Source organism: Bos indicus x Bos taurus, chromosome 17 (genome assembly GCF_003369695.1).
Source record: "Bos indicus x Bos taurus breed Angus x Brahman F1 hybrid chromosome 17, Bos_hybrid_MaternalHap_v2.0, whole genome shotgun sequence".
In the NCBI taxonomy this organism is placed as follows: domain Eukaryota; kingdom Metazoa; phylum Chordata; class Mammalia; order Artiodactyla; family Bovidae; genus Bos; species Bos indicus x Bos taurus.
This window is the reverse complement of record NC_040092.1, coordinates 21969567-22113745: the sequence shown is the minus strand read 5'-3', so window position 1 is coordinate 22113745 and position 144179 is coordinate 21969567. Positions and strand designations below refer to the sequence as shown.

At 47.4% G+C, this 144179-nt stretch overlaps 2 protein-coding genes across 3 annotated transcripts; both read right to left on the bottom strand.

The window, feature by feature from the left end:
- Positions 1–26388: 26388 nt before the first annotated feature.
- AACS (acetoacetyl-CoA synthetase) lies at positions 26389–81386 on the bottom strand. Of its 2 annotated transcripts, none has more exons than XM_027567041.1 (18): positions 81088–81220; positions 73090–73193; positions 71646–71766; positions 69996–70109; positions 64873–64970; positions 55664–55778; positions 55372–55453; positions 51374–51521; positions 46989–47069; positions 45723–45847; positions 41107–41171; positions 40860–40982; positions 39091–39204; positions 38287–38412; positions 35537–35606; positions 34922–34980; positions 33920–34122; positions 26389–26717 (listed from the first exon to the last, which is right to left on the bottom strand). In XM_027567041.1, exons 1-18 carry the CDS (start codon positions 81218–81220, stop codon positions 26634–26636), a joined length of 1965 nt encoding a protein of 654 aa, XP_027422842.1. In that variant the 3' UTR covers positions 26389–26633. The 2 variants fall into 2 exon arrangements, with proteins under 2 accessions (XP_027422842.1, XP_027422841.1); XM_027567040.1 differs by lacking the exon at positions 26389–26717 and adding an exon at positions 28198–29434 and having other exon boundaries at positions 81088–81386.
- A 34618-nt stretch (positions 81387–116004) lies between these two features.
- BRI3BP (BRI3 binding protein) lies at positions 116005–142515 on the bottom strand. The gene is made up of 3 exons (XM_027567039.1): positions 142163–142515; positions 129919–130021; positions 116005–121833 (listed from the first exon to the last, which is right to left on the bottom strand). Exons 1-3 carry the CDS (start codon positions 142364–142366, stop codon positions 121412–121414), a joined length of 729 nt encoding a protein of 242 aa, XP_027422840.1. The 5' UTR covers positions 142367–142515; the 3' UTR covers positions 116005–121411.
- Between the last annotated feature and the right edge of the window lie 1664 nt (positions 142516–144179).

Here is a 144179-nt window from a genome sequence, read left to right as displayed (position 1 = left end):
GCATGCTAACTCTTAGCTGCAGCACGTGGGATCTAGTTCCCTGACCAGGGATTGAGCCTGGGCCCCCTTCATTAGGGGCCCGGAGTCTTAACCACTGGACCACCAGGGAAGTCCCCGTTTTAACCATTTTTAAAGTGTCCAATTTGGTGGTATTTAGTACATTCACGAAGCTGTGCAGTCATCATTTATATCCAGTTTCAGAACTTTTTATCACCCAGAACAAAATCCCTGTACCTAACTACTGTCCCCCGCACCCCCAGTCTCTTTTGTTATTCAGTCACTCAGTTCTGCCTGCCTCTTTCCGGCCCCATGGACTGCAGCACACCAAGCTTCCCTGTCCTTCACCATCTCCCAGAGTTTGCTCAAACTCATGTCCATCGAGTCCGTGGTGCCATCCAACCATCTCATCCTCTGTTGTCTGCTTCACCTCCTGCCCTCCATCTTTCCCAGCACCAGGGGCAACCACCTGCTCTGTGTCTCTATGGATTCACCAATTCTAGACATCTCATATAAGTGGTGTCATACAATATGTGATCTTTTGTGTCTGGCTTCTGGTACTTAATGTTTTCAAGGTCCATCCCCACTGTAGTATAGACCAGTACTTCATTCATTTTTCTAGCTGAATAATATTCTATTGTATGGATACAACACCTTTGTTTATCCATTCAGTTGTTATTGGACACTTGGGTTGTTTCCACCTTTTGGCAGTTATGAATAGTGCTGGTATAAACACTTGTGTCCAAGATTTTGTTGCAGCTTATTGTCCATTCTTTAGGGCTGATATGTTTTAATTCACAATCATCTGTTTTCTGACTGAAGAAACCGAGGCACAGTGAGATTAAATGATTTGCCTATGGTCACACTGCACGGAGAAGGCAATGGCACCCCACTGCAGTGCTTTTGCCTGGAAAATCCCATGGATGGAGGAGCCTGGTAGGCTGCAGTCCATGGGGTCGCGAAGAGTTGGACATGACTGAGCGACTTCACTTTCACTTTTCACTTTCATGCCCCGGAAAAGGAAATGGCAACCCGCTCCAGTGTTCTTGCCTGGAGAATCCCAGGGATGGGGGAACCTGGTGGGCTGCCGTCTACGGGGTCGCACAAGGTCAGACACGACTGAAGCGACTTAGCAGCAGTGGCACACTGCCAGCAGAGAGTGGCAGAATCAGATTTGACCCCAGGCAGTCTCACTCCAGGATCCATTAGCCACCAAGGATGGATTTTGCTTCCTCCACCTACTGTTGCCTCTGCACACCCAGGCCCCCAAAAAACTTGATGCAGCCCCATCTTTCTTCTCAACACATTCCCAACTGGTTTGAGTGGCAGTGTGTCCTGCCCTGGGAGCAGGGGGATGAATCCTCACACATCCAAACCAACCACAAAACCTCATACCAGGGATTGTTCTTATTGAGGCGTATGACCCAGTGTTGACCAATAAGATGTAAAGGAGAGTTGTGGGGAGATAGCTCTCCTTGATCAGATGAAAGAGGCAAAGGGCCCTTTTCGCTCTGTTCTTCCCTCTTTCTTCTTGGCGTTTTATAGAGTGAAGGTGTGATAGAAGGACTGTGGCAGCCTCTTTTGACCTTGAGGCACCACAATGCCCACAACTACAATGGCAGAGCAGGAAGACAGAGAGCTTCTGACAACCCTTGAGCCATGGTGTCAGCCCCAAAAGTAGTGCCTCCAAACTTCCTGTTCATTGAGATGAAAACAATTAAAAACTGCCTTTTGGACATCCATTACTTGCAGCCAAAAGCAGTCTAATCGATACAGGCAAGAAAAGCTCAAACCACTCACAAAACAAGTCAAATGGTAGGAAAAAAAATACAGAAAATTGTATTTCCTTTATGCTGAATTTGTGAGGGTTAAATTATTTTTCAAATTATGTATTCCTGGCAGAAACTCAAAGATACAAATATTGAAAGAACATAACTCCCATCCACCAGAGATAACCACTCCTAATATCTTAATGCTTTTCCCACTGACTTATTTAAAATGGACTCAGATGGCATGTATTGTTCTAACTTGCTCTTTGCACTTAATTATACATTAGGAACATCTCTCCACACCATCTAAGCATTTTTCTGTATGATAGTTTTAATGTGTGCCATCTTATCATTGGAAATGCCACCTTTTGTTTAACCAGTTTTCATGTGGCTGAACAAATGTTCATTTGTCATTTACAATTTTTCAGTGTTCAGAAGCAACAGTCTCATTCCTGCACGTTTATACAGGCTCTTAATTACCTCTACAGGGTGTAATCCTAAAAAACAAATTGTCAAATGAAAACCTGTGCCGTTGAGGATTTTCATATCAAATGCCTCTGGGGAAAGTTGCACCCGTTTAAATTTCTGTGAGTGCATGGCAGTGTCCTTTTGCTCAAATCTGGATTTGAGGTCTATAAATTCAACCTTGTTTATTTTTTTTTATTCCTTTGGACACATTGGGTCTTCATTGTGGTGCACGGGCTCTCTCATCGTGGTATGAGGGCTTAGGTGCCCCCATGGTGTGTGGGATCTTAGTTCCCCACCTAGGGATAAACTCACGTCTCCTGCATTGGAAGGTAGATTCTTAACCACTGGGCCATCAGGGAAGTCCCTATTTAATTCTTTTTAATATACATTCTCTGATTCATGCAATTAATGACAGATTTTCCCTTCAGATTAGATTTTTGTGTATTATGAATTTGTCAATATCCAGGAGATGGTCACTATGAAATTTAGAAATTTAGTGAAATTCTCACTCCAAATTGGGAAAGGAGTACATCAAGGCTGTATATTGTCCCCCTGCTTATTTAACTTATATGCAGAGTACATCATGTGAAATGCCGGGCTGGATGAAGCACAAGCTGGAATCAAGATTGCCGGGAGAAATATCAATAACCTCAGATATGCAGATGACACCACCATTATGGCAGAAAACAAAGAAGAACTAAAGAGTCTCTTGATGAAAGTGAGAGTGGAAAAGTTGGCTTAAAACTCCACATTCAGAAAACTAAGATCATGGCATCTGGCCCCATCACTTCATGGCAAATAGATGGGAAAACAATGGAAACAGTGAGAGACTTTATTTTGGGGAGTTTCAAAATCACTGCAGATGATGACTGCAGCCATGAAATTAAAAGACACTTGTTCCTTGCAAGAAAAGTTATGACCAACCTAGACAGCATATTAAAAAGTAGAGACATTACTTTGCCAACAAAGGTCCATCCAGTCAAACCTATGGTTTTTCCAGTAGTCATGTATGGATGCGAGAGTTGGACTATAAAGAAAGCTGAGTGCCGAAGAATTGATGTGTTTGAACTGTGGTGTTGGAGAAGACTCTTGAGAGTCCCTTGGACTGCAAGGAGATCCAACCAGTCGATCCTAAAGGAAATCAGTCCTGAGTATTCATCGGCAGGACTGATGCTGAAGCTGAAACTCCAATACTTTGGCCACCTGATGTGAAGATCTGACTCACTGGAAAAGACCCTGAAGATTGAAGGGAAAGATTGAAGGCGGGAGGAGAAGGGGACAACAGAAGATGAGATGGTTGAATGGCATCACCAACTCCATGGACATGAGTTTGAGTAAGCTCCAGGAGTTGGTGATAGGGAAACCTGGCGTGCTGCAGTCCATGGGGTCACACAGTCAGACACAACTGAGCAACTGAACTGAACTTAACTGTAATGTTATCATCACTCATTATCATAATTTGTAGAACACTCCCCGTGATAAAATCTGAGTGCGAAGGATGATATAGTGCCGTGTCCGGAAAATATCTGGGTTTGTCCCGTCTGTGTAGTTCTTTCTCCTGACCACTTAAGCCCATGTGCATTTTAAAATATTTTTTGTTCCCCTCACAAATTAATTATATTTATATTTTAGTCTTTGTTTAGGGGAGCTTCCCGTGAAAAATTAGAGAGCTTTTAACCACGCCAGGATTAATGCTAATTATCTTCTCTGGATTTTTCAAAGCATGGAAGCTCCACAGAGGTACAGGAAATGACTCAACACAGGATGGAATTGTGTCCTTCAACACAGGACGGGATGGGTGCAACTGTGGAAGCGTTGATGGAAAAAAGGAGACACGTGCTTAATGGATGTAGTCCTATACATTCCTGTCTTGGAGAACTCAAGTTTAAATTTCTTGGCTTGTCAAATCACTACATTTAGGCTGCATAGGGCCAAGAGATTTCTTGTTGTCTAGTACCATAGGATTCAGATTACATTTTCTAAAGACAAAAACTTAAGTCAAAGTTATTTATTGGCTCACATAATCAAAGTGTCCATGAATCCAGGCAATTCTGTCTGGTTCCAGGGGCCCAACGTTCTCAACATTCTGTATCAGCAGAATGACAAGGAAGGAATATTATTTGCCACAGTGAGGTCACATGCCTATTGCTGGACGAATCACTGTGCCCAAGGGGATTGGATATGCTAATTGACCAGACCTGAGTCCAATCCAAGAGCTGGGAGGGACATCAGCTCCGCCCAAACCACGCCCCCTGTGGGTGGGGAGAGGTGTGTTTCCTTGGGAGATACATAGTGCTATTTTCAGAAGACGGATACATAGCAGATCACACGACTGATGCGCACTGCAAGTAGCCTCTGTGTGAAAAGGACACTTCTCTGTTGATGAGGGAGCTTCCGTCTCACTCTTACAGTTCCCAAACACCCATTCATTCAGCAGGCAAAAGACAGAGGTGAAGGCAATGCTCGTGTTTTTAAGTGTGTAAAAAAAAAAAAGGAATTTTAAATATAGTTGCATTTCCTTAAGAATATTTGTGTTGAGTAAGTCCTGTGCTTTGAACCCTAGAACTGGAGTACCTCAGTTTTTCACAGCAACACCTGCTAGCAGTAAGGCAGGAGGTCTCGGTTAAACATACAAGTAGAGAAAAGCTCAAGTCAGAGCATCATTAATGAATCAGCATGTTCGGTTCCCGTCATTAGGCTTCCCTGCCCCAGAGGAGGAAACCTGCCCCTATTAGCTCAGGTGCCCAGATATGGGTGCCCCTTAATATCTGAGAAGCTGAATATGATCGTTTTTGTCTTGCTGTTTATTGAGACCTTCCAATGTAACAAACCATTTAACTGTCCCAGTAAGTCGGAGAGGGGTTTTTACCTCCATTTACAGATAAGGAAATTGAGTCTGCAAAATTTAATCAATTTGCTCCAGGCGATTCAAGAAGCAGAGCTGTCCCCAAAGCCCTATCTTAGGCACCACAGTGCTCTTAGTCCGTCTCCTCAGAAAGCTATTCCTTAGACTGTGAAGAAAGCTGAGCACTGGAGAACTGATACTTTTGAACTGTGGTGTTGGAGAAGACTCTTGAGAGTCCCTTGGACTGCAAGGAGATCCAACCAGTCCATTCTGAAGGAGATTAGCCCTGGGTGTTCATTGGAACGAATGATGCTAAAGCTGAAACTGCAGTACTTTGGCCACCTCATGCGAAGAGTTGACTCATTGGAAAAGACTCTGATGCTGGGAGGGATTGGAGGCAGGAGGAGAAGGGTACGCCAGAGGATGAGATGGCTGGATGGCATCACTGACTCGATGGACGTGAGTTTGAGTGAACTCTGGGAGTTGGTGATGGACAGGGAGGCCTGGCGTGCTACAATTCATGGGGTTGCAAAGAGTCGGACACAACTGAGCGACTGAACTGAACTGAGTATCATGATGCAGAGCTGGGGGGACTTCCCTCGTGGTCCAGTGGTTAAAAATTCGCCTTGCAATGCAGAGGATACAGGTTCATGCTGTGGGGCTACTGAGCCTGTGCGCCACAACTAGAGTCCATGGGCCATAATGAAAGGTTCCACGTGACACAATAAAGATTCCCTCGCACAGCAACGAAGACCAGAGGCAGCCCAGTAAATAATCGATTTTTAAAAAAAAATATGTAGAGCTGGGGACTTCCCTGGAGGAAACATTTAAGACTCTGCAATGTGTGCGGGTTCCATCCCTGGGAGGGGAACTAAGATCCCTGCATGCCTAATGGTGGGGCCAAGATGATTTAAAAAAAAAAAGCTGCCTCAATAGGATGGTCATACAGTTAACTATTGAGAGCTGCTTAACTTTTCCACCACGTTGAACTTGAACAGGAAATAGCAACCTGAGCTATTAGGACTGATGACAGAACTTTACAAAAACTGATTGGCTGGGAAAATAGGGACCTGGCAAGAAAATTCACATGCCTTAGAGATGCCATGGAGCTGAGCTCCACGGCAGCCCCCGGGCAGAACCAGCACCTGTTTGGGGGCAGGGGATGCGATCGAGTTTATTAAATGCAGCAGTGAAAGTCCCCCCTGGGTACAACATCTTTCGAACCACACCATCTAAATCTCATGGCAATCATCTCCTTGACATTTACAAATTCATAATGTATAATGAGCTAACCTGAAGTGGAAATCTTTTATTAATTGCATAAAACAGAGAGTATATATTAAAAATGAATACATAAAACAAACCAGATTGAGTTTGTAACCCTCAAATAAACTGGCCACGGAAGGAACGTTCACGCACAGGACTTCTTGAGATTTTAAGTTTGTAATTTTGAGGAAATCCTATTTTCTTAGCTTTTTAAATTAATATCATTTATTTGGCTGCACCAGATCTTAGTTGTGGCACACAGGATCTTTAGTTGCGGCATGTGGGATCTAGTTCCCTGACCAGGGATCAAACCTAGGCCTCCTGCTTTGGGAGCAAGGAGTCTTAGCCACTGGACCACCAGGGTAATCCTAGACTCTTAGGGATTTGAGGATGGAGCCAGTGGCTGAGAGAGCTCTTCGAGAGGCTGATGCTTTCCCACTGTTATTGGGCAGGTCCCCAGGCAGGGTGTGGGTGCTCCTGCCGGGTCCATGAGCACTGTTTGGTGTCCTGGCTTTTGCTGATGTTGGCTGCAGGTTTCAGAAACACAAGTGAGTTTTGAGTTGAAGATGTTGTGTTTGTCATTGGGATATTTGGGGGCACTCAAGAACACACCGCTAACAAGTGGCAGAGCTTAGATCTGACCTCCATCAATCTCTTTTCTACTCCCACCCTGAGTTTCTCATGTCTGTGTGATTTACAGGACAGAACTCGCCTTCCATCCCTAGAGGTGGATGCTCTGAGCGTGACATCGGCCATGGGCTGATCTTGAGGTCAGGGCTGCCAGTCCACCTCCACCCACAAGTGCCCCATCAGCCTCCAGGGCCACCTTGCCTGGTGCCAGAAGTCCTCTCTCCCTGTAGAAGCGAGGCCTAATTTCCAGAGCTCCTCGGGAGAGCTCATGCAGCTGAAATGAGAGGCTGGAAACGCTAAGTATAACCGCTTGAAGCAGTGCTGACAGCTTCTTGCTGAACGAAGGTTCTGATTATATAACGAGGCTGCCTGGGGAAGGAAGCCTGGTGCCTGTTCAGATTTTGCAACAAAAAGAAAAGAAAGAAAAAGTAAAAACAAATGAAGAAAGTTAAAACTGTCCTCCTTAATCATTCTTTGCGTAAATATTTATTGAGCCCCTACTTTGCACTAGGTGCTGTTGTGGGTGCTGGGGATGTGACAGAGATTCAGACCAAATTCCCTGCGTGGGGAAAGCTGACATTCTAGTGTGGGGAGAGAGACTATAAACCAAATAGATTGGCAAAATATATAGCAGGTCGGATGAAAATAAGTACAAAGAAGAGAAATAAAACAAGTAGAGAAAATATTTTTAGAGTGGGAGGGAAGGGAGTCAGAAAAAGCTTCCTTGCAAAGATGACATTTGAGCAAATATTTAAAAGAGTGAGAAACTGAGCCACATAAGTGCTGAGGGCTGAGCCTTTCAGTCAGTGGGAACTGGAAGTGCAAAGGCCCTGGGGTTGAATGGTGTTGCTATTAAAAAGGCGCAAATAGAGACCCATAGTCCAGACTGGGAGCATTGCAGACACAATGGACAGAAGATGATCACTCCCAGCAACCTGAAAACAAAAGCTAATGTGGTTGGGTTGGCAGGGACTAGGAAATGACTTCTGAAGGGGAGGAAGAATGAGAGATGGAGAGTGGGGGGAGTTGATTCATTCATGCATTTTGGGGGTAAGCAGAATTCTAAGATTCCAGCCCTGTATAGTCTCCAGGACTGTGAATATGATGGCTTTGACTCCTGGACTATTCCTATGATTAGGTTATGTTATATGGTACAGTTGATTTTAAGAAAGGGAGCTTGAGACTTCCCTGGTGGTCCAGTGGTTAAGACTCCTCACTCCCAGTGCAGGGGGCCTAGGTTCAATCCCTAGTTGGGGAATTAAGATTCCCCCATGCCAAACAGTGAGACCAAAACAACAACCAAAAAAAGGGAGATTATCTTAGGTGACCCGTTAAGAGCAACTGCCTTCTTCCTGAAGGCAGATATTTGAAGTGAGAAAGGTTCTTCATGGGCTTTGAAGTCTCCAACCTCATCCCCTGCCATTCTCTTCCTCTCTCTCTGTGTGGTAGCCACCTGGCTTTCCTTCTCATCCTCAAACACACCAAGCTTCTCACCTCAGGGCCTTTGCACTTGCTGTTTCCTCAGGCCCAGATCCTCACATGCCTGGTCTCTTCACATCTTTCCAGTTTCTCCTGAAATATCACCTTTCTGATACCTTTGCCAACCACCCCATCTAAAAAAGCCCTCACCAGGGACTTCCCTGGTAGTCCAGTGGCTAGGACTCCAAGCTCCCATTGCAGAGGGCCTGGGTTCGATCCCTGGTCAGGACACCAGATTGCCCAAGCTGCAATGAGAAGATCTCGCATGCCACAATTAAAAAAAAAAAAAAAGACCCTGCATGCTGCAACAAAGATCAAAAAATCCTGCATGCTGCAATGAGGACTAGGTACAGCCAAATGAAAAAATTTTTAAAAGGCTTCTCCCCCTACAAATCTATTTATCTGCCTTTTTAAAAATCTCTTCATAGCATGTATTATTCTCATATTTTATTTGATTTACTCATTTACTTGCTGCTTATCTTTTCCACTGGACTCTAAGCTCCAATGCTGCAGAAACCACGTCTTCCTCTATCTCAAAGAGTTTAGAACAGCTCTTGGAGCATGGAAGACACTCAATAAATACCCGTTGACTGAAAGATCGGAAAATTCCTCTGATTAGTCAGTGGTTGTTTTTATTCCTTCCAAGAGGTGTGGGGAAAGGACTGAAAAAGGAATAATTCATGGAAAAATGAAAATCCTAAGCTATAGCGAGACAGTCATTTGCATAATGACAAGCATCTGATTTTTAATATAATTCCACCTCCAAAGTAAAATGTTAGCTATTCAAATGAAGCCAGGCCCCATGAAAGGAGTCAAACAAACAGGAATCACAAGGATGGAAATCAAAATCCTTCTGTGGCTGACTCCCCCCCATCACAGAACAATTTTAGTTTTTGCCATCTAGAACTTGCCAGCTATTCCAAACACTGTTGGCTATCTAATCCAGCACCCAGCCCCAACTTCTTTCTCCCTGACCTCCTCACTCTAAGATGGGAAAGTCAAATAGTCATTTTCCCAGACTGTCTTGAAGACCTACTTCTGTCTAGTGAGATGAAATGGAAGAAATCTAAAGATAATCAGGGAATGCCTTCACCTCCCAGAAATAGGAACAGAGGTTACTGATCAGGCCGTAGCCCTTCTTCCTGCTTTAAATGTCACCATGATGGCTGGAGTTGTAGCAGCCATCTTGTGACCATGAGGAGAAGGCCCAGAGAATCAGAGATTAACCTTTACATTAGTGAGCAGCTTTATCATCATCCAAAGATGAGTACCTCTAGAATTCTTGAAAAATGAGAAAAGTAAACCCTTATTAAGCCACAATAGTGAGGTTTTCTGTTAGCTCCAAGCAAAAATCATTTCCTACCATTTTACCAGCTGTGTGGTTACAGACAGATCCATGTGAGTGAACAAAATTGTGTCTTTTGTCTAAGCAGTTTCATATCCAGGCTCTGATTTTATCATCACAACATTCCTTAGAGTTTGGATGAGCAGACTCTAATTTCCCCATCTGGTAGATAAAAACTCTGAGATTCAAAGGGGTGAAGTGACTTGCCAAGCATCACACAGCTATGTGTTGAAACTTGAGACTCAGAACTACAACTTGGACTTCCAAATTCCTAGTTCAACACATGGAAAGACAAGAACCTACGATATAAAAAAGGATCCCTTAAAAGAAAACATTCATTGTAAATCTCTGTTTGATGGCTTTAGACCAACAGAAAGCTGTCATAAGCCAATTAGAAATCCAGGACCCAAGTGGTCCAATCTCAGAAGACTACAGTCAGCCCTCCACATCCATAGGTTTTTCCTCTCCAGATTCAACCAATCATGAATCCACGGAGGCAAAACCCGTGAATTTGAGGGCAGACTGTATTCACTCACTCTACTAGGTCATTTTAGATACAAGACTTGAGCATCCAAGGATTTTGGTATCTGCAGCGGCTCCAGGAACCAATTTCCCTCAGATACTATATTGTGGTCAGAGTAACACTGTCCATCAATCATAAAGAAATTCCTAAATAACTCAAGGTCCTTATTTATTTTTTAATAACAACCTCCCGGTCTCTCTCTCTCTTTTTTTAGGTGAGAAGAAGGGGGGTGCTATGCCATGCGACATGCAGGATCTTAGTTCCCCAACTAGCGACTGAACCCATGCCCCTACAGTGGAAGTGGGGAGTCTTAACCCCTGGACTAATCAGGGAAGTCCCAAGGTCCTTATTTACTTTTACCATAAAGGATGGTTCACAAAAATATTTCTTAAAATTCTCTTTTCCTCCTGATCCACGTTCCTCCGCCTTCACACATCCTCTCCTTCCTTCAGACTCTCCTGAACCCTCTCCCAAACTCCCAGGTCTTTCTCCCTGAGCCAGTTGTTACTTTATTATCTCTCAGCCCCAAATCCATCCTTCTCTGCCCTGCTTCAGGACACTGGAGCTGGCCCCAGGAACATTTCTTTTCTTTCTTTCTTTTTTTTTTTTAACCTTTTGGCTGCACCCTGAAGCCCGAGGGATCTTAGTTCCCCCACCAAGGATTGAACCTGCACCCCCTGCATTGGAAGGTGAAGTCTTAACCATTAGACCGTTGGTGAAGTCCCTCCATGAGTATTCTCCTCTGACAGCTGGTAGGACGTTAGGCTCTGTCCATAGAGGGCAGAAGGTTGGCAGTCCCACTCTTTCATTCAGAGCAGAAGCCCAGCTGCTCTCACACCAGCGTCAGCAGTGCTCTGGGTCCTGTCCTCCTTGCCTGGCAGCCTTGAAGGGTGCGCACCCTCAGGCCACACTCTCCCCACCCAGAGGGTCATTTACAGAGAGCAGTTCACACCCTCCAGCAGTGGGGGATTGTACACATGGACCAGCCACAGCCTTCACCTCTGACACCTCTTCAGTCCAGCAGACTCTGTTCTTGTGGGCGCCAGACCCTCTTTTAAGAATATCAGCCCCTGGGAGGAGGCAGGAACTGTAATCCCTTCATTATCCCCTTTCCGTCTTCTGTTCCTTTGTACCTGCTACTTCTGGACCCCCTAGAGTCTTCTATTATCACTTCCCCTCTTTTTTTTTTTTTTTTTTTTTCAATTTGGCCACACCTCGCAGCTTGCAGGATCTTAGTTCCCTAACCAGGGATTGAACTTACATCCTTAGTAGGGAAAGCAGAGTCCTAACCACTGGACTGCCAGGGAAGTCCCTTCTTCTATCCCTTTAGTTCGTTAATCCCCTCTTCCTGGTTAATGATTCTTTGTAGTCAACATTCCCAGTTCAAATTATTGATGACATTTCTGTTTTCTGGTTGGACGTCGATATAGAACTAGCTGTGGGAATGATTCCAGGACACAGACCCTGAAATATGGGTTTCTGAGATTATGTTGGTCGTGTCCTTGGGGTTGAGGGCACTGCAGGACATGTTGGCAATGTGTAATATATACACCCATATTGTTATTTAGTCTCTAAGTCAAGTCTGAAACTCCAGTACTTTGGCCACCTGATGCGAAGAGCTGACTCATTTGAAAAGACTCTGATGCTGGAAGGGATTGGGGGCAGGAGGAGAAGGGGACGACAGAGGATGAGATGGTTGGATGGCATCACCGACTCAATGGACATGGGTTTGGGTGGACTCCGGGAGTTGGTGATGGACAGGGAGGCCTGGCATGCTGCGGTTCATGGGGTCACAAAGAGTCAGACACGACTGAGCGACTGAACTGAAGTCAAATCTGACTTTTGTGAACCCATGGACTGTAGCCTGCCAGGCTCCTCTGTCCATGGGATTTCCCAGGCAAGAATACTGGAGTGAGTTGCCATTTCCTCCTCCAGGGGATCTTCCTGACCCAGAGATTGAACCCACATCTCCTGAACTGGCAGGTGGATTCTTTACCAGAGCGACCAGAGAAGCCCATATACACATTTAGGGCTGTGTACTTGTTTTATCCTTTCCCCCTCGCAAGCAGATCACAGATCCAGACATTATTTCAGGTAGGGATGTGATTCCCATGAAAGTAGACACAAAAGCCTTTAGGTTTTATCTTTTTGTCTTCCCAAACTCCCAGTTCTTTGGTTCTAGGATCATAAACTCAAATGCCCACATGAACCAAGCTAAGTAAAATAAATGAGTTAAACAGGGCAGGTGCAGGCCAGTAGGGAGTGGTAGGGACTGTGGTAAACTGAAGGAGTCACGATTTGCTTAATGGCATTCAGGTTTCATTGTTTTTTTAATTTTATTATTTATTTATTTTTGGCTTTCTGAGTCTTCGTTGCTGCACATTTTGTTGTTCAGTCAGTAAGTCATGTCTGATTCTTTGCGACTCCCTGTTGCTGCACACAGGCTTTCTCTAGTTGCAGCAAGCAGGGGCTACTCTTCATAGAATAGCTTAGTTATCCAGCAGCATGTGGGATCTTCCCAGGCCAGGGATTGAACCTGTGTCCCCTGCATTGACAGGTGGATTCATAACCATTGGACTACCAGGGAACTCCCTAGATTTCATTGTTAAGGAGCAATCCTGGGGAACAGGTAGGTGTGTCCCCAGATTGACTGAGACTTCAGAAAAGCATAAGGGAATCAAGGCTCAAAATAGAAATAAATTTGAGCAGTAGAGAAAAGAAAGGGAATTACTGTGGGAGATGCCTGTCACCTGGATCTTCCGTTCTGCATTTGGGGAATTCCCACAATCTGAGTCTTCATAAGAAACAGCAGCTACCTCACCTCATCAATGCCAATTGATAATTTTCAAAGAATTAAAACTAAAACTCTGAATGCTTGTTATTTCTTCAACACACACATATATTCTGTGATTTAATTCACACACCTCTAGGGGAGCAGGCACAATTATCATCCCCATTTTACAGATGAGCGAACTGAGGCACACATGGTGCCCAGGAGTGCACAGATCACAAGTGACAGAGCCTGGATTTGGACCCACTTAAACTGAGAGCCAAAGAATTGATGCCTTCGAAGTGTGGTGCTGGAGAAAACTCTTGAGAGTCCCTTGGACAGCATGGAGATCAAACCAATCAATCCTAAAGTAAATCAACCCTGAATATTCATTGGAAAGACTGAAGCTGAAGCTCCAATACATTGCCCACCTGATGCGAAGAGTGGACTCATTGGAAAAGACCCTGATGCTGGGAAAGACAGAAGTCAGGAGGAGAAGGGGATGATAGAGGACGAGATGGTTGGATGGCATCACTGACTCAATGGACATGAATTTAAGCAAGCTCTGGGAAATGTTGAAGGACAGGGAAGCCTGGTATGCTGCAGTCCATGGGGTGGCAAAGAGTTGGACACAACTGAGTGACTGAACAAGTCTGGCTCCAGAGCCTTTGTGCTTAATGCCTTGCCTACCTTCCAGCAAGGGTGTGAGAGTGTGACAGAGCTTGACCAACTAGGCTTTGTGAGGTTTTTTTGTTTTGTTTTTTAATGTGGACCACTTTTAAAGTTTTTATTGAATTTGTTTTGTTTTGATATTGCTTCTGATTTATGTTTTGGCTTTTGGCATGCAAGGCCTGTGGGATCTTAGCTCCCCAACCAGGGACTGAACCCACAACCCCTGCATTGGAAGGCAAGGTCTTAACCACTGGACCACCAGGGAAGTCCCTTGACCAACTAGACTTTGAGTTGAGAACTCCGGACCTGAAGAAGCAGAGACAGGAAGAAGCTCTCCTGGTGGTGGCAGCAGCAGCCAGTGTCCAGAGCACCAAAGTCCAGCAGTGCTGACCTCATCAGGCTGATGTTGCAGCACACTCCTCTCTGTCTGAACATCCTCACTCATTTGGGGAGTATATTTTTTCAGCTTCTCAACAACTCTGTGAGCATCGTTGGCATTGTTTCAGTAAATTCCTTTTCAGCCTGAAGCAGCTAGACTCTGTCTCTGCAGCTCACATCCGGGTACCCTGACTGGCAAGGCTTTGTTTGATGCACACCTGTGCTCTGTGGTTGCTACACTTACAGTAAGCTCCCTCCAGACTTGAGCTTCTTTGAAGGAGATTTCTGGTCTTTGTGACTCACCCATTGCAGATTCAGATGGCCCTGGCTTTCCAAACTCTGAGGCCATTCCAGGAAGAGACCGAGGCTGCAAGGTAAACTCTGGCTATGGAATAACCACACCTGTTCTGGGGACAGCGGCCAGGACTGCAGACGATAGTATGGTTTGGACTCAGTATCTTGAGCTGATCCAGATGAGGTTGTTTTTTTTTTTTTTATAACATTTCATCATTATTAAAAATTAGCTCTGTCATTAGCACACCAAGCTATTGACTCAAATCCATCCCACCATCTGGAAGGGGCTTCTGCAAACAGCATGGGGCCCAGATGGATTTGTTAGGAGAGTTGTGAGCAGAGATCAGCTGAGAGGGAGGGAACGACAGAGTGAGAAAGAGAAGCAAAGTGACAGACAGAGACAGAGGGTGAGGAAGAGAAACAAAGTGGGATCCACTTGCCATTTGCCCATTTCATAGAGGTGGACACTGAGTCCCAGAAGAGGTGATATGAAAGGGGCGATGTGACAAGCTGGCTTAAGGCCAGGCCTTCTGATCTCATAGCCTTCTGAGGTAGACCTCCTCATGCATGCATGATCAGTAATGATGCCCTTTCTCTTCTGAGAGGAGAACCCAGATTTTCTTTTGGGAAACTATAGCTCTCTTCTTTGGGTCAAGATATTTAGACATGGATCACCCCGCCCACAAGTAGCCACATGACCCAAGTCTGGCCAATCAGATTCACAGGGAAGATTCCAGGATAAGCATGAAGTTTCAACCAATGGGAGTCCGACTTGGGAATTTTGCTGGAACTTTTGGGAATGTTGTATTCCTTGCCCCTGGGAAGTCCAACCTGTTAAAAAATAACCCTGGTGTATTAGCTGTGTAGTTTGGGAAGCAGACGCTCAGATGAGGTTAGGAGAGAAAGAGATTTCTTGGCAGTGACCCCTGTGAAAGACAGATGTGATGGGAAGCAGGAGTGGAAAGAAGCTTTCAGACCATCGTGGAGATCTGACCACACAGTGCAACAGCATGAGCACTGGGAAGAAATGACTAAGCCCTAACCTTACCACCACTGGCTGGGACCACCTGGGATCGGCAAGGCCTGGCCTCAAAAACTCGGGCAGACCTTGAGGGAGCCACGTCTAGGGGCTGTCAGCTAACTGCACTCCTGGTGCTGATGGCAGACTCCTCCTGGAAAGGAGACCTATAGCACGCCTCCTGGTGGGGACACATGAAACTGCGGGTGGACTTGCCCAACAGTGACTCCAGTGCAGAGGAAAGCAGACCCTAGGTGAGATGCAGGGAGAGCATTGAGAATATTGTTTGAGTTCCTGGATCCAGCCATACTTGAAATCCATCCTTGGGCTTTTCAGTTGCAGTAAACAATAAAGTCTTCCCTTTTCAGATATGCCAGAGTTCTGTCCCTTGCACTCCAAGACTAACATTCTTAGTCAAGTCAGCTTCTTTAAGTTCAACAAGTGAATATCTTAGTTAACAGAATCCCACTGAAACATCTTCACAGATCAAACTGTCTGAGCTGGAGACCATAGCTGTTGGGTCAACATGTTCCATCCCCTCAGCCCTAGTGATTGGGTCAAGGATCGCCACAGAGGCTGTTATGATTGAGCTCTACAAATTTTAGGAAATTGCATTCACATTCCTATCTCCAAAACATTTTCAGAAATTAACAATCAAGTGGTTAAAATGCAATGCCAATTTTTTTTTCCTCACTGATGGTCTCTTATTAGGAAGTGGATAATTACATTTTTCAAAGTGTACAGTTTGGGGCTTCCCTAGTGGCTCAGTGGTGAAGAATCCACCTGCCAGTGCAGGAGACACGGGTTCAGTCCCTGAATCAGGAAGATCCCACATGCCACGGAGCAACTAAGCCCGTGTGCCACAACTATTGAGCCTGTGCTCTGGAGCCTGGGAGGCGCAAGGACTGGAAGCACACGGGCCCTAAAGCCTGTGCTCTGCAACAAGAGAAGCCACTGCGATGAGAAGCCCTCGCATCACGCGTAGAGAGCAGTCCGTGCTCTCCACAACTAGAGTGAAGCCCACGCAGCAACGAAAACCCAGCACAGCCAACAATAGATTTTTAAATATATATATATGTATACATTTTTCTTTGAGATTCAATAAATCGATTGAAAGTAGTGGCCAAGAGTAGGGGCCATAGGCACCACCCTGCTGGGTTTGAGCTCAGCTCCAGCACTTTCTGGCTGCATGACCTTGGGCAAGTCACCTAGACTTTGTGCCTGTATTTCTTCATCTGTAAAATGGGGGACATGATAGCATCCACCCCAGGGACCTGGCAGGAAGTTAGAGTTACGGCCTGTAAACGTGCCTAGGATAGTGACTGCCATGTAATGAGTGCTACATATAAACATCATCCTCTAAAATGTTTTTAACATCACCCTTGAATGTTTCCGTTTTCCCAGATTAGACCTTGGTACAGAAACAAAGACTGGTCCCCACCCCTCAACGGCTTGGAGGGAGCCGGTGAGCAGACCAAGGGGCCACCACCACCTTCTGTTTGTCTTCCTGTGAGGAAAAAATATGCAAGCAAAGACAAAGCTCTCTAACCCAATTTGAGCATCTCATTACAATTACATAATGCTATTTGCCGGCTTTGTGTTCTATTTGGCAACTTGTTAAAGTAATTGAACAAAATATAACTAATGAACAATTATAATGAAGTTCATAATTAGGTCCTTGAAACACTTGATATGGAAAATATTTCAGATGCTTAAGAAAAAAAAAAACAGTACTCAAGTGAGGTGAGGCAGATTCAGAAATCGGAGAAAGCTATGGATGCTTTCTCTGGTTTGTAATGAAGAAAGTGCCCCCAAATCATTGTCTGACATTGAGAGGCTAATTTAAATGAGATAGTGGATATGAGTGCCTAGCCCAAGGCTTGACACATAATAAGTGTATGAGAAATATTCGTTCCTTCTATCCTTCTAGCAGGAAGGTCAGTGAAGGGTAAACAGTGTCATCTCTTGCTGTCTATGGGGTTTTTTTTCCCAATTTTTATTTTATTCTGGAGTATAGTTGATTTACAATGTTCTGTTTGTTTTAGGTGTACAGCAACATGATTCTGTTACACACAGACATGTATCTATTCTTCTCCGGTTCTTCACCCATATAGGTTATGACAGCATGTTGAGTAGAGTACCCTAGGCTTTATAGTAGGTCCTTGTTGATTATTTTATAGACAGTAGTATGTCTATGTCAATCCCGACCTCCTCATTTACCCCTCTTCCCCACACCTCTCCCCTTTGGTAATCAGATGTTTGTTTTCTAAGTCTGTGAGTCTGTTTCTGTTTTGTAAAGTACTTCATTTGTACCAGATTCTAGATTCCACATCCAAGTGGTATCATATATTTTCGGTTCTCTGTCTGACTTACTCGGCTTAGTGTGATCATCTCCAGGTCCATCCATGTCACTGCCAATGGCGTGATTTCATTCTTCTTTTTCCTACCGTCTGTGTCTTATGGGGCCTCGTGGGGAACTCAATAGTGAAGAACCCTGGCAGACCCCCACTTCAGCTAAGGGATCACTCAGTATAACAATGTCATTGTTTATCCATGTTGTAGCAAGTATCGGAATTGTATTCCCTTTTATAGCTAAATAATATTCCACTGCATGGATAGGCCACATTTTGTTTATCCATTCATCTGTGGGTTTTTTTGTTTTTTTGGCTATAGCATTCCACTTGCAGGATCTCAGTTCCCTAATCAGGGGTTGAACCTAGGCCACAGCAGCAAAAGCTGGGAATTCTAACCACTAGGCCACCAGAGGACTCCCTGCAGTCATCTGCTGATGGACATTTGGATCGTTTCTACCTTTTGGCTGTTGGGAGTAACGTTGCTATGAACAGGTCTTCCCTGGTGGTCCAGCGGCTAAGACTCTGTGCTCCCAATGAGCGAGCGGGCCTGGGTTCAATCCCTGGTCAGGGAACTAGATCCTGCATGCCACAGCTAAGACCCAGTGCAGCCAAATAAACAAAAATAAATAAATTTTTTAAAAAGGAAAAAGAAATCCTTCCTTAAAAAAAATATTCCTATGAACATTGGTGTACAAATACCCATTTGAGTCTTTGCATTCAATTCTTTGGGGAACATATCTAGGAGCAGAATTTCTGGGTCATACAGTAACTCTATGGCTTCCCAGGTGGCTCAAACGGTAAAGAATCTGCCTGTCACTCAGGAGACCCTGGTTCGATCCCTGGGTCAGGAAGATTCTTTGGAGAAGGGCATGGCAACCCACTCTAGTATTCTTGCCTGGAGAATTCTATGGACAGAGGAGCCTGGTGGGCTACAGTCCATGGGGTGGCAGAGTCAGACATGACTGAGTGACCAATATTTTTACTTTCACATGGTAACTCTATTTAACTTTTTAAGGAAATGCCAAACAGTTTTCCAAGGGCCATTTTATATTCCCACAGCAACGCATGGGGTTCTGATTTTTCCACATCCTCACCAAAGCTCAATTTTTGTACACACATAGATAAACTCAAGTAAAAACCACACAAATCAAGACACAGAACATTTGCTGCGCCCCAGAGGCCACCCTTGTGGGCATGCGTATTGGTAAAAAGCTCTGCAGTAGCCAGGGCTGACAACCATATCCTCAAGTCCTCGAAACTCGCTCTCTGGGAAGGCTGACTGATTCCCAACCTAAAAATAAACCTCAGGTCTGAAGATGGAATATTAAAAATGACACTGTCACCTTGACAGAGTGGCTAATAACGCCATGGCAGGCAGAAGCCCATCGATCATGGGCTGCTGCCTTCCGCTGGGAAGCTGAGGAAGACTCTGGGACGCAAAGGGGAATACAGATCGGATTCAGGACACGATGGAACGGATGCCCGACTGTCCGTGCCCCAGCACGGAAATTGCCACCCGCACCTCCCCAGACCTCTCTGCCCAAACTGCAAACGTGAAATCTAGCAGCCAGGCATAAGGGCTGACCTCCTCGAATTCAATTTGCAAGGTCAACCATGCAAGAACCCAGGCCTAATAGAATTGTCACATCTGCGTCGCAGTCATTTACAACGTGCTCTTGCCGGGTCTGAACATGAAAGCAATTATGTGATACATACTTTGGCAAGAACCAGAAGTCCCCATCAGAGGGAGAGAGACACTGTGGAGTCAGAGTTTTGGGGTTTTTTTGTTTGTTTGTTTTAAAGAAAGAAGTAACAGGAAAAAAGCCATAAAAACACATTCATTAAGAAAATTTGAAAATTTCCACTTCTCCAGAAATCACATATGAAGACCTAAGAGTCGGAATTCTTTTGAAAGCTCCATTGTCTTAAGAGTATAAATATAGCATCCTCTGAAAAACCCACAATTTCAATCAAGCTGGAATAATGGGAAGGACCATTCACAGAACATTGTCTTTTAAAATTTCATGACACATGAATTGATTCTCCTCCAAATCTAATTAGAGGCTCAAGCATATGAGAGGGTTTGTGATGGCGTCAAAGTGACTTGGAACTGTACATGGCAATTGATCTTTTTCACTGGAGTGTGATTTTTTTTTTCAATCAATCTAGACAGTCAGGAACCACCCCTCCCTAAAAAAGAACTACCCAAAAAAAGGACCACATAATGAGGTTTTGTTTATCAAAAGAGGGATTCTCCCTATTCTTTGGGGAGTCCTTTCCAAAAGGCTCAGCCGTAAGGTAGGGACCAGCATCGGAAGCCAGTCTGCCTGTGCGACCTTGGGCAAGTTCCTTGAACTTGGTGCTTTATTCCCCATCTGCAAAATGGGGATAATGATGCTGTTGACCTTCCAGGCTCATAGTCAGGATCATGCCCTTGGAACAATGCCCAGCACATTCTAAGAACCATAGCAATGCTGGCTGTTATTAGCATCAGCCAGCCTAAGGCTCAGACAAATGGCTCCAGCCCCTGAAGCCATGGTCCTGAGTCCTGTCCATTGTAGAAGGACAGCGGGACAGATCGCCCAGCAGGAGTCACAGCCCTTGGCCACCAGGACAGCCCAGACTGATAAGAAACAAGCTCATTGCCTTTGGCAACTGGTACCTGGTTCAGCCGTCCGTACACAGAGGGGCCCCGGGCGGTCATTATCAAAGCTGCAGGCGCACCGTCTGCTTGATGCGGTGTGACATTCATCAGCCCCTTCCAGCCCAGCCTGCGTGGGAAATGAACACCAGCCACCTCCTCCTGCATGCCTTTTCTCAGTTCCCCGTTACCGCCAGTGACCCATAAGCATCACTACATGCTGAGGCCCTACATGGGGACCACTGACTGGGTCACAGAGGGCATTGTCCCAGCTCTCCTGGGACAATATTTCTATTGCCAGGAAAGGGGCTCTGGATGCACACTGTTCAGGGAGGCTACAGCCAAGTTGCCTAGAGTCAAACCCCAATTCTATCCCCTATTAGCTTAATGACCTCAGGCAAGTTAACCTTGGTACTTTACTCTCCATCCTGAGGAAACAGGGGTCATAAAAACATCTTCTTCATGGGGTAGTTGTGCGGATTGAAGGAGCTGATACTTTGATCACCTAAGCACGCAAAGAAGGTTTGTTGTATGAGTGCTTTTTTTATTTGTTTGTTTTTTGTGTTTTTTTTTAGTGTTCAGCGTACATGCTGGAGTTTGTAGAAATCTAGTTTAGTTCTCAATAAACTAAATGAATTGCTTTCATGAACCCCCACACCCCTAAGGACATCAAGTTAATCTCAGTCACATGTGGGGGTTCTCCTCTCTCTCCAGGGTCATGCATAACTCTGGGCAGGAGTGTGTCTGGCCCCAGGAAGGGAAGAGGGGAACATTTTCTCAGCAGCATCTCCTGCCACCATGGTACACGCTGAAGTGGCTCCCTTGCTCCCTGGATCACCTCTGGTAGAGCCTGGGATGGTGATGATACAGACCTTGGAGGGCTGCTTGGGGTCAAATGAATGGATGTCAAACACTTAGAATGCTGTCCCACCCGTCCATGCTAGATGGTTCATCTGTGTGAGCAGTATGACCACTTGATTTCCAGAGAAGCTGGGAAATCTCCCAATTTCTAAATTAGATAAAGAATAAAACATGGGGACTTCCCTGGTGATCCAGTGGTTAAGAATACCTGCCAATGCAGGGGACACAGGTTTGATCCCTGGTCCAGGAAGATCCCACATGCTGTGGGGCGACTAAGCCCATGTACCACAACTACTGAGCCCATGTGCCCCAGAGCCCATGCTCTGTAACAAGAGAAACCACTGCAATGAGAAACCCATGCACTGCAACTAGAGAAGGCCCCTTGATGCAACTAGAGAAGCCCACACACAGCAGCGAAGACCCAGCACAGCCAATTTTTTTTTTAATTAAAAAACCAAACAAAACATGGGAGTCAAACAAGACATATCTGTAGCCTAGATCTGAGCCCTTGGCCATTGGCTGGAGATGTCTGTTCCTTATTGCCAAGTTTAGAACGATAGTCTCATGTTACAGATGGAAAAGCTGAGGCCCAGGATGGTCAAGAAGCTTTCCCAGTATGACCCAGCTGGCCCAGCCAGGACTCGAACACAGACAGTTGGCTCCAGAGCCAGTCCTTTTATGCCTGTGCTTCCTACTAATGGCTGTCACCATAAGACAGAGCAGCCTCCTGCTGTCCCCAGCTTCCCTCGGGCTACATCCGACCCTCTTCTTGCATTCCCATCACCAGCTTTGACCCTATTTCAAAGGAGCTCTGGGGACTTCTCTGGTGCTCCAGTGGCTGAGACTCTGTGCTCCCAATGCAGGGGCCCATGTTCCATCCTGGTCAAGGAACTGGATTTCACATGCCACAACTAGGACTTGGAGTGGCCAAATAAATAAATAAAAAAATTTAAAAAAAATAAACAAGTTCTGATTACTACTGCTATATAATTACCCAAAATTTAGTAGTGTAGAACAAAACGAATTTTGCTATGTATCATGGATTCCACGGGTCAGGAATTCAGGCAGGGCTTCACTGGGTGATTCTTCTGTTTCATGTGGTGTCAACTGAGGTCACTTGATGACATTCGTGTGGCAGAGGGCTGGTCCAGAGGTCAAGGCTGGCACCACTCATGTGCCCGGTGCCTTGGCAGGGATGGCAGTAACACTGGACTCTGCTGGAATTTTTGGCCAGAGCGCCTCCATATGGCTTCCCTGGCGTGATGACCTTGAGGTCATCAGATTTCTCCACCATCATGGGAGAAGTGTCAAAAAATATTCTGCCATTTTTCTTGAACTACCACGACTCCTGAGACCCCTCTCTTCCTAAAGGAAATGCTGGCTCCAAGAATACTGCAATTTCGTAAGATGGATTTATCCCAGACAGAGTTGCCTCTCCCAAAAGGTGACCTGCCTCGCTTCAAATCTGGCTGATGCTCAAAACCCAATTCTGGTGTTTGCCGTCTGCACAAATAAGTCTCATTTGTGTTCATTACACACAAACATTCAGAACCAGAGAAACAAATTTTTTTTCATTGAAAGTCTATTTGGGAACTCTTCCAGCCAAGATCCAGGTAATTCTTTAATTCTCTAGCCCTCCTACAACAATGCCTTCATGTCCACCCACCTTCATCTGTGAGATGATCGCCACGGGCATGGCTCGTTCAGCTGAGAATGAGGCAGGACCCTAAGCTTGAAATCCAGCAACAGCTCTTCTCTCTGACCATGAATCCTGCCACTTCACAGATGCCCCGTAACTGCACTGAGTGGCGGCGTTAGCATCATCAGGAACCCATACTCACTGTCCCCTCTACCATCAGCACCCTGATTCTCCCAGGAGGGACCTCGCCTTCCCCACTCTCAGCCCAGGTGGTCCCCGTTGGGCTGGCTCCACACTCCAGCTGCAGGGGCGGTCACATGACCCAGCTGAATTACGGGGTCACTGTAGGGCGTGTATACTACAGATGGGGGTCCAGATTGGCACAGCAGGACAGGCTTCCAAGGAGAGGGGGTGTGGGCATTTGGGGAGTGAAGAACTTCAGGGAGGGAGACAGGGTTTGACCTGAGCACTTCTAGCGCCTTTGTTCACTGGCGCTTTCGTGATTTCTGTCTCCAGCCTCACTCCTGCCTCCCCCAGCCACGGCAGGTGGTTGCTTCTCTTCATCCCACATCTTGGGTGAGGAAACTGAGGCGCAGAACAGGGAAGTGACTGGTGTGACGTCAAGGGGTCAGAGGGGGTGAGGAGAGAAGGAGGAAGAGGTGAATGGGAGAGAGAGGATGGGAGGGGAGGGAAGGGGAGCAGGGGCCCCAGGTGAGGGCTGGAGGAAGAGTGGCAGTGTGCCAGCCCCCCAGGAGGGCTGAGCCCACCTCCCACATAGCTGCAGCCTCCCCCAGGCTGCAGAGGGCTCAGAGTGGCAGCATCTAAATGTCAATCCAGCATCTCCCAGAACAAACATTAGATTTCAGAGCTTTACTTTGCAGAATTTATGTTATGGAAAAAGAGTACATGTCTGCCCACCACACTCCCATTTTCTTAATCTGGAAACCTATGTCACCAGGACCCAACTTGTTTTCTGAGCAACCTGAAATTCTGTGGTGCAGAGGAGGACTCCACGAACAGGGAAAGAGACACGGGAGGTTAGAGAGACTCTCCTAGAGAAAGAAGGAAGCAGGGAAGAAAGGGAAGGACTGGCCCCTGAGGAAAGATGAAAAGAAACGGAAGGGCTGGTTGCTGCTGCTTCTGCTTCTTAAAGGAAAGCCACATGCTCCTTCAGGACCCATCTCTCTCACGCTCAGTCCCAGTAACTGGGAGCAGTTAGTTCCACACCTGCTGGCTAGTCATGTGACCCAGGCTTAACCAATCAGCATATTTTCTCCTTCTGGCCACAGTGATTGGCTCAGGTTTGGGCATGTGACCCAAATAGTCCAATGAGTTTCAACACAAGAATTCACCTTCAAACTACTACAGGGGGGAAAAATGTTTCTCCTCTCTCAGCCCTGTGAGGACATAAGCCTGGAGTTGTAAGTATTCATCTGTCCCCGTGAAAGGAGAAGCCACCTGAGAATGTGGTCAATACAGAGGAAGGTAGGGCTGATATGCGGGCAGAGGACACTGATGACATCATGGAGCCCCTGGATCCAGCCATACCTGAAGCTAGTCCCAGCACTTGAGGTTTCAGAACTGTGAGCCAATAATACCCTTTTTGCACTTCAGCCAGTTTCAACTGGAGTTTCTGTTACTTGTAGCCAGGAAAATCCTGAGTTGTGATTGAAAAAGCAAGTGGATGCCAAAAAGAATGAGACCGCACTAAGCAGGTAAGTGGTGAGTACGAATGATGAGACCAGCAAGCTTAAAACCCAAAAAATGAAAAACTGGGTCCAAGCTGTGCCTTTGCCTCTCTCCAAACCCAGCCTGACTCGTGATTTACAGTTCAAGTTAAGGAAAGAGAGAGTAGGAGGAAGCACAGGGAGGGCGTCCTGAGATGAAGAAGTCTGGAAATTGTTCCAGGGCATAATGAATTGACTAACAACTGCTTCTCCCCTGGAAGTCATCTAATGAAATTATGAGACCATCCACTTACCGCTGTGATGGCCAAGAGCGCGCTCCAAGATGATCAGCTGTGACAAGGAGCCAGTGCTTAGCTCATAATGTGTTTTAAATAACGTCTAAACGGGCTTTTGCTTTTCCGCTTGTGACAGCCTTCAAGGTCTGGGGACAAGATGGCAGCAGGCATTTAGAACGAGTTTATGCTGATGTCCGTGGCAGTTGTGGCTCAGAGAGAACCTCGGCTCGTCAACGCAGTTCAGGCTTCCTGGCTGAATCCGACAGGCTCCCCATCACCCTGGCTGTGTGTTCAACATCTATTTGCTTCATGAACCAAAGCATTCTTGTGATCTGTGCACGAGTGATGCTTGGGGTGACAAGGTGGTGCGGGGGGCGGGGGGAGGGCAGTTCCTTTGGCTCGCCTGGCAGGGGTGGTAGGGATAGGTTGCTGGGTGGAGGGAAGACTTTTCCAGAAATCAGCTTGCCAATTTTCTCCTTCCCTCCTCTCTTCTGTCACTTGTGGGAGACGACCAGGGGCACAGAACATGGCAGCCCTGCCAGGCTGCCCTGCAGGTCCTAACGCTCCCTTGGAGCTGCTGCCAGGACACGTGTGCTGGGAGCTGGAAGGACAGGAGCCGGGAGGACGGCTCAGTGCAGCTGGCCGGCAGGAGCTGGGGTTTTGAAGAGCGATGCTCGGGCCAAGGCTCTCCACAGGAGAGCCGGCACGGCAGGGGATGGAGTGACTGTTGTTCCAGACCATCTGTCTCTCGTTAATGAAGTTGTCCGGCATGGCTTATTAATAAGGACGCGTGGGCTCAGCCAGCCTGGGACGTCTTGCTAGAACTAAAGGGAGTGGTGATTAAGCTTTAACAACTCCTCAGACACAGTCAGTGTGAAGTGGGTTCCAAGCAGTGGGCCATAGGAGAGGGCTGAGGGGTCCCAGGCCTTACCTGAGCCCTGGGAGGGAGGCTGGCAGGCCGGCAGACCGGTCATATGGGGGTGGTCAGCAACCAGGGGTCCCGACTGCTCACTCTCCCAACTCAGGGCCCATAGTTTTCCTTCCTGATGACCACTCGCCCTCCTTCCTCCCCCACAGCACCCTCCCTGAGTTTGCAAAGCCAGGTAGGCAGAATAATTGCCTCCCCCGGCCCCTACCCCCAGCAAAGGGTGCCTACATCCCAATCTCCAGAACCTGTGAAAACATTAGTTACATGGCCAGCAGGCGTTGAAGGCTTCAGCTGGAATTAAGCTTGCTAATCAGTAGATGTTGGGGTTCCCAGGTGGCTCAGTAGTAAAGAATCTGCCTGCCAACGCAGGAGAGGCAGGTTCAATCCCTGGGTTGAAAAGATTCCCTAGAGAAGGAAATGAAAACCAGCTCCGATTTTCTTGCCTGGGAAATCCCATGGACAGAGGAGCCTGGCAGGCTACAGTCCATAGGGTTGAAAAAGAGTCGGACACGACTTAGCGACTAAACAACAATCAGTAGATGTTAAAATAGGGGGAGCATCATGGATTATTCAAGTGAGCCCAGTGTCATCACAGAAGTGGAAGAGGGCGGCAGGGGTGTCCTACACTGCAGGCTTTGAGGATGAGGAGCCCCCGACCCAGGAGGCAGGCACCTCCAGAAGCTGGAAGGCAAGGGCGCCTCCTAATGCCTCCAGAAGGAACAGTGCCTGCTGACACTGATTTCAGCCCAGTGAGACCTGCCTTGGATCCCCAGAACTATAAATTCGTGCTATTTTAAGTGTGTGGTAATCTGTTCCAACAGCGACAGCAAACTAAAATAGGCATTCTTCGGAGATGTGGCCAGTTCTGTCCAGACCCCTGCAATAAAGTGAGTCACATGAGCTTTTGATTTTCCAGCGTGAATAAAGATTCATGCTCAGTCGTGTCTCTTTGTGATCCCATGGACTGTAGCCCGCCCAGGCAAGAATACTGGAATGGGTTGCCATTTCCTCCTCCAGGGGATCTTCCTGACCCAGGGATCAAACCGTGTCTCCTGCATCGCAGGCAGATTCTTTACTGGCTGAACCATCAGGGAAGCCCTCGAACAAAGGTTGTTTTCACTATATCGTAGTCTGTTAAACTGTGTGATAGCATTATGTCTAAATAATAATCCATGTACCTTAACTAAAAAATACTTATGGCTAAAAAATGCTAACTGTCTGAGCCTTTAGCAAGTTGTCATCTCTTTTGCTGGTGGAGGGTCTGAAGTCCTGGAAGAATTACCAAAACGTGACACAGAGACACGAAGTGAGCAAACAGGACCAACAGATTTGCTCAGCGCAGGGTTGTCACAAACCTTCAATCTGTTAAAAAAAAAAAAAAAAAACACAAAAAAACACAGTATCTTCGAAGCACAATAAAACAGCTTACAATAAAAGGAGGTCTACAGGGATTTCCCTGGTGATCCAATGGTTGGGACTTCGCCTCCCATGCAGGGGGTGTGGGTTCGACAGGGAGCTAAGATCCCACATGCCTTGTGGCCAAAAAAAAAAACAAAACATAAAACAGAAGCAAAATTGTAACAAGTTTAATAGTTTAAAAATGGTCCATCTCAAAAAAAAAAAAAAAAACTTGAAAAAAAAAGAGGTCTGTACACAAATGTAATAGGCCTCACTTAAAAACTCTACCAGCTCTCCAGACTCTACCCCACCTCCCCAGTGCAACACCCGCCTCTCCCACAGCAAGCAGTAGCCTGTAGCCAGTTCTGGCCCCTGAGGCGTAAGCAGATGTGCACTGGGTGGGGTTTCCAGAAAAACCATTGTTTTGATGATAAAAGCTGAAAAGGGACAGGCTTTTTGCCTCTCACTCAGTCCTCATCTTGCCTGGGACACAGATGGGAGGCTGGAGGTGGGCAGCCCCATGGGAGGACGGTGGAGCCCAGGAGATGGAGGAGCTGGGCCCCTTCAGCCCCTACACCCACTCAAGAACAGCCTGCTTTCAACCTCCCATGACGTGAGAAAAATAAGCCCTGCTGGGCCCGGCCTGGATGCTATGACACAGAGCCAGACACCATCCAAGGGACACACGTGTGGTCTTGAAAAGGTGAAGGAGTGCCAACCAGAACCCCGGCGGCTCTGAGCTCCAGCAGAGTCCAGGGTGAGCATGTCTTCCCTTCTGGGGTGTGACCTCATGTTGCGAAGGGCTCTGGGGCCATTTGATCACCAGGCAGGTCCGCTACATACCAGGGGCCCAGGACACGCTCCCACCATCTGGACCAAACATCTTGCTGGCCCATCAACACCAGCTTGACACCCTCAGATCCAGCACCCACTGCAGAGAACACACGAGCATGCCTGTGTGTGCGTATATACATATATGTTTATTGCATTAAATGCCTCGTAGCAATCTGCCCTGTTTTTATAATCCACAAGAGAAAAAGGGTTCAAGAAAGTTTTCCACTGTGCTCAGTTTTAAAAAATACAAAAATGAACATTATGATGACAGGAAAGTGTTAAGAGGCCGAACTGACAAGTACATTCAAAAGTACATCTGGCTGCTGGTGTGCGGGTCCTGGGCCCTTGGGCAGGGCTGTGCAGTAAAGCCATGTCCCCCGAAGCCCAGCAGCTCTGCCTCGGCAGGGTCCTGTGGGCAAGGACCCACCACCTGGAGCTTGCCCACATTCCTGAGTGACACCCCTCATGGGGTGGACATTACCCACACCTTCAAACGCCCACATACCACACACTTAATTAACATTAAAAACATTTAAACCACTCAAAAATCCATGAAATAAAGAGATCCTATTAAAACATGAAACCCAGTCATTCTCTAAAGGCAACTGGAGCTCTTTGTCTGCCGAGGGGTGCCAGGGCTGGGGTAACACACGGCTGCCCCAGGAGCTGCCCGGATTCCATCTGTGACACACAGATGGGACAGCGGTTGGCCCAGGTGCTGACGATCTGCTGTGAGATGCTGTAAAGTCACCCTGGGATGGGTCCCCTGATGGGCAACACACCACAGTAGCCAGACGGGCCCTGAAGGATGGCAGCCAGAGCTGGGAGAAGATCAAGGGGAGAAAGAGATCAAAATGGACCACAGCATAAGGCTGCAAGCTGGTTGATCCCCAGAGCTGAGCTGACACAGGATGCCCACCGGCCCTGGACAGGGGACCAGGCATCAGCCGTAATGGCACACACGCAGGTGACCCCAGGTCATCCCTGCAAGTATGCAAAAACACACACCCTCCAGGATCACTGAAGGTCAGGATCCCTCAACGGTGGGGGAAGACTCGGGAACCCACAAAATGAACCTGCAGGACAGAGAATGGTTCTTCCCTGGGCCTACGGACTTGGCTTGAACCCCTTTCCAAAGAGCCGTAGGTTTCTAAGGAATTTCTTGAATGTACAAAAATGACGGTACAGGCGCATGTGGCTGAGGGACATGCTAGCCAGCTCGGCTCAAAAGTCCTGCAGCTGAGGGATGTCCCGGTACAAATCCAGGGTCTCGGGATTCGAGAAGGCCCCTCGGTGCTCCACCGTCTTCCCAGCGATGATCTGCTTCACAGCCACTTCCACCTTCTTGCCGTTGAGGGTGTACTGCCGGTGGGGAGTAGGCAGGGGAGCAAACAGAAAGACTGTTTAGACCCAAAGAGGAGGGACTTCCTTGGCAGTCCAGCGGCTAAGACTCCGCACTTCCAGTGCAGGGGACCCAGGTTCGATCCCTGGTCAGGGAACTAGATCCCACATACCGTAACTAAGACCCAACACAGCTGAATAAATCAATCATTAAAAATAAATATTAAAAAAAAAACCCAGAACATCCTTGGTTAAGACTTCACCTTCCAATGCAAGGTGTGTGGGTTCAATCCCTAGTCATGGAGCTAGGATCCCACATGCCTCAGGCCCCCAAAAGAGCAAAATATCAAATAGAAGCAATATTGTAACAAATTCAATAAAGACTTCAAAAACGCTCCACATCAAAAATCTCAAAGGAAAAACAAAGAAAACCCAAAAGGGAAAAAAAATTCCTTAGCTCTGATATCTGGGTACATCCAAGCCAAAAAAACCATGACCCGAGACTCTGAGAGCAAGTCTTTCTCAGTGGGTGACTGGGCAAGTTCCTTAACCCAGGTTTATCTCCTCAAATGTAAAATGGGACCACAGCACCCAGCCCAAGTCTGTGAGTTAACACGCACACGGCTCTTGGGTGTGACTATTACACTGCATTTTCATTATTTATATTTACTTTCTTATACTGTATTATAATAGAAAGGCTAGCTTATTCCAGGACTGGACTGGCTTCCTGTGATTCCATCCCTAATCGCTAAAAAGTGAGCGTCATCCAAGAGCCTCTAGAAACTTCCATCTTCCCCCAGAACCGTCATCTGAATGAATGGGACACTGCTTTTCCTATAATCGGACTCTCTCCAAATGTTCAAAGCTCCCTCCGAAATTCATAGCATGTGTGTTTCATCTTTAACTCCAATGGGCATTTGGCAGCCATGCTGGCGTGTTTAGGGGCCAAGAATATTCTGGAACAAATACAGTTCTTTAATAAAGCTGCCACTGCTCTGATCTCTCCCTGCACTGGCACTTTTCCTTCTTTTTAACCTGAGATGTAATTAAAATTTATTCACTGAAAACCTCTGTCAACGTGTGAACTAATTACGGATCTGAGTGCAGGCTTACGAGGGACTGCCTGTCACTGGGGTGCCGTCAATCCCTCTCACCCAGAAATGCAAGCGTCTCGTGCGCTTTCTGTGCTTCTAAGCACTAAAGCCCCAACAATGGCTCATGGGAGCTAACGACTTACATCTTCCATCGGCTGACAAAATAAACAAGGTGTTGTTTTAGAAGAAATTCCGCTCCTGCTTCCTGGTGAGAAGGGCAGGGGGGAAGCAGAAGTTCCCCCAGCTCCTGCTGGAACCCCTCCTCTCCCCGACCCAGGAGGTAAGTCAGAGCCTCCAGTCAGGATGGGCCAGTACGTCAGCCGTGACCAGGGATGAAGACCTGCTGGGACCAGGGCAGTTGTGGCCACCGGGCCTTCCAGCCAGACAGGGCTTCAGATGCCCATTTACATTCCCCTAGGTGCGACCAGATCCCCAGCTTGGACCTTGGCCATGGCCAGCCCCAAGCGCCATGGCCCAGCAAGATCCTCTATGCCAGCCCGGAGACACAGGGTGAATCTTCTCCTAAGTGCTTCAGTAGTTTGGACCGCAGGGATCTGAGAATATGAGGGTGCCTGTAAAATCTCCAGGGACCCAAGACATGACCTCATGGGCCAGGAGTCATGACCCCACAGGAAGACAGAACAGGAGAGAGCTGAGCTGGGTGCCTGAGAGTAAGCGGACAAGAGCCTGGCTGAGGACGGAAAAATAGGCTGGGGTCTTCCTCCATTTTCAATAAATCGCTCCCCTAGTCTCATGAGCAGATCAGTTCAGTTCAGTTCAATTGCTCAGTTGTGTCCGACTCTTTGCAACCCCATGGACTGCAGCACGCCAGGCCTCCCTGTCCATCGTCAACTCCTGGAGTTTACTCAAACTCATGTCCATCAAGTCAGTGATGCCATCCAACCATCTCATCCTCTGTCGTCCCCTTCTCCTCCTGTCTTCAATCTTTCCCAGCATCAGGGTCTTTTCAAATTAGTCAGTTTTAAGCATCAGGTGGCCAAAGTATTGGAGTTTCAGCTTCAGCATCAGTCCTTTCAATGAATATTCAGGACTGACTTCCTTTAGGATGGACTGGTTGGATCTCCTTGCAGTCCAAGGGACTCTCAAGATCTTCTCCAACACCACAGTTCAAAAGTATCAATTCTTCAGCTCTCAGCTTTCTTTATAGTCCAACTCTCACATCCATACATGACTACTAGAAAAACCATAGCTTTGACTAGACAGACCTTTGTTGGCAAAGTAATAATGTCTCTATTTTTTAATATGCTGTCTAGGTTGCTCATAGTTTTTCTTGCAAGGAGCAAGTGTCTTTTAATTTCGTGGCTGCAGTCACCATCTGCAGTGATTTTGGAGCCCCCCAAAAATAAAGTCTCTCACTGTTTTCATTGTGTCTCCATCTATTTGCCATGAAGGGATGGGGCCAGATGCCATGATCTTAGTTTTCTGAATGTTGAGTTTTAAGCCAACTTTTCCACTCTCCTCTTTCACTTTCATCAAGAGGCTCTTTAGTTCTCCGCTTTCTGCCATAAGGGTGGTGTCATCTGCATATCTGAGGTTATTAATATTTCTCCCTACCATCTTGATTCCAGCTTGTGCTTCATCCAGCCTGGCATTTCACATGATGTATTCTGCATATAAGTTAAATAAGCAGGGTGACAATATACATCAAGGAGCCTTGACGTACTCTTTTCCCAATTTGGAACCAGTCTGTTCCATGTCCAGTTCTGTTGCTTCTTGACCTGTATACAGATTTCTCAGGGGGCATGTCAGGTGGTCTGGTATTCCCATATCTTTAAGAATTTTCCAGTTTGTTGTGATCCACACAGTTAAAGGCTGCATGAGCAAATACAGAATGGGAATTCACCATTCTGACAGCTGTCAACATTCTGACAGCAATGGTGACAGCAAATTCACCATTCTGACAGCTTTTATTCATTCTCAACAAAATAAAGGCCAAGGGGACGATCATAGTCTAGTTCCCCAAAGTGTTTCGGATGCAGACAGAACCTGATCCACTGAAGGGATACCTGAGACCCTCACCAGGGAAAGTCAGTAAGTGACACTGACTCAAGAAGTCCCTTCTCATTTCCTGACCGGTCCAGTGGTTAGGACTCTGTGCTTCCAGTACAAGGTTGCAGTGGGTGAGGATTTGATCCCTAGTCAGAGAACTAAGATCCCACATGCTGTAAGGTGCAACCAAAGACAAGAAAAAAGAAGTCTCTTCTCTCCCTGAGAACCACTGTCCCCACTGTGTCACCAAGAGTCACCCACTGAGGGACTTTCCTGGTGGTCCGGTGGCTAAGGCTCCATGCTTCCAATGCAGGGGGCCTGGGTCTGATCTCTGGTCAAGGAATTAGATCTTACATGCTGCAACTAAGACCTGGTACAGCCAAATAAATAAATAATAAAAATAAATATTAAGGAGAGAAGAGTCACCCCACTGAGAGAAACAGAGAACTTCCAGGTCATAGGGCCCTTTCTACACATAACCAAAGTGGAGAATAAATGTGTGGATGGTATAAAAAGCCCTGGTTCTAACTGTACCTCACATCCCCACTGGATGGCTCAGTGGGTAAACCATTCACCTACAATGCAGGAGACGTGGGAAGATCCCCTAGAGGAGGAAATGGCAACCCACTCCAGTATTCTTGCCAGGACAATCCCATGGACAGAGGAGCCTGGCAGGCTATAATCCATGTTGTCTCACAAGGTTGGACACAACTGAGCACCCACAAGCAGGCAAGCACATCCCCACTCCTAACGTGAAGACTCTCCATCCCCTGGGGACCCAGTTAACCTGCTCCCACAGCCCACACCCATGAACACTACAAGCTTGGCTCACCTGTACACTTGATGTACTGTGTGTGTACCCACGCACACAGGTGTGTGCACACACACAGGACAGTCTCCTCTCTGTGCTGACAGAGGCATTGGTTTTGTAAGCAAGGCAAGTTAAAGCTGTGATCTGATTTCCTCCCCCACTGAGAGCCTAAACAGAGTACAAGGCAAGGGAGGAGGGCCGCTTTCTGGAGATGTGCCTCTAAATAGATTCAAATCTTATTTCTGCAGGCCAGAACTAAAAATTAAAAGGCAAGAGCAACAGCACCCCAGCGGCTCTTTAAAAAGTTAAAATTAATTTTCGCATTAATAATTTGAGAACACACTAAAACCACACTGGGGAAAAACCAGCTGGTCCGGCTGGGCTGGGCCTGCTTACCCTCTGAAAACCAGTGTTTAGCAGAAGTTGCCTTACGTGCAATTTATGAGGGGTTAAAAAAAAGAGAGAGGGATGGCAGAAAAGAAAAAAGGATGGGGACGGGGTTGCCAGGCAACATGGAACAACTATATATAAAACATGAGCAAGCGTCTAGCTGAGTGCTCCAGAAGCAGGGGAGCTCTTAGGGGGCCCTACCGGGATGCCCTGCGTCTCCAGAATGAGGCTGGGCACGTGCCGGGCAGACAGGCCGAGGCGGATGGCCTCACGGATCCGCTTCACCAGGTCAGGCCGGAAGGTGTGGCCGGAAGCCATCTTCAGGAAGAGGATCACCCTCTCCTCCCCGTCCTTGTTGTACTGGGGGACACAGAGGCTGTCCAGCACCTCCTCGAAGGCTTCCACTGTGGAGACAGGGCGAGGGACGGGGCCTTGCTCTCACACCATCCCACCTTGACAGGGACCGCCGTCGCTTCCTCCAGCCCCCACCCTGGGGAAGAGCTTTTGGGGAACAGGTGGAAGGACACCCATCACCAGCAGAGAGCCGCAGCTCATGCTGGAAGGGTTAACGTGTTACAGGGAGCCGTGCACGCTTACTTCCTCAATTACAAATTTAAAAAGAAAAGGAAGGAAGCACCTTGGTGGGGACTCCAGCACTGGAAGAAAGGCTGGAATCACAGGGATCGAGATTCCATCCTGGCTGCACAGCCCTGAAGTGACCTTGGGGCTCTGACATCCCTATGAGGCCACCTCCCTGGGAGGCTGACTCCGTGGCTTTGGTGGGGGCATTTTGAAGGCCCATGGGTAACTCTATTGTGCACTGCCTTTATCTGGTGCTGAATAGTACTGTGTGACCTTCAACAATCAAACAACCTCTCTGTGCATCTTTCTTCAGCCATAAAGGGTAGACACAAATGACCAACCCCACAGAGCTCACCATGAGGCTGAGACATAATGGAATGGGGCCGGGCCATGGGACCTTAAGAAGCCCATCTTGAGGTTTTACAAGCTACAGGCAGTGTGGGATGAGGCATGTTCTAGGAAGAAGGACAAGCTCATACATGTCTACTCTCACAACCAGAGGCAAATGGGCCAGTTATGCCAAAAGGTGCCATCTTTGGAGAGCAGGCTCCCTGCTAGGACCCTCCTTCCTTCCCTCCTGGATGACCTGAGAATTATTCCAGGAGAAAAGAAAATGCTCACCAATGTTATAGATTTCCGAGCTGCCGAATCGCACTCCATTGGGGTTGAGCGTGCCATCACTGCAAAGAAAGACGAGGTCATGAACACACGGTGGCTCCTGAGTGAGGCCAGTTGTGGGGGCTGGCGGACAGTCGGCCCCTTCCCACAACACCACCATGTCCACCCCGTCCTTGCCGGCTGCCTCCCCAGCTTCTGATCCTGACCAACCTTTCTCCCTCTAAACTCAAAGCTAGACATCAAGGGGTCCCCTTGTGTGGGAGCATCCGCCACCTCCTGCCCTTCACACCTGTACAAGTACCCCTCTCCCAGGTGCGGACGCCCCAGCACCCCCACACTCCCACTCTGGGAAGGGCCATAGCTACTGTAGACAGATGCAAGCTTTTCATCTGCCAAAGCCCTCGCCCCCACCCTGCAAAGCCCCCCAATCCACCATTTTGGGGCTCAGAAATGCGGGTCAGGCCAGACCCGCCCTCTGGAAGCTGACACAGGAAGGGCCCAGATGGGGTACAGTCAGCCCACTCCCAGACTGAGCCAGTGGAGCCCAGGATGCAGGAAGCACCCCCTACTCCCTAGGTGGTCTGCAGGGGACAGAAGCCAGGTCTGCAGACCCCTCACCTTCGGCCCAGCATGACGATTCCCCCGGTCTTGGGATTTATCCTGCAGTAGTCACCGTGTGCCCAGACACCTGTGGGGAGGCAGAGGGGGTGGTCACCCTGAGGGAGGCATGGACAGACGTCTGAAGTACGTATGACAGAAATGTAACTCTTACCGACAGAGCCAAGGCCCAGAAACAGGTGTGATGTGGGGCTGGGGGCAGAACTGAACTAACAGTTCTCACCCCCAAAGGCACGCCTCCTAGTGGGGTCCACCCTACACCCAGTTCTGAGATGCAGCGGTGCGTGAGAAACACCCCTCCTGCAGGCACCAGCGAGGAACTGACGGGCTGAGACCAACGCCAGCAGTGAGAATGTGAAGGGGACACTGAGCAGGTCAGTGAAGCTTCAAGGGGGGCCTCTGAGAAGAGGGTGGGAAAGCACAAGCCCCAGCGTAGGAAGAGAGGGTAGCCTGGGGCGGCTGACGGAGCAGGTCTGGAGGAGTCAGGGTCCATCTCGGAACAGAATAAAGAGAAGCAGCAGGACTGGGCGGGAGGCTACTATTCCAGTCCCAGTAATGGAAGCCTGAAGCAAGGCACCAGCCACGTGGACAGAGACTTAACCTGCAGGAAAACCCAGGGTGCACGGAGGGCGGAAGAGGAGGAATCGGGGACACTGACACCATGTGCCCTGAGCCGCCCCGTGTGGCCGGCAGCGTACACCTGGGCCCTGGGCTGGTGATGTTCAAGGAGAGGCCCTCGTCCTGGGCAGAGCAAAAGAACAGACCCAAGGGGGCTGGTCAAAGAGAAGCCAAGCCTCATGTGGGAACTGCCAGGAAGAGGCCTCCCTCCTTGGACTAACACAGCCAGCCCAGGGTCGGCCCCACAAGTAGAGGAGGCGCTCCAGGTGTGAGTATCTGAGAGCATGGCCCCACTGGCTCTGCACAGCTTGCAAGCAGCAGCCTGGCCTCCTGAAATAAGCCCCAGAGTTCCTGTGATCCACAAAGAGAAAACAGCAGATAAAACTGGCTCAGGGCCTTCACGGACACCATCTCATCCCTCCCAATTCTTAGCACAGTTTTTGACTCTTAAGCGCTAACCCAATCAGCCCGAGACTGGAATGAAATGACTTAAGCTCAACCTATGTCCATCCTGACCGTGACCTGTAGCTTCAGATCTCATTATCTTATCTGCCCTTGTTTCTTCATATTTATTCATATATCCCGCCTATTTCCAGAAAGTATTTGAGGAAGCTACCTATCAAACCAACTGTATGATGGGATGATTGAAAGAATTCGAAACTGCACAGGGGTGAGAGGACGGCTCCAACAAAGCAATGATGGCAGCTCTGAGCTTCCTGGCAGCCAAGGCAAAAATGGAAATATCACAAGTCACAGGGTCTTCATTTTCTCCAAGAAGGAATATCAGTGCTTCAAAAATAAAGATTTTTCTGGGACTTTCCTGGCTGCCCAGTGGTTAAAACTCTGTGCTTCCACTGGAAGGGGAACAGGTTCCATCCCTGGTTGGGGAACTAAGATCCCACAAACCATGTGGCATGGCCAAAAGAAAAACAAAAAAAAGGCTTTTTATGAAATTAATCCTGAAGAGACATCTATCATGTAAACCCTTGTATACGTAACAAAAAGTGACAGTGAAGACAGTTTTCAGGGAGCAGTGTACTGAGCAGAAGATGAAGAAATGTCATTTCTTAGATGAGCCTTCAAGCTAAGGTTCTACTCCTTCCCTTAGACAGGAGCCTTTGACTCTTCAGGATCATAAGGAACATTCTCTCCCTCCCCCTCCCTCTCTATTCTGCCTTAGTATGTCACAACAGCTACACCTTGGTAGGATCCAAGGTGGGGCTTAAATGCAGCAGGCATCCAGTAAGGACCAGGCCACATGGGTGGGGGATGTTCCTGCTAATTCACATGGGAGGTGCTATGCTGGGTACAATAGCTTTCAGATGGGATGTTACATGGGGACACACAAGGCTGAGCACAGAAATAAGGGGGATCAGTGGCACATTCTATCCCTGACAGTCACCTGCCACTTTCTGATTCTCCACATGTGGTTTATACAAAATCGAATCACCTTTCTAGACACTGAAGAGAGCAAGTACTTGGTATAAATAACTCTGGAGCAGAAAGCTTGCTAAATTATGAATTATATAGCAGCAATAACTCAAGGTTGCTTATGAAATAAGATGAGGAGGAGGCAGGGATCAGAGCTTTAAATAAAGAGACTTCCCAGCTCAGGGGCAGGGCGCTGCTCCAAAGATGAGCGAAGAGGGCAGCCTGAGTGAGTGACGGGCCTGAAATTAATTATCCTCCATAAGGACTGGATGATGGGGTGTGAGACAATGGAGACCCCAGCCAGACACCTATTGCACAGGCATCTCTCCCTGAATAGGCACACAAGTCTGGGTAAGCGAGCAGCGATCACTGCCCCCACCCCCAGCCCTGTCCCTACACAAGCAAACAAGAGGCTCATGCCAGCTCCCAGGTGCCGGGCTCAGGGCCAAGTGGCTGTGGGCACGGAGGATGTTAAGAGTACACTAAACCCAGATCAGAGTTTCGTATGATGGCTTCAAGATGAAAGTGACAAGACACTGATCAAAAATTCATCATCACCCCTCTGGCGGAAGGAGCCAGGAGCGGCCTCACCAGGTTTCAGCAGGGAGAGGGCTGGCAGGGGGAGGGTGCATCCAGAATTAGACCCTGAAGGCCCAGCCCGGGCGGGAATCTGGGCAGCTCCGCCTGCATCCTCGACCCACCTGGGAACTTGGAGAAGTACGCCTTCCGGTACTTGCTGCCATTCTCGTCATTCCAGAAGTGCGTGGGCTGGCAGGGGAGTGGCTTGGTGCACACCAGCTCACCACTCTCGCCCCACACAGCCTTTCCTGGTCGGGGAGGGGCGACAGGTACACTGAGCACACACCACGGCCACACCTCGGCGCTCTTTCTCTCCTTTTTTAAAACTATAAGCTATTACGCAGTATTTCCGACACACACAAAGCTACGGAGCTGGTCCCACCCCCTGCCCATCCCTCCGACATCACCGAAAGCCATGCTAATCCCGCCCCACACAACTCTCCCAAATCTCTCTCTCTGGAACACTGTATTATTCCCTTGTGTGTATTAATACTTTTACTACATCCACGTGCATCTGAATAACGTCATTTTGTGTGTTTCCAAACTCTGCAAGGATGGCGGCACGCTGCCCCTTGCGCCTGCATCTGACCCTGTGTCCTCATCAAGGTCAGGACGTGAGGCCAATGGTGGGGCAGCCTCAGCAGTGTTTCCAAAACTCAGATGCCCACCTTGCGTGCCGAGCACCTGGTCCTCCGTCTATGCTCCAAACCAACACCTATTCCTCTGCTTCAGGCTGAAGGCAGATAGGGAGCCGGTGGGGGTTAAACCAGGCTCGGAGGCCAGCAGTCTGGAAGTGTTGGTGGGGAGGGGCAGCCCCTCAGAGGGGGCAGTTTTGGAGAACTGTCCCCCAGCAAAGCTATACATCCAAGTGCACCGGGTGACCACTCACGCCTCGTCACAAAGACAGAAAGGGTTTGGGCCATCACCTTGCTCATTCCATGCCTCCACAGCCATGCCCAGGTTCCGAGCCTGAATCTCCCCTTTGTACACAGGAATGGATGGATTCTGGCCCATGAAGCAGGAGACGATGTCGGTGCCACCTGCCAGCAAAAGGAGGTCCAGGATTTACAAGACCGAGACCAACTGCTCACGTTTTTCATTGGTGAACCCTCCAGGAGCAAAGAGCCTGCAGAACAACCTCTCCGACTCTGTCTCCAGACAGTTGAGCTTCTTTTCAGGGAAAGAACAGGGAGGTTATTCAGAAACTGGCACAAACCTCCTGGGTCTGGGTGGTTTATTTATTTATTTTTGACCTGGACTTCCTGCTGGAGGAGAAACCAGTGAATGACCTCCTGTGGTCACACTGAAATCTGAGACTGAGGTTCTTGGAAGATTGAAGTGTGGCCTGTTAGATCCGCCCGCAGGCACTGCCGCGGGAGATGGGTCATGTGCAAAGGCTCTTTGCTGTAGCTCACATTCACTTAATCACCCGAGAAGCAGAAAGCCTGCGGTCCCAGGAGGGCATTGCCTCTCACGTGAGAGGCAACGTGCCGGATGGGAAACACTCTGATTTCAGAAAGGAGCTTGAAAAGGAGTCAGACTCCGGGTGCCATCAGGAGGGAATGGCATTAACCCCCAGACCTGGACAACCACCCCCTTGACAACTGTCCCCTAGGGCGGGCACCCGGGGAGGGCAGGGCCCCACGTGACTGCAGGGCGGGATGTCCTGAGGGCAGAGACGTGCAAGGGGCCCACACAGGTGCACAGTGGAGGCAGATGGCAGCCCAGGGAGCAAAGTGGGGAGGGTGTGAGAGGGGGTCACCCAAGGAGCCCATGACTCTGTCCCTTCCTAGACTCGACGATCCAGACACTGGCTGATGCTTCTCACAAAAACAGAGAATTGTGTTCACTGCAGTGACCAGCAAGGTTGGACCAGCCCCCGGGGCCCCAAGGAGGCACAAGGGCGTGAGCAGAAGTGTTGCTTCCTCTGCTTCAGGATCAGAGCTGGGTTCACTGGACAGGGGTGGGAGGACCAACTGAGATCCTAACAGGCGTGCTGCCCTGAGATGGGCTGGGCTGGCCTGGGAAGACGACCCTGTGCCCACACGACCACCACACCCCTGCCCACCAGGCAGGATCTGGGGAGGACCAGGGGATGAGATGGGGATGGTGGGGAAACTCTGGCTCTGGAACAACAGAACCAGGTCTGAATCCCACACTGGGACTTCCCTGTGGTTCAGTGGCTAAGATTGTGCTCCCAGTGCAGGGGCTCCAGGTTCGATCCAGGCCAGGGAACTAGATCCTGCATACGCTGCAACTAACACCCAGCACAGCCAAACTAATACATTTCGCTTTTTTAAAATCCTACTCTGTACCCTTGCTAGCAGGTGGTCCTGGGTCAGTCACTTAGCATGCCCGAACTTCGTTTTCTCTTTTGTAAAGAAAATAGGCTCCACCAGAACCAGTCGTTCAGGATCTAAGGTTACAACCGATGTGAGGTGCGTGTGTATATTTCCCACCCTGGCAAAGGTTCAGGAACTGCTAATTCCAGGTCTGCAGCTTCTCCCTGGAACATAACTATCGAGAATCAGCAACATCAACTGAGCACACCCTGCTGACTGTTTATCCCAACAGATTCAAGCTGGTGGGCTTGCTGGGTCAGAGGGTAAGCACACCGAGCGGCCAAGCCTGGTCCCCAAGTCCCCTGATCCTTCCAGAACCCTCTCTATGGCACAGGTGCATGATGGACTCGTACCTGAGATGGAGCCCAGCAGGACGCTGCTCTTGATGCACCTGTAGACGTAGTCGTAGCTCTGGGCTTTCAGTGGGGAGCCAGTGGACAGGATCGTGTGCAGTGTCTGGAGACTGTGGGTTTCCACTAGAGCCAGAAGCATCGAGAGATTAGAGCCAAATCCGATGCCCTGTGCTGGCTTGCAGGAAACGGCTAACACAGCAGATCTGATTTCATTTCCAGGGACAGACGCGCAGGGAGGCATGCTTACCTGGCCTCATGTCTTTCTCTTCAAGCACAGAGAGCCACTTAGCACCCGTTCCAAGGATGGTGATGCTGACGGAAAGAAAACACCAGAAACCCGTCAAGGCTCTTTCATATTGCAGGTAACCAAAGTTTTGTCCTATTAGTGACCCTTTTAGAACAAGGCTGCAAAATCCAAGACACATCATTTTTCTGGACTAAACTTATACTTAATATTTAGTTGAAAGCAAGTCACAATACCTGTGTTACTCTGGGGCCAGCAGTGACAGAGCACTCGGGCTCTCATTAACCTCTGGCTCTACCTAAAACAACTGTTTGCACATAAACCCACTATCTTTGGGGACACTTTCCTGGTGGTCTAGTGGTTACGAATCTGCCTTCCAGTGCAGGGGACAAGAGTTCAATCCCTGGTCATGGAACTAAGACCCCACATGCTGCAGGGCAACTAAGCCTGCACTACACAACAAGAGAAGCCTAGGTGCTGTAAGACTCTGAAAAAAAAATCCCAATCTTCCTAACCATAGGGTGATCTCTTTCAGAGATCAAAGGAGGTCACAGAATCAAAACCCCTCAAATTCTGAGCTCACAAGATCATCTTCCAGGGAAATGGAGAGGGCTGCAGGAGCTTTTGTTAGAAGAGGTGCCATGCTTGGAATTGCTGACCCATCTTCTTCCCTTAAATCAGCTCATGTTCGTATGAAACTTACAAAACTGCTCCCCTTCTTTTTGAACATTTCAATTCTACAGTCCTTTATTCTTCCCTGAGAATGACACATTGTGTGAGTTTAAGTATTGTGTTTTCTAGGAGAGACTGTTATTTAATGTTCTGCTTCCTTCCAGCGAGGCAGCCCTCAACATGAAAGCTCTAGCTTCCTAGGTAAAGGATGTTTTCTCCTGGGGGCCAAAGGAGGCCATAGAATCCAGGTCCCAGGACTTCCCTGACAGTCCAATGGTTAACACTCCACAGCTTCCAGTACAGGGGGCACGGGTTCGATCCCTGGTAGGGGAACTAAGATGCTACATGCCATGTGGTGTGGCCAAAAAAAAAAAACCTCCAGGTCTCACCTCTCCTCTCTGGGCAGTAAAACCTATCCCTTTACACCTGGCTGGCAAGATTCATCCCAAGGAGACAGCCATGCTCTGTTTCACGTTCAGAGGTAGAGACACACAGAATGCTGGGTGATTCAGGACTCACTGGGCTGGGAGGTGCAGAATCCACGGGGGCGGGAGGAGGTGAGAAGGGTCTCAGAGCTACTGTCTTTCATGCCTCCTCTCCCTTATTCTCTTCATTTCTCGGGGACACCCTGCCACCACTAAAACCTCAGATGCCTCCTGGGTCGCTGCACCCTAAGGATGGCTAATTTGAAAGCTGTGAGGTTGTGGGGCGCAGGAAACATACTCAAGCCCCTCCACAGCCCCCCACCCCAGCTAATTTCATAAACTCAGATAGTGTGACTAATTCCAGATCACCTCTGAAGATTAAGGTCTCAGCCACTTCAGGAATATCTGTATTTTAACAGAAGACCAGGGACCACCTCCAGCCACACGCACAGAGATCTCCAACCACCAACCACACATAGATTTCAGCTCATCCCCCATCTGCCCCCTGCCCAGAAACTGAGGGCTCTCTGTGGTCCTGAAGGGTGTTTAATTCACAGGAGTCCCTGCAAACCACGACCCTGGTTATGTGTAGAGACTGAGACAGCGTCCCCAGCGTCCCCGGGGCCGGCCCACAGGCCTGCTTGTCTGAAGAAACAGTGAGGCCTCCCCATCTGTCTCCAGGGCTTGTATAAGACAGCTTAAAAAACAGAGTTCACAAAGCGCAGGCACCCTTACGTGGGTGCTCAACACTGTATTTTTAGCTAGTGAAGCTGGGAAATCACCCCACGAGAAAACAAGGCAGCTCCCAGCTCGCAGGGTCAGGATCCAAGCCCCAGAGCCCTGCAAGGAGCCATACGCAGACAAGGTGCCACCAGCCTGAGCCCTGTCTCCTCTCAGGTGCCCTCAACTCCATGGTTTTTGGGGAGATCATGTAGCTCCCTCAACTCAAGTGCCCAGTGGTGTCTCGTTTCACTCAGAAAAAACCCACCCTGCAGGTACAGCCCGGAAAGCCCTGGGGGCTCAGACTCCCGCCCTCATCTCTCATCACCTCTCATCACCCCTCATCACGGTGCATCACCTCCCGCCCTGCCTCCCATATCCGGACCACAAGGGCCTCCTTCCAGCCTCCCCAACATCCCCATCTTGGTCCCTTCTTTCTGGCCTCGGGGTCTCGGCACTTGCTGTTCCCTCAGCCTGGAACATGGGTCTCCCAGTCCTAAACATGAACTGCCTGCTCAGTTAAAAACTTGGACAAAGACTTCAGAATTCTACCCTAACCCCCATCAGAATGTTCCTTGGGCTAGATTCAGGGAGCCTAGAAACACCCCAAAGAGGACAATCCGTCCTTTAAGAGTCTTGTTCACATCTACAACATGATTGCTCAGTTATGAAACGTGTTAGTAAGCCTGTGAGCTGCCATGATGATAATCAACCAAGATTTTGTCTCTAAATGTATGGACATTATTTCTTCCCCTCTCGCCCATGTAGGCGGCCGGAGCACTGGGGTGTCCTTCACGCACCCCTCACAGGTTGCCGGGTGGCACCTGCCTTGCTGAACACAGCAAGTCAGCCCTCCCAGCCAGGAGAAAGGCCAGGTCAGAGGGGCCCGGAGGACCACCGAGGCCACAGCTCAGCCAGTGTCCGGGGCACATATCAAACCAGGATGGAAGGCAGAGGCCCGGCATGTGCTTACTAACAGTCCACGGGGCTATGAACACATGCACACTCGCGTGTGCACACCTGCACACGATCACATGCCAGCACATATACACTCGCTCACAGATGTGTGTGCTCTCCCACTCCCACTTACCTAGGCACATGTGTACACATACATGCATATACACAGGCACGCACATGCATACCTGCACAAAATCAGATGCACACATTCACTCATTCACGGACATGCATGCTCACACACTGTCACACTCAAGTGCATATATGTTCACACTTGTGCACATATACACAGTTTCACACTCAAGCTCATGAGACTCACACTTGTGCGCATATACATACTTTTACACTCGAGTACATATATGCTAACACTTGTACAGATATACACACAATTGCATATACTTAAACACATACATGCTCACACTTCTGCACATATACACATTCCCTCATCCACATGTGCACACAAACATACACTTCAGTTCAGTTCAGTTCAGTTCAGTCGCTCAGTCGTGTCCAACTCTTTGCGACCCCATGAATCGCAGCACGCCAGGCCTCCCTGTCCATCACCAACTCCCGGAGTTCACTCAGACTCATGTCCATCAAGTCAGTGATGCCATCCAGCCATCTCATCCTCTGTCGTCCCCTTCTCCTCCTGCCCCCAATCCCTCCCAGCATCAGAGTCCTTTCCAATGAGTCAACTCTTCGCATGAGGTGGCCAAAGTACTGGAGTTTCAGCTTTAGCATCATTCCTTCCAAAGAAATCCCAGGGCTGATCTCCTTCAGAATGGACTGGTTGGATCTCCTTGCAGTCCAAGGGACTCTCAAGAGTCTTCTCCAACACCACAGTTCAAAGGCATCAATTCTTCGGCACTCAGCCTTCTTCACAGTCCAACTTTCACATCCATACACTTACTCACACTCAAAGCTGGGTCTCCCGGGGTCCTTCAGCCTTCAACTTCATCAGCTCTAAGCCCTGTGGAGGTACATTTGTCCCTCCAATCTCTTCCTGTAACCCACACACACACTTCAGAAATGCCTCCACCTGCACCCGGCTTATAGATATTAACGGCGAAAATCTTCAAGTCGCCTAAGTTTCCAGGGATTTGATTAACCTTTTACTGGAAACAATCTCATTAGGAAATAACCTTCCTTGCTCATATCGTGAGCCAAATGTCAGAATTTAAATATTACCCAGGCCAAAGTTATATTTAAAATATTAATGGCCAAGGATTTAAGAACATTTGTGGCTCATTCTGTTTCCCCAGCGCAAGCAGACTCAAATGTAACGTAATTAGACCGTTTCAGAGTGTGGCTGACTTCCGGGCCCCGGGAACTCTGCCAGCTGCTGTGTTCTCATTCCTGGAAACATGACCATTAGGCCAACAGTGACCACCAACCACAGCGGCGAGAATGCATCAGCTGGTGATGATTAATTCATCAGCCAACAAAGTGCTAATGAAACAGGGTCTTCTGACAATTTCTAGATGGGGAGGGGGTTGGGGGATAAATGGGGCCACTTTGCCCTTCCCCTGATGTTCCACTTTAGCTGGCTCTGCCCCTGTCGTCAGGATGTCTGCCTGTCACTCTGTTAACAGGACTACGGGGAGGCGGAAGCCCCCTCCTCACTACACAGATCTGACTGGTCGGTCCCTGTTGGGGTGCCCACCCCTTCCCACCTCCTTGACGATTTCACCTGCCCTCAGCACCTACACGTCCTCACACAGCCCCCCCCCCAAGAGGGGAACGTGGACAGACAGGGGTGAGATCTGGGGAGGGGGTTGTCAAGCATTCCAGAGATGGCAGCAGACCCTCACAGCAGCCACCCCGCATCTGAACATCCTGGGTACTTACCCGATCCTGTCGACCAGATCCCAGAGCACGTTGGGTGTCGGAATCAGCGGGGAGCCGTCATACAGGACCACAGCGGCCCCCGTGGCAAGAGCAGACACCACCCAGTTCCACATCATCCAGCCAACCTGGGGAGGACAGAAAGGAACACGTGTCAACTGAGTGCTGGACGGGCTCCTCTCGGCCCTGTCACTCAGCCTCTCACATCCCTAGAAACCATCCGATGCTGAGCCAAAGTTGCCAAGAACTGCCTGTCCAAATGGGATGTCCTGAACCGGCAACTGCCCATCAAGAGTTGACAGCATGGATCAACATACACGTGTACATGAAGACATGTCAGAAAACATCTGCAGCCTCGCTGGTGACAAGAGGGACTGAAGGTCACAGAGATGAGAGTGGTCACATGGTGCACACAAGCCAAGAACTGGGTGCTGGAGTGGCCCATCCACATCGGACATGGGGAACAGTGTCTGGCACCTGCAGCACCCTACAACCTCCAATAAGTTCCTTTTCAGTTTGAATGAGTCAGAGTCCCTCTATGTTCCACAGAGCTAAGGACTGACCAGCCTCATGGCCGGTCTCTGCTAAGTTCCTGCCCCCTGCCCGCGGTTGAGCCACAGATTTCAGTCACGTGACTCTCCTCCCCACCTCTATAGGCTCAAGAACTAACAGTCAGTCTCCTTTGTTTCTCTGGAATTCCCCAGTGGCAACCAAGGTCAACACAGGAGGACGGGCCAAGGTAAGGAGGGACCCTGGTGCCAATTCAAGGAGGCAGCCACCTGGGGGGAGAAGACAGTGGCAGAGGGAGAGACGGAGATCGACAGGGAAGGATCCCACAGCAAAGGCCACTTCTGCATGCAGCCTGGGGTCTGTGCACACAGCCTGGGGTCCATGCACACAGCCTGGGCTCAGATGCACGCAGCCTGGAGTCAGCTGACACAGCCTGGAGTCAGCTGCACACACCCTGGGATCAACTGCACACAGCCTGGGGTCTCGTGCACACAGCCTGGGGTCTTGTGCACAGTCTGTGGTCAGCTGCACACAGCCTGGGGTCTCGTGCACAGTCTGTGATCAGCTGCACACAGCCTGGGGTCTTGTGCACACAGTCAGGGGTCAGCTGCACACAGCCTGGGGTCTCATGCACGCAGCCTGCAGCTGGAGCTGTACTTCTGCCTACTGACACATGCGATGGGGGAGAAGTGAAAAGAAGAGTAATGATAAACGACCCCTACCTGAGTAAACCAGAGCCCGCCCTGGGAGGGCACTCACCGTGGTGTAATACAAGATGATGTCACTGCTGGTCATGTTGCCATGAAGAATGTGTTCCTTCAGGTGCTGGATGAGCGTCCCCTGGGGAGAAGCGAGTGAGCCAAGCAGCTTCCTCCGGGGCACAAAGGCACGCGTGGAATAGACACTGGGCCCCGGAGCAGGAGAGGTCAAGGAAGAGGCAGAGCTCTGACAGCCTTCCCGTGACGAGCAATCTCCCATCGCTCTGCCACGTGACCCCTGAGACTCCCAGAGGACACGAGAGGAAACCCTGACCCTCTCCTGCTGACCTGCAGGCTCTGAGCACCAGGTGACCAGGCACCCAGGGATCTCACACAAGATCCTAAAGCTAGACCAGGGACGCAGCCCCTCCAAAACCCCTGAAAAGGCTGGACCACTGCACTCAGTCTGGCCACAGACAGCATCTGCTGGCTGACAACAATGATAGTCCTGGATGTTTAGGAACCTTTGGGACTCACATATTAAAATGAGCCTTGCAACCCTCATTGGACCCAAGACAAATAAAAAAACAAGCCATTAGGAAATGACCCCTTTGAAGGCACAACACAAACAATCCTACCCACAAGGGACTTCCCTTGTGGCCCAGTGGTAAAGCATCTGCTTTGCAACGCAGGGGACGTGGGTTCAACTCCTGGTCAGGGATCTAAGATCACACGTGCCTTGGAGCAACTAGCCCATGTGCTGTGACTCCTGAATCTGCGTGCCACAACTAGAGTCCGTGCACCACATCAAAAAGATCCCACGTGAAGGACGGAGATCCTGCAGTGACAACTAAGACCTGACGCAGACAAATTAATTCACTTAAAAAAACAATCCTGCCCAGCAAATTCTCTAACTCAAGGCCAGAGCCCCTATTCCAGAGTCTGTCCTGGACAGCACCCTGTCACCAGGCCCGCAGTGAAGGCAACCTGCCTAGGGATGGGCCACACGGGGGTTGGGTAGATGGCGGTAGAAAGGTTGCTGGGAGGGTTCCTCAAGGCCACCCTTGGTCTACAAGAGCTGAGATCCCTCAGCTGTACCGCACGTGCATCGTGGGCTCAGGGGCCCCAACCCAGGACAGTCAGAGGCTTCTTTGCAAAGTCCCACAGTACACGTTGTTCTCACTCAGAGTGGGTGAGTACACATTTTGGGAACTCTTCTGATGAACGCCAAGTGTTCACACGGCAAATTCTCAGAAAGGACTCAGAGCTCCCAGATCAGACAAACCTGAGGCAAATCCCCTTCCCATTTCCCTTTGTACTTAAATCAGCATCTAAGCTTTATCTCTGCCTGGAAGGTCTGCCTTTATAAGCCCAGCCTATCCATAACACATCACATGTTGTTCATTTGCTCAGTACCCCCATTTTTTTTTGTTTGTATTTGGCCGTGCCATGCAGCTTGTAGTATCTTAGCTTCCTGACCAGGAATTGAACCTGTGCCCCCTTCAGTGGAAGTTTGGACTCTTACCCGCTGGCTCTCCAGGGAAGTCCCATACCCTCGCCGTGTTGACAGCACAAAACTGTCCTTAGCTTCTCTCTGTGTGAACGTTTTGCTGTTGTTGTTTTTCAGTCACTAAGTTGGGTCTGACCCTTTGCAACCCCGTGGAATGCAGCACACCAGTTTTCTTGTCCTTCACTATCTCCTAGAGTTTGCTCAAACTCATGTCCATTGAGTCAGTGATGCCATCCAACCATCTCATCCCCTTCTCCTGCCTTCAATCTTTCCCAGCATGAGGGTGTTTTCCAATGAGTCAGCTCCTTGCCTTAGGTGACCAAAGTATGAATCTTAAGGAGTCAAATTAATAGTTCTTCTCTTAATTTTTAAATATTTATGGCAAGTCTGAACACTTTCCCTGAGGGTCAGGAAATACAAGCAACATGGTTTCCCGGAACTCAGGCAAGAAGACTCATTTTAAAAAGGGAAGAGAAGGAAGCTGTTTTCTGGCTCTTTCATGGGCTTAGAAAACACAAACCAGCAAACCAGGGCCACACCCCTAACACCCCAGGGGCAGTCAGTGCTGGCAGTCCCATCTTGCTGTTTTCAAGTTTCCTCTCCAGATCACTCTTGAAAACAGGCAGGATGCTTAGTCACTTCTCTGGACGTGCAAGAGCTCAGCGAAGCCAGAATTAAGATAACTTTTCCTGACTTTTCCACACTCTAAATATACCAGGCACGATGATTTTATGAGCCAACTACATTAGATCTAATATATTTTTATGTTCCACTCCTAAAAAAGTGACATTCACTAGGCAAGTAGCACTAAAAATAAAAGTACAGTTGGACATTTCAGTTTCTCCTAAGATGTGTTGTTTTGCCACATACACCCCGCCCTCGCCTGCAAGGTTTCTAAAAACCCTCATCTCTTTGGCTGGGTATTAGGCTTCTGACCAGGTGGACTGGGGCGCCCCCTCCAGGGGAAGCACAATGCCAGCAGCCACACCTTAGAGTGGGCACTCCAGACTCCGTGTGATGAAACAGGATGGTTTGAGCAACAGGAAGAACTCGCTCCTAGAGGCCACTCGGCTTGGCCAGTGTTGCTTCCAGAAATCAAGCCTTTGGCCCCTGATATCCCCTCCCTCCCACCCCAGGGCTTCTGGGAAGTTGCTCGCTGTATATGAACAGGCTGTGTGCATCTGGTGGTTATAATGCATAACCTGCCATCAGACCGTCCGTGGATCCAAATCCAGGTAATAACAAAGCTGTGTTATGTGTTAACTCCTTTCCATGTTCTAATGAAAACACTGTGTAAAGAACTGTATAAGGTGTTAATGTGATTCCAGTGTAAATGTTTCCTTCCTAAGGCAGGGATTCAAACAGCTTTTAGGTGCAGAGAACATCTGTAAAAGCTAAATGAGCTAGGATAAGAGAAATTTTATATTTCATCTTCAAATACCACCATCTGACCAAGCAAAACTAGAAAGCTGTTTGAGAATGTGAGGTCTCTCCACTCAGATAATCCTCGGGCCTCCAGGAGGGGAGGAAGTTAGACCGTTAGTGTGGACCATCATCCACTGTGACTCATGTTTTACAGAAAGAGGAAATGCAGACACCCAAGAGACACTGGGGATGGCAGGGGAACAACTTCCCCCGTGATACAGTTGCTCTGATGCTGTGCCCCCAGTGCAGGGGACCCGGCTTCAATCCCACATGCCACAACTAAGGCTTGTTGCAGCCATATAAATAAATGATAAATATTTTTAAAAGAGACCCATCAGGGATGTATATGCACAGAGGAAAGACACTGTGAGGACACAGAGAGAAGGCGGCCACCTGTGAACCAAGGAGAGAGGCTCAGAAGGAAGCCACCCTGCCCACACCCCGATCTTGAACGTTCTAGCCTCCAGAACACGGAGGAAATAAATCTTTGTCATTTAAGCCCCTCAGGTCCATGCTATTTTGCTAGCACGGACTTTTGACTAATGCAGCTTGGGAAATCCTTCAATTAGTTGTACTTTGTAATGTAACATGTTAACAGGGAAGAATAAAATCTAACTCCATGATGGATCTGTTTCTCTTACTTAAGTTTGCTCTCCATTGCTTGTTACTATAATCACTAAAAAGATGCTGTCTATAGCTGTGAGCATACATAATGGCCTGCCTTGGGGAACCTGCCCCCTCTGCCTGAATGTTAAACCAAAGAGCATTTGTTGAGCTCACAGGATGACATTCTGACCTAGTCTACCTGGGAATGGCTAAAGGAAAGAAAAAATTAACACATCCCTTCCCCAGGGCTGGCTAAGCCAGGAAATATTTTGCAAGATTTTCAGCCTAATTTTTACTTTACTTCCTCATCTCCTCCCACTTCTGTTCTATAAAAGAAACTGGCATCCAGATCCTGATAACATGGTGCTCTAGGGCCCTAGCCTGCTCGGACGCCTGGCTCTCTGAATGAAGTCGCTATTCCTTGCTTCATCGTCTCGTCTCCTGATTACTGGATTGTTATGCAGTGAGCAGATCGAGCTCGGATTTGATAACAACCCCATGACTTTCAAACTTTTTGACCCCAACCCACTGTCAGACAGAAGTTTTACGATGCTGCCCTGCACCTGCCCATCCATACCTGCACTTACATGACAGTTTGGAGAAACCACACCAACCCCTCCTAAGACCTGTGATGTGCTGATATTTCCTGTTCTCATCTATCCTGTTTCCTTCTGTCTAAAATGTGGCAAGACCCATCCCTTGGGTTCATGGTCCTCTCAGGGATCACTGTGTGCAGAGGGACCAGGGCGGCGCTGCAGAACCCCTGACCCCATGATGGGGTCACAGCAGCAAGGCCAGCATGCCTCCCTCGTCTCACTTGAGGATGGATCTCCGTGTGGCACCCCACCAGGAAAGCGGGGATGGAGTGCCATCTTCACCACCAGGGAGTCCCCGAGCAGACCTACCCCGGCCGAGTGCACCATGCACTTGGGTGCTCCTGTCGTGCCTGACGAAAACATAATGAAGAGTGGGTGGCTGAAGGGCAGCTGCTCGAACTCCAGCTGGGGGGCTTGGTCGCCTTGCCCGGTGGCCAGGAAATCCTCCAGGAACACGCTGTGGGCAGAAAGGCACAGGAGAACAACGGTGAAGGTTCTAGAACATTGGGGGGTGGGGGGCAATCTGCCGAGTCCTCCCATTCGTTCCCCTCCATGTCTACCTAGATGACAGCCTGGACTCCGGGACCCACCTTGTGTGAAAGATTTGTGAGGGAAGGGAGAGTCAGGGCTCACAGACTACGCGAAATGAAGAAAACTCAGTAAAATTTTTGCTTTATTAGTGCCACTGACAGGGACTGAGGGCTTTTCTCCTGAGAGTCTAAGCGCTTTAATATTAAACACAGGGGAGGGGGATCGCTTGCAATTAACACCCCACTGTTTATGTGCAAATTCTGCAGAGGAGGGGGTCTGAACTGATGCTGGAGTCCTCAGAACCCAGGTGCCTCCCATTCACTACTCACCATCTGATTAGCAAATGCCTTGTTCCCCAGGGCCCCCAAGGGGAAGTGAGAGCCAAGTGGGCCTGAATCCTTCTGTCCCCCCACCCCCATCTCCCCAGCCCCCAGGAGAAGGGAGGGGAGGAGGCGACAGGTTTAGAGATCTCTTCTGACTCGTGAAGGTCACAGCAAGAAAGTGGGATCAAGGTCCCACGAGAGTTTCTATGACAGAAATCCTGCCAGACAATGATCCTGTTCTCACTGATTGCCTATATTCTGAGGTTTACAATGGCCAGATACAAATACCTGACCAGGAACAAGAAGATTCAGCCCAGCTGTCGGCTCTGGCCTAAACAGCCTGTCCTCAACTGTGCCCCCAAAGCTGAGTCAAAGCCTCACTGCATGTGATTAAGGGCCACCGAAGGGGCTGTTTCCTGAGCAGAAACAGGACAGCAGAAGCCACAAAGCCACGTTGGGAGACAGGTGATTTCTCTCTTTTGAGATCAGTAGGAAAAAATCAATCCCTGAACCCCAGACCTGTTGCTCCACTGGTTTAGAAGGGAGAGAGAGAAGAAAACAAACAAAGCTACCGATTTGACAAATGGAACTTGCTTTCAAGAAAATGGGAGAACTCAGTTCAACTTGGCTGGCAACAAACTGCCAACGATGACTACTCTGAAATATTTACAAGCATGCACACTAGAGTGAAGAAGTGTGCTGGCTCACATGGGCAGGCGTCCTTAAAGATGAGCCTGTTTCCCGGCGGAGGCGTGGCCATTTGAAAAGGGCACCCCAAATAACTCAATTCTGAGCAGTAAATAAGCAGAGTCCTCCTCTTCAGAGTGTCAGGAAAACTATTCACTGTGGAACCCTCCAGCCAATGAAAGCCCCCACCTCCCATCCAAACCCTATTTATATAAAAAGCCCAATCTAATCAGATGCTTCACACAGAGAAAAACCTCTTCTTTCCACTAGTCTGTAAATCACAGTAAATAGTGATGACTTTTGTTGTTTCTTCTAAAGATGGAAGCCAAAAGGGCGGTCCTGTTACAGGTGTCTGCACACAGGCGCAGACATGCTCTCAGTTTATCCATGGCGCCCAGCAGTTGAAAGCTGGACAGCAACAGGGCCCGGTTCCAGGGTGGACCTGCGGGGAGGCGGGACTCTCCACACTGGAGCCAAATGAAGTGGTGGATGTTAATTCTCCTGGATGCTCTCATTTTACATCAATCACCAATAAACACATACAGAAAAATAAAAGCCGGGCCACTGTGGGACCAGCAAACCATCCTGTGTTCCTCCTGGCCTCTGTGCGTTATGGCCCCATCAGTAAAACCAAGGAGGGGAGGGAGGTTCAGAGGGAGGGCACATATCTATGGCTGACTCGTGTTGATGTATAACAGAAACCAACACAATATCATAAAGCAATTATCCTTCAGTTAAAAATAAATAAATTTGTTTAAAAGGGAGCTAAGGCTGGGTGTAATTTATCAAGGTCTGCAGGGTTCCCACAGTCTTAGGGACAAGCCCATGCCCCGGCGCTGGCCTGTTAAGGACCTATACGTCCTGACCCGGGTGCTCCAGAGGACACAGCTCACTCCTGACTGGGCTGTCACCTGCTCTTAATGACAGACATTACTGACAGCTCACTTTGTGCACACTGCCAAGCCTGAGAAGAAAGTACTATTATTCCCATTTTACAGATGGGGAAACCCAGGCACAGCAAGGTTGATCGCTAGCCCAGGGCCGCACAGCTGACATACGACCCAGAGCAGTCTGGCTGGAAGCCACAGCCTTCAGGGAATAGTCACTTTGCTGCAGCTCCTTCCAGCCTCTAGAATCCTGGTACCTGCAGCTGTCCCCCGCTCTGGGCCACCTCTCAAGGTCACTTCAGGTGTCGCCTCCCCCTCCCACAAAGAAGCAACCGTGCTCATGTCTCACTTGCTGGGCCCTGCCTGTCCCGACTAAGCAAGCATGGCTGTGTCTACTGGGATCCGTGGTCACAGCTCACCCTTCCTGCAGGTGTGCCTTACCCCCGAGCTGGACTGTAAACGTGGGGACAACACGTGAGCTTTATCCTGCTCAGTGCCCCAGGAGGTGCCTGGATAGAACCACTCAGCCATGTCCACCCAAGAGCAAGGCCTCCACATCCCCTCGCTCCCTGCACATAGCACACACAGGAACCCCACCTGTGGCTCTGAGGCTGCTCAGAGATTCTTGCCCACAACCTAGACACAAGGCTAAATGGATAGGTTTACCTGTGCAGGTAAACACGTCTGATCTCAGAAGTCTCCCCTTAGGACTTTCCTGGCAGCCCAAAGGTTAGGACTCTGCACCTCTACTGCAGAGGGGAAGGGTTAGATCCCTGACCTGGCACTAAGATCCCACAAGCCAAGAAGCGTGTCCCAAAAAAACCTACCTCTCTTCAGTGATCTCTTTAAGAGAGATGAAAGGTGGACAATAAGACCTCCAGGAAGAACCTCTACTTGGAGCAAATCATAATCCATTTTATTGATGCCTAGTCAGAATTAAGGTGCTCACCATTTTATTCAGTGCTCAAGGCCTGAAGTCTATTAGTTTATGAATGTCAGAAGAGGAAAGGAAGATGCCATTAACAAGGGGGACAAAAAACAGGTTCTAAAATGGAAAAAAATACATTAAGCATGCGAATGGCAACCCACTCCAGCATTCTTTTTTTTTTTTTTCACTCCAGCATTCTTGCCTGAGAATCCCATGCACAGAGGAGCCTGGTGGGGTCCATGGGGTCCCAAAGAGTCGGACACAACTGAGCGACTAACACCAACACCACCATTGCTTTGTACATATGCGTATGCATATATGTACACGTGCATACACATATACATACACAGACACCATATACATATACACAAAAGTGCACACGTGTGTGTAAACACATACACACATACATACACGTATGCACATGTGCATACACTTTAGACACTATTCACAACTGCTGTGGCCAAATGGCCTGGCCCCATCCAAGCCCACCACCATTTCCGAGGGACAACAGACAGGAAGGGTGAGGATGCCTGGGACAGATTCAGTTCTGCCACTAAGTCACCATGTGGCCCCAAGGGACTCGCTCTGGGCCCTCCGGTGCCCATCTACAGAATGAGGATACTTTTTGGCTCCATCAGGTCTCAGCTGCAGCACTGGGGATCTTCCCTTGTGGTGCACGGACTCGCTAGTTCTGGCTCGTGGGCTTAGTTGCTTTGCAGCATATGGGATCTTAGTTTCCAGATCAGGGACTGACCCCAAGTCCCCAGCACTGCGGGGTGGATTCTTAACCCCTGGACCCCAGAGAAGTCCCTATGGAACGACATTTAACAAAGATACCCTGCGCCTCCAAGATGCTCCCACTCCCACTGGAAAGAGTCACAGAACCTGCTGCCCGGTGGGTCCTTGACTGTGTTCCATATGCAATTAGTGATCAGCGTGTGGCTGGCTCACCTATTTGGAATCTTGGAGATGTCTATCTTCTCTCTGGAGGAGATGTAAGGAATCAGTACCACTTTTTTTAGGTCTGGTAGTCCTAAAAGCAGGGGGAGAAGAACACACAAGCTTACAGACCCCAACAAACTTAGTCACTGATCTTTCTCTTTTTTATGAAATGTAAAACAACCCAGGGCTGGGACTGCTCCGTTTTTGTAGCTCACGGCTACCAGGGGCTCTTGGGAGCCCGGGGGCGGGACTCTTGCCCCTGCGCACCCCCCCCGCCACCCCTCCACGCCAGCCCACGCACCCTTAACGACCCGCTGCAGCTTGTCCATATGGCTGTGCTCTTTGCCATTGTACACAACAGCCTCCACAGAGAAGATGAGCTTCGGCTGGATCTGAGAAAACCGGTCCAGAACGCCCTGGGGGAGAAGGAGAGAGCCATTGTTACAGAGGTCCAGGGGTTCAGAATCCACCCTCCAATGCAGGAGAGGCGAATATGGTTCCTGGTTATGAGAAGAGGACGACAGAGGATGAGACGGTTGCATGGCATCACCAACTCAATGGACACGAGTTTGAGTGAACTCCGGGAGTTGGTGATAGACAGGGAGGCCTGGCGTGCTGCAGTCCATGGGGTAACAAAGAGTCGGACACAACTGAGTGACTGAACTGAACTGAACTAATGACCTAAGATCCCACTTGCCTCAGGGCAGCTAAGACCACCCGCTTCCAACTTCTGAGTCTGCGTAGCACAACCCCTACCCCACCCTACCCCTGCAAAAAGAAACATCATTATTGCTCAAGGAAACATCGTTGTTGCTCATCCAAAAGGCAAAATCTCCCAGTAGCCCATGGGACCGCTATATCTTCAGGGAAAGAAAACGGAGCATGACCACCACACCAGCCATGTCCCTGCATTCCCGTCACCTGGAGGCCAAGAAAGACGGCCAAGCAAACCAGACACGCACATGAGACAGGATCATCACTTCACAGAAAGCATCAGTGCAAAGAAACACCCGATGGACTCACAGACACACACTGAGTCTATCAAATGGGAAAACAGCATGGTGTTTGCACGACCACAATGGTCCCCCATTTACAGACAGAACCTTCCAACACGGCTCTTCTGGCGTATGTAAGGGAAGGCTCACCTCCCCAAAAGGAAGCTCTGTATGCAAAGCAGTCCCAAAGTTCAGTTCTCCTTGATCTTCAATGACAGAGGTACCTGAGTCCTCCAAATGACACTTTTTGCCAAGCAAATGGATAAACCCATAAACATGTACACTCGTAAACCAGCCCATTTGAAAAAGCAGGCTCTCCACACCCAGCAGTGTTTATACCACACATGAATCACCATCCCCCTCAAGCACATCCTTCTCACTGAGAGAAGGCACACCTCTTGTGCACACACAAAACTGACAGGTGTAGCCTCGAGACACACTGAGACAACCTGCATGCAGCCCTGAGGGTGACAGGTACAAGCTCTCACAGTCTCCCCTCCGGCTCCCCTTCCAGCCTGCCAAATTCAGACTATGGCAGAGCCACCTTCATTCACAAAAACAGCATTTGGGAAGGCATCACCGGACTCCGGACTCCTGAACCAGCATTCCTGGTCCCTTGCATGTAAGCCCAATGTAGCAGCTCAAGGTCAATGCCTGGGGCTACTCCAGGGATGTCAGAACCTCTGTGTGAGGATCTGATGGACAGGGTCTCCACCCTGGCTGCAGGACACAGGCCACCTGTGGCAGGACGATTAAACTCACCAGATAACTAATTAACTGGCCTGGGGTGGGCCAGGCGCTGCTTCTCAGAGTTCCCCAGGAGTCAGCAAAGCACATGCTTAAGACAAGGGGAAACCAGGGCCCCTAGGAATGGTCTTGGTGACAACAGTGTGGAAGTGGCCTGGCAATCTGGGCTTTCACAAGCCCCTCAGACGATTCTAACGCATGATGAAATTTGTGACTCTCTGGACTACAGAGTGAAGAACTGAGATGCTACTTTCAATGTCATCCATTTTCAAGACACAGTGCCAGGCAAGCAGAGCTCCTTGTCCTTAGAACATACAATCTAACTGGGGGAGAAGTAGCGAAGCAATTAAATGTTACTGTTTCTAATTTCCAATTGCTTTCAGTGAACTAAGCTCATCCTTTAGGTAGCCAGGAAAACAAAGAGAGAGAAGAAAGGAAGGAATAAAGACATAAGGAAAAATTAGTGATGGATTTGATCAATAAAACCAAAATCTTTCTTCCAAGAAGATCAATAAAATAAGCCTCTTGACAAATGTGATCAAGAAGACAGATAATATTTCTAGCTCACACTTACACGGTACTTACCACGTATCAGACACTGTCCTGGGCACTTCACTAATATTCACTCATTCAGTGCTCTGACACAGTATTATTATCCCCACATTACAGATGGATACACTGAGGCCTACAATCACCCAAAGTCAGAAATCACACTTTACTACAGAAAGATTAATCAATGACAGAGCACTACGTTCAGTGTTGTTAACAAATTGCCAAAAGCCAGATGAAGTGGATGATTCCCCAAGAAGACATAAATTTATCAAAAATGATCCAAGAAGCAGTAGAACACCCGAAGAGCCAATAACCACGGGAGAAAAAGCAGTCAAAGGTCTACCTCTTAACCCAGACACCAGGGAGGGACAGAACTGCAGGCACGTGTCGCCACAGCCTCGGGCACTAGAACATTCCCTTTATACAAACCATTCAGAAGACAGAAAATGACAGAGAACAAGCAGACAGAAAGAGACTACAGACCAATGTAATTTACTACACTAACAGATTAAAAGGGAGGAAAGCTTGTGAATATCTTAAAAGCTTTTGCTTTCCTCACAAAAAGCTTTACTAAACTGGACACTTCCTCACTGACAAACAGTGTCTCACAGAAATCTATGGCAAATACATTGCTCTTGATGGAGGAGAGTCCCGGTAGGACATCCCAGGCTGTCCAGTTTAGGACTCCGCACTTCCACTGTAGGGGGCCCAGGGTCAATCCCTGGTTGGGAACTAAGATCCAGAATGCCGCAGCGTGGCCAAAAAAAAAAAAAAAGCATCCTGGCAAAAAGCAGAAACCAGCTTCCGTGCCCAGACTGCCACGGTGTCCTGGAGTTCCAGCCAAGCTAGGAGCCAGGAGCTGGCAGAAAGGAGCCGAGCAGCAGACGACAGAAATGGCTATGTTGAAACAGGCCAGTGAGAACCACCAGGCGAACCAACAGAACTGGGTTAGGCAAGGTGGCCATGTACAAACTCCACAGAGCAGCACCTCCCTGGTGGTCCAGTGGTTAAGACCCTGCACTTCTACTGCACGGGATTCAATCCCTGGTCGGGAACTAAGATTCCACATGCCAAGCAAGGCATGGGAAAAAAAAAAAACAGAGAGAGAAAACAACAGTAAGCTCCACACAGCAAAATAAACAGTATTCCTGGACCCCAGGATTTTAAGAGGGGCGGAGAGTCCTCACTTAAGCTGGGAAGAAAATTTTTGCCAATGAAAACATCTCCATGCACTGAGCATTCAACATCCACCTTTCCAGCTGGTGGCAGGCACTCACGCATCTGACTTCCCATCCCCAGCAGCGGGCTGGGGCTGTGATCAGCTCCACATCCTTGCTGAGGCAGGACCAGCATCATTTGCCCAAAGCTTCACAACCTGCCAGCGGCAGAGTTGGGGTTGCAGCCTGCTCCATCTGCCACGGGGGCTGGTGCTCTTAACCACGGCACTGCCCCTACTAAGGAAAGACTGACCCTCAGGACAGGAAAGCCACTGGGCAGCAGCAGAGAGCCAGGGCTGGGGTCCCCACAGACTGAATAGGGGGAGGAAGCAAGAACCACAGCCAGAGCATCCCAGGATGCCTCCAGAGAGCACCTCCGCTCAGGGGCATCAGGGGAGCAGGCTTCGCATTCAGGTGGAAGGGGAGCGGCCATTCTGAGCTGAGGGTGCCACGAGAAGAGCCCAGAGCAGGGGGAGCCAGCCCAGGGCGGGGGGAGCTGGCCCAAGGCATGGGGAGCCAGCCCAGGGAAGGGAAAGAACTTCTAGAAAGTCTGGGGCCAGGAAGGAGCAGGATGGGGCCAGACAGGAGCCCTGGAAGGAGGCAGAAATTTCTCCATGACACCTAGCATCCTTCTGGTGGACTAGCCCACACAGGTAGAAGGACCAGAGAGCAGTGATCTTGGGCTCAGACATCACGGAAGTGACCCTTGGTCACAGGGAGAGAGAGCAAATAGCAAAGACAACAAGTGTTTCAGAACCAGGGCTCAGAACAGGGCACCATGGACAGACTCAGAGACCCCATGACATGGTGGTGAGGTTCCTGGTGGGTCGAGCTGGGATCTCTGAGAATCAGAAACTGGCTGTTGGCCTATTCCAGTCCAGAAGAGGGCTGCTCAGTCGTGACTGCTCTCATATCACAATGAAACGAACACACCTGTGATCGTGCAGCTGACCTGATAGGGCGCTTAGCAACCAACCCAGTGCTGTAACCAACAGCCGGGCCAGTGCTGGATCACATGGACAGCCACCCAGAGTGAGAACAGCTCTCCTATTTATGTTCACGCACGTATGTGTGTGCACAGGTACACACATACACACACGCAGCAGCCTGAAAAGCATTCTGTAAGACGGAGGGCTACAAGCTACTGGCCTGGCTCTTGGATGCGTGGATATCAAAGGTTGGACTACCCCAGCGTCTCTGAAAAAGCCACCCATTCAAAGGTAAACAGTGACACAAAGGAAAAACCAAATGTCAACACACACAGGACCTGGAGGTCTTGGTGAGGCTGGAAGGTTGCGGACCTGAAGAACAAGCACCCCACCCACCTGGAGATGTCCCTGAGCCCACTGTGGGGGGTATCCAAGCACAGAGGGTGGGAGAAGTGGAAAGGATGGGAGGAAAGGTGAGGTGAAGGGCAGGGGGAGGGCAGACCAGAGCCAAAGGGTGTCAAGGGAAGTGAGAAATGGCCCCCAGCATCCCTGAGCAAAAGCGGCATCCCCACCCTGCCCCAGAACAGCTCACGCAGACAGGCACACAGCTTGGCAACAGAGGGGGTCCTGTCATCACCAGCCTGGCTAGGCGAGGAGGATTCATCTGTGGACAGGTGAGTCCACATGTATGCAGACCCTGCCCCCATACCTGTAAACTGCCCAGTAACTATCCCCCATGCCTGTGCCACAGGACTAGAACCTACTGCACAGTCACTCACAATGTAACTTCGTCACAAAAATAAAAAGTTAAAATCAGCATTTGCAAGAGAGTGGCAATTTTCCCTTTATTATAGGGATTTTCAGTGATCTGCGACAGAAAATGAATCAAAGAAGGAAAGACATTTGTACTTCACTGCAAATTTCAGAAACGGACCCTTTACTGACACTGGGAGGACCATCTAAATGTGGCAATGCCAGAAATTGATAACAGTAGCCTCTTTTTTAGGAGAAGGCGATGGCACCCCACTCCAGTACTCTTGCCTGGCAAATCCCATGGATGGAGGAGCCTGGTAGGCTGCAGTCCATGGGGTCGTGAACAGTCGGACACGACTGAGCAACTTCACTTTCACTTTTCACTTTCATGCATTGGAGGAGGAAATGGCAACCCACTCCAGTGTTCTTGCCTGGAGAATCCCAGGGATGGGGGAGCCTGGTGGGCTGCCGTCTATGGGGCTGCACAGAGTCGGACACGACTGAGGCAACTTAGCAGCAGCAGCCTCTTTTTTATTTATTTGGCTGCACCGGGTCTTAGTTAAGACACGCAGGATCTTTAGTTACAGCATGTGGGGTCTAGTTCCCTGCCCAGGGATCAAACCCGGGCCCTCTGCCCTGGGAGCACAGTCTTAGCCACTGGACCACCAGAGAAGTCCCCAGGAGCCTCTTTTTTAAGTAGATATTTGCACACTGCTGAAGAGGGCCGTCGCAGGCCCATGGGACTCCCCTTTCTCGCCCCAGGCCCCATCTCATCTTTGACTCAGTGCTTTCCTGTAGGTTTAGCTAGTGGAAGAGGACAGAGAAGATACCTAAGGCTCTGGGGTCACTGCTTTCTACCAGGTCCTTGCTGTGTTTAGTTGCTCAGTCCTGTCTGACTCTGTGCAATCCCATGGACTGTAACCCACCAGGCTCCTCTGTCCATGGGGATTCTCCAGGCAAGAATACTGGAGTGGGTCTCCACGCCCTCCTCCAGGGGATCATCCTAACCCATCCAGGGATCGAACCCAGGTCTCCCACATTACAGGCGGATTCTTTACCATCTGAGCCATCAGGGAAGCCCATGGGTATCAATGCCCACATGAGCAAGTGCTATGGTCCAGGTTACTCGACCAGGGCTTCCCGGACACAGGGGTCAACCTTGGGAGCTGACAGGTGGTACCAACAGCCGGGGGACCCTGAAGTCACCAGGCTGATACATGAACTGTCAGCTGCTCAACACTCACTCCTGAAGACTGTGCGCATGACCATCTGCCTCTGGCTCTACACCAGGAGCTCAGCAAAATGAGGACCACCTCCCAGAACTCAGGGCAAAGTGAAGCATCTCAGTAGAAAGATATTTGGCCCTGTCATTTTCTGATGGAACAGAGGGCTCTCCCCAGATTCAGGCCGTTGCACGGCGAAGATTTCCCTGAATCAAATGTGCTGAAAGTCGAGGTCAGAGCAGAGCCAGGCTGCCATCTAGTGCGCACGTGCGTCTGACGACAGCCACATCAGAAGACCCAAACCAGCCTCAACCCAGGGAAGGAATGCCTGGGACGCCCTCCAGCAGCACCCATGGGCTGCGTCCTCTACACTACAGGACCTCGGACCAGAGTCGGCCAGAGTGGCCTGTGATGGTGACATTCCGCACAGGACAGACTCATGAGAACAGGCATAGGGTCAGGGCCAGCTGCTGACGCTACAAACAAGTGGGAGGCAACCTGTCCCCTAATGCCACCCCGCCCTGCACCTGGTGGCTGAGACCTGCCACCAGAGGCCAACTCAGGACCTCCACTCTCTGAAGCTTGTGACCCCCTCAGGCACAAGCTTCAGTCAGGCTCTAGAAGGCCACAGCCACATCGTCCTGCCACACAGAGCTCTGCCAACATCTTTACAACTGCTTACAGGTTCCAATTCACTCAAAAAGACCCACCCCTCTGGACTTCCCTGAAGGTCCGGTGCCTAGGACCCTGTGCTCACAATGCAGGGGGCCTGGGTTCAATTCCTGGTCAAGGAACCAGATCCCACATCAGGAATGTCTGACATTTACTAAGCTCGGGCGTGGGTCCAGCACTGTCCCAACCCTAGATGGGCACCACTGCTGCTGTCCTCACAAGCCTCCTGCAGTGTGCCCCCAGGAATGGGAACCCAGAAGCAGCAGAGCCCGATTCAAACCCAGGCAGGAGCCTGTCTGCCAGTAACCTCCATGCCACATGCCTTCTCCAACCCCGAGGCACCTTCACCACTTCCGGGCAACACAGCTCAAGGGCTGCTAAGGGATCCAAGGACAACAGTGCCCAGGGACTGGCGCCCACAAGGATGGCCCGGTCCCAAGCTCACATGGCCTCACAGCGGGCCTTGGGGATCAAGAAGTCACCCCGGAGCTTCAGTCTCAAATCAGTCCTGGCGGGAGGCAATCTGGCAGAGGCCCAGCAAAGCCCCAGGAGGCACAATCACGGCCACCAGTGATGAGGGCCGAGATGACCACCCTCTCCCTGAACTCAGCAGGGCTCAGTCCTCACCCCATGGGGCCAGGACTGGCCTCGGCCAATCACTTCACTGCTCCAGGCCTCCATGTTACAGAGCCACGTCTATCCCTCCTCTGCGTGGTGCAGGGGAAAACAAGAAATACTGTGAAATCTTTTCCAGAAGAGCGAGCCTCAGGACAGACATCGGTGTCAAGCTCACACCCAAAATGCCTGGCCCAGGGACCAGCACATGGGTCACAGAGCGAGGCTGGAAAAGCGCCATCACCGCATCTATAGTCCAAGTGCATCAACCCTCCACGCCGATCACAGGCCCCCACGGTCTACACTTGTTTCATGAGATACTCTCTTTCCACTGCCCCTGCCTCACACATGAGGATAAACAACTCACCCAGAGATGCACAGGCAGCAAAGCCAGGCCAGCCCTTAGCTCCTGGGCTGCTCTGACGGATGCCCAGAGCGGGGGCCACGCCCAGGGCAAAAGAAGAACAGTCTGGGAAGATACCCACTGTGTCCTCTAACAGGGGACTGTGCTCATGGCTCCTGAGGGTCCCTCAGCCCCAAGGCTCTGCAACCAGGAGAGGTCCCTGATTGGGAAGTGGAGAGTCCCAGAAGTCCTGCTTACTGTTTCTTCCTTCCCCATGTGGGGCTCAGCTTCCTGCCCCTGCCTGGGTCACTCTACAGCTGGTGCACCTTGGTCCCTGGTACCCTCCATGTTTAAGGGAATAAAAAGGCTCAACCCGCTCCCACATAGGGTGCAAAGCTCAGACTCAAAGTAAGAGATGAGGGCTTCCCTGGTGGCCCAGTGGTTAAGAATCCGCCTCGTAACGCAGGGGACACCGATTTGCTCCCTGGTCTGGAAAATCCCCCACACCACAGACCAACAAAGCCCATGAGCCACAACTATTGAGCCTGCACACCTAGAGCCCATGCTCTACAAGAGGAGCCACCGAAATGAGAAGCCTGCTCAGAGCCACAAAGGAGCCTCCAATCGCTGCAACTAGAGAAAGCCCTCACGTAGCAATGAAGACCCAGCGCAGTCAAACACAAATAAATAATTTTTAAAATTCTTTTTAAAAAGAGATCAGAAATGGCAATGTTGGAGGCCTTGGGGGAACTTCTGTGAGCAAATCTGGAAAACAGTCTGCAGAGGATAAACATCAGAAAACTTCATGTGGGCATGAAGTAACCAGAGCAGCGGTCAGGCACTTCTTACTGGATGCTCAGAACACTGCCCATCACATGTAACACACACTAATGTAGCCATTACACATGGCTGGACGTGAGGAATATTAAAGAAAGGAAGGAAGAATCATTTACTTGTAGGCTTAAGAGAAGATTCGGCTCTGGACTCTCCTGCTAATGCAGGGGTCACGGGTTCAATCCCTGGTCCAGGAAGATCCATCATGCTGCGGAGCAACTTAGCTCATGCACCTCAGCTATCGAGCCCACACACCCTAGAGCCCTTACTCTGCAACAAGAGAAGCTATTGCAATGAGAAACCTGGGCACTGCCAATAGAGGAGCAGCCCCTGCTTGCCACAGCTAGAGAAAGCTCAAGGGCAGCAATGAAGACCCAGTGCGGGTTAACCCAGTAAGTTAATTAATTAATTTAAAAAAACATTAAGCTCCTTCTGGCTCCTTCTCTCCCACGGATCACAAGTCACTGGCTGGGGAGACGGGAGGTCATAGTGAAGCCATTTTCCTTCCCATCTTGCTGGTCCCACCCTGCAGCTGCCCACACCTTGACCCAATATATCAGGCAGAAATCACAGGGAATGATTCCCTGCAGGGGTAGCACACCCAGGGCACTTGAGGGGACCCCGACTCACATTCACGCCAAAGTCTGGGGACGTGGAACTCCAGATGGCCCCAATGCTCGCAGCCGCCAGCATGGCCTCCACAGCATGCGCGCTGTTGGGCAAGTAGCCTGTGGAGAGGACACAGGGAGAACGCTTGGTCAAGGTGCGAGGATGCAGACTTTCAAAAGCACCTCCCAGAGCCAGGGCGGGAGTGGGGAGAGGGGCTGGCTGTGAAAGGTTCACAGAGTAGGGCCAGGCCCACCTGGACAGCTCCTGCTCAGATGCTGCAATCACCTGCTGCCAGCCTGACCGCTTCCTGTCATCACCCCCTCCAACCCACTCTGATCAGTGGCCCCCACCTAGATCCAGTCTGGCCTCTTCTCCCTCTGCTCTGGCACTGACTCTGGGCTCAGTCACAATAGCCTGCCTTCAGTTCTTCAGTTGTTTGAAGCTCCTGCTGCCTCAGGGCCTTTGCACAGGCTGCATGAGCTGTCTGGACACTCCCACCCACACCAGCCTTCCCTACTGGGCACACACTCATCCTTCAGCGCTGAATGCAAACGAAACTCCGTCAGGGAAGCCTTTTCCAAGGGCACTCCATGAACTCAGGTGCCTTGGCCAGTCACCCACAAAGCATGCCATATTTCTCCCTCACCAGATTTACCATAATATTCACCTAAGGAAAATCATAACTGGCAACTTATAACTGGTTCTCTTGAGAGGGCTGGGACTTTGACTGTCTTGTTCTCTGCTTTACCAAATGCCTTCTGTCACACCCTGCAGATCAAGGCCCTCTGGTGGGTGGATGTTTGGATGGAGGGAGGGGAGGAGAGGAGAGGAGAGGCTGTATGGGAATGAAGACAGAGCAGAGACATATACAAGCCTGAAAGGGGCTCAGGCCCGTCTTCAAGCTGGAGGCTGGGCTTCTACAGTGATAAAGGCGGAGAACCCTTATAGCCAAAGAGACTATGATCGATTAAACAGATTGTCTTAAATGCTCCAGAGGAAAGGATCTGTGCACAAGGCAGCCAGGAGTAGAAGGGCCAGGGCCTCCCCCGAGCACGGCTCCCTGGTTACACAAAAACCCTCTCTGCTTCAGCAACCCAGGCGCCCTGGACAGTTCTCCTCCTGCTCCTCCTCCCGCAGCTCTGAACTGCCTATTTGACAACAGTGGTGGGAACTTCCGTTTCTATGTGTTCACCTCATCTCCCAGGCTGGGTGTCCCGGACACAGGAGCCCTACATCGCTCACTCAGCACCCAGGCTCCACCCAGCCCTGGCACATGGTAGGCCCATTGACAGACATCTGTTGCTGAGGAAAGAGTTAGCTGTGAATGTAACTGAAGTGTCTCCACCAGGCCATTGCCTGAGGCAGGGCGAGACTCACCACCCAGGGAGGTTGTGTGACCCTGCTGGCTCTGACACATGGCCAGGAGATACCCAATCCACAGATGAGGAAGAGTCATGAGCAGCTCTAACTTCATCCGCAAAGCTCTCCAAGCATTTCCCCATTCAAGCCCCTCTGCACTGAGGCTTCCTCACACTCGCTTCTGGGAAGCACAGTCCCCAGTCCTGGTAACTGTCATCAGGTCAAATCAATACTCTACTCCGACACTCAAGAAGCAAGGTGGCTGGGGGGGTGGGGTGCCACCCAGGACCAGCCTGATGCTGAGGAGCCAAGAACACGGGAGTAGGCATCCCCCAAAAAAGCATGGCCAAGAGGCGCCCCCATATACCCTGTTTTCTGGTTCTCCTTCTCAGAAGTGTTTGCCTCAAAGGGAGGTTTTTTTTTTTGTTTTTTTTTTTTTTTAATAAAAATAGGAGGGAAGAAAAATCACTGGAGGGTAGAAGAGCCTCTTGAGTTCCTTTTCTAGGCAGATTAAACTAGACCAAGAAAAGCCCAAGACATTGTGGTTTCAACCACAAAATGCCTGCTCTGACCCAGTACTCTCACGCAGTCATCCAATAAATACTCATTCTACACCTACTGTGTGCCAGGCCCCCGTGGACTGAGGTGGGGCCATGAACGGAAGACAAAGCCCCATCCTCTAGTCCTGGAGGACAGACAGACAGACATGTGCACACACACATACAAATAATCCTGTGATTTCAGGAAGCCAGTAAGGCGACAAATGTAAATGAGGTGCAGAGAGAGTGGCAATGGATTTCTGCGCAGGATGGCAGGGCCGGCCTCTGAGCAGAGACCTCAGTGAACCAGGGCGAACCCTTGGATCTACAGGGGAACATGCCATCCAGGGCTGAGACAGGCAGCAACATGGCAGTCATGGCCCTTCCTACGGATTCCTTTCCAGTCAGCTAACACTTAGTGAGTGCTCACTGCACACCCGGCTCCATCATCTGAGGAGGAGTGTCAGGGTCCAGCCCTGTCACACGGCTTACCCCAGGATAAGGCCACCCTCTCTGCAAACATACACCGAGCGCCAACTTTCAGTGAGACCCCCGGGAGAGGGGAGATGGGTAACAGTTATACCAACATGCCCGTGGCTTCTCCTGCTGACACCCTGGCCTGTGGTCCTGGTCCCATGACCCCTGGGGGCAAGGGAGGGCAGCCTCACAGCTGGACCCCCCAGGCCTCATGGACTTTAGAGCCAAACAGAGGAGATCGATGATCAAATAATCACAAAAACCGAACAGAAAATTACTTGGGTTGGCCAAAAAGTTCGTTCGCGTTTTTCTGTACGCTGCTTGGCCAACCCAATACCAATGACAGATTCTCTGAAACAGAGGATGAGATGCCCACAGAGGATCCAATGGGGGCAACCAGGGGCTTCCCTGAGTGACACTATTTGCGGGTAAAGTTACAGGCCAGTGGGAGGAGGCCGGCTCCCCACAAAGGATCTGCTGGACACTTTGGAGGACAGCATTCAGGGGAGGACTGAGGAAAGGTGAGGGTGTAAGGAGGCAGGGGAAGGAAGCAAGAATGCAAGGCCTGTGCAGACCTGCCCCTGGGGGGCAGCAGGAGCTAGTGAGCTTCTGAGCAGGGGACAGACACCTTCAATGCCACAGGGGTTGGTGCCTCGAGCGAAGCCGTGTCGCCAGAGGACAGAGAAGCTCTCTCTTCTGGTTTAAGAACGAGATCTGATGTCTGATCCTGGAAGGAACAACTTAAACGCTGACCCCAGCGTCACAGCAAAAAGCACACAGAACCCCAGCTGGCTGTGGACTGGAAATTGTCCCTGGACGCCTCCTCGTTACTGGCCCTGCCTGGGATGCTGGAGGATGGGCAGGACTGAGAAGGCACACCTGACTTCTCTACCCACGAGGCACTCTGTACAACCAGTCAGGTCAGGCTCTCTACCACCCTGTTTAAAGATGAAAAAACTCGAGGCCCAGGGGAGGAGGATGTTCTCATTCAAACCCACAGGCCCACAGGCAGCACCAAGTACAGAAAGAAGGCCACCTGACTCCAGGGAGCCTGGTACCTTCGAAGCTGCTAAACAAATTCTCACCAGGAAGGACTACATGGGAGAAGCCACACTGAGTGAGAAAACCCTGGTGGGGATCCCCAGGGACAGTGTGGCCACCAGCCTGGCATGGGGAAGCTAGAGCCCAGGGGTCCTGCTCCTATACTGTAGCACCAAACAGTTACAATCGATTGTTTAACAGATCTGTGATGAGGTGTCCTGGCCATGAAATTTCATGCCTCATTATTAAGTAACTTGAGGATTTCCATGGCGGTCTAGCAGTTAGGACTCCACTCTTTTGCTGCTGAGGGCCCAAGTTCAAGCCCTGGTCAGGGATCTAAGAACCCACAAGCAGCATGGCCCAAAAATAAAAAAATAACAAGTTAACTCCTTATTTAAAATAATCTCCAGAGGCCAAGTATTTTCACATACTTTATGTTAACAACCTTGTGAACTGAAGCTGTCTGCATGCATGCATGCTAAGTCACTTCAGTTGTGTCCAACTCTTTGCAACCCTAATGGACTATATAGCCCTCCAGGCCCCTCTGTACATGGGATTCTCCAGGCAAGAATACTGGAGTGGGTTGCCGTTTCCTTCTCCCAGGGATTAAACCCGAGTCTCTTGCATCTCCTACAATGGCAGATGAGTTCTTTACCACTAGCACCACCTGGGAAGCCCTCTCATTTAAATCAACACCCAGTGTTTTATAATGAAATTCTTTCCACATTTAAAAAAAATGAATTGGTGAATTTTCTCCCCTGGACCTCGGTTTTTCATCTGGGAAACAAGCAGGTTGGCGGCACCACCCCTGACAGCTGTGCGGTGGAGGAAATCGGTCAGGTGAGTTTCCACTGATAAAACTCCCTCTGCTGGGTTTTTGGGATCAGTCTACAGCCATGTCAACACAAGCAGCAGAAATCACAGCATGGAAACTACCCTCTGAAATTCCTCCAGAAACCATTGCATTGGAGGTGGGCAGACGCAGAAAATGCAGCAGCCAGCTTTTCCCGGCCTTGGGAGAGTCAGTGGTAAAGAACCCAACTGCCAACGAAGGAGACACATGAGACTCAGGTTCGATCCCTGAGTCATGAAGTTCCCCTGGAGGAGGAAATGGCAACCTACTCCAAAATTTTTGCCTGGAGAATCCCATGGACAGAGGAGCCTGGTGGGCTACAGTCCATGGGGTTGCAGAGAGTCAGACATGACTGAGCATGCATGCAACTGATGAACTCTCTGGCTTGTGTTTCATTTAAGGACTACATTTTGGAATCTCCCTGGCAGTCCAGTGGCTAAGAGTCAGTGCTCCCAAAGCAGGGGGCCCAGGTTCAATCCCTGGTTAGGGAACTAGATTCCAAATGCCATAAGTAAGAGTTTATATGCCACAACTAAAGATCCTACACATCGCAACTAAGAGTGGGCACAGTCCCATAAATAAATTAAAAAAAAATTTTTTTTTAAAAAGGACCATGTTTCATTAAAAAAAAAAATACACAGCTGTGAACACTGGCTCCCACTCAGCATGAAGACACGCTCACGCTGGGGCGGGGAGCCGAGGACCCTCACAGCCCAGCTCACTCCCGCCAGGCCATACTTTCAGGGATCGTCCTTCCTGGTCTAGTTTGCGCGGTACACGTATACACAAGGCCGTGGGCAACCTGACCCAACTCCACCACGTTTCTTCCCAGCCACTCCCCTTTTCCCACAGTGACAGGAGCCAGAAATACCCACCAACGACCCGGTCTCCTCTCCTCACGCCCATCTTCCTCATTGCTGCTGCAAACAAAGCCACCTGTTGCCGCAACTCTTCAAAAGTCACCTTCACGATCTCCTCCTTGCCTTCCCCTGGGAAGAGCAAAGGGATAGGTCATCCACGGACTGTCCTATAAAGAGAGGCTCTGATCTTCGAAAAAGACACACGCACCCCAGTGTGCATAGCAGCCCCATTTACAATAGCCAGGACATGGAAGCAAGCTGGATGTCCATCGACTCGTGAATGTATAAAGAAGACGTGGTACGTATACACAATGAAATATTACTCTGCCATAAAAAAGAACAAATTTGAGTCAGTTCCAGTGAGGTGGATGAACCTAGAGCCTGTTATACATTGTGAAATAAGTCAGAAAAAGAAAACAATATATACTATATTAATACCTATATATGGAATCTAGGAAAATGATATTGATGAACCTATTGGCAAGGAAGGAAAGGAGATGCAGATGCAGAGAATGGACTTGCAGACACTGGGGAAGCGAGAGCGTGAGGCGATTGGAGAAGGAGACATCAACACATATACACTATCAGGCGTAAGACAGCTGGTGAGAAGTGGCTGTGTAGCACAGGAGGCCAGTCTGCACTGTGATGACCTGGAGGGCTGAGATGGGGGGAGGGGAGGGAGGAAGGGGATGCATGTAGAATCATGGCTGATTTGTGTTGTCGTATTGCAGAAACCAACATGACATGGTAAAAAAAATTTTTTTTTAGTTTAAAAAAAAAAAAAAAAGATTCTAGGGAATTCCCTGGTGGTCCACTGGTTAGGGCTCCACGCTTCCACTGCAGGGGGATTGGGGCTGATCCCTGGTTAGGGAACTAAGATCCCACACTCCACACAACCAAAAAACAAAGTAAATTTTTCAAAAAAGAGAGAGAGATTCTGAGTCACAGACATGGATGAAGCTCACACCTGTACAAATACAGGTTAGAAAACATGCCTGGGAGACGTTACACAGATACAGAGAATGCAAAGCAAGATACAGATTTACCCAACGTTACGGAAAAGAAAAGCCATGGGAAAGGGCACCTCTGAGACACACTCAGAATCTGCCGTTAAAAATTTTCTCTTTTTACCATTGGCAATGCTTTTATAAAGTGAAGAATTCTTTGATTTGGTTGTGATTTTTTAAATATATATAACTTTCCAAGGGCTGGGGGAGGAAAAGGAGAAATCAATGTTGAGTGGGTACAGAGTCTCAGTGAGAAAGTTCCAGAGATCTACTGCATGGCAATGTGAATATACTTAACACCACTGAATTGGACACTCAAAAAATGGTTAAGATGGTGAAGTTACTATTTTATGTTCTCATCACACACGTGTACACACACACACACACACACACACACACACACACACACATACACACACACACAAAACCCAAAGGTCCCAAGATATTGTTTGGAAATAAGATATCAGATTCTGAATGCTTCAGAATCGGGACTTCCCTGCCAGTCCAGTGGTTAGAACTCCACACTTCCAGGGCAGAGGGCCAGGGTTCGACCCCTGGTCCAGGAACTAAGATCTCGAACGCCACCTAGTGCAGCCAAAAAATTAAAACAAAAAATACACACTAAGAGAGGAAAACCCGAGCAGTTGCTGGGACTCACGTGCGACATAAAGGGCCACTCGGTCGTTTTCTTTGTGTTGCAGGAGGTTTTCTGCGTAGTTGAGGCAACTGCCTTTGAACCACTCAGGCACGTCGGCGATCCCTTTGGATGTGTCCACGACCTAGAGGGACAACAGCAAACCAAGACACACATGCACGAGAGGGTAACACCAAGGATGCGCACAAGTGGCTCCGCGTCCCAGGAAGCCAACTGACCAACCAGCCCAAAGCCACACTAGATCGTTTTATGGACTAAATGCTGACCTGGCCAGAAGTCTGGAAACTGAAAATAGAAACAAATCTGGTACTGTGTACCTTACAGCTGCTGAGAGATCTTAAGCATTCTAACCAAGGGGGAAAAAAGGTACCTGTGTGAGGTGATGGCTGTGTCAATTAGCTTGGTAAGCATTCCACAAGATATGTATATATATATTAAGTCATCACATGTACACTTGAAATACATAATTATACATAGCGATTATTCCTCGCTAATGTTAAAAAAAAAATTAATGCCAATGGAAAATACCATCCCCGTTAATTTACTCTGTCAACAACTATTAAGCCCCTACTTTATGAAAGATGCTAATGAGAGAAAGTAAATAAGACAGACATGGCAGCCGCCCAGTGTTCCAGGTGTGCCCAGGAGCATGGAAACCAGGGGGTCAAAGTGCAGGGCCTACCTGACCCTCCCACCAGAGTTTTCAGAAAGCAGGATCCCTGCCTGTGTCCTCAGGGGCTGGAACCTTGGTTTTCTTCCCCAAGTGCCTGCAGATGAACCTTTCAGAATGGCTCATCTCACAATGAAACCAACAACACAACAAAGGATTCTTTGAATAACAGAGTTCCCAGTCCCTGGATATTTATTGAGCATAAAGAGCTGGGATTTTTCCTCTGAAATCCAGGTTAGGAACTTCCCTGGTGGTCCAGTGGTTAAGACTGAGCTTCTACTGCAGGGGGCATGAGTTTGATCCCTGGTCAGGGAACTAAGATCCCACATGCTGCACCGCCAAAAATAAAATCCAAGTTAACAACAAAACTGATAGTTTTAAAAACAATTATGTGAATGCATGTAGCATCACTGGATGTATACTTTAAAGCGGATAAAATGGTAAATTTTGTGTTATGTGTATTTTACCACAACTCTAACAATTTTTATTAAAATAAAAACAAAGTGATGCCCTACTCTTATGGCAAGACAGGGCCTGGGATCCATGCTCACTGGGGGGCTCCAAGACTGCAGAGTACCCATGAGGTCCTTGACCCCAAAACAATCCCCCAACAATTCTCTGAGGCAATGACTTTTTCCCACTGTTGTGAGGATTTAAAATAAGATGGGATTTAGTCTTCCCCCAAATTAACACTTCGTCTTGAATCATAACCACGATCCCCCCAAATTAATGATTTTGCTACGTAGAAAAGAATGTGTAAGTGAAATCTCTATTTACCTCATCATACATGCGTGAGAAGACAATTCCACTGAATTTCCAGAATTCTGCCCAGAAGTCTGAATACGACTCAACTGACCAATGATACAGGTCATCATAATTTTCTGGAAAAAAAAGACATATAGCTCAGATAAATCTTAGAAGGAAACTTAGTTCAATGACAAGATGGAGTCACATGTGTCTGAAGGCTTCAAAGGCATCTGATGAGAAAGGATCTTGGGAGAGCAGGGCACCTTAATCTTTGTTGAAGCAAACCCACCACTCCTAGTCCCCAAAAAGAACCAAAGCAATGAGACAGCTGATTTTTTATCTTAACCAGCATGCCTGAGACCATGGACTCTGGACCCAGAAGGCCTGGGTTCAAATCCTGGCTTGGCCATTTGTTAGCTGTGAGGCTTCAGGCAAGCTCTGTAAGTGCTATGTTTCTGTTTCCCCATCTGTGAAATGGAAATGATTAATAACAACCTGCTTCACAGGGCAAATATGAGGATTTCAATGAGTCCAGGTATAAAATACTTAGGGGCTTCCCAGAGGTAAAGAATCCATCTGCCAATGCTGGAGATGCACATTCAATCCCTGGGTCGGAAAGATTTCCTGGAGGAGGGCATGGCAACACACTCCAGTATTCCTGCCTGGAGAATCCCATGGACAGAGGAAGCTGGCAGCCTACAGTCCGTAGAGTCACAAAGAATTGGACAGGACTAAAGTGACTTAGGAGAAGACAATGGCACCCCACTCTAGTACTCTCGCCTGGAAAATCCCATGGATGGAGGAGCCTGGTGGGCTACAGTCCATGGGGTCGCTAAGAGTCGGACACAGCGACTTCACTTTCACTTTTCACTTTCATGCATTGGAGAAGGAAATGACAACCCACTCCAGTATTCTTGCCTGGAGAATCCCAGGGACGGGGGAGCCTGGTGGGCTGCCATCTATGGGGTCGCACAGAGTCGGACACGACTGAAGCAACTTAGCAGCAGCAAAGTGACTTAACACATTATTAGACCCTATAAACTCAGAAAATGTAAATAGGTTTGCAAATTCAGTCCAAAACTGGAAGCTTGCCAATGACTCTTCATGCCAGGACAATGCTATGGGGATTTTTTTGTATTATTTACTTATTTTGATTTTTGAGTAAGGGCTACATTCAAACTTATTCTACAGTGTCTATAGCGATTCCCTGGTGGCTCAGATGGTAAAGCGTCTGCCCTCAATGCGGAAGACCCAGGTTCAATCCCCTGGAGAAGGAAATGGCAACCCACTCCAGTACTCTTGCCTAGAAAATTCCATGGATGGAGGAGCCTGGTGGGCTACAGTCCATGGGGTCACAAAGAGTCGGACACAACTGAGCAACTTCACTTACTTACTTACTTACATTCACAGGATTCAAAATTACAAAGTAAATAAAAGATTACATGGTTAAAGAAAAAAAAAGCCTCTTTCTCTCTTACCCCCACAACCCTCTAACTTTTCTGGTCCAGAAGTAACCAGTGAAAGAGATTTTTTGTGTGTGACCTTGCAGATTTTATGTGTCAGCAAATACATTCGTCTGCCTCCCACTTTTACACAAATGGAGGCATGTTCTTCTCAGCAGGTTCTAATCCTGGGACCACGGGCAAGTCCTGTCCCCTCTTTGGGCCTTTTTAATCTCAGTATGTTTTCAACAGGACTTAAAATTCATCCACTGGTGCCCCTAGGGATGATAACAGTTCAGCAGGAAGCTGACCAACAGGTCATGTTCTCTCATTGCATCACTCAACTACAGTTTTCATTGTCCTCATCAGGGGTGTATCCAGAGAATGAGACATAGTGATCCCTGCCCTTAGCAGTGTCCCTCCTCCATGTGGCATCCAGTAAATTTTTTTTTTAAGTTTTTTTTTTTTTTGGCTGCACCGGATCTTAGTTATGGCATGTGGGATCTAGTACCCTGACCAGGGATCGAACTTGAGACCCCTGCATTGGAAGCTCAGTCCTAGCCACAGGACCACCAGGGAAGTTCCAGCATCCAGGATTTGTTCTCAGTCATGCCGGACATGGGAGGTGGAGGAAGAGAGCAATTGCTGAGAGCCAGGGCGGCAGGGGCAAGAGACTAGGACCAGGGAGGAGGCCAAGAGCCCAGGCCATGGGGCATCTATGACAGCACAGATCGGGGCAAAGTAGGAAGAGTCAGCACAGCCGTGATGAGGGGAAGGGGAGGCCTTAGGGCTCTGAGTTCAAGAAAGAAAGCTGGTGTCCCAGCAACGATGCCTGCCCGTCCTCCAAACCCTGCAAGAGAACCTCCCCCAAGCCCTGCCCTATATCTACTCAAGCCAGGGGCCACAGCCCAGGTCAACCAAGCTCACAGGGAAAGACACCGGGGATGGTTGCATCTGGGAGCCTGGAGCCAGCCCTGACTCTCGACACAGTGCTTGGGGACCTTAGGTGGGCCACGCTGTCTCTCTGGGACTGTTTCTCTAGAGTATCATCTGGAAACTGGCTGGAGACAGCCCCGGGTCCTCCCATAAAAGTGCAGGGTTAACCTGTCCCCCAGGGCCAGGCTGGATGACTGGCATTGAGCCTCAGCTCTTGTCACTTACTAGACAGGGACCTTGGGCTGGCTGCTTCACCTCTCTGAGCCTCAGCATCCTCACCTGTGACACGGGGACAACTGCAGAGAGCACGCTGCTCAGACACTGGCTTCAGGGCCGACCATCCGGGTGCAAGTCCTGCCACTCTCTAAACTGGCTGATGTCACCCAAGTCATTAATCTTCTCTGGGCCTCCGTCTCTTCCAAGTAAGATAATGGTACTTATCGTGGGGTCACTGCAAGGACTGCGTGAGTCAAATCACAGAAAGCACTAAGAACAGTGCTTGTCAGAGAGGAGGGCCCAACCAAGAGTGTTACCCTGAGCATCACTCGTGACACACGACAGGCCTCCTGGCCGCACCACACGAGCTCAGACAAGGAGACAGGGATGAAAAAGCACGTGTTAGCAGGAGCCTGCCGCCATGTTCCCCGTCAAGGGAGGCAGTGAAAGGCCCAGGGCGCTTCTCCAGCAGCAGAGCCTCCGGGAAGCCTGGGGGAGACCACACTAGAAAAACAGGCCCTGCAGGTCCTCCCTCTCCCAGGCTTTTTTTTTTTTTTAATCATCTTGATCCTCACAAATTGCAAAGAGCTCTGGCACCAAACCACCCACCCACCCCTCCAACCCCGCCCAGGCTGACACAAGAGATGGAGCCGGAGCTTGAAATGCAGGCCTCCCCTGAAGACCTTGATAGCCCATCACAAACTGCATCCCCAACAGCATCTAGCAGGGTGGAGGAATGTAACCAGCCTGCCGACCCAAGAGGTGGAGGTCACAACGCCATCTCAACTTCCCAATGACCCATGGAGAAGTGGGTGGAGTTTGTGCCCAAACTCTCCCACCGTCCACAACTCTCCAGTCAAGCAGGGACTCCAGGGCTTCTGTTCACACACATACACCCCAACCTGGGCTCAGAGGCTACGATCCGGACACCTGGGTGACCAACCACAGGCATGTCTCATTCAGTCTGCACAATGCTCAGAAAGAAACAGAAGCAGCTGATACTAAATTTGGGTTTCTGAATGAAATTCAGAATTTCTGGCTTCTCCCAAGAAGACAGGTGTCTTGATTGTGGGAGCTGGCCAACAGGTGTCCCCTCCCTGCCCCCAGCTGAGCCAGTCTGATCCAACCAACCAACCAGCTGTTACAGAAACAACTTGAGTGCCTTGTGAGGCTGGGTCAGAAGGTCATAAGGGCACTGCAGTTCTTGCTGTCATGATCACCTGCTCTGCGAGAAGCCAGTGACCACATTGGGAGGACACTCAAGCAGTCCTAGGTGGCAAGTAGCGGAGGCCCCCTGCCCACAACCAGCAATGACTCACTGCCATGCGAGCCAGCCCCTGAATAGTGTGGCTGCCAGCCCCGGTCCAGCCTTCAGATGAGAACAGATAGACGCAGCCTTGGGAGACCCAAAGCTAGAACTGTCCAGCTAAGCCCCCCAAGAAGCCTGGCCCATGGAAACTGAGAGATACTAAACGTCTACTGTCGTTTACTGTCACTAAGTCCTGGGGTGATTCGCAATGAAGCAACAGGCAGCAGTCACACATGATGACAAACAGCTAAAGCAGGTAACAGCCGCCCCACCTGGCCCTTCACACACATGCCAGAGGCAACCTGATACCGCAGCTCAGGGCACTGACTCCAGCCCTACTGGTCACAGCTATGAGACCTTAGCCAAGACTCTGAGCCTCCAGTTTCTCAGCTGGGAAACTTGATGAGAGCCCCAACTATTTGGCCAGGTTACTAAGAATTAAGTTAGTTAATCCATGCAAAGTTCCCAAATGAGGCCTGGCGTGTAGCAAGGGCTCAATAAACATTCACTGTTATTAATATCTCATCACCTGCCTGGTCCCTGCAGGCCTCTGAGTTTATAAGCCCCGCCTGCAGCTTCACTGGCTTCTTCCTCCCCACCTGTGAGAATTCTGACCCACCTACACCTTTCACATCTCAGCTCAAGGTCCTGTCAGCCCCCTTTACCAGCATCCTAATAGCCTTGGAGCTCAGAAGGTGTGCAACACACGCCCCTACACACACTGCTCAGTGCTGCTACCTTTGTGAGAGCCTTCTCCCCACAAGGACACTTGAGCTGTTTGAGAATGGAGACCAGGCCTTCTTTGTGTTGGCCAGTTTTCCCCCAGATGCTGGTATGCAGAGATGAGTTGCAGTTTGTGATGTAAAGACACTTGGCCCAGTCCTCCAGAACAGCATGTACTGGGACTTCCCTGGTGGTCCAGTGGCTAAGGCTCGGGGCTCCCAATGCAAGGGGGCAGGGTTCGACCCCTAGTCAGGGAACTAAATCCCACATGCTGCAACACAGATCAAAGACCCCATGTACTACAGCTAAAAGACCTAGCACAGTCATATATATATATATATATATATATATATATATATATATTCTTTTTAATGGCTGTGTATAAAAAGCAAAAAGTAACGTGTACCATAAAGCTGGTGGCCTCCCCTAATGACCGAGAGCTGGTGCATGTAGTATGCCCCCTGGGGCCTTGAAAACAAGGCCAAGTGTCACAGGGCTGCAGGCTGCCCCCAAGGTCTGCACCCAGAGGACCCCAAGGTCTAGATGGGCATGCTGTGGATTCCCAGACGAACTCTGCTGGAAGCCATGACAAAAGCCAACCAACCTACGGTTCTGGTCCTGGAAGAGACTGCATAGTTCCAGGGAGGCCCTGCCCCTCCAAAACACAAGGATAGAATCCTCCCACTGGCAGTGGTCTTGGTGGGGCTGGAGAATGCCCCCCGACTCGTCCCATCTCAGGGTTGCAGTAGGGCTGAGCCAGTCTGTGAGGACGCATCCCTTGCTCTCTCCCTACATCCAGACAAGAGCATTGCTCAGTGCTGCCTACCAGCCACACACCAGCCATTGCTGATGGCACAGACAAGTTCAAGAGTGCTGTGTTTAAGCAAATAAGAAGGCTAAATAGGGGATTCCCTGATGGTCCAGTAGGTAGGACTCCATGCTTCCACTGCAGGGGGCACAGGTTCAATCCCTAGTCAGGAAACAAAGATCCCACATGCCTCACAGGCCAATAAAAAAAACATGCTCACGACTAACCGAAAAGGCAAGACAGGTTAAAAGTCCAAATTATATGCAATTGGAGAGAGAGGAAAAGAAAGCGGTAAAGAGAATAATCAGAGAGGACAGCATTTGAGTTGGCTCCTAAAGCAAAGCCCAAGATGTCCAGGGCCAGGCCTGTGGAAAGAAGAGAAGCAGGAGTAGAAGAGGAGGAAGAGGAAAAAAAAAAAAAAAGGTCTAAAGCACTCCCAGACCAAGAGAGGAGCCATACTCAGCTCAGCTGATGCCACCTGTGGGGACATGAACCCATCATCACAGGCCGGTGGGTTTGCCAAAGAAGCTGGAAATCTTGCTTTTCCTATGCAGTCTCTCAAGGAGACTGCAACTCAGTGTGAGAAGCCCAAACTAATTCTGCAGCTTCACCCTGGCCAGCAGGCCACCAGTCCCAGCCTTGAAGGGCAGACAGAAGTTGGACAGACAGTCTGGGGGCTACTGGTGCCTGCCAGTGTCTGCTCAGCCACCCCCGGCCAGGTGTGGCAGAGCGCTCAGCCTGATGGCCTTCACGCCCAGCCAATGATGTCAGTCCTCTCATTATGTCCATTTTACAGATGAGGGAAACCAAGGCTCGGGAGATCCAGTGACTTCCCTCTGACCACACAGCTAGTAAGTGGCAGAGCCAGTTCAGAATCCCGGCAGTTAGGTGATAGCTCAGCCTCACGCGTCTCGCAGGACTGCCCTTCTGTGAAATCATTTTGTAAAGAGTCAGGGAGAACAGCTGGCAGAAGAAAAAGAGACATGGAATCAAGGCACGGAAACACAAAAGAAGGATGTGGTTCCACTCCTGGCTCTTGGTGGGAATCAAGTCTGTGCCCCAGGGAGTTTCCTGGTGGTCCAGTGGTTGGAACTCTGTGCTCTCACTGCCGAGGGCCCAGGTTCAATCCCTGGTGGGGGAACTAAGATCCCAGAAGCCGTGCGGTGTAACCAAAAAGAAATAACTCTGTCCCCCAATCTAACACACATTAACTTACCAACTATTACCTAAAAAAAAGGCCTAGGGAGTAATAAGCCACACCTGTCACCAGGGAGCAGGCAGCCGGGAGAGGGAGGGAGCTGGGTGAGCAAGGGAAGGGGCTACCTGTGGAAGCTATGATGCCCACTGTGCTGTGGAGGACATGCAAGCTGCCAGGTGGCAGGATGTGCAAATCCACGGTCAACAAGGAGCCATTGTGAGTCTCAGAGCCCAGGTGTGACCAACCAGACCTTCGCTTCAAGGCTGCTCAGGCAAAGCCCGCAGGCAGCAGGTACTAAAGAGAAGAGAAGCAGGAAGGAGGAAAACCAGCCAGTGTTCAGGGAAGAGGAAACCAGGGCCCCCTGGGAGATGCGGGCACTGGGGTGGAACGGGGACCATGCTGGAAGGCAGACGACCCGTCTCCATTCCTGTGGGGCTCCCTGAGGACAGTGATGCCACCAACAGAACCACAGGAGTCCCTGTAGCCGGCAGAGGGGCGAGACGAGGGGGAAAGGGTCACAATGAGATGAAAAATCGCTGAAGGGAGGATGCAGGAAGTAGGTGGACAGCCAGATAGAGCTGGGGGAAAGCTTCTCACTCAGAAAAGGGCCATCGCACCCAGGTGGCTCCTGAGGACAGGGAGGGAGCTGGAAGCGGGGTACTGGCCTAGGTTCTGTTTGGGGCTGGGAGTGTAAACACATAAGGGGAGGAATTCCACCCCAATCCCAGAGACAGCCTCCTGCCTGAGCATCATCCATCTCCTGGATGCCCAGAATCTAGGCTGGCCTCTACCAGGGTCAGCCTGCGGGGGGGCGGGGGGAGAGAGGGGGGTGCAGTGAGGGGTCAGCACCAGGTAATGTGGCTGCCAAGTGACCCACCCCTCAATAGAAGGGAAGAGCTAAGGGTCAAAGAAGACCTGGGTCAGAGAGACAGAAGCCCCCGGGATGTGAGGGCAAGACTCCAGGGAGAACTCCTCACAGGTAGGAATGGCTAACAAGGGATCTCTCGGTCCACAGGGGTGCCAAGACCAGAGGGGCTACCCTACCAGAGAGATGGATACTGCAGAGAAGAGGAGACTGGCTCCCCGAAAAGAGAGGAAGTGACACCCCGCACAGACACGCGGGCAAAACCCCACAGTCAGAAGATGTCCCACCCCCTAGGGCGGGCCCCCCCCTGTCCAGTGGCTCCTCCAACCCCCAGAGGCGGGAAGATGAAAATCAGGAGACCATTCCAACAACTAAGATGGGCCCTGACGCCAACGTCCAGGAAAAAGGGGCTCCCGGGACTCCAGGAATAATGTCCCTCGGATGGCCAAGGGAGGAGCCCGATTTCTGAAAGCCCCTGGTCCAGCCAAGAGGTGGCCGGGGAGCCCCCCGGGACGCTCACCCCGCACTCACCCAGTGCCAGGCCGCAGGCGGCGCCCACTGCTGCCCGGAAGCGGTCCATCTGCGTGTTCTTCTTGCTGTCAGGCTCCCACATCACCTGGCACTCCAGGATCTCCTCCCGCCCGGCCCGTGGCTCCTTGGACATGGCTGCGGCGGAGAAGGCCGGGGCTGCGCGGAGGACCGGGAGCAGGCCGGGGACCGAGCCGGGGGCGGCAGCAGAGGCCGGGAGCGGGACCCCGGGCGAGCGGCGAGGCAGACGTGGAGCAACTGCACGCGGAGCAGCCGCCCCGCCCGAACTCCCAGAGAGCCCCGCCCCCCAAATCCCCCGACCTGCGAAGGCCCCGCCTCTCCCGAATGTAACCCTCCGCGGGCGCCGCGCCTCGAAAAGGAGTGCTGCCGCTGCTCCGGGACTACCCTGCGCACGCCCACCCGGTGGTGCTGCGCAGGCGCGTTGGGCTCGGCTCCCCAGCCTCACCTGCAGCGCGAAGGGGTTAAACCAGGGCCGGGAGTCGAGGTAGAGACCGCAGGCTCGTTCATGTATTCTTTCGTTCACGATTGATTTTTTTTTTCTTTTTTTTTTTTTGTTTTGGTCCTACCCGTATTTACTGAGCACCTCCTGGGTACCGGGCACCGTGTAGGCTTTGCAGATACATCACCGAGCAAAGCGTTAATTCCTGCCCTCAGTCAACAGGAGATAAGGGGTAGGGGACAGGTGTGGGGAGGAGCGGGGTCAATCAACAAATACATTATATAAATGTCATACATAGTATAATACGTACAATAAAAAACAGTATACCAATGAGTATCATACATAAAAAAGAGTAATATAATATTATTCATGTAATAAAAGGTAATAGGTGCTATGAAAAATCAGGGAAGGGTAGAAAACATGGGAGGAGTGTTTCTATTTGAAAAAGGTTGTCAGGGAAGGTCCCATTAAAAAGGTAATTATATCAATAACTTGAGGTAGGAGTGAGCTACTTAGTAACCTGGAGGAAAGTTTCCAGGCAGAGGGAACAGCAGGTGCTAAGGTCCTGAGGCAGGAGAGTGTTGGATGTGGTTACTGAGCTAGCTGAGAGGCCAGTATCTTTTCACTTGAGACCTAGAGTAGAAGACAAGGTCAATGAAGGAAGAGGGGGAAGCTCAGGTGGGTTCCTGGAGACCAGTGAAGATTTTGGCTTTTACCTTGCGTGACACGAGACCACTGCAAGGTTGTCAGCTGAGGGACATACTCTGACTATAACTGTCATAGGAGTCACTCTGGCTGCAGCATTGCGAATAGTCTTCAGGAAGCAAGGGAATAAGCTGGAGGACTGATTAAGGTGATGTTTCCAGAGATGATGACTGCTATAGAGATGGAGAGGAAACTGCCATAGGATCTTTTTTTTTTTTTTTACTGCACTGGGCCTTTGTTGCTGCCCGTGGGCTCTCTCTAGCATGCCATCTTCTCATTTCAGTGGTTTCTCTTGTGGAGCACAGGCTGCAGGGCATGTGGGCTTCAGTAGTTGTGGTGCGCAGGCCTACTTGCCCTGCAATGGGATCCTGCCCTCCCACCACCACCTGCTTTGGAACTCATGTCCCCTGCATTGCAAGGCAGGCCCTCAACCACTGGACTACCAGGGAAACCTGCAATGGGAATTATTTTGAAGTCTCACTTGCTGTACTCTTACTGCACCTTGGCACTGTTCTGGGGACCTTCCCATATTCCTCATTATTTATTCTGACAGCAACCCAGTCAGCTTCTCCCAAGTAACAGTTTTTTGCAGTGCTGGCATTTTAGGAAGCAACCCCTTCCCTCCACCACTTAATCTTAAATAGCTCCCATCTCCCAGTCACAACAAATAAACAGAGGTGCTAGCTTAGAACAGAGTGCTTACTATGTTAACACAACTTCCAGAATTTCCCCTTCCCCTGACCTCCAAGTTCTGGGGCCAATTCTAGCTCTGTCCACAAGTCACCTCCTTTGTGAAAGCAGCTGCATCCGTGCTAAGTCACCTGAGTCATGTCCAACTCTTTGTGACCCTATAGACTGTAGCCCACCAGGATCCTCTATCTGGGGATTTCCCAGGTGAGAATACTAGAGTGGGTTGCCATTCCCTTTTCCAGGGGATCTTCCCAACCCAGGGATCGAACCCAGGTCTCCCATATTGCAGGTGGATTCTTTACCGTCTGAGCTACCAGGGAAGCCCAGAGAAGGGTAGGAGTCCATCTCAACTCAGAAGGCTCATCTTGGAGGGACTCTTGTTTATATGTTCATCCCTTTAACACTGGACTGCAGATCCCACGGGAGCAAACTCCTTGTCTAACTGGTCTCCACAGGGTCCCCAGAGCCTGAGCCATAGTAGGAGCTTAAGAAATGTTCATTCATTCATTCAGAAATGTCCATCAAGTAACTGGTGTTGGCTAGCAAGGGAGAGGGTTGGGGGTCACTGTGTAAAGCATAGACCTAGCCCTTATGGGTGGAGAAGGCAATGGCAACCCACTCCAGTATTCTTGCCTGGAGAATCCCAAGGATGGAGGAGCCTGGTGGGCTGCCGTATATGGGGTCACACAGAGTTGGACACAACTGACTCGACTTAGCAGCAGCAGCAGCAGCCCTTATGGGAGTTTCCCAGATGGTGTTAGTGGTAAAGAATCTGCCCGACAATGAAGGAGACATGAGAGATGCAGGTTCAATCCCTGGGTTGGGAAGATCCCCTAGAGTAGGAGATGGCTACCCACTCCAGTATTCTTGCCTGGAGAATCCCGTGGACAAAGGAGCCTGGTGGGCTACAGTCCATAGGATCACAATGAGTCAGACAAGACTGAAGCCATCTAGCATGCACACAGCCCTCTAGGGGAGTGGAATTCCAGAGCTTTACACATAGGTTGAAGCGAAAAGCAAAGGAGAAAAGGAAAGATAGAGACACCTGAATGTAGAGTTCCAAAGAATAGCAAGGAGAGATAAGAAAGCCTTCCTCAGCAATCAATGCAAAGAAATAGAGGAAAACAACAGAATGGGAAAGACTAGAAATCTCTTCAAGAAAATTAGAGATACCAAGGGAACATTTCATGCAAAGATGGGCTCGATAAAGGACAGAAATGATATGGATCTAACAGAAGCAGAAGATATTAAGAAGAGGTGACAAGAATACACAGAAGAACTGTACAAAAAAGATCTTCACAACCCAGATAATCACGATGTATGGTCACTCATCTAGAGCCAGACATCCTGGAATGTGAAGTCAAGTGGGCCTTAGAAAGCATCTCTACGAACAAAGCTAGTGGAGGTGATGGAATTCCAGTTGAGCTATTTCAAATCCTGAAAGATGATGCTGTGAAAGTGCTGCACTCAATATGCCAGCAAATTTGGAAAACTCAGCAGTGGCCACAGGACTGGAAAAGTTCAGTTTTCATTCCAATCCCAAAGAAAGGCAATGCCAAAGAATGCTCAAACTACCGCACAATTGCACTCATCTCACATGCTAGTACGGAGAAGGCAATGGCACCCCACGCCGGTACTCTTGCCTGGAAAATCCCATGGACAGAGGGGCCTGGTGGGCTGCAGTCCATGGGGTCTTAGGAGTCAGACATGACTGAGCAACTTCACTTTATTTTTTTACTTTCGTGCATTGGAGAAGGAAATGGCAACCGACTCCAGTGTTCTTGCCCTTGCCTGGAGAATCCCAGGGATGGGGGAGCCTGGTGGGCTGCCGTCTATAGGGTCAAACAGAGTCAGACACGACTGAAGCGACTTAGCAGCAGCAGCAGCAGCAGCACACACTAGTAAAGTAATGCTCAAAATTCTCCAAGCCAGGCTTCAGCAATACATGAACCGTGAACTTCCTGATGTTCAAGCTGGTTTTAGAAAAGGCAGAGGAACCAGAGATCAAATTGCCAACATCCACTGGATCATGGAAAAAGCAAGAGAATTCCAGAAAAACATTTATTTCGGCTTTATTGACTATGCCAAATCCTTTGACTGTGTGGATCACAATAAACTGTGGAAAATTCTGAAAGAGATGGAAACACCAGACCACCTGACCTGCCTCTTGAGAAACCAATATTCAGGTCAGGAAGCAACAGTTAGAACTGGACATGGAACAACAGACTGGTTCCAAATAGGAAAAGGAATACGTCAAGGCTGTATATTGTCTCCCTGCTTATTTAACTTATATGCAGAGTACATCATGAAAACCGCTGGGCTGGAAGAAGCACAAGCTGGAATCAAGATTGCCAGGAGAAATATCAATAACCTCAGATATGCAGATGACACCACCCTTATGGCAGAAAGTGAAGAGGAACTAAAAAGCCTCCTGATGAAAGTGAAAGAGGAGAGTGAAAAAGTTGGCTTAAAGCTCAACATTCAGAAAACTAAGATCATGGCATCAGGTCCCATCACTTCATGGCAAATAGATGGGGAAACAGTGGAAACAGTGTCAGACTTTATTTTTTGGGGCTCCAAAATCACTGCAGATGGATTGCAGCCATGAAATTAAACAATGCTTACTCCTTGGAAGAAAAGTTATGACCACCTAGTTAGCATATTGAAAAGCAGAGACATTATTTTGCCAACAAAGGTCCGTCTAGTCAAGGCTATGGTTTTTCCTGTGGTCATGTATGAATGTGAGAGTTGGACTGTGAAGAAAGCTGAGCGCCAAAGAATTGATGCTTTTGAACTGTGGTGTTGGAGAAGACTCTTGAGAGTCCCTTGGACTGCAAGGAGATCCAACCAGTCCATTCTGAAGGAGATCAGCCCTGGGATTTCTTTGGAAGGAATGATGCTAAAGATAAAACTCCAGTACTTTGGCCACCTCATGCGAAGAGTTGACTCATTGGAAAAGACTCTGATGCTGGGAGGGATTGGGGGCAGGAGGAGAAGGGGACGACAGAGGATGAGATGGCTGGATGGCATCACCAACTCAATGGACGTGAGTCTGAGTGAACTCCGGGAGTTGGTGATGGACAGGGAGGCCTGGTGTGCTGCGATTCATGGAGTCGCAAAGAGTCAGACACGACTGAGCGACTAAACTGAACTGAACACATAGGTTGACCATTTGTCATGAAGCCAGAGGAGGTGCTGGCTTGATACACCTGACAGCTACTTGGTTCATTCTTATTTCTTTCAGCTCAGAGCCCCCCACCCCCACCCCCATAGAGGCACAGGACCTGTAGGGGAAGCCAAGGGAGAAGTAAGCTACAGTCAAAATAACTGGCTATTTGTCCTCACCCCTTGACTGTCTCCCAGACACACCTTGGTTGTGCCTTTTCAGGCCCCTCCTTGCTGCCTCATAGTCTTCTTTTTGAATTTTAAAAATTTATTTATTTATATTTTTATTTTTTGGCCACACCATGTAGTATGTGGGATTAGTTCACCTACCAGGGATCGACCCTGCTCCCCTGCATTGGAAGCACAGGGTCTTAACCACTGAACCGCCAGGGAAGCTTCTTAACAAGCTTAGGAGGGAGTGGGGGAAATGAAGAGATTCAAGAAAGTTCTTCCCATCGAAAATGGGAACAGCAAGGAGAGGGATAAATTAGGCATTTGGGATTAACGTATACACACTACTATATAGAAAATAGAAAATCAGCAAGGACCTACTATAGAGCCCAGGGAACTCTGCTCAATATTTGTAACAACCTATATGGGAAAAGAATCTGAAAAAGAAGGAATGTGCATGTATGTGTAACTGAACCACTAGCTGAATCACAACATCGTAAGTCCAGCTATACTTCAATGTAAAATAAAAATTAAGTTAAAAAATAAAATGGGAACAGAGCTGGAAGGACTTTCCTTTACCAAGAATCTTAAACTTTCTGTGGGTAACCCCTCTTAGGTCTCTGAAATTCCCATCTTCCCCATCTTACCAGTTGCTTTCTTTTTTCTTTTTTGGCTGCACTGGCTCATGGTTGCTAAGTGCGGACTCTCTCGAGTTCGGGTGAGCAGGGCCTTCTCTCCAGTTGTGGTGCGAGGACGTCTCATTGCGGTGGCTTCTCTTGTTGCAGAACACAGACTCTAGGTCTCAGGCTCAGTAGTTGTGGCACGTGGGTTTAGTTACCCAGTGGCATGTAGAATCTTAGTTTTCTGGGCCAGGAATCCAACCCGTGTCCTCTGCATTGGCAGGTGGGTTCTTAACCACTGGACCACCAGGGAAGTCCCATCAGTTGCTTATGTTTGATTTAAGGATTCAGATGGATACTATTTACACACCACTGTCCTGACCTGTGCTTCTCCAGACTAGTCTAGCTGCTTCCAAAAACAAAAACAAACAAACAAAAAAAAAAAACAAAAAGTGAAAGAATATAGACATTTGCCAGACGAAATGCACTTATCTTATTATCAGAGGCTGACCTTCCAGTCACTGCTTTGGAATTTTCCCTATGTCTCTCCCTAACTTCACCTGTGTTCATTTTTATTTTTCCCACTGTGGAATGTGTTCAAGTAGATTTTCCATGTTTCAAAGTTCTCACTATTAAATGCTTGACCTTTAACCGATAGAATAAGTTATGTTGAGTCCTCTGGAATATGTTGAAAGCAGTTTCATGTGAAAGGCATGAGCATTTGCAAAAACCCCGATGATCTGGAAGAGAAGTGGCATCCACACTTGACATAGGAGCCAAGATTATCAGAGGAAAGTGCATATGTTTTTGAAACATGAATTTCATGTTTCTCTTAACACTTTCACTTTTCACTCTGAAAGGTTTCTGTTCATTTTGGAACTTCCATCACCCATGTGCGATAGTCTAGACCAGGGGACCCCAACCTTTTTGGCACCAGGGACCGGTTTCATGGAAGACCATTTTTCCATGGATGGTGAAATGCCGGGGGAGTGGCTATAGGATGATTCAACCGCATTGCATATATTATGTACTTTATTTCTATTATTACATAAGTTCTACCTCAGATCACCAGAAGTTGGGGGCCCCCTAGTCTAGACCATATGAAGCCATCAGCAATAACTAAGGAAAGTCAGATCCCCAAGTCAGGACACCCTCTGTCACAGCTCCTGTGTCTCAGGATTCCACAAGGACAAAGAGGACGAGAACTGAAGATTCTTCACCTGATGATGTTCGGGAAGAACCTCCCAGACAGAGGGCTTAACAAGTGCAAAGGCCTGAGGCATGCTTGGCACAGTCAAAAGGTAGTGACCATACGTATAGGGCCTTGGGAAGCTCTAGGGTAAGGACTTCAGATTTCATTCAAAGTGCAATCAGAAGCCACTTGGAAAGTGCTGAGTAGGATAGGGATCTACATTTCCAAAGGATTATTCTAGCTGTTCTGTGGTCACAGCGTGAATAGGGTTGGGTTTGGGAGGGCAGGATGGAGTGCAAGCAGAGAAACCTGTTAGGCGGATATTGGTGGAAACATGGAGCTGCTGAAAAAAGGGGAGATTGTATATACATATCATGGATAGGAACACAGCAGACAAGATTACAGCATCTTTTGACATCTCCTCCATGGATTCCACTGGATGACTATCTCGTCATTTACTTGTCTCTATTCATATATATATGTGTGTATGTGCTGCATGCCTGATAACTCACTTCAGTCATGCCCAACTCTACGTGACCCCATGGACTATAGTCTACCAGGCTCTTCTGTCCATGGGATTCTCCAGGCAAGAATACTGGAGGGGGTTGCCATGCCCTCCTCCAGGGGATTTTCCTGACCCATGGATTGAACCCACAACCTGGATCTCTTATGTGTTCTACATTGGCAGATGGTGCCATTACCGCTAGTGCCACTTGGGAAGCCCATATATATATGGAGTGGGATGCCTTTCCCTTCTCCAGGGGATCTTCCCAACCCAGGGATTAAACCCAAGTCTCCCGCATTGCAGGTAGATTCTTTACCATCTGAGCCACCAGGGAAGTCCCGGAGGTCTATATACTTCTATATAAATATCAGAATCTGTAGATATACATCTCTAAATGTCTATACATCTCTGCTGCTGCTGCTAAGTCACTTCAGTCGTGTCTAACTCTGTGTGTCCCCACAGACGGCAGCCCACCGGGCTCCGCTGTCCCTGGGATTCTCCAGGCAAGAATACTGGAGTGGGTTGCCATTTCCTTCTCCAATGCATGAAAGTGAAAAGTGAAAGTGAAGTCACTCAATAAGTGTCCTACATGTCTATATTCTTTTTTTTTAATTTTATTTTATTTTTAAACTTTACATAATTGTATTAGTTTTGCCAAATATCAAAATGAATCCGCCACAGGCATACATGTGTTCCCCATCCTGAACCCTTCTCCCTCCTCCCTCCCCACACCATCCCTCTGGGTCGTCCCAGTGCACCAGCCCCAAGCATCCAGTATCTCGCATCGAACCTGGACTGGCAACTCGTTTCTTACATGATATTCTACATGTTTCAATGTCACTCTCCCAAATCTTCCCACCCTCTCCCTCTCCCACAGAGTCCATAAGACTGTTCTATACATCAGTGTCTCTTTTGCTGTCTCGTACACCAGGTTATTGTTACCATCTTTCTAAATTCCATATATATGTGTTAGTGTACTGTATTGGTGTTTTTCCTTCTGGCTTACTTCACTCTGTATAATAGGCTCCAGTTTCATCCACCTCATTAGAACTGATTCAAATGTATTCTTTTTAATGGCTGAGTAATACTCCATTGTGTGTATGTACCACTGCTTTCTTATCCATTCATCTGCTGATGGACATCTAGGTTGCTTCCATGTCCTGGCTATTATAAACAGTGCTGCGATGAACATTGGGGTACACGTGTCTCTTTCCCTTCTGGTTTCCTCAGTGTGTATGCCCAGCAGTGGGATTGCTGGATCATAAGGCAGTTCTATTTCCAGTTTTTTAAGGAATCTCCACACTGTTCTCCATAGTGGCTGTACTAGTTTGCATTCCCACCAACAGTGTAAGAGGGTTCCCTTTTCTCCACACCCTCTCCAGCATTTATTATTTGTAGACTTTTGGATCGAAGCCATTCTGACTGGTGTGAAATGGTACCTCATAGTGGTTTTGATTTGCATTTCTCTGATAATGAGTGATGTTGAGCATCTTTTTCATGTGTTTGTTAGCCATCTGTATGTCTTCTTTGGAGAACTGTCTATTTAGTTCTTTGGCCCATTTTTTGATTGGGTCATTTATTTTTCTGGAGTTGAGCTGTAGGAGTTGCTTGTATATTTTTGAGATTAGTTGTTTGTCAGTTGCTTCATTTGCTATTATTTTCTCCCATTCTGAAGGCTGTCTTTTCACCTTGCTAATAGTTTCCTTTGATGTGCAGAAGCTTTTAAGGTTAATTAGGTCCCATTTGTTTATTTTTGCTTTTATTTCCAATATTCTGGGAGGTGGGTCATAGAGGATCCTGCTGTGATGTATGTCAGAGAGTGTTTTGCCTATGTTCTCCTCTAGGAGTTTTATAGTTTCTGGTCTTACGTTTAGATCTTTAATCCATTTTGAGTTTATTTTTGTGTATGGTGTTAGAAAGTGGTCTAGTTTCATTCTTTTACACGTGGTTGACCAGATTTCCCAGCACCACTTGTTAAAGAGATTGTCTTTAATCCATTGTATATTCTTGCCTCCTTTGTCAAAGATAAGGTGTCCATATGTGCGTGGATTTATCTCTGGGCTTTCTATTTTATTCCACTGATTTTATGTATTTGTTACCAATTTTGTACCTTTAAGAACCCAATCTTCAGGACCCATTTTTCACTAGGGAGCAAGAATACTGGCTTGACTGCTCTGTCTCCCTTTAGACTCTCCTTTTTCTCCACCAGGTCGCCTGTGTCTCCTCCCTAACCCCTCTACTCTACCCAACTCCGTGAATTTCTGTGTGTTCCAGATGGTGGAGAACACTTAGGGAACTGATTACTGGCTGGATCTGTCTCCCTCCTTTTCATTCCCCCCTTTTATCCTTCTGGCCACCTCTGTCACCTTCCTCCTTCTTCTCTTCTCTGTATAACTCCGTGAACATCTCTGAGTGGTCCAGTTGTGGAGTGCACATAAGGAAGTGACTACTGGCTACCCCACTCTCTCCATTATTGATTCACCTCATCCCATTTGGGTCACCTCTAACTCCCTCCTCCCTCTTCTCTTCTCCATGTAACCCTGTGAACCTCTCTGAGTGACCCTCATCGTAGAGAAACTTTTCATCTTTAATGTAGATGTTTTATCAATGGTGCTGTATAGAAGGAGAAGTTTTGAAACTACTGTAAAAATAAGACCGATAACCGGAAGCAGGAGACTTAAGTCCAAACCCTGACTCCAGGGAACTCCTGACTCCAAGGAACATTAATTGACAGGAGCTCATCAAATGCCTCCATACCGACACTGAAACCGAGCACCACACAAGGGCCAATAAGTTCCAGGGCAAGACATACCAAGCAAATTCTCCAGCAACAAAGGAACACAGCCCTGAGCTTCAAGATACAGGCTGCCCAAAGTCACCCCAAAACTATAGACATCTCATAACTCACTACTGGACATTTCATTGCACTCCAGAGAGAAGAAATACAGCTCCACCCACCAGAACACCGACACAAGCTTCCCTAACCAGGAAACCTTGACAAGCCACCTGTACAAACCCACACACAGCGAGGAAACGCCACAATAAAGAGAACTCCACAAACTGCCAGAATACAGAAAGGACACCCCAAACTCAGCAATTTAAACAAGATGAAGAGACAGAGGAATACTCAGCAGATAAAGGAACAGGATAAATGCCCACCAAACCAAACAAAAGAGGAAGACATAGGGAATCTACCTGATAAAGAATTCCGAATAATTATAGTGAAATTGATCCAAAATCTTGAAACTAAAATGGAATCACAGATAAATAGCCTGGAGACAAGGATTGAGAAGATGCAAGAAAGGTTTAACAAGGACCTAGAAGAAATAAAAAAGAGTCAATATATAATGAATAATGCAATAAATGAAATTAAAAACACTCTGGAGGCAACAAATAGTAGAATAACAGAGGCAGAAGATAGGATTAGTGAATTAGAAGATAGAATGGTAGAAATAAATGAATCAGAGAGGATAAAAGAAAAACGAATTAAAAGAAATGAGGACAATCTCAGAGACCTCCAGGACAATATTAAACGCTACAACATTCGAATAATAGGGGTTCCAGAAGAAGAAGACAAAAAGAAAGACCATGAGAAAATACTTGAGGAGATAATAGTGGAAAACTTCCCTAAAATGGGGAAGGAAATAATCACCCAAGTCCAAGAAACCCAGAGAGTCCCAAACAGGATAAACCCAAGGAGAAACACCCCAAGATACATATTAATCAAATTAACAAAGATCAAACACAAAGAACAAATATTAAAAGCAGCAAGGGAAAAACAACAAATAACACACAAGGGAATTCCCATAAGGATAACAGCTGATCTTTCAATAGAAACTCTTCAAGCCAGGAGGGAATGGTAAGACATACTTAAAATGATGAAAGAAAATAACCTACAGCCCAGATTATTGTACCCAGCAAGGATCTCATTCAAGTATGAAGGAGAAATCAAAAGCTTTTCAGACAAGCAAAAGCTGAGAGAATTCTGCACCACCTACATGTCTATATTCTTAAAGAGATGTGAATACCAGACCACCTGACCTGCCAGTTGAGAAATCTGTATCCTGGTCAGGAAGCAACAGTTAGAACTGGACAAAGAACAGACTGGTTCCAAATAGGGAAAGGAGTACAGCAAGGCTGTCTATTGTCACCCTGTTTATTTAACTTCTATGAAGAGTACATCATGAGAAATACTGGGCTGGATGAAGCACAAGTTGGCATCAAGACTGTCTGGAGAAATATCAATAACCTCCAATATGCAGATGATACCACCTTTATGGCAGAAAAAGAAGAAGAGCTAAAGAGCCTCTTGATGAAAGTGGAAGAAGAGAGTGAAAAAGTTGGCTTAAAGCTCAACATTCAGAAAACTAAGATCATGGCATCTGGTCCCATCACTTCATGGCAAAAAGATGGGGAAACAGTGGAAACAGTGTCAGACTTTATTTTTTGGGGGCTCCAAAATCACTGCAGATGGTGACTGCAGCCATGAAATTAAAAGATGCTTGCTCCTTGGAAAAAAGTTATGACTAACCTAGACAGAATATTAAAAAGCAGAGACATTACTTTGCCAACAAAGATCCGTCTAGTCAAATCTATGGTTTTTCCAGCAGTCATGTATGGATGTGATGGTTGGACTATAAAGGAAGCTGAGCACCAAAGAATTGATGCTTTTGAACTGTGGTGTTGGAGAAGACTCTTGAGAATCCCTTGGACAGCAAGGAGATCAAACAGGTCCATCCTAAAGGAAATCAGTCTTGAATATTCATTGGAAAGACTGATGCTGAAGCTGAAACTCCAATACTTTGGCCACCTGATGCAAAGAACTGACTCATTTGAAAAGACCCTGATGCTGGGAAAGACTGAAGGCAGGAGGAGAAGGGGATGACAGAGGATGAGATGGTTGGATGGCATCACAGACTCAAAGGACATGAGTTTGAGTAAACTCTGGGAGTTGATGATGGACAGGGAGGTCTGGCGTGCTGCAGTCCTTGGGGTCACAAAGAGTCAAATACAACTGAGTGACTGAACTGAACTGAAATGTCTATATGCATAGAGCTATTTTGGAAGAACCAAGGGGATGTGTTGCTGGATTAGGAACTTCCCTGCAGGTCCAGTGATTAAGAGTCTGTGCTTCCAATGCAAGGGGGTGCAGGTTCGATCCCTGGCTGGGGAACTAAGATCCCAAATGCTGTGTGGAGTGGCTATAAATAAATAAAAGAAGATGGTCCATATGTCTCATTAAGAGCTTTAATTCCGATTAAAAAAAAAAATTTAACACAGTCCTTGGAGCCCAGAGAAAATGAAAACAAGCTGTCTAACAGGAAACTGATTTTCCCCAAGTCCTAACCAAAGGAGTCATGAAGTAAGACTCAAAGAAGAAGAAAGAATACCTTCTGGCCTGAGAGGCTGGCACATTTCCATTTCCAGCGACTACTGCAAAGCAGGTCCTTCAGGCTGCTCCAGAAAAGAGGTGAAAGCGTGATTCCAAACGGGGACTCAGCCAAGTTTGCTGAGTTTACCAGGCCAAGGGAGTTCTTGTTCAGGCCTCCATGGCGTGATTGCCTCAACCATCCCCACCCACCCATGGGTCTGTGGAAATCAGGTGAATGGTACCCAGATGTGCCTTAAGTGATCATCCAAAGTTCAACGTCTCTACCTCCTCTCCAGCACCCAGGAGAGAGGAGAGAAGAAGATGTGGCCACAGTCCAAGATTCTCACCATGAAAAGGACTAAGTAAATAGTGAGAAAGTCACCTGATGGGATCCACAGAAGAGATGTTGAAAGATGCTGTAATCTTGTTTCCTGTATTCCTCTTTTAATAGGGAGAATGTATTCAGTTATTGCTTGCAGTGTTAAAATGTATCATCTTTGGAAATTCCCTGGAAGTCCGGTGATTGAGACTCCATACTTTCAGTGCAGGGGGTACGTGTTTGATCCCTGGTCAGGGAACTAGGATTCCACATGCTGCGTGATGTGGCAAAAAAAAAAAAAAAAGAAAAAAGAAACAAAGCCTTACCATCTTTGTTTACCCATCCATGATCTGGCTCCCCTTGAGAATCTTCGCTCCACAAGGTCAGGGTCTTTGTCAGATTTATTCAGTATCATAACCTGGCACCCTGAGGATGCTCCATAAAGATATACAGAATAAATACATGAAGGATCATAGTGTATGTAAATGTCCATTCCAAATGTCCATCCATGTGCAGAACCCTCCAGTTCAAGCCTTCTCTTTCCCACAGCCTAGAAAGGAAGATTTCCACTGGCACAATTGGACATGGAATTAGGTCTTCTACAAACTGGTTTTGACCCACACAAAAGCCTAGAATGGGATGGGCCAGGAGCGAAGAGACTGAACAGGGCAATCACAGCATACCCCTGCCCCCCCGACACAAGAGTCAGGGGCTAGAATTAGATGAGGAACCTCAAGGCTAACACTCAAGTTTCTCTGGCTGGATGTTCCTCAATAGACTGAATGAAAATATGTTATGAAGCATATTTTCTATATTCAAGGAAAAATCAGAAGACTATATTACTCACTGAAGCTAATTTAAGAAGATGAAGACTAGGACTTCCCTGGTGGTCCAGTGGCTAAGACTCCTCACTCCCAGTGCTGGGGACCCAGATTCAATCCCTGCTCAGGATACTAGATCCCATGTGCCACAACTAAAGATCCTGCATGCTGCAACTAAGGCCCAGTGCAGCCAAATAAATAAGTATTTTTTAGGAAAGGAAGATGAAGCCATAAAATCTGTTTGTTTGATTTTTTAAGATCTTGATTACTTTTTATTGGTTACAAATTTTCATGGCAATTTTCCATTAGCAGAAAATTAAATCTGCATGCAAAGAATGATTATTTGCTATGATTACTGATTTTAAACATAATACATTGCTATTTATTAGGAACTTACATAACTATTCCTAAATTAAAAAAAATTTTTTTCCTAAATATTTTTATTAAACTGCATTGTGGTTGGATTAAATCACTATTCTGAAAGTGACCACAGAAACTGTGAATAATATCAGATGAAGGACACATTTTTAAGAAATTGGTAATATTATTTCGCAGTATTTTCCTCATGTAAAATTGCCAGGTAAGCACTTTTTTCATGATTTCCTTCAGAACTGAAAGCTTTCATGGAGACGTTGAATTTGACATACATTTTGAAAAGAAATAGAAGAAAACAATAGAATGGGAAAGACTAGAGATCTCTTCAAGAAAATTCAAGATACTAAAGGAACATTTCATGTGAAGATGGGCACAATAAAGGACAGAAATGGTACGGACCTAACAGAAGCAGAGGGTATTAAAAAGAGGTGGCAAGAATACACAGAAGAACTTATACAAAAAAATATCTTCGTGACCCAGATAACCACGATGGTGTGATCACCCACCTAGAGCATCCTGGAATGCAAAGTCAAGTGGGCCTTAGGAAGCATCACTACAAGCAACGCTATTGGAGATGATGAAATTCCAGTTGAGCTATTTCAAATCCTGAAAGATAACGCTGTGAAAGTGCTGCACTCAATATGCCAGCAAATTTGGAAAACTCAGCAGTGGCCACAGGACTGGAAAAGGTCAGTTTTCATTCCAATCCCAAAGAAAAGCAATGCCAAAGAATGCTCAAACTACTGCACAATTGCATTCATCTCACACATTAGCAAAGTAATGCCCAAAATTCTACAAGCCAGGCTTCAACAGTATGTGAACCATGAACTTTCAGATGTTCAAGCTGGATTTAGAAAAAGCAGAGGAACTAAAGATCAAATTGCCAACATCTGTTGGATTATCAAGAAAGCAAGGGAGTTCCAGAAAAACATCTACTTCTGCTTTGACTACGCCAAAGCCTTTACTGTGTGGATCACAACAAACTGTGGAAAATTCTGAAAGAGATGGGAATACCAGACCACCTTACCTGCCTCCTGAGAAATCTGTATGCAGGTCAAGAAGCAACAGTTAGAACTGGACAAGGAACAACAGACTGGTTCAGAATCGGGAAAGGAGTATGTCAAGGCTGTATATTGTCACCCTAACTATTTAACTTATACACAGAGTGCATCATGTGAAATGTTGGGCTGGATGAAGCACAAGCTGGAATCAAGATTCAGAAATATCAATAACCTCATATATGCAGATGACACCACCCTTATGACAGAAAACAGAGTAAAGAGCCTCTTGATGAAAGTGAAAGAAGAGAGTGAAAAAGCTGGCTTAAAACTCAACATTCAGAAAACGAAGATCATGGCATCAGGTCCCATCACTTCATGGCAAATAGATGGGGAAACAGTGGAAACAGTGTCAGACTTTATTTTGGGGGGCTCCAAAATCACTGCAGATGGTGACTGCAGCCATGAAATTAAAAGATGCTTGCTCTTTGGAAGAAAAGCTATGACCAACTTAGACAGCATGTTAAAAAGCAGAGACATTACTTTGCTAACAAAGGTCCATCTAGTCAAGGCTATGGTTTTTCCAGTAGTCATGTATGGATCGGAGAAGGCAATGGCACCCCACTCCAGTTCTCTTGCCTGGAAAATCCCATGGATGGAGGGGCCTGGTGGGCTGCAGCCCATGGGGTCGCTAAGAGTCGGACACGACTGAGCGACTTCACTTTCACTTCTCACTTTCATGCATTGGAGAAGGAAATGGCAACCCACTCCAGTATTCTTGCCTGGAGAATCCCAAGGACGGGGGAGCCTGGCGGGCTGCTGTCTATGGGGTCGCACAGAGTCCGACACGACTGAAGTGACTTAGCAGCAGCAGCAGCAGCAGCATGTATGGATGTGAGACTTGGACTATAAAGAAAGTTTAGCAGCGAAGAATTGATGCTTTTGAACTGTGGTGTTGGAAAAGACTCTTGAGAGTCCCTTCTACTACAAGGAGATCCAACCAGTCCATCCTAAAAGAAATCAGTCTTGAATATTCATTGGAAAGGCTGATGCTGAAGCTGAAACTCCTATACTTTGGCCACCTGATGTGAAGAACTGACTCAGTGGAGAAGACCCTGATCCTGGGAAAGATTGAAGGCAGGAGGAGAAGGGGACGACAGAGGATGAGATGGTTGGATGGCATCACTGTCTCAATGGACATGAGTTTGAGCAAGCTCCGGGAGTTGGTGAAGGACAGGGAGGCCTGGCATGCAGCAGTCCATGGGGTCACAAAGAGTCGGACACGACTGAGCAACTAAACTGAGCTGACTCGAAGAAAGGCAAATACATATAAAAGAAATGAAAGGTGGGTGGATATTTGTTGTGATGTGACCTTGTGGAGCTGACATTCTCAAGGGGAGCCAGATCATGGATGGGTAAACAAAGATGATAAGTTTTTATTTTTTGCCACGCCACGCTATGCAGCTAGTGGGATCCTAGTTCTCCTGACCAGGGATCAAACCTGTGCCCTCTGCACTGGAAGCATGGAGTCTCAACCACTGGACCGCCAGGGAATTTCCAAGAGGCATGCACTGAAGCCTAGGAAGATACAAGGCTTATTTGGTTAGAAAAATTGTGAATAGGAGAATGGGATGAAATTTTATCAGTGACTTTTTCATAAAGTCACCAATTTTCTGATAAATTGGTGCATATACCCATTTCTGCAAATCCAATAAACTGCTTATTTGGCACACTGGTTTTTGGCAAATTGGTTTTGGATGAATCAGACCATTTCTGGGATCACTTGACATAGACATTTGTTATTAGTTCACATGTCATTCCCTGCAAAAGGCCTTCCCCAGGCAGCCAACAATTCAATAAACCTTCCTCCCACTCTTTGCCCAGCTACAGATTATTTTACTCTGCTTTCTTCATAGTCTAAGAAAAAACCATTCTGATTTATTTTTTAAGTATTTCTTTATTTATTTGGCTGTGTTGGGTCTCAGTTGTGGCACATGGGTCTTCGTTGCATCATAAGGGATCTTTTGTTATGGACTCTCTAGTTGTGGCTCAGGGGCTTAGTTGCTCTGAGGCCTGTGGGATCTTAGTTCCCTGATCAAGAATAAAACTGCATCCCTTGTATGGATGGTGGATTCCATCCAAGGTGGATTCTTAACCACTGGACCACCAGGGAAGTCCCTTATTCTGATTATTAATTTTTTTACTTTTTTATCTTCTGTCTTCCCCCATTTCCACGAGGTTCCTTGAAAGCAGGGAGTCTTCTCCTTGTGTTGGCACATGGCAGGCACTCAGGAAATGTGTCACATGAACACAAATGTCCCTTACAGCTCAATGATCTCTACCACTGTAGGCTCACGGCAAACAGAGGACACAGGCCACTTTCTTGTGCTTTCTGTACGACATTCAGTCACTCAACACCATCCACAATGTGGAGATTCACTGTCTACAAGGGTTTTAAGACAGTCTTAATCCTTATTAGCTGAGTGCTTCTGGTGAAAGAGGTATTCTGACAAGAAGCCTCATTTAACCCAAGATTTAGACCAGCCCTACAAGTCATCCAAGATTTCCTATGGTTTCCCTTCTAGACTGTTTTTAACAGGGCAAGAAATGGTGACCAGATGAGGTGACTTTCCACCTTCTGGCTTGATTTGGCTCCTTATGTATTTGCAAAGTTCATTCTTCAGAAACCAGGCTTCCAAGGAAAAGGACCAAATTTCATGAAAAACAGTCTCTAGTGTATTCAACACCGCACATGTTGAAGGAGTGGGCTAGATGGTGTGAAAGATGGAGAGAAATCTTCTAAAATTTATTTTTATATTAAAATTTTTTTTTATTTTTGCAGAGCAATCTTATTTTCACACACGCAGATTTCCCTTCCCTTTTTTATACAGTCTCCTGTGAGCACAGTAAAAGGCCTCCAGGAGGCTGCCCTTTGCTTGAAAACCTTCCCCCATCACATTACCCCATGTCCTTGTTGGTGGTTACAATTCAAAATACTGCCCAGATTCTCCACCCCATGGCCGTTTTTTTCCCCACTCACAGCGCTAATCACATTGTGAAAGGAAGTCCTTGGTGTGCCTTCAGCAAGCTCCAGAGCAGTACTTGGTTCTTGCCCATCGGTTCTGGGAAGAAAGAAGCGGCTCAATAAACACTTACGGAGAGATTCAGAATTGAGGGTTCAGAATTTGTCTGTCTATATTATGTCTTTATTGGGCATTTCTTTTGGCAATATCGGACAACCTAAATCTTTCATTTATTTTTATTAGCGATCTTTTTACTTATGTAGTCAAGATTGTTTTGGTTTTGATTTTAAATTTTTTAGGATGCCAGGAAAGAGTTTGATGGAGGGGTTCCTTAGAAGGAGGGAAAGGACACTCCGGATAAAGCTGTCCGGCTCTGCTCTTTTTTTTCCGTTTGGCACGACTGCGTTCGTGTAGGCTTCTTCCAGGATAACCTCGCCAGATGCTCCTCAACGCCCCGTGACCCTCCACTAACCCTGGGCCAGCAGGACCCGCCCTTCCAGGAGCCCGCGCCAGGCGGCGGCGGAAGGATCCAAGCTGCAAGTACGAACCACACTTAACTCCCACACTGATTGGCTGTCTGGGAGCTGGTCTCACATCAGCTCAGTCGGCCTCACTTAGAAAGGCGGGCCTTGAGCTCCAACCAATCGCAAGGCGTTCCGTTGCATCGAGGCCACGCCTCTCAGCCAATTGTAAAAGGGATTCAGAAAAAGGCGTGCCCAATTGGCGCTGGGCAGGGGGGCGGGGTCATCTTGACCGCTAAGGCGGAGTGCTGTCACCTTGACAACCTGTCTCAGGCCGGTCACCCTGCACCAACTGTTTGTCTCCCCCAGTCCCGAAATATTCAACGTTAACCTCACTGAGTCACAGCCTCGAGTAAAGGAAGGATTTGCTTCTAAACTGTCTGGGACACGCTTATTCTTTCACGAGACGTGCAGATGCTTATAGAGGGCTCCTAATATTTGCGAGACTCAATGCACTTGGGGAATCAGAGGGAACCCGACCAGGTCGGGAGGGAAGAAAGTGAACAAATTCATCAGGTAACTCAAGTTAGTGAGAAATGTCCAAATATAATAAAGTCACAGAACAGAGAGTGGCTGAGGGCGGAGGTGAGGAGGGGGCTACTTTTGATGCGGACATGGCCTGAGTTAACATTTGGATACTTTAGAATTATAGTTGTGATCCTTGTTGTTCAATTGCTCAGTCGTGTCTGACTCTGCGACCCCATGGACTGCAGCTCCCCTGGCTTCTTTGTCCTTCACTATCTCCCGGAGCTTGCTCAAATTCATTTTCTTTCAGTCAGTGATGCCATCCAAACATCTCATCCTCTGTCATCTTCTCCTGTCCTCAATCTTTCCCAGTATCAGGGTCTTTCCCAGTGAGTCAGTTCTTCGCATCAGGTGGCCAAAGTATTGGAGCTTTGTGATCTTTACCAGGAGGCACCTTTTCAACCATCCCCTCTACTTGGCTATGGGGCAAGCACAGGTATGGGACCTGAAGGCTGGATTCCACAAACACAGGTGCCTACAAGGAGATTTCACGTCTCCTTGACTCAGCGTATTAAAAAGTAGAGACATTACTTTGCCGACAAAGGTCCGTCTAGTCAAGGCTATGGTTTTACCAATAGTAATATATGGATGAAACTCCAGTACTTTGGCCACCTCATGTGAAGAGTTGACTCATTGGAAAAGACTCTGATGCTGGGAGGGATTGGGGGCAGGAGGAGAAGGGGACAACAGAGGATGAGATGGCTGGATGGCATCACTGACTTGATGGACATGAGTCTGAGTGAACTCCGGGAGTTGGTGATGGACAGGGAGGCCTGGCGTGCTGCGATTCATGGGGTCGCAAAGAGTCAGACACGACTGAGCGACTCAACTGAACTGAACTGAACTGAATGTTTAGATGTGAGAGTTGGACCATAAAGAAGGCTGAGCGCCGAAGAATTGATCCTTTTGAACTGTTGTGTTGAAGACTCTTGAGAGTCCCTTGGACTGCAAGGAGATCAAACCAGTCAATCCTAAAGGAAATCAATCCTGAATATTCATTGGAAGGACTGATGCTGAAGCTCAAGCTCCAGCTCCAATACTCTGGCCACCTGATGTGAAGAGCCGACTCATTAGAAAAGATCCTGATGTTGGGAAGGATTGAGGGCAGAAGGAGGTGATGACAGAGGATGAGATGGTTGGATGGCATGGCCGACTCAATGGCCATGAGTTTGAGCAAGCTCTGGGAGATGATGAAGGACAGGGAAACCTGGCATGCTGCAGTCCATGGGGTCACAAAGAGTCGGACACAATTGAGAGACTGAACAACAACTGCCTCAGTTGGTCCCACCAGACTCATTACCCTTCCTGAAGACTTGGTTATGAGAAGCTATCAATTTGTTTCTTCAGAGCAGGACCAGGATATGTGTGTGGCCAGTCCATTTCTTAAGTTGTGCTGCCTTGTGGTGAGGTCTGAGGATCTGTGAGATCTTGCGAAGGTGATTGTGGTCAGATCCCAAAACACAACAATTCAAACCAATGCTGTGTCTTGTTGGAGACTTCATACCTTCACTGCAGAATGCCACAAAGCCCCCAGGACAACGCCTTAAAAAAATGATTGAATTCCTGCTTCACCTTACAGGAATTCATTATTTCAACATTTATGGAGCATTTCTTCTTTAGTAATACACTCAGTAATACATTCAATATCACGGTAATCCAAGTCTATGTCCCGACCAGTAATTCTGAAGAAGCTGAACAGTTCTATGAAGACCTACAAGACCTTCTAGAACTAACACCCAAAAAAGATTTCCTTTTCATTATAGGGGACTGGAATGCAAAAGTAGGAAGTCAAGAAACACCTGGAGTAACAAGCAAATTTGGCCTTGGAGTACAGAATGAAGCAGGGCAAAGGCTAATAGAATTTTGCCAAGAGAATGCACTGGTCATAGCAAACGCCCTCTTCCAACAACACAAGAGAAGACTCTACACATGGACATCACCAGATGGTCGACACTGAAATCACATTGATTATATTCTTTGCAGCCAAAGATGGAGAAGCTCTATACAGTCAGCAAAAACAAGACTGGGAGCTGACTGTGGCTCAGATCATGAACTCCTTATTGCCAAATTCAGACTGAAATTGAAGAAAGTGGAGAAAACCACTAGACCATTCAGTATGACTTAAATCAAATCCCTTATAATTATACAATGGAAGTGAGAAATAGATTTAAGGGACTAGATCTGATAGACAGAATGCCTGATGAACTATGGACGGAGGTTCGTGACATTGTACAGGAGACAGGAATCAAGACCATCCCCAAGAAAAAGAAATGCAAAAAAAAAAAAAAGGCTGTCTGGGGAGGCCTTACAAATAGCTGTGAAAAGAAGGGAAGTGAAAAGTAAAGGAGGAAAGGAAAGATATAAACATCTGAATGCAGAGTTCCAAAGAATAGCAAGGAGAGATAAGAAAGCCTTCCTCAGAGATCAATGCAAAGAAATAGAGGAAAATAACAGAATGGGAAAGACTAGAAATCTCTTCAGGAAAATTAGAGATACCAAGGGAACATTTCATGCAAAGATGGGCTCGATAAAGGACAGAAAAGGTAGGGACCTAACAGAAGCAGAGGGTATTAAAAAGAGGTGGCAAGAATACACAGACTGTACAAAAAAGATCTTCACGACCCAGAAAATCACGATAGTGTGATCACTCACCTAAAGCCAGATATCCTAGAATGTGAAGTCAATTGGGCCTTAGGAAGCATCACTACGAACAAAGCTAGTGGAGGTGATGGAATTCCAGTTGAGCTATTTCAAATCCTGAAAGATGATGCTGTGAAAGTGCTGCACTCAATATGCCAGCAAACTTGGAAAACTCAGCAGTGGCCACAGGACTGGAAAAGGTCAGTTTTCATTCCAATCCCAAAGAAAGGCAATGCCAAAGAATGTTCAAACTACTGCACAATTGCACTCATCTCACATGCTAGTAAAGTAATGCTTAAAATTCTCCAAGCCAGGCAAAACATGAACCATGAACTTCCAGATGTTTAAGCTGGTTTTAGAAAAGGCAGAGGAACCAGAGATCAAATTGCAAACATCCGCTGGATCATTGAAGAAGCAAGAGAGTTCCAGAAAAACATCTATTTCTGCTTTATTGACTATGCCAGAGCCTTTGACTGTGTGGATCACAAAAGTGTGGAAAATTTTGAAAGAGATGGGAATACCAGACCACCTGACCTGCCTCTTGAGAAACCTGTATGCAGGTTAGGAAGCAACAGTTAGAACTGGACATGGAACAACAGACTGGTTCCAAATAAGAAAAGGAGTATGTCAAGACTATATATTGTCACCCTGCTTATTTAACTTCTATGCAGAGTACATCATGAGAAACTCTGGGCTGGAGGAAGCACAAGCTGGAATCAAGATCACCAGGAGAAATATCAATAACCTCAGAAATGCAGATGACACCACCCTTATGGCAGAAAGTGAAGAAGAACTAAAGAGCCTCTTGATGAAAGTGAAAGAAGAGAGTAAAAAAGTTAGCTTAAAGCTCAACATTCAGAAAACGAAGATCATGGCATCCGGTCCCATCACTTCATGGTAAATAGATGGGGAAACAGTGGAAACAGTGGCTGACTTTATTTTCTGGGCTCCAAAATCACAGCAGATGGTGATTGCAGCCATGAAATTAAAAAACACTTACTCCTTGGAAGGAAAGTTTTGACCAACCTAGAGAGCATATTAAAAAGCAGAGACAAAAATAAATAAATAAATAAAAATAAAAAAATAAAAAGCAGAGACATTACTTTGCCAACAAAGGTCCATCTAGTCAAGGTTATGGTTTTTCCAGTGGTCATGTGTGGATGTGAGAGTTGGACTATCAACAAAGCTGAGTGCTGAAGAATTGATGCTTTTGAACTGTGCTGTTGGAGACTCTTGAGAGTCCCTTGGACTGCAAGGAGATCCAACCAGTCCATCCTAAAGGAGATCAGTCCTGGGTGTTCATTGGAAGGATTGATGTTGAAGCTGAAACTCCAGCACTTTGGCCACCTGATGTGAAGCGCTGACTCATTTGAAAAGACCCTGATGCTGGGAGGGATTGAGGGCAGGAGGAGAAGGGGACAACAGAAGATGAGATGGTTGGATGGCATCACCAACTCAGACATGGGTTTGGGTGGACTCTGGTAGTTGGTGATGGATATGGAGGCCTGGCGTGCTGCGGTTCATGGCGTTGCAAAGAGTCAGACACGACTGAGTGAGTGAACTGAACTGAACCCAAACTCAGAAGCTGAAAAAGGACCAAGCCACTTACTTTTTTTTTTTAGTATAGGAAAAAAAGTGAAGAAATTCTCAAATTGGGTTATGATGTAAATGTTTATATTTAATAAGATAATGCTTTTAATTAATGTTAATTATTTTAATTCAGACAATGTTATTATTTTTGTTCATTTTGGTTTTTTTTTTTTTTTTTTGGCGTGCCGAAGGGTGTGTGGGATCCTAGTTCCACAGTCAAGTGAATCCACACCCTTGGCAGGGAAAACTCAAAGTCCCAACCACCGACTGCCAAAGAAGTCCTCAGACAATGTTAGAATATGTACACAGAGCAATGTTTTGTGTTAGAGGAAACTTTCGGGATTAAAGATTTTGATTCGATATGTACTTGTAAGAGAGTATATTAAGTTGCATGATAAAAATGCAACTTTAAACAGAAAACCTTGTGAATCTGTGACTGTAGAAATAATCACTCTTAGAGATAAATACACAGGCTACTTCTAGGATTTTGTGAAGATGGGAGCCAGAGCCAAATTATAATAAATATATAAATATGACTGAAAATACTAAAGTAGAAGAAGGAGGAAAATGACACTCCAATCATATAACTCCAGAAATAAAAAGATAATCTAACCTAAGTTCATAGTTCTAATTCTGGTAGGGGTTACATAATGATGTTTCCTTTTCTGTTACTTTCTCCAGTTCTGTTCTTTTAAACATTTTCTAAACATAGATTATAGAATATTTGCATAGAGCTTATATTTGAATTCTCCAATTACTAAAATCAACACTTTAAAAAAAATTTATTATTTCTTTATTTTTGGCTTTATTTTGGCCCTAGGTCTTCGTTACCACACGAGCACTTCCTCTGGTTTCAGGCTTCTTTTTGCTGTAGCTTCTCTTGCTGCAGAGCAGAAGCTCTAGAGCGCAGGATTAGCAGTAATGGGGCACCGGCTTAGTTGTCCCAGGGCATGTGGGATCTTTCAGGACCAGGGATTGAACTCCTGTCCCCTGCATTGGCTTCCCTGTGGTAAAGAATTGGCACAGTGGTAAAGAATCCACCTGCCAATGCAAGAGACATAAGAGACGGGAGTTCAGTCCCTTGTGGGGAAGATCCCCTGGAATAGGAAATGGCAACCCACTCCAGTATTCTTGCCTGGGAAATCCCATGGACAGAGGAGCCGGGCAGTGCTACAGTCCATGGGGTCACAGAGTCAGACATGACTGAGCAACTGAGAACACACACACCCTGGCATTGGCAGGTGGATTCTTAACCACTGGACTACCAGAGAAGTCCTAAAATCTGCCCTTTTTAATGATGGTATTATTTTATAATCAGTCTTATAAACAGAGACTTGCAATCATTGAGATAAAACACTCCCGGAAGAATTTTGACACTGTGAAACAAAATGTAAGAGAGGAGAGAATCCATTGTCATAATGCAGGCAAATTGTAGACACTCAATATTTATTTATTCACAGATGCATTTTTACCCAGAAATCTGATTGAACACAAAATAGAGTTGGGGACAGTCTTTTTCCGACTGACTGGGGCCTTTCTGAAGATTCAGGCCAGTCTTCTAAAGGACTGGGGCCTTATCTAGGCCTGAACAGGTTTGATCATTTCATCCTTTCTTTAGATCCCTTTTCTTACTCCAGTTGGTTGACACAAATGCTGATTTCATGCTCTCTTATGAGATAGCTTCTTGTAGCAGTTTCTTTTGCTAATTCTGTTCATTTTTTATTGCATGGTCTATGATTTACATTTTCCATTGCTGACGTTTTATGATTTAATCAACATCCAGTTCAAACACTCAACCAGAGACAGGATATGGGCATGCGTACCTCTGCCACACAACAAATAACATCCTACTCCACCTACACCACTGAACAGTAACCTGGGCCCCAAATGAACTTGGCCCACCTTAGGGATCCCTGGAATTAAACACTACTGCTCTTATTTCACTCTGGCTACTAATGCTATCCTCATTGCATTACAATGGGCATGCTGCTGCTACTGCTGCTAAGTCGCTTCAGTCGTGTCCGACTCTGTGCGACCCCATAGACGGCAACCCACCAGGCTCCCCCGTCCCTGGGATTCTCCAGGCAAGAACACTGGAGTGGGTTGCCATTTCCTTCTCCAATGCATGAAAGTGAAAAGTGGAAATGAAGTCGAGCAGTCGTGTACGACTCTTCGTGACCCCATGGACTGCAGCCTACCAGGCTCCTCCATCCATGGGATTTTCCAAGCAAGAGTACTGGAGTGGGGTGCCATTGCCTTCTCACAATGGGCATAGGTAGGACAAATAAAGTGTGGGGGGACGGGGGGAATGGGAAGCAAGTTTATCCATTAGACTAATGATGTAAATGCACCTTTTCATTCAATCTCCATAGATCGGTTTCAAATTTTCTGCAGCAAGGGAAAGATGGGTAAAATGAAATTAACAGCCTGGTTCCTAGAAGACTATAGGCAGAACCAAATACTTAATGACCTTCTATTCTATTCTATTATATAATAATATTTTGTTGTGTTATATATTAATGTTACAAAGTGGTATAGTTGCACTAAGTGCAACCACTTGCATAAAAGTCATAGAAACACAATGGGGACTTTTTTTTTTCTTTTTTTTTAAATTTTATTTAATTTTTAAACTTTACATAATTGTATTAGTTTTGCCAAATATCAAAATGAATCCACCACAGGTATACATGTGTTCCCCATCCTGAACCCTCCTCCCTCCTCCCTCCCCATACCATCCCTCTGGGTCATCCCAGTGCACTAGCCCCAAACATCCAGTATCGTGCATTGAACCTGGACTGGCATCTCGTTTCATACATGATATTTTACATGTTTCAATGCCATTCTCTCAAATCTTCCCACCCTCTCCCTCTCCCACAGAGTCCATAAGACTGTTCTATACATCACTGTCTCTTTTGCTGTCTCATACACAGGGTTATTGTTACCATCTTTCTAAATTCCATATATGTGCGTTAGTATACTGTATGTGTATACAGAAAAATAAATGACCCAATCAAAAAATGGGCCAAAGAACTAAATAGACAGTTCTCCAAAGAAGACATACAGATGGCTAACAAACACATGAAAAGATGCTCAACATCACTCATTATCAGAGAAATGCAAATCAAAACCACTATGAGGTACCATTTCACGCCAGTCAGAATGGCTGCGATCCAAAAGTCTACAAATAATAAATGCTGGAGAGGGTGTGGAGAAAAGGGAACCCTCTTACACTGTTGGTGGGAATGCAAACTAGTACAGCCACTATGGAGAACAGTGTGGAGATTCCTTAAAAAACTGGAAATAGAACTGCCTTATGATCCAGCAATCCCACTGCTGGGCATACACACTGAGGAAACCAGAAGGGAAAGAGACACGTGTACCCCAATGTTCATCGAAGCACTGTTTATAATAGCCAGGACATGGAAGCAACCTAGATGTCCATCAGCAGATGAATGGATAAGAAAGCAGTGGTACATATACACAATGGAGTATTACTCAGCCATTAAAAAGAATACATTTGAATCATTTCTAATGAGGTGGATGAAACTGGAGCCTATTATACAGAGTGAAGTTAGCCAGAATGGGGACTTTTTAAAAATATTTATTTATTTGGCTGCATCAAGTCAGTTGCAGCATGCATGATCTTTTAGATATAGCATGTGGGATCTAGTTCCCTGATCAGGGATTGAACCCAGGGCCCCTGCATTGGGATCTCGGAGTCTTAGCCACTGGACCACCAGGGAAGTCCCTAGTATGGGGACTGAAGGTCAATAAGTTAATTGTTGTGAACAAGTAAACAAGGGCAGCTTCTGTTGATCAGAACAAATTTACTGACATTCTTCATGTCCATCAATAAAGGAATGGTTAAATACACTGTGGTATATCCATAAAAATACACCAAAGAATGGTACAGAACTCTGAGATATATGTACAAAAAAACAAAAGGTTCAGAAAGTGTACATAATGTGCTATTGTTAGTTAGATAATGGTACACACATACATGTTCCTGTAGTCCTTGGCTCTCCCTTGCCTGAGTCACGAGAAACTGATGAAGAGGTTTGCCTTGGGCAGGAGAATGTGATGGTCATGGGAGCAAGACCACTAGATATTGTTCACCCAACCCCCTTCTGTTCCTCTGAACTGTGTACTATGTGATTACTTATCTTTAAAAAATTTTTTATTTTATTATTATTTAAAATTTTTATTTATTTATTTGGGCACACCAGGTCTTAGTTTCGGCATTTGGGATCTTCAGTTGTAGCACGTGGGATCTAGTTCCCTAACCAGAGATGGAACCCAGGCCCCCTGCTTTGAGAGCAAGAAGAGTTAGCCACTGCATCACCAGGGAAGTCCCTGATTACTTACCTTTGCCAGCAGGTCTCAAACTTTTTGGTTTCAGGACTGCTCAAGATGAAATGTCTGTGTTCCTCCAAATTCATATATTGAAACACAACCCCCAATGTGATGGGCTTTGTGAGGTGAGTAGGTCATGCAGGTGGAGCCCTCATGAATGGGATTAGTGCCCTTATATGAAGAGCTAGTTTGCTTTTTTCCTACCATGTGAGGACACAGAGAGAAGACAGCCTTTTCTGAACCAGGAAGCGGGTTCTCACCAGACACCACATCTGTGGGTGCCTTTATCTCAGACATCTCAGTTTCCAGACTGTGAGAAATAAATGTGCAAGCCACCCAATTGATGGTATTTTTGTTATGGATGCCCAAACAGACTAAGGCAAGGAGCTTTATATATACATATATACTTTGACTTACTGAAGACCCCGAAAGGTTTTGTTTTTGTGCTTTATTAATTAGAATTAGAATCTATCAGAATTAACAATCAAATTAGAAATAAGTACCAAATTAGAATAAAAACTGAGAACCTACACACATGCGTGTGTGCGCGCGCACACACACACAGTGTTGACCAAATTTCTTTTGGGTTTTTCTGTGTAGAAAATCATATAGAAAAACCTGAACAAACTTTTTGGCTAATCCAATATATTTATTTAAATATAATAAGGACTTCCCTGTCAGTCCAGTGGTTAAGACTTCACCTTTCAGTGCAGGGGGTGCAGGTTCAATACCTGGTCAGGGAATTAAGATCCCACAAGTCTCCCAGCCAAAGGGAAAAAAAAAGAAAAAAAAAAAATCAAAACATAAAACAGAAGCAATACTGTAACAAATTCAATAAAAACTTTGAAAATGGTCCACATTAAAAAAACTTTTAAAAATTGATGTTAAGTTCATTCCATAGTACTGTAAACAACGTATTTTTGGAAAAATAATTACACTTTGTTAAACAAAAAAAAAAATTAGAAGAATGGCATTGTTTTCCGTTTTTACAAATCTCTAATGTTTCACTTTGCCTTTGATGTTTCCCAGCAACAGGGTCTTTTCCAATGAGTCGGCTGTTTGCATCAGGTGGCCAAAGTATCGGAGCTTCAGCTTCAGCATCAGTCCTTCCAATGAATATTCAGGGTTGATTTCCTTTAGGATTGACTGACAGAGCATGAGATGGCTGGACAGCGTCACCAATTCAACGGACATGAACTTGGGCAAACTCTGGGAGATAGTGAGAGACAGGGAGGCCTGGTGTGCTGCAGTTCATGGGGTGGAAAAGAGGCAGAGATGACTTGGTGACTCAACAACAATGTCTCACTTAAGGAAAACAGCAGAATCTTCATCTCTGCTGGCAGAGAGAGAATGCAGCTTCACGAAGCCAGTGCAGGTGGAGCAGAACTGAAACACAGAAGGCCTGTTTGTCAGAATCACCACTGTCACTTAAGGTGGCCGTGTCATCATCATCTCTCCTGTTACCTTTCATGTCGACCTGTGGGACCCTTGGTCTTAAGAACTCATCTAAGGGAAAACTTTGCAATATTGCTCTTTGCAGCATCGGACCTTGCTTCCATCACCAGTCACATCCACAACTGGGTGTTGTTTTTGCTTTGGCTCCATCTGTTCATTCTTTCTGGAGTTATTATTCCACCGATCTCTAGTAGCATACTGGGCAACTACCCACCTGGGAAGTTCATCTTTCATTGTCCTATCTTCTTGCCTTTTCATACCGTTCATGGGAATCTCAAGGCAGGAATACTGAAGTAGTTTGCCATTCCCTTCTCCAGTGAACCACATTCTGTCAGATTTCTCTACCATGACCCATCCGTCTTGGATGGCCCTACACAGCATGGCTCATAGTTTCATTTAGTTAGATAAGACTGTGCTCCATGTGATTAGACTGGTTAGTTTTCTGTGATGGTGGTTTTCAGTCTGTCTGCCCTCTGATGGAGAAGGATAAAAGGCTTATGAAAGCTTCCTGATGGGATAGATTGAGGGAGATACTGGGTCTTGTTCTGATAGGGCCATGCTCAGTAAATCTTTAATCCAATTTTCTGTTGACTGTGGAGCTGTTTTCCCTCCCTGCTATTTACCTGTGGCCAAACTATGGTGGAGGTAATGAAGATAATGGAAACCTCCCTCAAAAGACCCCAGGCAAGTTCTGCCACAGTCCATGCCCCCAACCCTGCAGCAGGCCACCACCGACCCACGCCTTTGCCGGAGACTCCCGGACACCCACAGGCAAGTCTCCTGTGGGGTCATGTTCCTTTCTCCTGTGTCCTGGTGCACAAGGTTCTGTTCATGGAACAACAGGCTGGTTCCAAATAGGAAAAGGAGTCCGTCAAGGTTGTATATTGTCACCCTGCTTATTTAACTTCTATGCAGAGTACATCATGAGAAACGCTGGGCTGGATGAAGCACAAGCTGGAATCAAGATTGCCGGGAGAAATATCAATAACCTCAGATATGCAGATGACACCACCCTTATGGCAGAAAGTGAAGAACTAAAAAGCCTCTTGATGAAAGTGAAAGAAGAGAGTGAAAAAGTTGGCTTAAAATTCAACATTCAGAAAACTAAGATCATGACATCTGGTCACACCACTTCATGGCAAATAGAAACAGTGGAAACTAGTGTCAGACTTTATTTTCTTGGGCTCCAAAATCACCGCAGATGGTGACTGCAGCCATGAAATTAAAAGACGCCTACTCCTTGGAAGGAAAGTTATGACCAAACTAGACAGCATGTTAAAAAGCAGAGACATTACTTTGCCAACAAAGTTCTGTCTAGTCAAGGCTGTGGTTTTTCCTGTGGTCATGTATGGATGTGAGAGTTGGACTGTGAAGAAAGCTGAGTGCCAAAGAATTGATGCTTTTGAACTGTGCTGTTGGAGACTCCCTTGGACTGCAAGGAGATCCAACCAGTCCATCCTAAAGGAGATCAGTCCTGGGTGTTCTTTGGAAGGAATGATGCTACAGCTGAAACTCCAGTACTTTGGCCACCTCATGTGAAGAGTTGACTCATTTGAAAAGACCCTGATGCTGGGAAGGATTGAGGGCAGGAGGAGAAGGGGATGACAGAGGATGAGATGGCTGGATGGCATCACCAACTCAATGGACATGAGTTTGAGTGAACTCCGGGAGTTGGTGATGGACAGGGAGGCCTGGCGTGCTGCGATGCATGGGGTCACAAAGAGTCAGACACGACTGAGTGACTGAACTGAACTGCTTTATTGACTACACCAAAGCCTTTGACTGTGGATTACAACAAACTGTGGAAAATTCTTAGAGATGGGAATACCATACCGCCTTATCTGCCTCCTGAGAAATATGTATGCAGGTCAAGAAGCAACAGTTAGAACCAGACAGGGAGCAACAGACTGGTTCCAAATTGGGAAAGGAGTACATCAAGGCCGTATATTTTTACCCGGTTTATTTAACTTATATGCAGAGTACATCATGCAAAATGCCAGGCTGGATGAAGCACAAGCTGGAATCAAGATTGCCGGGAGAAATATCGATAACCTCATATACGCAGATGACACCACCCTATGGCAGAAAGTGAAGAGAAACTAAAGAGCCTCTTGATGAAAGTGAAAGAGGAGAGTGAAAAAGCTGGCTTAAAACTCAATATTCAGAAAATGAAGATCATGGCATCCAGTCCCATCACTTCAAGGCAAATAGATCGGGAAACAATGGAAACAGTCAGAGACTTTATTTTCTTGGGCTCCAAAATCACTGTAGATGGTGACTGCAGCCATGAAATTACAGGATGCTTGCTCCTTGGAAGAGAAGCTGTGACCAACCTAGACAGCATATTAAAAAGCAGAGACATTACTTTGTCAACAAAGGTCTATACAGTCAAAGCTATCGTTTTTCCAGTAGTCATGCATAGATGTAAGAGTTGGACTATAAAGAAAGTTGAGCACTGAAGAATTGATGCTTCTGAACTGTGGTGTTGGAGAAGACTCTTGAGAGTCCCTTGGACGGCAAGGAGATCCAACCAGTCCATCCTAAAAGAGATCAGTCCTAAATATTCATTAGAAGGACTGATGTTAAAGCTGAAGCTCCAATACTTTGGCCACCTGATGTGAAGGACTCATTGGAAAAAAGCCCTGAGGCTGCGCAAGATTGAAGGCAGAAGGGGACGACAGAGGATGAGATGGTTAGATGGTATCACCGACTTGATGGACATGAGTTTGAGCAAGCTCCAGGAGTTGGTCGGAGAAGGCAATGGCAACCCACTCCAGTACTCTTGCCTGGAAAATCCCATGGACAGAGGAGCCTGGTGGGCTGCTGTCTGTGGGGTCACACAGAGTCAGACATGACTGAAGCGACTTAGCAGCAGCAGCGGGAATTAGTGATGAACAGGGAAGCCTGGCATGCTGCTGTCCATGGGCTTGCACAGAGTTGGACACAACTGAGTGACTGAACTGAACTGATACTATCACATCATCACTCCCTAGGGCTATCCTCCCCTGCCACGCACACCTGCATTTGTCCAATTCTAGCTCTATAATTGGAAATCCTCCAGCCTCATCTTTATCTGATCCTCTGGCCATTCGACAGTGGTTTGCAGAACAGAGGACTACTATCAAGCTGGGAAAACTGATGGTGTGTTTAATTGTTTTGTTATCAGGGTAGATTATCCCACAATGAGACCATTTCTAGACACAGACTCAAGTATAGTTTGTATTGTGCAGATGAAATACTGTCCTGAATTATGAGATTCATTTTTTTTCCCAACAAATATGACTTGAGGCTCTGTGTCTGGCGTTGAACCTCTGTTTTAACTTGCTGAGTAGTGTCAAATTCTTTGTGACCCTGTGGACCGTAGCTTACCAGGCTCCTTTGTCCATGGAATTCTCCAGGCGAGAATACTGGCGTGAGTTGTCATTTCCCTCTCCAGGGGATCTTCCTGACCCAGGGATCAAACCCAGGTCTCCTGCTTTGTAGGCAGATTCTTCACGGTCTGAGCCACACGGACTGAGCCTGTGTCTTGCATAAAGATCCCTAAGCTCACATTTCTCCCCTCCCTGGGGACCACATAAGCTCACAGAGCCAGGCATTACTACCAAGATGCTTCAATGTCATGAGCACAAGAACCTGAGTGATTCATGCTGGCCGTATTCTGGCACTATTTATATTAATATAATTCAATGATATAATTCAATATAATGAAAGCCACAAATGCAAGCCACATGTGCAATTTAAATTTCCAGGTAGGGACTTCCCTGTTGGTCCAGTGGTTAAGACTCTACACACTTCCACTGCAGGCTTCTTGGTCAGGGGACGTAAGATCCCACACGCCATGCAGCCTATTTAAATAAAATATTTTAGTAGCTCCATTTAAAAATTTTTTAATTGGAATATAGTTGCTTCACAATGTCGTGTTAATTTCAGGTGCACAGCAAAGTGAATCAACTGTACAAATACTCACATACATCCTTTTCCAGATTCTTTTCCCATATAGGTTATTACAGAATATTGAGTAGGGTTCCCTGTGCCATACACTAGGTCCTTACTAGTTATCTATTTTATTTTTTGGCCGCACCTCACAGCTTGTGGGATCTGTTATTGAACCTCGGCCACAGCAGTGAAAACACTAAAAAACTAACCACTAGACCACCAGAGAACTAAGTCCCTATCTATTTTATAAATAATAGTGAATATATGTTAGTCCCAATCTTCTGATTTATCACTCCCCCCCCCCATACCTCCCCATTGGTAACCATAAATTTGATTTTGAAATCTGTGGGTCTGTTTCTGTTTTGTAAATAACTTCATTTATATAATTTTTAATATTGATTCCACATATATGTGATACCATACATTTGTCTTTCTCTGTCTTACTTCAGTCAGTGTGATAATCTCTAGTTCTATCCATGTTGCTGCAATTGGCATGGTTTTGTTCTTTTTTATGGCTGAGTAATAGCCCATTGTATATATGTACCATATCTTCTTTCTCCATTCATCTGTCGATGGACACTCAGGTTGCTTCCATGTCTTGGCTATTGTGACCAGTGCTGCTATGAATATTAGGGTGCATGGATCTTTATTTTAAAAAGATGTGTGCTCTTGCAAAATGATGAACCACACATATTAACTCACTCAAATGAGTGATATTAGCATTTCTCCTTCTGGTCCCTACTTTCTCACCCAGCACTGATGCTGTGGCTCATTGCTACATTGTCTTTCACGATGTGGAATCCCGGCTTTTGAGGTGTTCTCTCTCCCAGCCAGGCCAGCCAGCGGGCCTCCAGGTAATGTCACAATGACTAGCCTCAACTGTCTTCTGGAGACCTCTGTGAGATTTTCTTTGCAATATAAATATTCTCAGGAGCAATACACTCCACTGATAAGCGCATTTAATGTCACCTGTGGTCTCACATGGCATGGTATGCCTGTTGTCTCTGGGGAACTGCGGGTCTTAACTGTGGGAACATTTGTTCCTGAATGTTGGCTAACGCTAAGGAAATAATTTTTAGCGCCCATGAGAGCATCTCAGTTCAGGGTCAGGTGGAGAGGCGTACATCAGTTGCTATACCCTGCTAGCATTGCCTGAATTAGCAAATAAAAATAAAGGACACCCCATTGCATTTGAATTTCAGATAAGCAACAGCTCTTTTTTTTTTTTCTCCCTTTGTTGTAAGTGTGTCCTAAATACTGCAGGGCACACACATACTAAAAAAGTATTTGTTGTCTATCTGACAAATAGACAGGTATCTTGTATTTTATCTGGCAACCCTACCTCCAGTTAAACAATTGAATTCAAGATGGTATGACCACTCTTCAGACTGGGAAACAGGATCATGGAATCAGCATGACATGTCAGGATTGGGAAAACTGCACACAGGCTTGGTTGGAAGTAATGAAATAAATTTAAGAAGTCTGTACACCAAAATTACAATAAACATTTATTAAGATGTAATTTTCACAATATTTTAATTCTGTTTTGAAATTGGTCTACAAATATCTCTACGTAACACCAAAGCCAGTGATTTAATAAATAAGAGAAATGTACGGATTGCTTTGCCAAAAAAATAAGCGTTATACATTTATGCTTATTTATGATATTTGTAGAATCAGTTTCCCAAGCTCATGAAACTAAAGTGAGCACACGCCACATAGGCACACGCACACACCACTATATTAAAATCAGATGGATTCAGAGTATCAAATTAAATGCCATGTAAAATGTATAACCAGATACACGAAATGTGAAGTTGACTCATGAATACACTATGGATCATGGGTACCATACCTCACAAATATAATTTCCAGTTGAGAAGAGGGAAATAAGTGCTAAGCTGGATTTTAAGTGAGCGCTAATCACCACCACCATCACAAAGAAATCAATTACAGTATTCAAAGAGTTAACACACATGCGGATATTAAATTGACACTACAATAAAATCTTTAAATCTGCAAAAAGACATTAGAACATATGGTTGATATCACCACTAGCTGCCACAGATTTTCAGTAGATGGTGCAAAGGGCAATCAGGTTTTCATACCACCACCAGGGAAATACTGGTCCTGGTGTATCTCCTACTTATCAAGGAATCAGTGAAGAGCAGAGTGCAGATTTCAATAGACTGGACAAGCTTTGTTTATTCCAGATCCTATTTATCACATTGATGGTTGTCCAAGTCTAATTTGAAGGCTACTGTGTTAGATTCTGCAAAAGTATATGCTTCTATTATTCACAATAAGGAGCAAAGGTTGAAGTACTCAAATGGCCATAAATAAAAATGTTGCAGAATAGTGATATATTATCCAAAAAAAGCTGGGGGAGGCGGGTGACACCTTTAGGTCTTGGAAATTCCTTCTATTTTTTTGGCCATGCTATTTCCCCCATCAGGGATTGAACCCATGTCCCCTGCATTGGAAGCATGGAGTCTCAACCACTGGACTGCCAGGGAAGTCCCCAGAAATGCCTGTTAAAGTGAGCTAGATGATGGCTGTGTGTGTGCTCAGTTGCATCCCCTTTGTGACCACATGGACTGTAGCCTACCAGGCTTCTCTGTCCGTGGGATTTTCCAGGCAAGAATATTGGAGTGGGTTGCCATTTCCTACTCCAGGGGATCTTGCTGAACCAGGGATCAAACCTGCAATTCTTGCATCTCCTGCACCGGCAAGAGGATTCTTTACCACTAAGCCACTAGGGAAGCCCCCATACTACACTTGATCTTAGCCAAAAGGCCGAGAAGTGATGGCAAGAGCTGGCTTTTTGGTTCAGTCAGTCAATTAAAAACCCATCGGGAGAAGTGATCGGATATCAGCCTATAAGGCAGATAGCCTTCCTCAAAAGCATCTTAAGAAGTAGCAGAGGGACTTCTTTGGCAGTCCAGTGGTTAGGATGCCATGCTTTCACTGCAGAGGACCCAAGTTCCATCCCTGAGTGGGAAACTAAGGTCCCATGAGCTATGCAGTGCAGCTGGAAAAAAAAAAAAAAAAAGGAAAAACAAAATGTAGCAGGAAGCAAGAGGATGAAATAAAGCAGGATTCCCGATAGTGAGAAGGTGTCTTGTCCATGCTTTAGATTCTGCACTGGACGTCTGATGTCATATTCCTAACCTCTCTAGAAGGCTACTGAAACACCACCAAAGTGGTTTACATCTTCCCCACAAGCCAGCCCTGGTGGGTGGGTGTACTAAAGTCCTTTCACAACCCTCCCAAGTACTGACGCCACCCTGCATGTTCACCCTTAGTGCCAACAGGCAATGTCTCCAACTAGCTACCCCCTGCCAGTCAGCAGGGCACAGATCCTGCTCTCCTGTCTGCTTCTTGAGCCCATGTGTGACAGGCTCCCTGTGGTCTTGAGAGGCATGGTGTGCCTGTTGTCTCTGGGCAACTATGGGTATTTAAAATCTCTTTCAAAGGCACTAACCTCTCTCCATGATGTCACTCGGTCCCCTTCATAAATTAAAGACCCTGGCATAATTCACAAGGCCAGCTTTCAGGAAATTCTGTTGTTGCATTTTGCTACAAGAAATGATATGGGGTTGGGGAAAAAAAAAAAGCAAGCAAACCAAAAAAACCCCAGAAGGCAAGTAATGCTGATTGGTATTGGAAAATACAAAAATGGAAAATATGAAAGGCTGATGTGCCACAAAAGCATCTTTGCCAGGATGTCAAGGAAGAGATTGCTCCAAACATTGATCCCAAAATATCCACGGAAATCCAGCAAGGTGGAGATAACAGATTCTTTTTCTTTTCTGGGCTCTTTTCTGCTCTTGGTATTTACTGCGATATTGAAGCATTGGGAAATTAACACTGATGAACTTGAAGATATCTAAAAAAATGAGTTTTAACTATAAGAGAGATTCACAGTAGTTTTCGTCAGGATGTTTTCATATCACATCGAATGATGTTACACTAATATATTCTACAGCCCTGAAGATATAAAAAAAATTCTCCTCAAGGTATGAGATATGATACAAAAATACATTTCTCATGTACAAAAAGAGAGAGAAAAGGAGATGAGGGGTCCTGGGGGAGGTCAATTATCCTACAAGCTTCCATGGAAAGAAGAAAAAAAAAAATCCAAACTATCTGAGGATAAGAGGACGTCCAAGCAAAAGTCGAATTTACGCATTAAAAGACAGGAGTTACGCATATCAAACCTCCGTGACTTTCATCAGAATTTCAAGGACTATTCTACCCTGAAGAGACACTCTTAAGGAACTAATTAACTTTTGTTAAAAATAAAGACATCTTTCATTTGGGTGTATCAGATTGTTCAACTGGGTTCATAGCCTACACTTAGCCAATCCAGAAAACAAGGTGCATATTATTTTTAGTATTTATTTATTCACATATTTGGTTGCATTGGGTCTTAATTGTGGCACATGGGCTTAGTCGCCTCACAGCATGTGGAATCTTCCTGGACCAGCAATTGAACCCATGTCCTTGCATTGCCAGGCAGATTCTTAACCCCTGGGCCACAGGGAAATCCCAAGGTGTATATATTCTTAACAATAATTTCCAGTTGATGATGAGGCCTCAGTCTACCAGTACTCAGATATGTGAGCCTTCCTCAATTTACTAGAAGTTAAAATTATTTTTCTGCCAGGGTCTCAAGACAGCACAGTTCCATCAGGTTTCCAGGTGTGAGAGTGGGCGAGAGAAGGGTGGATGTTGTACCCACACAGTAATTTAAAACTTAAAATCTTTGTGCAGAGAATGTCAATTATCCCACTGCCTAACATGAGCAAAGCAAACACCCAAACATGCCAGAAACATAGAAGCCAAATGCACAAGGGGAAAGAAGGCAAACACAACCTCCCTGGAGTTCTCTATACCCTGTGTGAAAACAGATCTTTCTCTAAGTACCTGCTGCTGCTGCTGCTAAGTCGCTTCAGTCGTGTCCAACTCTGTGCGACCCCATAGATGGCAGCCCACCAGGCTCCTGCGTCCATGGGATTCTCCAGGCAAGAGTACTGGAGTGGGTTGCCATTTCCTTCTCCAATGCATGAAACTGAAAAGTCAAAGTGAAGTCGCTCAGTCGTGTCCGACTCTTAGCAACCCCATGGACTACAGCCCACCAGACTCCTCTGTCCATGGGATTTTCCAGGCAAGAGTACTGGAGTGGGGTGCCATTGACAAAACTGGAACGGCTTCAATGCAGAAACAAAGGGTATTCCAACGCCCATGGATAAAGATTTGCCCAAGCAAATTCTAGAGGACATGTACATAATTTCAAGAAGTGAGCTGCAAATGCAAGAGAGTTTGGGTCCCGTTAATATGCACCTTAAAAACAGAAGTTTCATAAACATTCTTGAAAAACATCTGCTTCTCTTTTCCAGGTACTTGCAACCTCAAATAAAGCAGCACAGGAAGAGTTGGCAGGTGGCTGAGTTTTCCCTGAAAGGATACCTGGACCAGAAAGTCTTGGTTCTACCCTATCTGACAGGGGTCTCTGAAAACCTGTGTACAGGGGCTCTGTGAGAGGGCTGCCAGGATACTCGGTGAGCAAGGAAGGCCGATGGAGACAGTCATGAAGCCTAGTAGCAAAACCTGGGTCATCCTTTCCTTGATTTCCTGTGCTTGTTTGGTACCCAGAAAGGGGCATCTCCACTAGCGCCTGATCCAAGCCTTGCAAAGCCCCCTTTGTTCAGGACCCCCACAGCTGTCTGCCCCCCCATGTAGTTCTCTTCACCACTAGAGACCACCTAAAATGAAGCCACCACAGATTCAAACCAAAAGCACCTAACACATATATTGTAAAAATTTCAGATAGAATAAATCGTATCTTCTCCAAGTCTTGTGGGTTTCTGCTTATTGTTCCTGAGAATGCTTTATAAGCAGCAACAGACTTGAAAGGTTATTAGCTGCTATGGTTGATTTTCCTTCTAAGGTCCTGAGTCAACCAAAAACCAAAATGAAATAAGTATACAAAAAACCCTGGAGAGTGTAGCTTTCCTATATCCCCCTAGCTGGCCAATGGTAAAATTAGGACTCAAATTAGATACCTGAATGAGCTTCGATGCTCACTCAGGCAGTTCTTGGTATCAAACTCCAATGATATTTCTTTGTCTGGTTCTTGAATTTTCCTTTAGAAAATGTGGAGGTTAAAATACATCAAAGTACAGAAAGGAGAGGGAATCTTAGGTTTTCTACAAATAATGACTTCTTCATTCAGAAATCTGATTGATGGGGGCTTGGTTGAATCATCTAGGATCTCAAAGACATTGAGTTTCAACCTTGAAACCCAAGAGTCCACATTCAGAAGCGACACGATTCATCAAATCAACATCAACCAAAAACAACATGAAATGAAGGTCACAGCTTTGGAACATGAAAAGAACGCACACAGACCTCACCCACCAATCCCTGTGCTGCAAAAGCAAACACCTGCCTTGAAACATTCCCAAAAGGTCGAATTAGCAATTTCTTCCCCTCTGTGTAAAGTTTTAATAAACTCAACTCAATCTGCCTTTATTAAAAAACCTTACAAAAGATGTATTTAAATGCTTGAAAAAATTAACTTTATGCTCTATGCACAGATAAACTTCTCTTACTGTACAGCTAATATGGTTATATCCTTTGTTTAAAAAATATTTTTTTCCACTAATGACACTTGGCGGGTAGTCCTACAACAACGATCTTGTCAATTCCTCCCAGAAGATGTCCTAAGAGTTGACACGTGGCCGGAAACACCCTCACAAAGCGCCCCTCTCTTGCTCAGGCATGTTTATTAAGATTGTTTGGGGTTTGGCGTTCTTTTTTTTCTTCTTCTTTTTTGTTTCCGGAGAGAGGGCGCTGGTGGAGGGGGAGCCGGCCGGCTGGCTGGTTGTCACTTGCTGTTGGGGCGGTCAAGACTCTCCAGCACACGGGTGAGGCGGATGTTGAGCAGTCTGACCTGGTTCTCCAGTTGTTCCAGCTTCTCCTCCACGCTGGGGCCACTGGGGCCGCCTCGCCAGTAGAAGCCCATGGGACCGGTCATGAAGTAGATGGCCACCACGAAACACAGGGGCAGCACGGCATTCTCAGGCTCGCCCTCGTACTTGTGCAGGATGTACACGCAGGACATGGAGAACAGAATGACCCGCACCACCCAGAAGAAGCGGCCAAACACCACGTGCAGGGCGCTGAAGGTGAAGCCCAGGGTCAGAGACAGGAACCAGTAGGCCAGGAGAACAACGCCCACCAGCAGGAGGGCCCGGGCGGGGCTGCTGGCCACCGAGCTGGGGTTGAAGTACTGGGACAGGTTCGAGACTGCAGGACAGAACAGAGGGACAGCGGCCAGTTACAGGGAGTCACGGGGCTTCTCTGCGAGCTGGGCTGGGTGGCTCAGCTCACTGGCTGGGCCTCTTCCACACCCTGAGAAACTAAAGCTGGCTGCCTGGGTATAGAACCCTGGGAGAAGACAGGGCAACACTGTTCTATCATGGGTTTAAAACACCTTTCAGGTAGGGCAGAGCCTGCACACTGGCCTTCAGCTGCCTTCCTTCCTGTCTTCCATACCCAGCATTAGGCTGGGTGCACAGCTGCCTAGGAGAAGGGTGTTTCCCAGCCTCCCTTGAAGCTAGCTACATAACTAAGTTTTGGTCAAGGAGAGGTGGGCAGATATGTTTTGGGATGGCTTCCTAAAAGTAGTAGTAATAGGCCCTTTACCTCTTCTTCTTCTGCCTGCTGGAATGTGGATGCGATGGCTGGTATAGGAGCAGCTGTCTTGGGTCATGAGGGAAGGGAAGTCACCTATTGGGGAGCAATAAGATGGAAGGGGCCTCGGACCTGAGGAGAATGTGCTGCAAAGCCACCTACCTGCCTAGCCACCTACCTGTGAACTTTTCACATAAGAGAAATATAAGCTTCCATCTTGTATAAGCTGCTGTAATTTGGGGGTCTCTGTTACTCACAGCCAAACCTAATCGTAACTGGTACCCACACATGAAGTTCCATCTTAAGAATTGAGTGAAATGAAGAACGTGCATCTTCTGTGTGCCCGACTTAAGAAAATTTTCAAACAGAAAAGTTAAAAGGATGATAATATAAATACTCCTATCGAAATCATCTAGGTTTAACGTTTAACATTTTGCTCCATCTCTAGTCACATAATCCCCCCCTTTTTTTAACCAAACCATTTGAAAGAGGCACACATCATACTTCAGCATGCAACTTTCTCTCCCATGTTTATTGAGACATAACTGACATACAGCACTATTTAAGTTCACAGTATACAGAATGACTTGACTTATATTGTGAAACGATCAAAATCAGTTTTGTTAATATCCATCATCTCCACAATAGTGTAAAGCAAATGTGTTGCAATTAAAAATACATAAGCAAAACAAAAAAATGTCCATCATCTCACAGACAGAAAAAAAAGTTTTCCTTTTCCCGAGAACTTTGAGGATCTCCTAACTCTAATAACTTTCAACTATACTGCACAGCAGGGTTAAATACAGTCATCATGCTGCACATTACACCCCCGGATTCATTTATCCTATAACCGCAGTTTGTACCTCTTTACCATCTTCCTCCAATTCCCCTATTTTCCATTCACTGTCTCTGGCAACCACAAATCTGATCTCTCAACTTATGAGTCTTTTTTTTTTTTTTTTTAAGATTCTATATATAAGTGAGATTATACAGTATCTGCTTTTCTCTGACTTATTTCACTTAGCTTAATGCCCTCAAGGTCCATCCATGTGGTTGCAAATGGTAGGATTTCCTGTTTTATGGCTGAAGAATACTCCATCATATATAGACACACCAAAATTTCTTTATCCATTTACCTGTCAGTGAACACTTAGGTTGATTCCATGCCCTAGCTATTCTAAGTAATGCTGCAATGCACATGGCCAGGGACAGGGTGGGGGTGGGGGCTGGCAGTGATGGCGTAGTTATTTCTTTGATGTAGTGTTTTTGTTTCCTTCAGATATATTCCCAGAAGTAGAACTGCTGGATCGTATGGTAGTTCTACTGTTAATTTTTTTTTTAATTTTACTGATTTATTTTTGGCTGTGCTGGATCTTGGATGCTGCATGCAGGCTTTCTTTGGTTGTGGCGAGCGGGGACTCCTCTTGGGCTGCAGCGTGCGGGCTTTTCATCGTGGTGCCTTCTCTTGTTGCAGAGCACAGGCTACAGGGCATGTGGGCTTTGGTAGTTGTGGCCCACTGGCTTAGTTGCTCCAAGGCACGTGGAATCTTTTCGGACCAGGGATGGAACCTGTGTCCCCTGCACTGGCAGGCAGATTCTTATCCACTGCACCAGCAGGGAAGTTCTCTGCTTTTAAGAGGAACCTCCATACTGTTTTCCACAGTGGTGGACTAATTTACATTCCCACCAACAGTGCCCAAGCGTTCCAACTTCTCCACACCCTCAGCAACATTTGTTCTCTCTTATCTTTTTGGTAACAGTCATTCTAGTAACCAAATTAACATTTCACTGTGGTTTTGATTTGCATTTCCCTAATGACTAGCAATGCTGAATTACTGGTAATACAGTACCTTTTCATGTACTTGTTGACCATTCATATTGAAGGAATATGTTTCCTTTTTTTAATAAATATGAAAACATTCATATTCATATGTTTCCTTTTTTGGGAAACAATGTTTATCCAGGCCCCTTGTCATCCCCCTACCCTTTTCTTTTCCTGGCTGCACCATGTAGCACATGAGATCTCCGTTCCCTGATCAAGGATTGAACCTGCACCCTCAGCAGTGAAAGCTCAGAGTCCTAACCGCTAGACCATCCGGGAATTCCTTTTTGTCCATTTTTTTTTTCTCTCTTTTTTTTTTTTTTGCTATTGAGTAGTGTGAGTTCTTTATCTATTTTGGATATAAACTCCTTAACAGATACGTTTGCAAATATTTTTCCATTCTGTAAGTTCATTTTGTCGATCGTTTCTTTGGATGTGCAGAAACTCTCTACTTGATGTAGTCCCACTTGTTTATTTTTGCTTTTGGTGTCAAATCCAGAAAATCACTGCCAAGGACAAGGTCAAAGAGCTGACTGCTTGTTTTCTTCCAGGAGTTTTATGGTTTCTGGTCTCACATTTAAGTCTTTAATCCGTTTCGAGTTAATTTTTATGAGTGGTGTGAAACAGAGATCTAATTCCATTCTCTTACATGTGAATGTTTTCCCAGCACAACTTATTGAAGAGATTGTCTTTCCTCCGTTAAGCATGCTTGGCTTTGTCAAATACCAGCTAACCGTATGTGCATGACTTTATTTCTCAGCTCCACTGGTCTATGTATCTGTTTTTATGCCAATACTATACTGTTTTAAGCTCCATGTTTCTTAAAAATATATTTTTATTTACTTATTTGGCTGCACCGGGTCTTAGCTATGGCACAGGGAATCTCCGATTTTCATTGAAGAAGGCAAAATCTTTAGCTGTGGCAGGCAAACTCTTAGTTGCAGCATGTGGGATCTAGTTCCCTGACCAGGGATTGAACCCTTGCCCCCTGCAGAGAAAGTGCAGACTCTTAGCCACTGGACCACCAAGGAAGTCCCTGCTCTAGCAAATTAACTGAGCAGAAGAAGGAGGTCATGGGAACTGCTAGTTTGCAGCCGGTTGCTCAGAAGCACGGGTGATGACCTGGACTCATGCTGGGCATCCAAAGTGGAGGGTGGTCTTGTGGGACTGAGCCCTTTGCCTGTGGAGTCTGATTCTGCCTCTAGATAGACAGTGTCAGAACTGAGTTGAATTCTCTGTCACCGCATGGTATCTGCACATTGCTAGCTGGTGGGGGGAAGCCTACACACACACACACACACACACACACACACTTTGGAATTTGGTCCAGGAACCTTTTTCAGTCGCACGCCTAGGGCACAGTGGAGCCGGTATTCCAAGGTAGAGTCTGGCTGACAGAGCCACCCAGTCCCTGCCCTGTCCTGAGGCAGCCTCCAAGAGGAATCCCTACTTCCCCCGTTTTGTCACAATGTCACAAGGGCTCCAAGGCTTCAGAGAAAGTCAACAACTTGAAGATGGGAGACTGAAATCCTTCCTTCTGACTCTGGATGCTATTTCCCAGAAAAGTGCCTTCAGCCAGGAGATCAAGGGTGGAGCTAACCGTGCTGTCATTATGGTGGACACCGAGCCCGGGAAACATGGCAAGTGTGAATTGAGATGTGCTGGGCCAAATACAGACTAGATTTCCAAGACATTAGTGTGCCCCAAAATGTAAGACACCTCATTAATAATTTCCTATTGATTCCAAGATGAGATGACATTCTTTTTTTCTTGTGGCTGTGCTGGTGGCTTGTATCAAACCCACACTCCCTCCAGTGGAAGCGTGGAGGTTCAAGAGAAGTACCAAGATGGCAATATTTTTAATCTGTTGGGTTAACTAAAACACCTTATTCATTCCACTGGTTTCTTTTTACCTTTTTAACATGGCAATTAGAACGTTTAACGTCACATATGTGGCTGGCATTCTATTTCTACGGAACCACTCCAGGCTAAGGACTCTCCATTTTAACCAGTACCTTGAAACATTCTGAAGCAGGCAATTAAAGGATTGTGCTCATGGATGCATTCTGTACCAGAAAATCCAACTCTGGAGTCCAGTTTCCTGCAAAACCTTTTGCACCTTCAAACATCTCAGGGTAAGACACAGACTCCAGAGGTCTTCAGATGCTTTGAAACTTAACGCATCAAGGGGAAAAATACCACAACACAGAAGTGAGTTCTTTCACCTCCGAATGTGCCAGCCACCCTTCTCATGAACATGAGTATTCAGGGCCTCTTGGCTGTGGAAGAACTCTTTGATCTTTGATCTTCACTGCAGCATGCGGGATCTTTAGTTTTACCATGTGGGATCTAGTTCCCCGACCAGGAGGCTTACTTGACTCCAGTCTTTCATTTCAAGCCGAGTGCAATTTCTTGCAGTCAGGTTTGTTTCTCCAGGGCTCATTGGTCAGGGATGGAAATACCGAGAGTTTAATGATCTGGGCAGGCGGTGAAAATGGATTCCAAGCGGGATTGCACTCAATTGCAGGAGCCAGGTTCCGTGTTGACTCAGCCGGAGTCCCAGGAGGGGCCCTCCGTAGCCCCAGGGGGCTTGGAGCTGCACAGCAGCCTCTCAAATGGCGATGCTGCTGCCTCTGATTCTCTGCTTAAGGCCTCTCAGAGACTGAATACGGTGGTTCAAAGCCAGAGGGTGGGTTCCCAGGGATGGAGGGGATGACAGTGGGCGCGTACCAGGGTATGGGTTTGGGCCAGCAGCCAGCTCAACTCCAAGGACTCGGTCTCTGATCTGTAAGGTGGGAATGTCAGGGCCAATGGAGAGGGTTGGGGATGGTGGGTGGATTCAAAGAGACGGTGCGTGGAACTCAGAGAGTATATTGGTCTCCTCGGGCTTCTGTAACAAATGACCAGACGTGGTGGCTTCAAGCAACAGGAATGGAGCCTCACTGTTTTGGGGGCCAGAATTCTGAAGTCAAGGTGTGGGTGGGGCTGCACTCCAGCTAAAGCTCCAGGGGAGGCTCTCTCCCTGCCCCTTCTGGCTCAAGTCGCTCCAGCTGGTCCCTGGCTCATGGACTGCACCCCTCCTTCTCTGTCTCCGTTTTCACATTCACATGGCCATCATCTCTGTGTGTCTGTGTCTCTGTCCAAATTTCCCTCTTTTTAAAAAATATTTATTTTTATTTATTATTTGGCTGCGTCAGGTCTCAGTTGCAGCATACGGGATCTTCGATCTTCATTGGGACACGCGTGATCTTTAGATTCAGCATGTGGGATCCAGTTCCCTGACCAGGGATCAAACCGGGGACCCCTGCATTGGGAGCTCGGAGTCTCATCCATTGGACCACCAAGGAAGTCCCTTCATCTTCTTATAAGGACACCAGACGTTGGATTGAAGGCCCACGCTAACCTAGGATGACCTCACCTCAGCTTGATTACATATGCAGAGACTTCATTCCCCAGTAAGTTCACATTCACAGGTGTGGGGGTCTTGAGGGGCACTTTTGGAGAGGGACACAACTCAATTCACCAAAGAATGAAGCAGTGGGGCCAACAGGCCTCCGACTCTTACTGACAATGGGCCTTTTTGTACCAGGGGCAGAGCCGGGGCCAAGGTTGCAGCCTGGAGAAGGCACACAAGACCTTGCTCACGGATCTCAGAGGGGAGATGAGTAACAAACACACACACGTGGGAGGAGGATAGGAGGTGGAAGAATGTGAGTGTGAGAACTGAGCATGAGGTTCCTCACACAAGGTGGTTAGGAGGGGCTGCTTGGAAGAGGTGCCATTTACCAGAGAACCAAGCATGGGAAAGACGGGAGCAGGCAAAGGGCTGGGAAGATCGTCCCCAGCAGGAAACACAGAGACTGGAAGGCGTCAAGCTGGGTATGTCCAGGGGCTAGGCAGCATCCTTGGTGTGAACTTTGTCACTTGAAAGTGCATCAGGAAATCACTGGGCAGTTTTAACGAGAGTGACTTAATCTGACTTTTACATTTTGTTTTTTTAAAATCACTAACCAAAAAAGTAGTAAAAAAAAAAAAAAAATCACTCTAGCTGATTTGTTGAAAGGGATCTTGTTAGGAGATAAGCAGGAAAGCGCTCAGCCAGCAGGCCTAAGGCCACTTTCCAGAAAGGTTTGCAAGTTGGGCCCTTGGCCAGCATCTGGGAACTTGGATTTCTGGAGTGTGAGATTGGGATGCATAAGAAATAAGTGGCCTCCATCCCCATTTCTGGCACAGGCTCCTAAAACCCTTGCAATTTCCTAAGTGATAAGAGCAGTAAAGGTGTCTTGATAATTCACAGCCCCTTTCACACATACCTGTGTTTGTTAATCAGGTGGTTCTGAAAAGCCTCTAAAAATGTAGGCTGGTTGCCAAGGGAACCAACTTGGTTATTAGAGGGTTGAGCCTTTCGATTGACCCTCCTGACCTCTTGGGAGGAGGTGAAGGTTGAATCGATCACCAGTGGCCAATGAGTCAACAGAACTCGGACCATGGAAGCTCCGAGTCCTGCCCAGAAACCCTGCCCCATGCATCGCCTTCACCTGGCTGTTCCTGGATTACATCCTATCATTAAAAAAGTTATCTACTGAGTAAACAGGTTTCCTGGGTTCCACAAGCAGCTCGAGCAAGTTACTTGAACCCAAGGCGGGGACGGGCCATTGGTACTCTTGATCTATGCCAGCCGGTCGGAAGCACTGGCGACAACCTGGACGAGTGTCTGAAGTGGGGGCAACTGTGGGACTAAGCCTTTGACCCGTAGGATCAGATGCTACCTCCAGGGAGGCAGGGTCAGAACTGAGTTCAATCTGGGCCTGGAGGTTTTGCAAACAATGTGGTTCACGCTGATATATGCTTTCCTTCTAGGAGTCTGGAATTTAGAAGGTATGAGGCAGAGGGTACCTACATGACCAGCCCCTCAATAAATACCCTGGGTGCTGAGTCTCGACTGGATGTCCCTGGTTGAGGACACCTCACATGGGGAACAAAGCGTGTCCTGTGTGACACTCCCACCCCCATCCTGGAGAGGGCTCTGGGAGCTTGTGCCTGGTTCCCCAGACTTCACCCCACATGTCTTTCCCTTTGCTGAGTGCTGTGTCCTTCCCTGTAACCATCACAGCTGAGCGTACCAACAAATGCTGGGTCCTGGGAGTCCTTCTAGAGATGCATGGGACCTGGGGGCGGGGGGTGGTCTTGGTGACCCTGACACAGATTGCTGCAGGCTTCCTGGAAAGAGGCAGCAGCCTGGACCAGGGCCATGAGCTTGAACTCAAAGGGTTCCAGCAGCTGCCTCCTGATTCCTGGACCAGCACATTGACTTCCTGGGAATCACACATTGCTCCTTCCAATGATTCTGTGAGCACCTCATTCTCTGTATTAAATCGCTTCCTGTCTGAGTAACTGGAGCAGTTTGTTACGGACCCCGACCACTCAGAGACTCCACCTCCAGTCCCCAAGGTTTGCCTGAGTGACAGTCGTGTCTGACTCTTGGCAATCCCATGGACTGTAGCACACCAGGTTCCTCTGTCCATGGGATTCTCCAGGCAAGATTACTGGAGTGGGTTGTCATCCCCTTCTCCAGGGGATCTTCCCGACCCAGGGATTGAAGCCAGGTCTCCTGCATTGTAGGCGGATTCTTTACCATCTGAGCCAACAGGCAAGTCTAGGGACAGACAAGTTGGCAATACCCACCTACACCTTCTAAGTAGCATCTGGGAATCCCAGCTACTTACAAACATAACTACGATAATAAAATAGGTTCTCTTGTATCCCCTTCACCCCTGTAGTCTTCTCCTGTACCACCCACCCTGGATACCACTCCCATAATTTGAGAAGCACCAGAATGAAACACTGCCTTCAAATGAATGCCCCCCAACACCTACCGTCGAGTCCAAGAACTTCCAAGAGCTCTGCCCAAACTTTCCACACGGTTTCCACAAACATGTCCACTCCCAGCACGAACCTCTCGGTTAGCCTTGTCAGGAACTGAAGAAATGAGAGAAAAGTCATTACCAACTCGGCCACAGCTTCCTTCTTCCTAGTCTGGCCAAGTTTACAGTTGAATGAGAAAACTCAGCCAGCTGGTGAAAAAGGCCAACCCCAGGGCTTGGCCAAATCGCCCTGTGGATTAATGGAGCATAGGACTAGCTTGGGGCGCCAAGAACCAAGTGAATATGGTCAAATCTCCCTCCTGGACTTCCCTGGTGATCCAGTGGTTGAGAACCCACCTGCCAATGCAGGGGACATGGGTTCGATCCCTGGTCTGGGAAGATCCCACATGCTGTGGGGCAACAAAGCTGGTGTGCCACAACAACTGAAGCCCATGAGCCCTAGAGCCCGTACTCTGCAAAAAGAGAAGCCACTGCAATGAGAAGCCTGCACACTGCAGCTAGAGTAGCCCCAGCTCTCGAAACTACAGAAGAGCTGCCTGCAGCAACAAAGACCCAGCATAGCCAAAAATTATAAATATTCAAAAAAAAAAAAAAAAAAGGTCTTCTTTCTACAGGTGGAGGGATCCATCGGAGAAGCCAGAAGCCCTCTGCAAAAGTGCTCACTACACTTCTGATTACTCCCAGAGCCCTCTGCTGACTCTTGTCAAAGTCCCTGCCTGAATTCTCATTTCTAAATGGTGAAGGTGTTGCAACCAACCTATTTCACCCAGAGGCCGGGTGCTGCTGCATGGGAGCAACTCTAAAGGGCGAGAACGGCGGTTCTCACAGTTGAGTCCCATCGTCACATCTCGGGCACGTGCAAACGACAGAGACGCACCTCCATCCCAGTTTTAAGGACCCAGGGGCCTTGGAGGGCTGCAGTAGCTCTCCCAGTATGAACACAAGGTGCAGCTTCATATCACTTTAAGCGATATGCTATACACATGGTATAGCAGCATGGTATAGCGATATGGTATAAAGTCTCACTTCCTACAACCTGAATCCCCTTCCAGAGACAGCACTGTTACCACTCGCTTATGGATCTTCCCTTATATGCCCAGGTGAAGAATGGCACAGACAGGGACTTCCTGGTGGTCCAGCAGATAAGACGACTCTGAGCTGCCAATGCAGGGGGGCCAGGGTTTGATTCCTGGTCAGGGAACTAGGATCCTGCCTGCCCTGCAGTGTGACCAAAAGATAAAAAGGAAATGACCCCACCCCCCACCTACTAAATTATACACTTTAAATGGAAGGACTGTATAGTATTAATATATGAATTATTCCTCAATAAGTTGCTATTTGAAAACCAGAAGGATACTAGCCTAACACTGCAAATCAACTATACTTCCTTTATTTATTGGCTGCATTTCATCTTTGTTGTAGCACTCAAGCTTAGTTGCCCTGTGGCATGTGGAATCTTATTGGACCAGGGGTGGAACCCATGTCCTCTGCATTGGCAGGTGGATTCTTAACCACTGGAGCACCAGGGAAGTCCTCAACTATACCTCTATTTTAAAAGAAAAATTTTTTAACTGAAAGAGTAAAAAATAATAATAATGGAACAGTTGACATTAAAAAAAAATCATGTGGGAATGACAGAAGGAAGTATTTATGTCAGGGAGAAGAAAGGGTCCCTGGACCTCTCTTGGATAGGGGTACGTGGGTGGGGGCATTTTGGAGAATGTACCATCCCCTGGAGAGAAGACACACTGGTGTCCATTTAGTTATAATTCTTTTTTTTGTTAGTTTCACTGATGTATCATTTACATACTATAAGGTTCTCGTCTTTAAAATGCATGATTCAGTGTTGTTGTTTTTTTTTAAAAAATCCCCCATAATTGAATTTTAGAACATCTTCATCTCCCCAAAAGGAGTCTTGTCCCCATCTGCAGCGGCTCCTCATTCCCTCCTCCCCTCAGCCTGCTGCTGCTAAGTCACATCAGTTGTGTCCCACTCTGTGCAACCCATAGATGGCAGCCCACCAGGCTCCCCCATCCCTGGGATTCTCCAGGCAAGAACACTGGAGTGGGTTGCCATTTCCTTCCCCAATGCATGAAAGTGAAAAGTGAAAAGTGAAAGTGAAATCGCTCAGTCATGTCCGACTCTTAGCGACCCCATGGACTGCAGCCTACCAGGCTCCTCTGTCCATGGGAGTTTCCAGGCAAGAGTACCGGAGTGGGTTGCCAGTGCCTTCTCCCTCTCAGCCTAGGCAACCACTAATCTTCTTCCCGTCTCCACGGTTTTGCCTTTCCTGGACTTTCTGTACAAATGAAATCAGGCAATCCGTGACCTTTTGTGCCTGGCTTCTTGCACTCAAAATAATAATGTCTGGCTTCACCCATGTGGCTGCGTGAATCAGTACTTAATTCCTCTTTCTTGCCAAATAGCACTCCCTTCCAGGGTTCTCCACGCTTTGTTCCTCCTCTCGTTATTCTTTAAAAGCATCACAATTTGTGCCCATTTGTCCATAGGTAGCAATTTTTACATTTTGTTCAAGTGGAGGAAAAGGGAAAGGACTCCCTGAGGCACCTGGGAAAAAAATTAGCAGGCCTTTCGAGGGTACCAGCTCCCCTAGAAAGGGTGTGAAAAAGTAGCTATTTTGGGAAGAAGGGACATTACAGCTTCTGCTGCCGCTGACCTTCTCTGTGCCTTAGTTTTCTCAGCTGTAAAATGGGACTGAGGAAGAATGGACATTAGGGAACTTCCCTGTCCACCAGTGGGTAAGGGTCCATGCTCCCAATGCAAGGGGGCTCGGGTTCACTCCCTGGTCAGGGAACTAGATCCCAGATGCCGTAACTGAGTTTGAATGCTGCGACTAAAGATCCCACATGCCACAACTAAGACTCAGTGCAGCCCAATAAATAAATATTACATTTAAAAAAAAACAAAAAACGATGTGGGGACCCCTTAGGTTGCCTGTGTCAGATCTGAGGACAGCTGGGTGGCAACCCAGCGCACCCAGTAAGGTTGGAGGTCCAGTCCTCTTTCCAAAGGGAGTCATCTCCTTCCCACCAAACAACTGTCTTTGGGCAGGTGTTGGGAAACCCACAGGCCCAAATAGGACCTGGCTGTGCTCAGAGCAAAGGTGAGGCCCACCTTGGGGACCAGCCAGGGCAGGAAAGGGTGATACATGGAAAGGCTCATCGGGGGCCTTTTGGACCGGGTGGGTGGGAACACTCTGCCCCCTGGGGCTGGCACCGCTCACTGTGGCTTCTGCTCCAGCAAGTTAGTCCTTGGCTCCCTGTCTGTGTGAAGACACAGGAGCCCTGAGGGGATGCTGTGGGCAGCACTGTGTTCCTCCACATCTCAGTGAAGGTGAACTGAGGCCAATGTGGAGGACCTGGATCCAACAGGACTGGGGGCCCTACAAGAAGAGATGGGGGGCTTCCCCACAGGTCCCCCAGTGGTTAGAACTCGGTGTGGTCAGTGCTACAGGCGCAGGTTCAGTCCTGGTCAGAGAACTAGGATCCCGCATGCTGAGCAGCGTGGCAAAAAAAAGGTTAACACTGCATTTGATGGGAAAAAAAATTTTTTTTAAAAGAAAGAAAATGAACCCACTCCAGTCTTCTTGCCCAGGAAATCCCATGGACGAAGGAGCCTGGTGAGCTACAGTCCAAGGGGCTGCAAAGAGTCAGGCACCACCATGCCCATGTTTAACTGAATCTCTGCTGTACACCTGAAACTAACCCAACATTGTAAACCAACCATACTCCAATTAAAAAAATTGTTGAAAGGAAAAAGAAAAAAAGAAAATGGGGACACAGACATGCACAGAGAAAAGATCACGTGAGGACACAGGGAGAAGACAGCCATCCGTGAGCGAGAGGCCTCAGAAAGCAGCAGCCTGGTTTACACCTTGATTTCAGGTTTCCAGCTTCCAGAACTTCCAGACGGTATTTCTGGGTGAGCCAGCCAGACTGTGGCCCTTCCTCATGGGAGCCCTGCAGACTAAGGTGAGGTTCAGTGAAGCCCAGAGCCTGAAGCAGTTCACAGAAATAGGTGAAAAGCCAAACCAACGGCACAGGTTGTATGTTTTTTCTACAACCTATAAAATATAGCCAAAATTTTATAGTAACTATAAATGAAGTATAACCTATAAAAAGTGTGAATGTTGTATACCGCGAACAGCACTGTATAATCATATACTACTGTACATCAACTCTACCTCAATTCAAAAATTTAATAATAGAATTAAACAAACCAAACCAAGCTTGGGCATTCCCTGGTGGTCTAGTGGTTAGGATTCGGACTTTCACCGTGGTGGCCCAGGTTCAATCCCTGGTCAGGAAACTGGATCCCAATTCAAATGAAGCACTTTTGCATAAAGATGTTTTGAGTTGGTCAGGGAAATAGGAAAATGGACTTGGGATGGTTATTAAAAAATTGTCAGGAGCTGTGATGATGGTATTGTGGAGAACATTTTTGCAAAATGTTTATCTGTTAAAGACAGAGACTGAAATATTCAAAAGTGAACCAATATGTCTTGGATTAGTTTTAAAACACTATGCCAGGCTTCAAACATTTTTTTGATGGGGGAAGAGATACAACAAGAATGTCAAAACTGGGTGAAGGGTACAGGGGTTCATCATACGATTCTTTCTCCCTTTGTGTCTCCTGGGCAATATTCAGGATGAACAGCTAAAATGAAAAAGATTCAAGTGAGCCAACTCAGGAGGCCCGCGGCCATGGCCAGTCCAAGGGAGAAGACACAATTACTCCAGCTCAGCATTTCATCACCCCATCCTAAATCTGGAGGGCGTCCTAAACTCTCCTCACCCCCATTACCCCCAAGCATATTTAAACTGGCGCCCAAGCATTTTCATAAGAAAAGCAGCAAAGGAGCAGTTTAGAGGTTGCCTAAGGATCTGAGAAACAGGAAGTAAGACAAAGTTAATGGGAACTGAAGTGCTGGAACACACATGAGGATCAGGAGTGAATTACAAAGGGGAAAAGGCACCTCTGGGAGGGTGGGTCAAAGCAATGGGACTAAATGACACCATATGTCCTGACATGCTGCCCTCTTAAAGACACAAGGCCCTCAGGTAGAATTCTTACTGGAATGCTAGGTCCTCAATCTAACCCTGGGGAAACAGATTAGATGCATCATGGGACAACTGAAAAACCAACTGGGTGTCAAAACCACAGAGAGAGGGACTTTTCTGGTGGTCTGGTGGTTAAGACTCCATGCTTCCAATGCAGGAGGCAAGGGTTCGATCCCTGGCTGGGCAACTGAGGTACCATGTGATATATGCTGAGGCCAAAAAGTAAAATAAACCACAGGGAGAAACCATGTCAGTCCTACTAGAATGGTTACACTCAAAAAGTGTAACCTACGTCAACAGGTGAATGGAGAAAGATGTGATATACATACACACACATAAACCAGAATACTAATCAGTCATAAAAAAGAATGAAATTTCGCCATTTGCAACAACCTGGATGGACCTGGAGGGTACTCTGCTTAGTGAAATAAGTCAGACAGAGAAAGACAAATAATGAGACGTCCCTGGTGGTTCAGTGGTTACAACTCTGAGCTTCCACTGCACGGGGTGCAGGTCCTGGTTGGGGAACTAGGACCTGACACGCTGTGAGGCAAGGTCAAAGAGAAAGACAACTACTGTATGATAACACTTTGTGGGGAATCTAAAAAATATAACAAGGTAATGAATATAACGAAAAAGAGGCAGACTCACAGATACAGAGAACAAACTAGCGGTTACCAGCAGGGAAAGGGAAGAAGGGGGATGGACAAGATAGGGGTAGAGGCTAAGAGATACAACTACTATGTATAAAGTAAGTCACAAGGATATACTGCCTAGCACAGGGAATATAGCTGATATCCTATTATAATAGCTATAAACGGTGTATAGTCCAAAGATACTGAATCATTGGGTTGTACACCTGAATCTAGTATAATATTGTAAATCAACTATATTTCAATTAAAAATAAATTGAATTAAATATATCCAAGGGGTGGTGGGGAAGACAAGAACTTATGTTGGCGCAGATGAGGAGAAACTGGAATCCTTATATACTGCTGATAGGAACGTCAAATGGTCTGAACAGAAACTCCTTGAGATGTCAGAGCTGCCATATGCTGTGCCGTGTGCTTACTCACTCAGCTGCCCAACTCTTTGCGACCCCATGGACTGTCCATGGAATTCTCCAGGCAAGAATACTGGAGTGGGTTGCCACGCCCTCCTCCAGGGGATCTTCCCAACCCAGGGATGGAACCCAGGTCTCCCGCATTGCAGGCAGATTCTTTACCGTCTGAGCCACCAGAGAAGCCCAGAAATTCCATGCCTAGGTACATACTCCAAAATAAACATATATTCCTGGAAAAACCTGCACATGAATGTTCAGAGCAGCACTATTCATAGTAGCCAACAAGTGGAAACAACCCAAATGACCATTAACTGATAAATGGATCAAAGGAAAACCCTAAGAAGGAATGAAATACTGACAAAAGCTTCAAAATGGATGAACCTTGAAAACAAGATGTTGCGTGAAAGAAGCAAGATGCAAAAGACCACCTACTGGCTGACTCCATTTACAGGAAATGTCCAGAATACATACGCAAATCCATAAGAACAAAGAAGATTATGGGCTGCCAGGGATTGGGGGAGATGGGGTGACCACTAAGAAATTTAGGGTTTCTTTAAGGCGGGGAGGAGTGATGAAAATGTTCAAAACTGATTGTGGTGATGTACAGAAATGTGGTAAAATGTACAGAATGTGGTGATGTACAACCCCGCTGAGTATAATAAAAGCCACTGAACTTTCAGTGAATGAATTGTATAGTATCTGAATTATAGCTCAATAAAGCTGTTAAGAAAAAGAAGACATAAACATCAATGTCATAAAAGCACCCCTGACTCCCATTCCCAAAAGGGTAAAGGGACTTTGATAGATTAAAAGGAACTAAAGAGGCATTAAAACCAATTGCAATGAGCTGTTGATTGGGTGCTGTATTTTTTTTTAAGCTATAAAGGAAATGTGAATATGGGCTGTATATTACAAAATGTTATTGAACTAAATTTAAGTTTTGGGGTGAAGGGGCCATGGTATTAGGTTCTGATCACTGCAGACGGTGACTGCAGCCATGAAATTAAAAGATGCTTACTCCTTGGAAGAAAAGTTATGACCAACCTAGATACCATATTGAAAAGCAGAGACATTACTTTGCCAACAAAGGTCTGTCTAGTCAAGGCTATGGTTTTCCAGTGGTCATGTATGGATATGAGAGTTGGACTGTGAAGAAAGCTGAGTGCCCAAGAATTGATGCTTTTGAACTGTGGTGTTGGAGAAGACTCTTTGAGAGTCCCCTGGACTGCAAGGAGATCCAACCAGTCCATTCCAAAGGAGATCAGCCCTGGGTGTTCATTGGAAGGAATGATGCTAAAGTTCAAACTCCAGTACTTTGGCCACCTCATGCAAAGAGTTGACTCATTGGAAAAGACTCTGATGCTGGGAGGGATTGGGGGCAGGAGGAAAAGGGGACAACAGAGGATGAGATGGCTGGATGGCATCACCGACTCACTCGATGGACGTGAGTTTGAGTGAACTCCGGGAGTTGGTGATAGGCAGGGAGGCCTGGCGTGCTGCGATTCATGGGGTTGCAAAGAGCTGGACACGACTGAGTGACTGAACTGAACTGAACTGAGGAGAAAATATCATCATGTCCACAATTTACTTTCCAAAAAAAAAAGTGTATGTGTGTGTGTTTGTAGAGAAAAAGAAACAGTTTGGGGAGAATATGGTTATCCCAGGTAGAATGTCTCACTGTTAACTTATTCAATTCTTCCAGCTTTTCAAAGAAAAAGTCAGACAACATTATTTTGATGATGGTGATGTTTTCAGGGGTGTATCCATATGTCAAAATTTACCAACGCGTACACTTTTGTCCCACTTTAAATGTGTGTAGTCTATGTCGATGACACCTCAATAAACCTGTTAAAATGTTGGTGGGCGGGGGGGAAGACTGGAAAGTGTCAAAGTTATTCTGCTCAAAATATTTTCTTACAAAGCAAAAAAAAAATGCCAGCCTCTTAAAAAGAAAAAGACTAACAGTTTCAGTAATGGCAAAGGAAAACAAAAATCAGTTCCCAGTAAAGATGCCACTGGATTCCGAAAAAGTGAAAAGATCATCTATCTCACAGTAAAATAATAAAACCAAATAGTTTACTGACACTTCGTTAGAGAGGTGTTGGAAAGCAGCCCTCACATGTATGACAGGAATGGAAACTGGTATAACTGGTAAACATTTCAGTAACGTCTCTCAGTACTCAAAATGTATATGAACTGGAACTGTGCATAAAGGACACGGCAGACAAAGCTAGTTTATGTTGTCAGAGTTAGGAGAGAGGTTATCTTGGGGCTAGGGGATTGGACCCCTATACTTCCAGTGCGACGTGTGGGTCACATGGGCATGTTTGGTATATGACAATTCATTTCACTGTATACTTAACACAGAAAAGTGCACTAATTATGTTTCAATTAAAATTTTTTTAATACACAGACCCTCTGGCCCAGCAATTGAATTTCTGACAATTTACAGATGAACTTGTATATGCGCACTCCCAAAAATTTAGATAGAAAAACCTTTACTGCAGCCAGGATTGGAGTGGCCAATCCAATCCAATCGGAAACTAACAAAACATGGACCATCAGGAGGAGTTGGTTAAATGAGGGTACATCTTTATACTACACACACCAGATGAATCCTTCTTATATCTTCTACCATTTTACTAAATACTTATTCAGTGCCTGGTATTGTACACCATGACTAGTCACATTCAACCTGCCAATTTATCTCCTTTGCACAAAGGAGACACACAGAGGTCAAGCAACCGGCCCAAGGTCACAGAGCTAGTAAGAAGCAGAGCTGGGATTTGAACCCAAGTCTGTGGGAGAGCAAGGCCTAGGCTCTGAACCAGAAGGGCTGGGGTTAATTTTAGACAATTCCTAGATAGAACATAGAGTGTTTCATTAAATACCCTCAAACTTTACAACCCACTAAGAAGGTCTGGCTTGTTGAAAACTATAGTTGCTAGCAGATTCAGTTTTCCTTTAATTATAATTAACAGAGCAATTTCCCTAAGCCTGGCTGGCCTAAGCTACACTCCACAGAAAATGTCAGGGAGCCTCATTTTGGATGCTGCACTGATTGAGGGGCTCAGGGAGGGTCGTGACACCAAAAGACCAGTGAAGGTACCAGCGTGGACTCCAGACCTACTGTGTACATGTATGCGTGCATACTCCGTCGTGTCCAACTCTTTGGAGCCCTCCAGGTTCCTCTTTCCATGGGATTCTCCGGGCAAGAATACTCGAGTGGGTTGCCATTTCCTACTCCAGGGGATCTTCCTCACCCAGGGATCGAACCTGCATCTCCTCCATTGACAGGTGGATTGTTTACCACTGCACCCCCTGGGAAGCCCCACGGTGCCTGGATTCAAATCCTGGCTCTGCCACCCAGGCTGCACTGAAGCCAGTCACTTTACCACTCTGTGCCTCAGTTTCCCTATCTGTAAAATGGAAATATTAACAGTACCAACCTTATAGGCCTGTTCTAAGGATGAAGTGAGTTATTCTATTTATAAAAGAACTTAGAACAGGGAGCACTTATATGCTAGAAAGGATGTCGCCCAATTCACAAATTGCTGATTAAAGCCAATTAGATCTTAAAAAAAAAGGCATGGATTTCCCCAGCGGTTCAGTGGTTAAAACTCTGCACTTCCACTGCAGGGGGCATGGGTTTGATCTCTGGTTGGAGAACTAAGATCCCTCATGATGCTTGGCCAGAAAAAAGGAGGTGTATTTTAAACAAATGTGCGTGCTAAGTTGCGTCAGTCGTCTCTGATTCTACGCGACCCCATGGACTGTAGTCCGCCAGGCTCCTCTGTCCATGGAATTCTCCAGGCAAGAATACTAGAGTGGGTTGCCATTACCTTCTCCAGATCTTCCTGACACAGGAATCGAACCCATGTCTCTCATGTCTCCTGCATTAGCAGATGGGTTCTTTACCACCTGGAAAATCCCATGGATGGAGGAGCCTGGTAGGCTGCAGTCCATAGGGTCACTAACAGTTGGATACAACTGAGAGACTTCACTTTCACTTTTCACTTTCGTGCACTGGAGAAGGAAATGGCGACCCACTCCAGTGTTCTTGCCTGGAGAATCCCAGGGACAGGGGAGCCTGGTGGGCTGCCGTCTATGGGGTCACACAGAGTCGGACAGGACTAAAGTGACTTAGCAGCAGTTAGTATTATGGTCATCTCTATTGAAAGCACAAACCTTGGTTTACCTCAAAAGGAATTCTGATTTCAAGATTCTCAGATACTTTGCTAGAATACAGCTGTCTTATTGATACCAACCCACATCTGAACCCCTAAATATCTACTTTGTATTTCATGTCTATGAATCTCAGATTCCCAGATAGAATAATCAGCCTAGACATGGTGGCTTGTGCTTAACCCTCCCCCAAAAAGGCCAGACTTCTTTTTGCTGTGAGCGAGTGAAGGTAGCTTAGCCATGTCCAACTCTTTGTGACCCCATGGAAGTCCATGGGATCTCCAGACCAGAATACTGGAGTAGGTAGCCTTTCCCTTCTCCAGGGGATCTTCCAAACCCAGGGATCGAACCCAGGTCTCCCATATTGCAGGTGGATTCTTTACCAGCTGAGCCACAAGGGAAGGTCTTTTTGCTGTAAAACAAATGATTTCTGCCTTCAAATGGCTAAGGGACACAGCAGGAGGGAGGTGCAGATTCACCCTGCATACTCAGGCAGTCTGGAGGCCACTTCTCTGCACTCAGTTATTCTATGCTCTCCCTCTGTAGCCAGCTACAAAGAGATATTCCCCCGCCCCATTACCCACAACCTTTACAGCCTCTCAGAACACCCACAGGAGAGGACGCTCAGAAGTTAACAGCTTTCCTAACAAATTAACCTATATTTCATCTCATCCAATTAGAATGTTCAGTCAGTCTGATTTGGGGTTTAATGTTTTCTTTCCCCTTCATCTCAAGCAGCAGAAAGCATTTTTTAAAAACCTGAAAGCACTGCCAGCAGGGCTAAGCAATTGAGATTTGAGCCTTGGCCAGGATATAACTAACAACAGTATCTGACACTGATTCAGCCATGACTCTGGGCCAAGAAGGGACCTACAATTCATAATTACAAGAGGATATGATTACTATCCCCATTGAAGGAATAAAGAGACTGAGCCTCAAAAAAGTGAAGCCACTTGCCTGAAGCCATCCAGTCAGAGGTGGAACTTTTCTCCACTCCAAAAGCCCAGGGCTGGTGCAGAGCAAAGCGCTTAAGAGAAGGAACAGTATGGGCTGTACTCCAGGAACCGCCTGACCACATTCAACAGTCCCCCTTATTCACTTCCCCTTGCTCGGTGGACTTTTTAACCCACAGTGGCTCACCCAGCTGCCGAGGGCAGAGCAGGGAGAGAAAGGGCTTCTCCGGAGCGCTCAACACCATCCCCAGGGGCCAGGGGCTCCTCAACAGCTCCAAAGTAAATAAAACGCTTTAAGTGAAAGGCCCAGAACACAGTAGGTGCTTAAAAGGGTTACTGTGCCAGGTTGCCAAAGCAACGGAGCAGACTGCATTACTCTCATTCTTAAAAAAATAACAGTAAAGTAATAAAAAGCCTAAATATCTTCAAAGCAGAAGGAGGAGGGCCTAAGGTGCTCAGGGGAAGTGGGTCGGCGTTAAGGCTACAGGAAATTCGGGGTTGCTGGGGAGAGCGCAGCAGCGTGGGGAGAGGGCGCCGGCGAGCAGGGCGCCCTCTGGGCAGCCGCCACGGTGCCTGGCTCACAGTAGGCGCTCATTCAAACGTGTTGAATGAATGAATGAGAGGCGCGGCGGCGTCAGAATTGCCGAGGGCAGGCCCGGACCGAGTGCCCCCGGGAGCAAGGTTCAAGGAGAAGTACCGCATGGAACACAGGGCGCGCCGAGGCCCTGCGCACTAGACCTGAGCCGGAACTCGCCCCCAGACACGACGCTGGCCTGGCCCGGCTCGGGCCACAGGCTGCAGGCCCGGACCCCCCGCCCCAGACCCGGGCCTCCCTCTTTCTGAGCCCCGGCCGGCCTGCAGCCCCGGAGGCCGCGCACGGCCCAGGAGGGCCCTGGGCGCCAGGTGCGCGGCGGCCGAGGCAAGGTGACCGCGGGCGCGGGCCCAGCGCCCACCTTCTGAGCGGCGCGCACGTTGTCCTCGCCGAACAGGCTGCTGACGCTCTGCGAGAAGGTGTTGACCGTGCGGCGGTAGCTGTTCTTCTCGGTGCCGCCGCGGCTCCGCGCCCCCTGCGCGCCCGGGGCCACCAGCCCGAGCAGAAGCAGCAGCAGCAGGAACCCTGTCCGGGCCCGGGGTCCTCCCGAAGCGCGCGCGCCCATCCTGGAGCCGGCGGGATGTCGGGTCAGGAAGAAGGATGAGGGCCGCACGGTGGGACGCCGCGGCTCCGGCGGGGATCGCGTTGGCGCGCTAGGGGGCCGCGCGCCTCACCTCTGCCCGCGCGCCGCCGCCGCCGCGCCACCTGCCCCGCCCCGCGCGCAAAGGCGCGACGGCCCTGCCTACGCCTTGCCCCGCCCCCGGACGCGGGACCTGCGGACGACCTGGCGGGAGCGCGGGACAACTGGCAGGTTACCGATCTCCCCGCCGCCCTCCCCACCCAAGCCCTCTGTGACCTGGGGCCTTTAAATCTTTCCTTTAAAAAAAACCAGAACTTTATCTTAAACTTTTCTATAAAAAGCAACTCAAGATTATAGAGGTGAAACAGCCCCAACAGGAACAATGACTACCATTGATCGGGAAATATGAATTATATATATTTTGCATATCGTTGAATTTATAACACCCAATAATTGGCCACTTTTGCCGATGGCAGGGGCACCAGCTTACTCATTCATTCTGAAGTGTTTAAAAGAAAAGCGTTTAAGCACTCGCTCCTGCCCTTCTTGAACGAACTCTATTTCAGACTCAGAAAATGGTTGAGAACGGGAAGTTCTTTTTAGGAAATCCAGGTAGTAAATGAAAAGGGAGTGAGAGAGATTAGAAAATAAGTTTGCACTCCTTAATGAAATGATGGATCCAGGCCATGATCATCAACAGACTGAAACCCAAAGGTGACATGTTGGTGGAGAACTTGAAAATGGAGGGGCCTGGACCCACCAGTCTTGGTGGTAGAAGTACCAAAGCCACCTGTGTGATGGATTCTTCCCAAAACATTTTGGACCCTAACTTGATGTGACCTCCACATCTAACTCACAGTTTACAGGAAACATGGGGGATGGAAGCAGAAAAATTAGAAACAGCAGAAGCTAAAGTCAGAATGTGGAACGTTCAACAGGATAAACAACCTTAGTTTCTTCAATAAGTAAATGATATAAAAATAAAACTTAACTTTTGTCAACCCAGAGTGAAAAGTTATCTTTTTAAATATTTACTTTATTCATTTATTTGGCTGCACCAGGTCTTCATTGTGGCAGGCAGGATCTTTCAACTGCAGCATGCGAACTCTGACTTGCAGCATTTGAGATCTATTTCTCTGACCAGGAATCAAACCCAGGTCCCTTTGCATTGGAGGTATGAAGTCTTAGCCACTAGACCACCAGGGAAGTCCCTGTATCTTGTTTTGAACTTACATTTTTCTAGATTTCTGGTGAGGTTTTCATATATTCACTGGTGTATATTTCATCATCATAAAAAATATATTGTATTTAAAGTAAACTTTTTAAAATGAAGTACAGTATACAAGACACCCTAGTGGTTCAGGTGGTAAAGAATCTGCCTGCAATTCAGAACTAGGGTTCGATCCCTGGGTTGGGAAGATCCCCTGGAGAAGGGAATGGCTACCCACTCCAGCACTCTTGCCTGGAGAATCCCATGGACAGAGGAGTCCAGTGGGCTACAGTCCATGGGGTGGTGAAGAGTTAGACACAACTGAGTGGCATACAAGCAGAAAATACTCAGTCATAGGTGCTTCTCTATGAATTTAAACAACATACAAGGTGACCAGTACCCAGGTCAAGAAAAGGAACATTATCAGTTTTGCCAAAAGGCTCCCTTTGCCCTCTCCTGTTCACTACACCCCCTCCAAAATTTAGGGGATTCATTTTGCCTGTTTTTGAACTTCTGTGAATTGGATCATAAAATATGATCTTTTGTGGTTGGCTTCTTTTGTTCAACATTATATTTATGAGATCCCTG

Excerpts from the sequence above, each read along its gene's own strand:
- AACS (XM_027567040.1), bottom strand. The coding sequence starts at position 81,220 with ATGTCCAAGGAGCCACGGGCCGGGCGGGAGGAGATCCTGGAGTGCCAG. Across the intron at positions 55,779-64,872 it reads CCCCAGACTTTGGCGTGAAT|GGCGTTCTGGACCGGTTTTC; the intron begins GTGAGTCGGGGT and ends CTTCTCCCCCAG. Across the intron at positions 34,123-34,921 it reads CTCGGAAATCTATAACATTG|TGGAAGCCTTCGAGGAGGTG; the intron begins GTGAGCATTTTC and ends CTGTCTCCACAG.
- BRI3BP (XM_027567039.1), bottom strand. The coding sequence starts at position 142,366 with ATGGGCGCGCGCGCTTCGGGAGGACCCCGGGCCCGGACAGGGTTCCTG. Across the intron at positions 130,022-142,162 it reads ACGTGCGCGCCGCTCAGAAG|TTCCTGACAAGGCTAACCGA; the intron begins GTGGGCGCTGGG and ends TCATTTCTTCAG. Across the intron at positions 121,834-129,918 it reads GGAAGTTCTTGGACTCGACG|TCTCGAACCTGTCCCAGTAC; the intron begins GTAGGTGTTGGG and ends TCTGTCCTGCAG.